The sequence below is a fragment of the Dendrobates tinctorius genome, unplaced genomic scaffold (genome assembly GCF_039654945.1).
Source record: "Dendrobates tinctorius isolate UK_male_01 unplaced genomic scaffold, ASM3965494v1 ptg000036l, whole genome shotgun sequence".
NCBI lineage: Eukaryota > Metazoa > Chordata > Amphibia > Anura > Dendrobatidae > Dendrobates > Dendrobates tinctorius.
Genome location: NW_027361704.1, coordinates 23,006,469 through 23,150,647, shown reverse-complemented (window position 1 = coordinate 23,150,647; position 144,179 = coordinate 23,006,469). Strand labels below are relative to the sequence as shown.

General features: G+C 44.6%; 2 protein-coding genes across 4 annotated transcripts; one reads left to right on the top strand and one right to left on the bottom strand.

Annotated features, from left to right (window-relative positions):
• Window positions 1-26,274: 26,274 nt before the first annotated feature.
• On the bottom strand, window positions 26,275-30,694 carry PLIN4 (perilipin 4). The gene has a single exon (XM_073573748.1). It carries the CDS (start codon window positions 29,184-29,186, stop codon window positions 26,790-26,792), a length of 2,397 nt encoding a protein of 798 aa, XP_073429849.1. The 5' UTR covers window positions 29,187-30,694; the 3' UTR covers window positions 26,275-26,789.
• Window positions 30,687-138,802, top strand: FBXW11 (F-box and WD repeat domain containing 11). Of its 3 annotated transcripts, XM_073573749.1 has the most exons (14): window positions 30,710-30,829; window positions 76,615-76,716; window positions 83,426-83,488; window positions 93,701-93,926; window positions 94,322-94,508; window positions 94,604-94,694; window positions 96,075-96,212; window positions 107,921-108,039; window positions 109,541-109,790; window positions 112,075-112,193; window positions 120,580-120,690; window positions 129,347-129,425; window positions 133,996-134,181; window positions 138,001-138,802. In XM_073573749.1, exons 1-13 carry the CDS (start codon window positions 30,785-30,787, stop codon window positions 134,155-134,157), a joined length of 1,692 nt encoding a protein of 563 aa, XP_073429850.1. In that variant the 5' UTR covers window positions 30,710-30,784; the 3' UTR covers window positions 134,158-134,181; window positions 138,001-138,802. The 3 variants fall into 3 exon arrangements, with proteins under 3 accessions (XP_073429851.1, XP_073429852.1, XP_073429850.1); XM_073573750.1 differs by lacking the exon at window positions 76,615-76,716 and having other exon boundaries at window positions 30,687-30,829; XM_073573751.1 differs by lacking the exons at window positions 129,347-129,425; window positions 133,996-134,181; window positions 138,001-138,802 and adding an exon at window positions 120,948-121,008 and having other exon boundaries at window positions 30,709-30,829.
• The last annotated feature ends 5,377 nt before the right edge of the window (window positions 138,803-144,179 follow it).

Genomic DNA, 144,179 nt, shown 5'->3' with positions numbered 1-144,179 from the left:
TTTAAGAGTCATAATGTGTTCCATAAGTGCTTGTTGAAGAGGTTTGTTGAACCAGTAGTTCCTGGGGTGGCACCTCCTGACCCTGTATTGGTTGAAGGTAACATGGAGTATGAGGTAGAGAAGATACTGGATTCCCGTCTGGCTAGACGGAGACTCCAGTATTTGGTTAAGTGGAAGGGTTATAGTCAGGAGGATAATTCCTGGGTCTCTGCCTCTGATATTCATGCCAAAAGATTGGTGCGTGCCTTTCATCGGGCTCACCCTGATCGCCCTGGTGGTATGGATGAGGGTTCGGTGACCCCTCCTCAAGGGGGAGGTACTGTTGTGAGTTCATTTTTCCCTTCACCAGTGAGGTCTGATGAACTCCCTCTTCTGGCGAAGGAAGCTAGTGAGGCTGATTACCAAACAGCTGAGCAGGTAGATGATGACTGGGTCACAGGAACTGATGACTGGATATAAGGCAGCCGATGCCCTGCTGCCTTGCCGGTGATTTTCCTGCTGGATTCTTGGAGACCAGTCTGATTTCTGCTTCTCAAAGCTAAGTTTTGCTCTGCCTTTTGTACACTTTAGTTCTGGTTTTGTTTGCCTTGTTTTTTGGAGTTCAGCCATCCCCGGCCGGGGGTGAGCTGAATTCCATTTTTGTCTCTGATCTGTTGATCTCTGGCTCTGTCTTCAGAATATACCTGAGTGCTGATATAGTCTTTTTGAAGCCTAGCGACTTCAGGGCCTGTTTTTCCTATCAGTCTGTTGGTTCATTTTTGGATAGGGTTTTTGCGGATTGCAGACAGCAGCTTTTCTATCCTGTCCTATTTAGTTAGCTTGGGCCCCATCATTTGCTCAACCTATCTTTCTATCTGTGTTAGTGTTTTTTCATCTTGCTTCACAGTCATTATATGTTGGGGGCTGCCTATTGCTTTGGGGTCTGCTCTGGGGCAGTTTAGATTTCCCTTTCTGTCTTTAGGCTAATTTAGTTCTCCGGCTGTGATCGAGGGGTCTAGGGCACCGTAGGAACCCCCCACGGCTACTGCTAGTTGTTGTGGATAGGTTCAGGGGTCTGCAATCTGATAGCTTCCAACTTCTCTGGTTTTCTGGACTTAGCTTTTTGTTTTTTCCTCCTTCGGTGACTCATCCATATCAACAGGGGTTAATCTGCTCAGTTGAGAGCTCCAGGAAGCTTTCCTGCATTAAGGCTCTCAGCTGTTCACTGTTAGCCACTCCTATCTCCTATATAATCTGGACCCTGGTAAGAACTCATTGTCAGAGATAGCTTTTGCAGTATGGTTGGAGGTAGTTGTTGGAGAAGCCATTTGGTGGATTTATCTGTGAATGTTGCTATGTTTTGGAAGTATGCTAATTTCCCCTCCTCCTACTTTAGTTTGACACCATCGTCCACTTCCCAGTGCATACCTCTGTTGTTTGTGTGAATATATTTGTATGATTGGTATTTTCCTTTTTCTGTGTTTGTTTTGCCTTGTTAGACTGGTTGGTATGTTGCGGTACACTACTACTCCCCTCTTCCCTGGGTAGGGTGAGGGGTACAGACTAAGGGCAGATTCAGGAGCTAAGGCAAGGTACGTGGCCCCGGCATCTTTACCATGAAAAGTAATACGGGGACCAGGGGAAGCCACGGTGACCCTAGCGTTCAGGACAGGGAAGAAGCCACTGGTCCTGGGACACCAGAGCCGTGACAGCAGCATTTAGAAGGCAGGGAGAGGGTGGAGGCTCTCTCTGCCCTCTGATTGGCACGCCCGTGACATCATCGCTATGGGCCGATCATTGCCTTGGTGACCCGATGTCGCCATGACAACAGCAGAGCTAGCAAATTATTTAGATGACGATCAGTGCAGAACTGAGAGTCATGCTCCTGCATTGCTATGCTTTATAACTGGGATGAGAGCTGTTAGAGTCAAAATTTCACAGTGAAACTAATTAAAAAAAAATTAAAAAATATTTTTAAAAACATCACAAAATAAAAAATATATATATATTGTACTCATAACTATTTTTATGAAAAAAACAACAAACAAAAAAACTACACATATTTGGTATCGCCGTGTCTGTAATAATCAATCTGTCCCACTAGGTATCCCCTTCAGTGAATACCACAAAAAAATTAATTAAAAAGAGGCAAAAAACAATGCTTTTTCATCATATCGCCGAACAAAAATTGGAGTAAAATGCGATCAAAAAGACAAATTTAAATAAAAATTATATACCATATTTTTTGGACTATAAGGCTAGTTACATACTAGCATTAGGAGGCGCAGCGCATGGCCGCCGTGCAGCTCCGCCCCCTGCCACACCCCCTCCAGTCAGCTCCTCCTATGGGCGCATGACGCTGCATGCGACCTGCGTCCCCTATATTTATCGTTGGGTACCCAGACCGTGTGCTGTTATGCTTTTGCCGGCGCATGCGCCCTTTTGGCGGCCATGAGAAAGTAGTCTAAGACGCACCCCAAATTTTCAGAAGGAAAATAGGGAAAAAAAAATAATGTGTCAAATGGGGGTCCATCTTACAGTCCGAATTCAGCTTACCCGAGAGGGGACCAGCAGCGCTCTTGGAGCGGGGTCACAGGAGATGTTCGGTGGTCCGGCGATATGACTGCATCTCGTTCCGGACGCCGGCACCAGCAGCTCTTGCAGCCTAGCGATCACGTGGCACCGTTCATTAAGGTAATGAATATGCACGCACCTCCACTACCATAGGAAGAGCTACTGGGGTCGGCAGCCGGAACAGATGCAGTGCCACCGAGGGCGTGCAGGCAAGTAAATATTTGTTAAATATTAATATGTTTGCTTTGCTTTTTTTTTTTTTAAACAGAAATCATCCATACAGGATAGGGGATAAGGAGCCATGCATAGCAGGACAGGGAATGGGGAGCCATGCATAGCAGGACAGGGACTAGGGAGCCATGCATACAAGGACAGGGATGGGGGAGCCATACATACCAGGACAGGGACTAGAGAGCCATGCATACCATGACAGGGACTGGGGAGCCATGCATACAATGACAGGGACAGGGGAGCCATGCATACAATGACAGGGACAGGGGAGCCATGCATACCAGGATAGGGGTTGGGGAGCCATACATACCAGGAAAGGGACTAGGGAGCCATGCATACCATGACAGGGACTGGGGAGCCATGCATACAATGACAGGGACAGGGGAACCATGCATACAATGACAGGGACAGGAAGCCATGCATACAATAACAGGGACGGAGGAGCCATGCATACAATAACAGGGACGGAGGAGCCATACATACAATGACAGGGACAGGGGAACCATGCATACAATGACAGGGACAGGAAGCCATGCATACAATAACAGGAACGGAGGAGCCATGCATATACAGTGACTGGGACGGAGGAGCCATGCATACAATGATAGGGATGAGGGGACAATGCATACCCGGCTTATACTCGAGTCAATACGCTAACCCAGTTTTCCGTGGCAAAAGTAGGTGCCTCGGCTTATACTCAAGTATCAACAAAAAACAAAAAAACAAAAGCAAGGAATAGCCAAATATAGGTAAGGGTATCTATAATAAAAGTAATATAAAATATACAGTACCTTCTTAATTATACAAGACCCATAACCAAGAAGTAACCACAACTTGGACAATCGGTGAAATATACTGAACCACCACCAAGAAAGAGAAAAACCGATCATATAGTCCAAAATAATTTATTATTCAAGTACAGGGTTTCAAAAAGCGGACAATAAGTAAACATAATATTACAAAAGGATGCACAATACAGGAAATAATTTGTAATAATTTGTAGAGTAGAATATATTAGAACCATGATATTAGTCACATGCCTGATATGCACACACTCAAATCACTGATTCAAAGATATTGCCATAAAATTAAGCAAGTAAAGTGCATAGTGCAAGAAAAAATCAAAGATTATACCACCTCAGTGAATAAATATGAGTGAAAATTAAGTACAATCCTATAAAGGTGAAAATGCAATTGTAAAAAGTAAACCATAATATAGAGTAGTGTTATGCTATGTAACAAAACGTGCAGTATATACGGTATATAGAGTCATTACACACAGAGTAATCTATTTCAAGTGTTTATTTCTGTTAATGTTGATGATTCTGACTTACAGCCAATGAAAACCCAAAAGTCATTATCTCAGTAAATTAGAATACCTTTTCACACCAGGTTGAAAAATGATCTTAAAATCTGAAATGTTGGCCTACTGAAATGTATGTTCAGTAAGTGCACTCTATACTTGGTCGGGGCTCCTTTTGCATCAATTACTGCATGAATGCGGCGTGGCATGGAGGCGATCAGCCTGTGGCACTACTGAGGTGTTATGGAAGCTCGGGTTGCTTTGATAGCAGCCTTCAGCTCGCCTGCATTGTTGGGTCTGGTGTCTCTCATCTTTCTCTTGACAAAACCCAATAGATTCTCTATGGGATTAAGGTCAGGCGAGTTTGCTGGTGTGGACAGGTGCCAAGTCCTGCTGGAGAATGAAATTTCCATCTCCAAAAAGCTTGTCGGCAGAGGGAAGCATGAAGTGCTCTAAAATTTCCTGGTAGACGGCTGCGCAGACTTTGGTTTTGATAAAACACAGTGGACCTACACCAGCAGATGACATGGCTCCCCAAAACCATCACTGATTGTGGAAACTTCACACTAGATCTCAAACAGCTTGGGTTGTGTCTTCCTCCAGACTCTGGGACCTTGATTTCCCAATGAAATGCAAAATTTACTTTCATCTGAAAACAACACCTTAATAGTTCAGTTCTTTTTCTCCTTGGCCCAGGTAAGACTCTTCTGGTATTGTCTATTGGTCATGAGTGGCTTGACACAAGGAATGCGACACTTGTAGCCCATGTCCTGGATACGTCTGTGTGTGGTGGCTCTTGAAGCAATGACTCCAGCAGCAGTCCACTCCTTGTGAATCTCCCTCAAATTTTTGAATAGTCTTTTCTTAACAATCCTTTCAAGGCTGCAATTATCCCGGTTGCTTGTGCATCTTTTTCTGACACACTTTTTCCTTCTTCTCAACCTTCCATTAATATGCTTGGATGCAGCCCTCTGTGAACAGCCAGCTTCTTTAGCAATGACCTTTTGTGGCTTACTCTCCTTGTGGAGTGTGTCAATGACTGCCTTCTGGACATCTGTCAAGTCAACAGTCTTCCTCATGATTGTGGAGCCTACTGAAACAGACTAAGGGAACTTTTTAAACACTTAGGAAGCCTTTGCAGGTGTTTTTTGTTAATTATTCTAATTTACTGAGATAATGACTTTAGGGTTTTCATTGTCAGTAATCCCTAATCAACATTAACAGAAATAAACACTTGAAATAGATCACTCTGTTTGTAATGACACTATAAAATATATGAGTTTCACTTTTTGTATTGAAGAACTGAAATAAATTAACTTTTTGATGATATTCTACTTTTGTGTGAAGCACCTGTAGATACATTCATTAAGCTGTCTAGTTTCCAAAATGGCGACACTTGTGGCAGATTTTCACTGTTTAGGCACATCAGGGGCTCTCTAAACGTGAGTTGACGTATGCTCTCGATTCCAGCCAATTTTGCGTTCAAAAAGTCAAATGGTGCTGCTTCCCTTCAGAGCCCTGCAGTGCGCACAAACAGTAGTTTTCCCTCACATATGGGGTGATGGCGTAGTCAGGAGAAATTGCACAACAAATTTTGGGGTCCATTTCTTCCTGTTACTCTTGTGAAAATAAAAAAATGAGTCTAAAATAAAATTTTTGTGAAATAAAGTTAAATGTTCATTTTTCCTTTCCACATTGCATTAATTCATGTGAAGAACCTGAAGGGTTAATAAACGTATTGAATGTAGTTTTGAGGGGTGCAGCTCTTAGAATGGTGTCAGTTTTAGGTATTTTCTCTCAAATGGACTCCTCAAAGTGACTTCAAATGTGAGGTGGTTCCTAAAAGAAATGGTTTTGTAAATTTTGTTGGAAGAAGGAGAAATTTCTGGTGAACTTTTAACCCTTATATCCTAAAAAAAAAAATATATATTTCCAAAATTGTGTTGATGTAAAGTAGACATGTGGGAAAAGTTATTAACTATTTTGTGTGACATAACTGTCTGATTTATGAAGATAGAAAGTTTGAAAATTTCTGATTTTTTCACGAATAAATGCAAGTGATATCAAAGACATTTTACCACTATCATGAAGTACAATATGTCACGAAATAAAAAACACAGTCTCACAATCACCGGGACCGGATAAAGTGTTACAGAGTTATTAGAAGGTGACAGTGATCAGAATGGTCAAATCTGTCCCGGTCATGAAGGTAAAAACAGGCTTGGGGAGTGAAGGGGTAAGAGACGTTTGGTGTGGGGAAGTTGCGATCACATGTTCACCAGTGAGTCTAATACTGGGACAAATTCTGACGGTTCAGAGGTCATTATACAGAAGATGAAATGTGACCTTATTATACGTGTCACCACAGACGGTGCCAGACCCCACACAGTACCAAGCCACAGCTTGGACTTCTGTTTTCTATTTGTCTAATACATTTTATTGCTGACTTTCTCTACTTCTTAAGTTAGGTTTGATAAAGAACCGAGACTGGGTCGAAACGTTACCTCGTTTCCCTCACTACTTTGATAGTTTTCCTTTGGTGAAATTATATTGTACACAAAGTATCTGCAATTATAGCAACATTTTTTTGAGTGCGGCTATTCACAGCATCCCTACTGCCCTCCACAGCACCATTCACAGCATCCCTACTGTCCTCCACAGCGCCATTCACACCATCCCTATTGTCCTCCACAGCGCCATTCACAGCATCCCTACTGTCCTCCACAGCGCCATTCACACTAACACTACTGCTGTCATGAATGAGTCACCGTAGGAGGCAAAAACAGAAATACTAGCTAAGTCCAGAAAACTCAGAGAAGTTGGCAGCTATCGGATTGCAGACCCATGAACCTATCAACAACAACTAGCAGTAGCCGTGGGGGGTTCCTACGGTGCCCAAGACCCCTCGATCACAGCCGGAGAACTAAATAGCCTAAAGACAGAAAGGGAAATCTAAACTGCCCCAGAGCAGACCCCAAAGCAATAGTCAGCCCCCAACATATAATGACGGTGAAGCAAGATGAAAAAACACTCACACAGATAGAAAGATAGGCTGAGCAAATAATGGGGCCCAAGCTAACTAAATAGGACAGGATAGAAAAGCTGCTGTCTGCAATCCGCCTAAAACCCTATCAAAACAAGAGCCAACAGACTGAGAGGGAAAACAGCCCTGAAGACGCTAGGCTTCAAAAAGACTATATCAGTACTCAGGTATTTTCTGAAGACAGAGCAAAAAGGAATTCGGCTCACCCCAGCAGGGAATGGCAGAAATCCAGAAAAACAAGGCAAAACAAAACCAAAACACAAATGCAAAAAGCAGGGCAGAAAACTTAGCTTTTGAGGAGCAGGAATCAGACTGGTCTCCTAGAATCCCTCAGAGAAATCACCCGCAAGGCAGAAGGGCGTCGGCTGCCTTATATCCAGTCAGCAACTCCAGTCACCCAGTCATCATCATTCTGCTCAGGTGCTTGGTAATCAGCCTCACTATCTTCCTTCACCAGAAGAGGGAGTTCATCAGACCTCAATGGTGAAGGGGAAAATGAACTCACAACAGTACCTCCCCCTTGAGGAGGGGTCACCGAACCCTCATCCACGCCACCAGGGCGATCAGGGTGAGCCCGATGAAAGGCACGCACCAATCTTTTGGCATGAATATCAGAGGCAGAGACCCAGGAATTTTCCTCCTGACTATAACCTTTCCACTTAACCAAATACTGGAGTCTCCGTCTAGCCAGATGGGAATCCAGTATCTTCTCTACCTCATATTCCATCTTACCTTCAACCAATACAGGGTCCGGAGGTGCCACCCCAGGAACAACTGGTTCAACAAACCTCTTCAACAAGGACTTATGAAACACATTATGGATTTTAAATGTGACAGGAAGAGCCAAATGAAAAGAGACCGGATTAATAATCTCCAAAATCTTGTAAGGTCCAATAAATCTAGGCTTAAACTTAGGAGAAGCCACCTTCATAGCGATATTTTTTTATGATAACCAAACCATATCACCAACCTTAAACTGGGGACCAATGGTCCTATGTCGGTTGGAAAACCGCTGGGCCTTTTCCTGGAAGAGAGATAACTTATCCACCACTTGGTCCGAGATCTGATGCATTCTCTCCACTACAGTGTCAACACCTGGGCAGGCAGAAGGCTCCACCTGCCCTGAAGAAAATCGAGGATGAAACCCAAAGTTACAAAAAAAAGGTGACATCAAAGTGGCAGAACTAGCTCTATTATTTAAAGCAAATTCGGCCAAGGGCAAAAATGAAACCCAATCATCCTGATCAGCGGAAATAAAACATCTCAAATACGACTCCAAGGTCTGGTTTGTTCTCTCCGTCTGCCCATTGGTCTGAGGGTGAAAAGCAGAGGAGAAGGACAACTGAATTCCCAGCTTGGAACAGAAAGTCCTCCAAAATCTAGACACAAACTGAACTCCTCTGTCAGATACAATGTTCTCAGGAATCCCGTGCAAGCAAACCACCTGTTGCAAAAACAGGGGCACCAACTCAGAGGAAGATGGCAACTTAGGGAGTGGTACAATGGGTCCATGGCCTCCTGGGGACCGGCAAAGGCATCAACAACCCACTAGAGCGAGAACAAGGTTTAGACCGGGAACAAGTCCCACAGGACTGCACAAAATTCCTGACATCACATGACAAGGCGGGCCACCAAAAATACCGACTCACCAGATCTCTAGTACCAAAAATACCTGGATGACCAGCCAATGCAGAGCAATGAACTTCAGACATCACTCTCTTCTTCCACTGGTCAGGAACATACAACTTTCCACTGGGACAACGCTCAGGTTTGTCCTCCTGGAACTCTTCCAGAGCACGTCTCAAATCGGGCGAGATGGCAGAAAGAACTACCCCTTCGCCTAAGATGGTAGCAGGCTTGGTCACCACAGGAGAATCAGCAAAGAAGCTCCTAGAGAGGGCGTCTGCCTTGACATTCTTAGTGCCAGGAAGAAAAGAGACCACAAAATCAAAACGTGTAAAAAACAAGGCCCACCTAGCCTGTCTAGGGTTCAAGTGTTTGGCCGACTCCAGGTAAATCAAATTCTTGTGGTCAGTGAGGACCACGACTTGATGTTTAGCTCCCTCCAACCAATGTCTCCACTCCTCAAATGCCCATTTCATGGCTAACAGTTCCCGATTCCCCACATCATAGTTACGTTCAGATGGAGAGAACTTTCGGGAAAAGAAAGCACAGGGATTCATTTTAGATGTTACAGGATCCTTTTGGGACAAAACAGCTCCTGCACCAATCTCAGAAGCGTCCACCTCTACCTGGAACGGGAGTGAGACATCAGGTTGCCGCAAAACCGGGGCAGAAGTGAATCTTCGCTTCAGCTCCTGAAAGGAAGAAACAGCCTCCGGAGACCAATTCAACACATCAGCACCCTTCTTAGTCAGATCAATCAATGGCTTGGCAATACTAGAAAATTTTGCTATAAATTTCCGATAAAAATTAGCAAAACCCAAAAACTTCTGGAGGGCCTTCAAAGAAGTGGGCTGAACCCAATCATAAATGGCCTGTACCTTGGCCGGGTCCATTTCAATAGTTGACGGAGACAAAATAAATCCCAAAAATGAAATCCTCTGTACCCCAAAAAGGCATATCGATCCTTTGACATACAGGGAATTCTCCCTCAAGATCCGGAACACAGTCCGAACATGTTCCACATGAGAATCCCAATCCTTGGAGAAGATCAAAATATCATCCAGATAGATAATCAAAAATTTATCCACAAAGTCTCGGAAAATGTCGTTCATGAAGCACTGGAAGACAGAAGGGGCATTAGTGAGCCCAAAAGGCATCACCAGGTACTCAAAATGTCCCTCCGGAGTATTAAACGCCATCTTCCATTCATCCCCATGCTTAATGCGGATAAGATTATACGCCCCCCTGAGGTCAAGCTTGGTAAACCAGCAAGCACCTTTAACTCTGGAGAATAGATCCGAAATCAGGGGTAAGGATACTGATATTTAATAGTAATTTTGTTGAGGGCATGATAATCAATACAAGGCCATAATGAACCATCCTTTTTGGCCATGAAAAAAAACGGCACCTAAGGGTGAAGAGGATGGTCTAATATGACCCTTCTCCAACGCCTCCTTAATATAGGATCGCATAGCCTCGTGCTCGGGTACAGATAAATTGAAGAGCCGACCCTTGGAAAATTTACACCCCAGGCTCAGTTCAATTGCACAGTCATAACTCCTATGAGAAGGCAAAGACGCAGACTCATTCTCACTAAATACATCATAAAAGTCCGCCAAATAGTCAGGAACATCATGCGACTGAGGAGAGGTGGAAAAAACCGGAGCCTCACTAAGGGCACACCGACAACCCCAACTCACCACAGACACAGATTTCCAATCCAAAACTGGATTATGAATTTGCAAACAGGGAAACCCCAGAACAATGGTATCATGCAAATTTTGCAACACCAAAAATCTGCAATTTTCTTGATGGTCTGGGGCATCGCATTACCACCTGGGTCCAAAACTGAGGTTTATTTTTCGCCAAAGGAGTAGCATCAATCCCCCTCAAAGGGATAGGCGTCCGCAGAGGTGTCATAGGAAATCCACAACGTTTAGCAAAATCCAAGTCCATTAGGTTCAGGGCTGCTCCCGAATCCACAAAAGCCTTGGCGGAAAATGTGGACAGGGAGCAGATTAGAGTAATTGCCAGAAGAAACTTAGGTTGAACACCACCCACAGAAAACGTGTGTGCAAAACGTTTCTCTCGTTTAGGACAGACAGAAATAATATGCGAGGCATCTCCACAAAAAAAACACAGCTTATTACGCCTTCTGAACTCCTGACGTTGCTCCCTGGACAAAACTCTATCACATTGCATAGGTTCAGACACTTGTTCAACAGGTGGCAACACCTCTCGTGCAGTCCTGCGTTCACGTAAACGCCGATCAACCTGAATGGCTAATGACATAGAATCGTCAAGACCAGAGGGAACAGGAAATCCCACCATAGTATCTTTTACGGCTTCTGACAAACCCTTCCGAAAGAGAGCTGCCAAGGCATTATCATTCCAGGTAGTTAGGACCGCCCACTTTCGGAATTTTTGACAGTACAATTCTGCAGAATCTCGACCCTGGCTCAATGCCAACAGGGTCTTTTCAGCCTGATCAATAGCATTAGGTTCGTCATACAACAACCCCAAGGCTTGAAAAAATGCGTTCACATTAGTCAGAATAGGATCATCTGGTTTCAAAGAAAACGCCCAATCCTGGGGATCGCCACGCAGCAAAGAGATGACAATTTTAACCTGCTGCGCGGAGCTCCCTGACGAGTTAGGCTTCAAGGAAAAAATAATTAACAATTATTTTTGAAATTCAAAAATTTAGACCGATCCCCAAAAAACACATCAGGAGTAGGGATCTTTGGTTCAGCAGCATGTGAATGAGCAAGGTAGGCGGAAATTCCCCGCACTTCCGCAGCGAGCTGCTCCACACGATGAGACAATTGCTTTATCTCCATTGAGAGAAAAAAAAAATTCCCCCTACGGCCTCAGAGATATAGAGGAAAAAATATTCACACCTTTTTTTTTTTACAATTCTTTCCTGCTATTGAGTACCCTAGGATCTGCGGTTTGGCGGGTGATTCTGTTATGAATGAGTCACCGTAGGAGGCAAAAACAGAAATACTAGCTAAGTCCAGAAAACCAGAGAAGTTGGCAGCTATCGGATTGCAGACCCCTGAACCTATCCACAACAACTAGCAGTAGCCGTGGGGGGTTCCTACGGTGCCCTAGACCCCTCGATCACAGCCGGAGAACTAAATAGCCTAAAGACAGAAAGGGAAATCTAAACTGCCCCAGAGCAGACCCCAAAGCAATAGGCAGCCCCCAACATATAATGACGGTGAAGCAAGATGAAAAAACACTCACACAGATAGAAAGATAGGCTGAGCAAATGATGGGGCCCAAGCTAACTAAATAGGACAGGATAGAAAAGCTGCTGTCTGCAATCCGCCAAAAACCCTATCAAAACAAGAGCCAACAGACTGAGAGGGAAAAAAGCCCTGAAGACGCTAGGCTTCAAAAAGACTTTATCAGTACTCAGGTATTTTCTGAAGACAGAGCAAAAAGGAATTGAGCTCACCCCAGTAGGGAATGGCAGAAATCCAGAAAAACAAGGCAAAACAAAACCAAAACACAAATGCAAAAAGCAGAGCAGAAAACTTAGCTTTTGAGGAGCAGGAATCAGACTGTTCTCCTAGAATCCCTCAGAGAAATCACCTGCAGGGCAGAAGGATGTCGGCTGCCTTATATCCAGTCAGCAATTCCAGTCACCCAGTCATCATCATTCTGCTCAGGTGCTTGATAATCAGCCTCACTACCTTCCTTCACCAGAAGAGGGAGTTCATCAGACCTCAATGATGAAGGGGAAAATGAACTCACAACATACTGCCCTCCACAGTGCCATTCACACCATCCCTACTGTCCTCCACAGCGCCATTCACACCAACCCTACTGTCCTCCACGGTGCCATTCACAGCATCTCTACTGCCCTCCACAGCGCCATTCACACCATCCCTACTGTCCTCCACAGCGCCATTCACACCAACCCTACTGTCCTCCACAGCGCCATTCACAGCATCCCTACTGCCCTCCACAGTGCCATTCACACTAATCCTACTGCCCTCCACAGTGCCATTCACAGCATCCCTACTGTCCTCCACAGTGCCATTCACACCATCCCTACTGTCCTCCACAGCGCCATTCACATCATCCCTATTGTCCTCCACAGCGCCATTCACAGCATCCCTACTGTCCTCCACAGTGCCATTCACACTAACCCTACTGCCCTCCACAGTGCCATTCACAGCATCCCTACTGTCCTCCACAGTGCCATTCACACCATCCCTACTGTCCTCCACAGCGCCATTCACAGCATCCGTACTGTCCTCCACAGTGCCATTCACAGCATCTCTACTGCCCTCCACAGCGCCATTCACACCATCCCTACTGTCCTCCACAGCGCCATTCACACCAACCCTACTGTCCTCCACAGCGCCATTTACAGCATCCCTACTGCCCTCCACAGCACCATTCACACCATCCCTACTGTCCTCCACAGCGCCATTCACACCATCCCTACTGTCCTCCACAGCGCCATTCACACCATCCCTACTGCCCTCCACCAGGGCTGTGAAGTCGGAGTCAGAGTCGTGGAGTCGGTGCTCATTTTGGTGGAGTCGGTATAAAATGGACCGACTCTGACTCCTAAAATATATAATAAATTGGGTACAGTAGTTCAATGCAGAATGTGCTGAATATTTTTTCATAGGAATTTGGGAAAGTTATGAAATGTCCTATAAATGACTGTTCTATTCCTGATCTAAGGCTACATTCACACACAGCGTTTTTGCTGCGTTTTTTGAGATACGTTTTTCAGTTGCAAAAGCAGATCAGCTTTTTAAAAAACCGCATCACCTGAAAGGTTTTTGAGCTCATAGATAATGTTTTCAATAGCAAAAGCAGATTAGAAATCTGCTCTATCTATATATCCATTTATCCATATCTGTCTATCCATATCGTATCTGTACCAAAAAGAATGAAAGCCGGATAGCACACAGACTAACACTCCTTTTTTTTTAGCACCAGTCAGGTACACCTCATAGCTGCCCAAAAGGACGCCCAGGACAGGCATTGCTCGTCTTCAGTAACACATCAACATCAATTGATAGTTGGAATAAATAGACTGCATTCACCACCACATCTTAAGGTGCAGGCTTTATTTTCAAGTGTAGGGGTGTGAAGTATGAGGTTCTGCAGCAGCTGAGGTGTGCAGTATGAAATTCTGTGGAACAGTATAAGGTTCTGCCCCCCCCCCAGGTTTGATCCTGGCTACGCCCATAGTGTGAATGTAGCCTGAGGATCTAGGCTTTATCTTAGCCGAGTTAAGTCATAGTGTGTGTGTATATATATACTGTATATATATATATATATATATAATATACACTCACTGGCCACTTTATTAGGTACACCATGCTAGTAAGGGGTTGGACCCCCTTTTGCCTTCAGAACTGCCTCAATTCTTCGTGGCAGAGATTCAACAAGGTGCTGGAAGCATTCCTCAGAGATTTTGGACCATATTGACATGATGGCATCACACAGTTGGCGCAGATTTGTCGGCTGCACATCCCTGATGCGAGTCTCCCGTTCCACCACATCCCAAAGATGCTCTATTGGATTGAGATCTGGTGACTGAGGAGGCCATTTGAGTACAGTAAACTCATTGTCATGTTCAAGAAACCAATCTGAGATGATTCGAGCTTTATGACATGGCGCATTTTCCTGCTGAAAGTAGACATCAGATGTTGGGTACATTGTGGTCATAAAGGGATGGACATGGTCAGCAACAATACTCAGGTAGGCTGTGGCGTTGCAACGATGCTCAATTGGTACCAAGGGGCCCAAAGAGTGCCCAGAAAAAATTCCCCACACCATGACACCACCACCACCAGCCTGAACCGTTGATACAAGGCAGGATGGATCCATGCTTTCATGTTGTTTACGCCAAATTCTGACCCTACCATCCGAATGTCGCAGCAGAAATCGAGACTCATCAGACCAGGCAACGTTTTTCCAATCTTCTACTGTCCAATTTCGATGAGCTTGTGCAAATTGTAGCCTCAGTTTCCTGTTCTTAGCTGAGAGGAGTGGTACCCAGTGTGGTCTTCTGCTGCTGTAGCCCATCTGCCTCAAAGTTCGACGCACTGTGCGTTCAGAGATGCTCTTCTGCCTACCTTGGTTGTAACGGGTGGCAATTTGAGTCACTGTTGCCTTTCTATCAGCTCGAACCAGTCTGCCCATTCTCCTCTGACCTCTGGCATCAACATGGCATTTCCGGCCACAGAACTGCCGCTCACTGGATTTTTTTTCTTTTTCGGACCATTCTCTGTAAACCCTAGAGATGGTTGTGCGTGAAAATCCCAGTAGATCAGCAGTTTCTGAAATTCTCAGACCAGCCCTTCTGGCACCAACAATCATGCCACGTTCAAAGGCACTCAAATCACCTTTCTTCCCCATACTGATGCTCGGTTTGAACTGCAGGAGATTGTCTTGACCATGTCTACATGCCTAAATGCACTGAGTTGCCGCCATGTGATTGGCTGATTAGAAATTAAGTCTTAACACACAGTTGGACAGGTGTACCTAATAAAGTGGCCAGTGAGTGTATATATACACATACACACACACATACAATATATATATATATATATATATATATATATACACACACACACAGTACAGACCAAAAGTTTGGACGCACCTTCTCAATCAAAGCGTTTTCTTTATTTTCATGACTGTGAAAATTGTAGATTCACTCTGAAGGCATCAAAACTATGAATTAACACATGCGGAATTATATAATTAACAAAAAAGTGTGAAACAACTGAAAATATGTCTTATATTCTAGGTTCTTCAAAGTAGCCACGTTTTGCTTCGATTTCTGCTTTGCACACTCTTGGCATTCTCTTGATGAGCTTCAAGAGGTAGTCACCGGAAATGGCTTTCACTTCACAGGTGTGCCCTGTCAGGTTTAATAAGTGGGATTTCTTGCCTTATAAATGAGGTTGGGACCATCAGTTGTGTTATGCAGAAGTCTGGTGGATACACAGGTGAAAGTCCTACTGAATAGACTGTTAGAATTTGTATTATGGCAAGAAAAAAGCAGCTGAGCAAAGAAAAACGAGTGGCCATCATTACTTTAAGAAATGAAGGTCAGTCAGTCAGAAAAATTGGGAAAACTTTTAAAGTGTCCCCAATTGCATTGGCAAAAATCATCAAGCACTACAAAGAAACTGGCTTACATGAGGACCGCCCCAGGAAAGGAAGACCAAGAGTCATCTCTGCTGCGGAGGATAAGTTCATCCGAGTCACCAGCCTCAGAAATCGCAGGTTAACAGCAGCTCAGATTAGAGACCAGGTTCATGCCTGTGGTGCTAATAAAAATATGGATATCTTATAGCCTGTATATTGTAATATATTATTTATATGCTTTGATATAGTGTGGTCATTAGATCGAGATATGCATGAGCAAAACACCCATATGCAAAGAAAGTTGTCGGAAATGGAACAAAAAGTGGTTGTAAGTGAGTCTATTGAGACTCCAGGGTGGGAGGAAACTCCATATCATATTTTGTCGCACAGTGTTGGTTCAAGTGAACGTTGGGGCAAATATTGGCAAGATGCAGAGCCTGTTGATGTAGCAAAACGCTTGCAGAAAGTAAAAGTAGAAAAAGGGAAAGAATTATGTGCTCTTGGTAGGTGTGGCTGCATCCTGCTATCTGCATATAGAAAACAGCATGAGGAAAAGCAAAGAATGTTAACTAAAGTGCAGGAATTGGAAATACAGCTATGTGAGGCCCAGAATGCGTTGGTGGTAGCACAGGGTCAGAATAATTTAGTAATGGACAAATGTGTTGGAACTCAGCATGATGCAGGACAGGCTGCTGTATGTGTAAAACAGTATAAGTGCAGAAAGAAGAGGGAGAAGGTGAACAGGAATGAAGCTTTGGCCATGGCCAGAGCAGAGATGAGGAACCCAGATTAGTGGGATAGTGATGCACAGGAGTCAACTGACTCCAAAACTGTCACCATCCCAGAACAGGGGGATGATCATATTAATGGGGAGATGGAAAAGGATCCTCTTCTTAACCCATTAAAAGCTCCTGGGTTATTTTTTTTTTTTTAAGGCAATCCAGTGAGGTTGTTTGTTTGTTTTTTTTATCCAGATAGGATAAGGACAAAGTGCAGCATTTTACTTGTACATATTTATAACCTTTTAACCTTTTCTTATGTTTTTTTTTTTTCAGACTGGACAAACCAGTTTTTCAGAGGAATCGGATTCAATGTACCGTATTTTCCGCTTTGTAAGACGCACTTTTTTCCCCCAAAAATTTTGGGGGAAAACAGGGGTGCGTCTTACAAAGCGGACATGCCTTACCTAGGCTGTGATCGGGGGCGTCCGGCGGTTGCTGGCCGCTGCTGCGGGTGTGTCCGGTGCCGCGTTGTGTGCCCGTCGATGCCCGGGGCTCTGCCAACATTGAGCGACAGGCCAGAGCCCCGGCATTTCCTCAGTTCCCTGTGTGCCGGTAAAAAGATGGCCGCCGGCGCGTGCGCAGATGGGATCTCGGGACCCAGTTCTCGAGAGATGAGATTTGAAATCTCATCTCTCGAGAGGTGGGTCCCGAGATCCCATCTGCGCACGCGCCGGCGGCCATTTTCCCTGGGTTCCCTGTGTGCGCGCGGTGGTGCCTGCAAAAAAATGGCCGCCGCACGTGCGCAGATGGGATCTCGGGATCCAGCTCTCGAGAGATGAGATTTCAGATCTCATCTCTCGAGAACTGGTCCCGAGATCCCATCTGCGCACGCGCCGGCGGCCATTTTTTTTTTACCGGCACTTCAGCGCACATATACAGGGAACCGAGGAAATGTTGGGGCTCTGGTCTGTCGAACAATGTCGGCAGAGCCCCGGGCATCGATGGGCACACAACGCCGCACCGGAGCACCCGCAGCACCGGCTTCCAACCGCCGGACAAGTGGAGAAACCTGACACCAGCACAAGACTCTGCAGCAGCAACAGCACACATCGGAGCCCCCCCTCATCCCTGAATGCGGCCTGCAGCATCACTCCACGCCTGCCTCCTCCAGCAGCGAGCCTGGGATCCCTCTACACCGCAGCCACCAACCCCGGTAAGCAATAAGATGCAAGGATTATAAGAGGCACCACCATTTTATTAAAAAATATTTTTTTCTTATTTTTCTCCTCAAAAATTGTGGTGCGTCTTATAATCCGGAGCGTCTTATAAAGCGAAAAATACGGTATTTAGCTATATATAAGACATGGGGGTAGACTAATGAGCTCAGGTTAAAATAATTGTTTGCAAACAATTAAATAAGTAATCATCCCATTGTGATGAATCGGACTGTATTTAGCGAAAAGTTGTGGTTTATTTTTATGTATGTCTTTAATCTTTATTTTAACATAATAGGTTTGTAAAATCCATTTGTAAGATGTGTCTTGAACAGTTATGTTTGATATTTCAATGAATAGAGGTAATGTGATAGATTTGATTTATCCAGGAAAAATGTATGAATATTGACTAAAGTGACATGTCAATAATACAGAGAGAAGCTAGAATAGCTCAGCCAGTGTATTTCTAAAATTTGGTGGAATCAATTAGGTGTCCTGAATCTGCTCTGGTCATTTCTCAAGTAGCAGTTAATGTGATCTCAGATAATAATGTTTTTTGTTTTCCCTTTAGGTCAAAATCTGATCTGTAAGTGTTGTATTATTGCTTTCATCTTGTGCGACTGCTTTCAAGAGCCAAGCAATCTTCAGACAGATGCCAACTATGGAAAATGTGGATTTCTGAAAACTAAACAGAATCTATGGATTTACTTGGCTCAGTGGATGAACAGATGAACACTAGCCATTTTTGAAGGGCAAAGACCAAGAAGATGTGGTCCAAAGTGTGAACTGTACTGAAGAAAATGTCTAATGGGAGAAATGATTAACAGAAGGATTCTAAGAATTATGCCAGCTGATCCATGCTGTCAGTGGACTTGTGATAAAACTTTAAATATGATGAATCAGACTGGGGATGAGGAGAGGGATATTATATGTGGCTCCAGTTCAGATAAAAAGTGCAAAAGTATGAGGGCAGGCAATAGTGATCTCTCCATCATTTACAGAACATGTAAGATTGCCTAGAAGGTGGGATGTTTTCCTTTGGAAATATCACTTTTCGGTATATTCCAACTAATGTAACTAGTGGGTCAGGTGTTAGCTCTAGATTAACTTTAATGAGTAATTTGTATTATGCATGTATTGGTTTGTTGTTGGATAAATGTGTGGCTATTAGATATCCAAGGGTGGATTGTGGTGCTAATAAAAATATGAATATCTTATAGCCTACATATTGTAATATATTGTTTATATGCTTTGATATAGTGTGGTCATTAGACCAAGGGTGGAAAGTATTGCAAATATGAAATATGGCTGTTTGAATCCAAACACTATATTGCAATATACTATGGTGTAATATCATTAATGCTGAACTTTGATACTGAGACACAAAGCGTTTGCTCTGTGTCAATACCGTAAGACAAGGAATTGTTCTGTGGTCTTTGAAGCTCTGTGTTTCAAAGATTCATTATCCTGATTTGCACGCAAGTGACCCCTGTTGACAAACAGTGATAGATACTGAATACTTTCACTTGGGGGGTGGTTGATGGGAAGGAGCTTTCCAACTAATTCTGTGTGGTGTATTCTTACATATGTGCTAGGACAATAGGAATAACAACTGTACAGATAATGAATATTTATGCTGCTTGAACAAGGAAGTCTTGTGCTCGGTGATAGTATGATTCTCGATTGACAAGAGCGACCAAAATGTTATGGTCTCATGTAGCAATGGTCATGCATGACATCAATAATCAAGGACCGATTGTGATACACATCTGACATGTATGCGTGTGTGCCTGGGTTACGATAGGTATCCAGTTTTCAGAATAGGTGATTATGGAAGTCATGCTGCCCATATGTTACCATCTTAGAGTGTTATGCTATGAGCATGAAGAGTTAACTTTGTAATAAGCAACATATGTTGAACTTTGAACAGTGATAGACAACTTTGACAAGTTGACCAGAGGCAAACAGAGCCTGGGTTATAATCAGTAGCAAAACAACCCTGATGCATTGTGCTATTGTTAAGAGACATACTAATGGCAAACAAATCTCTGGTTGGTGCAAACAGACTAAGATTGTTGTAGTCTATAACAAACAGACCTTGAAGTCTTTTGCAGATTCAAGATTCTGATGCAGACTAAACATACTGCACAGTTGTAATGTGGGAGTATTGTGTATAAAAAGATGGACCCGGTTCAGCGAGGGAGGGACATTTCCAGAAGGTATCGTGGGTGCACGGTTTCTGTGATGACAAGACCAGAGTATTTCCTTCTCGCTGACACTGTGGTCCCTCCAGTGGAGAAGTGATGTTACAATGCTTGGTAATGAATAGTATGGATGCTTATTTCTCTATGTACTATAATTCATAATAATTGTATGATTCACATGAAATTAATTCCATTCCATTAATTTGGTGTTTTATCATTGAAATTAATCATTGTATAATAAATTTGTGCTATATCCAAGTAGTAGCCTTCTTTAAAGCTGTATCCGAACCTTTATTGCTGAACAGTTGGCAAAACAATGCCACACAGAGTTCTAGCAGCAGACATCTCTACAACAACTGTTAAGAGGAGACTTTGTGCAGCAGGCCTTCATGGTAAAAATAGCTGCTAGGAAACCACTGCTAAGGACAGGCAACAAGCAGAAGAGACTTGTTTGGGCTAAAGAACACAAGGAATGGACGTTAGACCAGTGCAAATCTGTGCTTTGGTCTGATGAGTTCAAATTTGAGATCTTTGGTTCCAACCACCATGTCTTTGTGCGACGCAGAAAAGGTGAACGGATGGACTCTACATGCCTGGTTCCCACCGTGAAGCAAGGAGGAGGATGTGTGATGGTGTGGGGGTGCTTTGCTGGTGACACTGTTGGGGATTTATTCAAAATTGAAGGCATACTGAACCAGCATGGCTACCACAGCATCTTGCAGCGGCATGCTATTCCATTCGGTTTGTGTTTAGTTGGACCATCATTTATTTTTCAACAGGACAATGACCTCAAACTCACCTCCAGGCTGAGTAAGGGCTATTTGACCAAGAAGGAGGAGAGTGATGGGGTGCTACGCCAGATGACCTGGCCTCCACAGTCACCAGACCTGAACCCAATCGAGATGGTTTGGGGTGAGCTGGACCGCAGAGTGGCAAAAGGGCCAACAAGTGCTAAGCATCTCTGGGAACTCCTTCAAGACTGTTGGAAGACCATTTCCACTGACTACCTCTTGAAGCTCATCAAGAGAATGCCAAGAGTGTGCAAAGCAGTAATCAAAGCAAAAGGTGGCTACTTTGAAGAACCTAGAATATAAGACATATTTTCAGTTGTTTCATACTTTTCTGTTAATTATATAATTCCACATATGTTAATTCATTGTTTTGATGCCTTCAGAGTGAATCTACAATTTTCATAGTCATGAAAATAAAGAAAACTCTTTGAATGAGGTGTGTCCAAACTTTGGTCTGTACTGCATGTAATCGATATTATACAGTGTATTACATATTTACAATTTATTACAGTTTTTTGTGTTCTAAAGTTATATTCCAATAAATAGATATTATGTTCTATCTAAATATCTGGATTATTGTATCATAGAAATGATTAAATGTCTGATGTTCACATTGTACTACAATACATTTTTCACTTAAATATAAGCAATATATGTGGGAGTCGGAGTCGTGGAGTCGGAGTTGGTGTAAGGGAAATTGAGGAGTCGGAGTCGCAGGTTTGGCTTACCGACTCCACAGCCCTGCCCTCCACAGTGCCATTCACACCAACCCTACTGCCCTCCACAGTGCCATTCACACCATTCCTACTGCCCTTCACAGCGCCATTCACAGCATCCCTACTGTTCTCTACAGCGCCATTCACAGCATCCCTACTGTCCTCCACGGCGCCATTCACAGCATCTCTACTGCCCTCCACGGCGCCATTCACAGCATCCCTACTGCCATCCACGACGCCATTCACAGCATCCCTACGGTCCTCCACGGCGCCATTCACAGCATCTCTACTGTCCTCCACGGCGCCATGCACAGCATCAGTACTGTCCTCCACGGCGCCATTCACAGCATCTCTACTGTCCTCCACAGCGCCATTCACAGCATCTCTACTGTCCTCCACATTGCCTTTCACACCATGCCTACTGGCCTCCACAGTGCCATTCACACCATCCCTACTGTCCTCCACAGCGCCATTCACACCATCCCTACTGTCCTCCACAGCGCCATTCACACCAACCCTACTGCCCTCCACAGAGCCATTCACAGCATCCGTACTGTTCTCCACAGCGCCATTCACAGCATCCCTACTGTCCTCCACAGCACCATTCAAAGCATCTCTACTGCCCTCCACAGCATCTCTACTGTCCTCCATGGCGCCATCCACAGCATCTCTACTGCCCTCCACAGCGTCATTCACACCATCCCTACTGTCCTCCACAGCGCCATTCACAGCAACTCTACTGCTCTCCACAGTGCAATTCACACCATCCCTACTGCCCTCCACAGCGCCATTCACACCAACCCTACTGCCCTCCACAGCTCCATTCACAGCATCCCTACTGCCCTCCACAGCGCCATTCACAGCATATCTACTGTCCTCCACAGCGCCATTCACAGCATCCCTACTGCCCTCCACAGCGCCATTCACAGCATATCTACTGTCCTCCACAGCGCCTTTCACACCAACCCTACTGCCCTCCACAGCACCATTCACAGCATCTCTACTGTCCTCCACAGCGCCATTCACACCATCCCTATTGTCCTCCACAGCACCATTCACAGCATCTCTACTGCCCTCCACAGCGCCATTCACACCATCCCTACTGTCCTCCACAGCATCTCTACTGTCCTCCACAGCGCCATTCACACCATCCCTACTGTCCTCCACAGCGCCATTCACAGCATGCCTACTGTCCTCCACAGCACCATTCACACCAACCCTACTGCCCTCCACAGTGCCATTCACACCAACCCTACTGCCCTCCACAGCACCATTCACACCATCTCTACTGTCCTCCAAAGCATCTCTACTGTCCTCCATAGCACCATTCACACCATCCCTACTGTCCTCCACGGCGCCATTCACAGCATCTCTACTGTCCTCCACAGCGCCATTCACAGCATCTCTACTGTCCTCCACGGCGCCATTCACACCATCCCTACTGTCCTCCACGGCGCCATTCACACCATCCCTAATGTCCTCCACGGCGCCATTCACACCATCCCTACTGTCCTCCACGGCGTCATTCACAACATCTCTACTGTCCTCCACAGCACCATTCACACCATCCCTACTGTCCTCCACAGCGCCATTCACACCAACCCTACTGCCCTCCACAGTGTCTTTCACACCATCCCTACTGTCCTCAACAGCGCCATTCACAGCATCTCTACTGCCCTCCACAGCGCCATTCACACCATCCCTACTGCCCTCCACAGCGCCATTCACAGCATCCCTACTGCCCTCCACAGCGCCATTCACAGCATCCCTACTGCCCTCCACAGCGCCATTCACAGCATCCCTACTGCCCTCCACAGCGCCATTCACAGCATCCCTACTGCCCTCCACAGCGTCATTCACACCATCCCTACTGTCCTCCACAGCGCCATTCACACCATCCCTACTGTCCTCCACAGCGCCATTCACAGCATCCCTACTGTCCTCCACAGTGCCATTCACACCAACCCTACTGCCCTCCACAGCATTTCTACTGCCCTCCACAGCGCCATTCACACCAACCTTACTGCCCTCCACAGTGCCATTCACACCATCTCTACTGCCCTCCACAGCACCATTCATACCATCTCTACTGTCCTCCACACCATCCCTATTGTCCTCCACAGCACCATTCACAGCATCTCTACTGCCCTCCACAGCGCCATTCACACCATCCCTACTGTCCTCCACAGCATCTCTACTGTCCTCCACAGCGCCATTCACACCATCCCTACTGTCCTCCACAGCGCCATTCACAGCATGCCTACTGTCCTCCACAGCACCATTCACAGCATGCCTACTGTCCTCCACAGCACCATTCACACCAACCCTACTGCCCTCCACAGTGCCATTCACACCAACCCTACTGCCCTCCACAGCACCATTCACACCATCTCTACTGTCCTCCAAAGCATCTCTACTGTCCTCCACAGCACCATTCACACCATCCCTACTGTCCTCCACGGCGCCATTCACAGCATCTCTACTGTCCTCCACAGCGCCATTCACAGCATCTCTACTGTCCTCCACAGCGCCATTCACACCATCCCTACTGTCCTCCACGGCGCCATTCACACCATCCCTACTGTCCTCCACGGCGCCATTCACACCATCCCTACTGTCCTCCACGGCGCCATTCACAGCATCTCTACTGTCCTCCACAGCGCCATTCACACCATCCCTACTGTCCTCCACAGCGCCATTCACACCAACCCTACTGCCCTCCACAGTGTCTTTCACACCATCCCTACTGTCCTCAACAGCACCATTCACACCATCCCTACTGCCCTCCACAGCGCCATTCACAGCATCCCTACTGCCCTCCACAGCGCCATTCACAGCATCCCTACTGCCCTCCACAGCGTCATTCACACCATCCTTACTGTCCTCCACAGCGCCATTCACACCATCCCTACTGTCCTCCACAGCGCCATTCACAGCATCCCTACTGTCCTCCACAGTGCCATTCACACCAACCCTACTGCTCTCCACAGCATTCCTACTGCCCTCCACAGCGCCATTCACACCAACCCTACTGCCCTCCACAGTGCCATTCACACCATCTCTACTGCCCTCCACAGCACCATTCATACCATCTCTACTGTCCTCCACAGCATCTCTACTGTCCTCCACAGCGCCATTCACACCATGCCTACTGTCCTCCACGGCTTCCCTACTGCCCTCCACAGCACCATTCACACCAACCCTACTGCCCTCCACAGCATCTCTACTGCCCTCCACAGCGCCATTCACACCATCCCTACTGTCCTCCACAGCGCCATTCACAGCATCTCTACTGCCCTCCACAGCACCATTCACACCATCCCTACTGTCCTCCACAGCGCCATTGACAGCATCTCTACTGCCCTCCACAGCGCCATTCACACCATCCCCACTGTCCTCCACAGCGCCATTCACAGCATCTCTACTGCCCTCCACAGCGCCATTCACACCATCCCTACTGTCCTCCACGGTGCCATTCACAGCTTCCCTACTGCCCTCCACAGCGCCATTCACACCAACCCTACTGCCCTCCACAGCGCCATTCACAGCATCTCTACTCCCCTCCACAGCGCCATTCACACCATTCCTACTGTCCTCCACAGCGCCATTCACAGCATCTCTACTGCCCTCCACAGCGCCATTCACACCATCCCTACTGTCCTCCACAGCGCCATTCACAGCATCTCTACTGCCCTCCACAGCATCTCTACTGTCTTCTACAGCGCCATGCACACCATCCCTACTGTTCTCCACAGCGCCATTCACACCATCCCTACTGTCCTCCACAGCATCTTTACTGCCCTGCACAGCGCCATTCACACCAACCCTACTGCCCTCCACAGTGCCTTTCACATCATCCCTGTTGTCCTCCACAGTGACATTCACACCATCCCTACTGTCCTCCACAGCACCATTCACAGCATCTCTACTGCCCTCCACAGCGCGATTCACACCATCCCTACTGTCCTCCACAGCGCCATTCACAGCATCTCTACTGCCCTCCACAGCGCCATTCACAGCATCCCTACTGTCCTCCACAGCGTCATTCACAGCATCTCTACTGCCCTCCACAGCGCCATTCACAGCATCCGTACTGTCCTCCACAGCATCCCTACTGTCCTCCACAGCGCCATTCACACCAACCCTACTGCCCTCCACAGCATCTCTACTGCCCTCCACAGCGCCATTCACACCATCCCTACTGTCCTCCACAGCGCCATTCACAGCATCTCTACTGCCCTCCACAGCACCATTCACAGCATCCCTACTGCCCTCCACAGTGCCATTCACAACATCCCTACTGTCCTCCACAGCGCCATTCACAGCATCCCTACTGTCCTCCACAGCGCCATTCACAGCATCTCTACTTCCCTCCACAGCGCCATTCACAGCATCCCTACTGTCCTCCACAGCGCCATTCACACCAACCCTATTGCCCTCCACAGCGCCATTCACACCAACCCTATTGCTCTCCACAGCGCCATTCACACCAACCCTACTGCCCTCCACAGCGCCATTCACAGCATCTCTACTGCCCTCCACAGCGCCATTCACAGCATCTCTACTGCCCTCCACAGCGCCATTCACAGCATCCCTACTGTCCTCCACAGCGCCATTCACAGCATCTCTACTGCCCTCCACAGCGCCATTCACAGCATCTCTACTGCCCTCTACATGTCAAATTAGTACCATAGGTTCTATGGAACTCGGTGGCACGGGTCAGAGAAGACAAACACAGTATATGTTCAAAGGTTCAGTATTGTATTGTAGCAACAGGTCTCAGTACTATGCAGATGTAGTTCAGGGTATTACAGTAAACAGGCTTCAGTATTGCACGGTACGTAGATATAAGTTCTGGCAACAGGTAAAGTCTGTACGAACCAAGTGGCGAGAGCCTGAGGTCCAGGCGCACACAGTCCTAAGGTCCTGAGACTGGACCGGGCTCCAAGCGGAGAGCAGGCCGCAGAGATGACAGAAGCAGAGCAGATCCGGACAGGAGAGGCGGTCAGGCAGGACGGCAGGTAAGTAATAAATGGGGAATCCCAAGGTTTAGATGAAGCAGGCACAATGCAAGTTCTCCAAGCTTGGCAGCAGGTGAAGATCCAGATACACAAGCACAGGTATAATGTGCAGAGTCCCTTTAGTACACAGCAGGCAGGAAGAGTCAAACAGGAACAAGATGGCCCCTTGTGAAGCTGCTCACTCCATGTTTGATAAGGGCAAAGTCAAGCAGAACAGAAACATGGCTCAGAATCTCACACCGCAGCACCATTCACACCATCTCTACTGTCCTCCACAGCATCTCTACTGTCCTCCACAGCGCCATTCACACCATCCCTACTGTCCTCCACAGCGCCACTCACAGCATCTCTACTGTCCTCCACAGCGCCATTCACACCAACCCTACTGTCCTCCACAGCGCCATTCACAGCATCTCTACTGCCCTCCACAGCGCCATTCACAGCATCCCTACTGTCCTCCACAGCGTCATTCACAGCATCTCTACTGCCCTCCACAGCGCCATTCACAGCATCCATACTGTCCTCCACAGCATCCCTACTGTCCTCCACAGCGCCATTCACACCAACCCTACTGCCCTCCACAGCGCTATTCACAGCATCCCTACTGTCCTCCACAGCGCTATTCACAGCATCCCTACTGTCCTCCACAGCGCCAGTCACAGCATCTCTACTGCCCTCCACAGCGCCATTCACAGCATCCCTACTGTCCTCCACAGCGCCATTCACAGCATCTCTACTTCCCTCCACAGCGCCATTCACAGCATCCCTACTGTCCTCCACAGCGCCATTCACACCAACCCTATTGCCCTCCACAGCGCCATTCACACCAACCCTATTGCTCTCCACAGCGCCATTCACACCAACCCTACTGCCCTCCACAGCGCCATTCACAGCATCTCTACTGCCCTCCACAGCATCTCTACTGCCCTCCACAGCGCCATTCACAGCATCCCTACTGTCCTCCACAGCGCCATTCACAGCATCCATACTGTCCTCCACAGCGCCATTCACACCATCCCTACTGTCCTCCACAGCATCCCTGTCCTCCACAGCGCCATTCACAGAATCTCTACTGTCCTCCACAGAGCCATTCACAGCAACCCTACTGTCCTCCACAGCGCCATTCACAGCATCCCTATTGTCCTCCACAGCACCATTCACAGCATCTCTACTGCCCTCCACAGCGCCATTCACAGCATCCCTACTGTCCTTCACAGCGCCATTCACACCAACCCTACTGCCCTCCACAGCGCCATTCACAGCATCCCTACTGTCCTCCACAGTGTCATTTACACCAACCCTACTGCCCTCTACAGCGCCATTCACAGCATCCCTATTGTCCTCCACAGCGCCATTCACAGCATCTCTACTGCCCTCCACAGCGCCATTCACAGCATCCCTACTGTCCTCCACAGCGCCATTCACACCAACCCTACTGCCCTCCACAGCGCCATTCATAGCATCCCTACTGTCTTCCACAGCGCTATTCATACCAACCCTACTGCCCTCCACAGCGCCACTCACAGCATCCCTGTCCTCCACAGCGCCATTCACACCAACCCTACTGCCCTCCACAGCACCATTCACAGCATCACTACTGTCCTCCACAGCGCCATTCACAGCATCTCTACTGCCCTTCACAGCGCCATTCACAGCATCCCTACTGTCCTCCACAGCGCCATTCACACCAACCGTACTGCCCTCCACAGCGCCATTCACAGCATCCCTATTGTCCTCCACAGCACCATTCACAGCATCCCTATTGTCCTCCACAGCACCATTCACAGCATCTCTACTGCCCTCCACAGCGCCATTCACACCAACCCTACTGCCCTCCACAGCGCCATTCATAGCATCCCTACTGTCCTCCACAGAGCTATTCATACCAACCCTACTGCCCTCCACAGCACCATTCACAGCATCTCTACTGTCCTCCACAGCGCCATTCACACCAACCCTACTGCCCTCCACAGCGCCATTCACAGCATCTCTACTGCCCTCCCCAGCGCCATTCACACCAACCCTACTGCCCTCCACAGCGCCATTCATAGCATCCCTACTGTCCTCCACAGCGCTATTCATACCAACCCTACTGCCCTCCACAGCACCATTCACAGCATCTCTACTGTCCTCCACAGCGCCATTCACACCAACCCTACTGCCCTCCACAGCGCCATTCACACCAACCCTACTGCCCTCCACAGCGCCATTCACAGCATCTCTACTGCCCTCCACAGCGCCATTCACAGCATCCGTACTGTTCTCCACAGTGCCATTTACACCAACCCTACTGTCCTCCACAGCGCCATTCACAGCATCCGTACTGTTCTCCACAGTGCCATTTACACCAACCCTACTGTCCTCCACAGCGCCATTTACAGCATCTCTACTGCCCTCCACAGCGCCATTCACAGCATCTCTACTGTCCTCCACAGCGCCATTCACACCATCCCTACTGTCCTCCACAGCGCCATTCACAGCATCTCTACTGTCCTCCACAGCGCCATTCACACCATCCCTACTGCCCTCCACAGCACCATTCACAGCATCTCTACTGCCCTCCACAGCGCCATTCACACCAACCCTACTGCCCTCCACAGCACCATTCACAGCATCTCTACTGTCCTCCATAGCGCCATTCACAGCATCTCTACTGCCCTCCACAGCGCCATTCACACCAACCCTACTGCCCTCCACAGCGCCATTCACAGCATCCGTACTGTTCTCCACAGTGCCATTTACACCAACCCTACTGTCCTCCACAGCGCCATTTACAGCATCTCTACTGCCCTCCACAGCGCCATTCACAGCATCTCTACTGTCCTCCACAGCGCCATTCACACCATCCCTACTGTCCTCCACAGCGCCATTCACAGCATCTCTACTGTCCTCCACAGCACCATTCACAGCATCTCTACTGCCTCCACAGCTCTATTCACACCAACCCTACTGCCCTCCACAGCGCCATTCACAGCATCTCTACTGCCCTCCACAGCGCCATTCACAGCATCCGTACTGTTCTCCACAGTGCCATTTACACCAACCCTACTGTCCTCCACAGCGCCATTCACAGCATCTCTACTGTCCTCCACAGCGCCATTCACACCAACCCTACTGTCCTCCACAGCGCCATTCACAGCATCTCTACTGTCCACCACAGCGCCATTCACACCAACCCTACTGCCCTCCACAGCGACATTCACGGCATCTCTACTGCCCTCCACAGCGCCATTCACAGCATCTCTACTGTCCTCCACAGCGCCATTCACAGCATCTCTACTGTCTTCCACAGCACCATTCACACCAACCCTACTGCCCTCCACAGCGCCATTCACACCAACCCTACTGCCCTCCACAGCGCCATTCACAGCATCTCTACTGTCCTCCACAGCGCCATTCACAGCATCTCTACTGTCCTCCACAGCACCATTCACAGCATCTCTACTGCCTCCACAGCTCTATTCACACCAACCCTACTGCCCTCCACAGCGCCATTCACAGCATCTCTACTGCCCTCCACAGCGCCATTCACAGCATCCGTACTGTTCTCCACAGTGCCATTTACACCAACCCTACTGTCCTCCACAGCGCCATTCACAGCATCTCTACTGTCCTCCACAGCGCCATTCACACCAACCCTACTGTCCTCCACAGCGCCATTCACAGCATCTCTACTGTCCACCACAGCGCCATTCACACCAACCCTACTGCCCTCCACAGCGACATTCACGGCATCTCTACTGCCCTCCACAGCGCCATTCACAGCATCTCTACTGTCCTCCACAGCGCCATTCACAGCATCTCTACTGTCTTCCACAGCACCATTCACACCAACCCTACTGCCCTCCACAGCACCATTCACACCATCCCTACTGCCCTCCACAGCGCCATTCATAGCATCCCTATTGTCCTCCACAGCGCCATTCACAGCATCTCTACTGCCCTCCACAGCGCCATTCACAGCATCCGTACTGTCCTCCACAGTGCCATTCACACCAACCCTACTGTCCTCCACAGCGCCATTCTACGCGCTGGCTCACACAATGAAGCGACCTATGGCAGTTCCATTCTATCACAAAGCCTTAGCAACGAGCTCCACACCATCCACCGTGCTAGTTACAGTCACGTGATGCTACGTCATTACGTCCGTGCGTCGAGCTTCCGCCTGCTTTTGCTGCGTTTCTCGGGGTGGGGGGAAGGGGAGACTCACAGCTTCGGTGTTGGAGACCATGGAGCCAGACTCGGTTATAGAGGATAAAACCCTTGAGCTGATGGTGAGTACCGGACTCCGCCTTATGTACCGGGCCGCGGTGCCGTGCGCCCAGGCCCTTCTCCGAGGAAGCAGACTGTTTCCGCCTTCCTCCATCTCCAAGCAGCCGTCATGTCTGCCGAGTGTGTGACTGCCTGTAGACTGAGGGGACGGGAGGAGGCTGCACGCCGTCTCCATCCTCCGGGCCCGGGCTGAGCAGCCATCCTCCCCCAGGAGGGGCCGGCCTCCCCTGCCAGACTGCCGCATAGCGTCCACAATGGCTGGTGACGACACGGGCTGCTCGGCCGCTGCATTGCTCTGGGCTTGTCTGCTCGCTGCAGTCCGCCATTGTGCGGCTCCGGCTGCCTGTAGCCGCACCGTGTGTACAGTGTGTCATTGCCCCCTGCGGTGCTGTGTGTGGGGAGATATGATGACGGCAGGCAGCTCTCCAGGCCTGGCCCAGCCGCAGGGTCTGGACGTTGTAGGGTAATAATATACAATTAGCTTTTGGCCCCATTCACATTACAGAGCTGTCGCCATGGGCCGTCTCCAGTTTTATTCCTGCTGCTCCCTGATCACGCTGCATTTCTTGTTTTTTATAATCCGCCATATAGGGGTTTTATTTAGTGCTGATTATGTTCTTTACCAAAGGGGCTTGGCTCACGGTAATAGAGAGCGGCCTATAGACACAAATGAGCGCCGAGTAGAAAGCCCCCATGTCTGCAGAGGGAAGAACTCGGAGGGGAGCAGTGGGAAGAAGCAGAAACTGAGCACCTATGACCTGGTGACAGGCCGTCTGTGTCCACAACCATCTCTTTGGCCTCCCACATCAATCAGAGCTGCTGCCAGACGCCCGTCCTCGTCCCCCTCAGACGCCCGTCCTCGTCCCCTCTCTTGGAAAACATAAGGATTGGCCTTTTAAAATCTAATGTGCTGGATCGCCCTTTCCTTTGCCCTTGATCTGTTGGGAGAATTTCAGGAGACCCTCCATGCACATTAAAGGGTTTGTCCGTCAGTAGTCACGATCTGACTGCAGACTAATCAATCCTCACATCAGGCCCACGGTGCGCTGTGAGGATGATCTGTCTCGGGTGAGTGCGTGGCCGTGGTCACGATCTGACTGCAGACAAATGAATGCTCACATCAGGCCCACGGTGCGCTGTGAGGATGATCTGTCTCGGGTGAGTGCGTGGCCGTGGTCACGATCTGACTGCAGACAAATGAATGCTCACATCAGGCACACGGTGCGCTGTGAGGATGATCTGTCTCGGGTGAGTGCGTGGCCGTGGTCACGATCTGACTGCAGACTAATGAATCCTCACATCAGGCACACGGTGCGCTGTGAGGATGATCTGTCTCGGGTGAGTGCGTGGCCGTGGTCACGATCTGACTGCAGACAAATGAAGGCTCACATCAGGCACACTGTGCGCTGTGAGGATGATCTGTCTCGGGTGAGTGCGTGGCCATGGTCATGATCTGACGGTAGACAAGTGAATCCTAACATCAGGCACACGGTGCCCTGTGAGGATGATCTGTCTCTGGTGAGTGCGTGGCCATGGTCACGATCTGACTGCAGACCAATGAATCCTCACATCAGGCACACGGTGCGCTGTGAGGATGATCTGTCTTGTGTGAGTGCGTGGCCATGGTCACGATCTAACTGCAGACTAATGAATCCTCACATCAGGCACACGGTGCGCTGTGAGGATGATCTGTCTCGGGTGAGTGCGTGGCCGTGGTCACGATCTGACTGCAGACTAATGAATCCTCACATCAGGCACACGGTGCGCCGTGAGGATGATCTGTCTCGGGTGAGTGTGTGGCCGTGGTCACGATCTGACTGCAGACTAATGAATCCTCACATCAGGCACACGGTGCGCTGTGAGGATGATCTGTCTTGTGTGAGTGCGTGGCCATGGTCACGATCTGACTGCAGACAAGTGAATCCTCACATCAGGCACACGGTGCCCTGTGAGGATGATCTGTCTCGGGTGAGTGCGTGGCCATGGTCACGATCTGACTGCAGACCAATGAATCCTCACATCAGGCACACGGTGCGCTGTGAGGATGATCTGTCTTGTGTGAGTGCGTGGCCATGGTCACAATCTAACTGCAGACTAATGAATCCTCATATCAGGCACACGGTGCCCTGTGAATATGATCTTTCTCGGGTGAGTTCGTGGCCATGGTCACGATCTGACTGCAGACTAAGGAATCCTCACATCAGGCACACGTTGCGCTGTGAGGATGATCTGTCTTGGGTGAGTACGTGGCCGTGGTCACGATCTGACTGCAAACAAATGAATCCTCGCACACGGTGCGCTGTGAGGATGAACTGTCTTGGGTGAGTGCGTGGCCGTGGTCACGATCTAACTGCAGACTAATGAATCCTCACATCAGGCACACGGTGCCCTGTGAGGATGATCTGTCTCGGGTGAGTGCGTGGCCATGGTCACGATCTGACTGCAGACAAGTGAATCCTCACATCAGGCACACGGTGCGCTGTGAGGATGATCTGTCTCGGGTGAGTGCGTGGCCATGGTCACGATCTAACTGCAGACTAAGGAATCCTCACATCAGGCACACGGTGCGCTGTGAAGATGATCTGTCTTGGGTGAGTGCGTGGCTGTGGTCACGATCTGACTGCAAACAAATGAATCCTTGCACACGGTGCGCTGTGAGGATGAACTGTCTTGGGTGAGTGCGTGGCCATGGTCACGATCTAACTGCAGACTAATGAATCCTCATATCATGCACACAGTGCCCTGTGAGGATGATCTCTGTCGGGTGAGTTCGTGGCCATGGTCACGATCTAACTGAAGAGGAAAGGTATCATCCCTGTCCATGGTTACTGGTCCACGCATCGGTGGTCAGATGGACTTTGCTACTGACGGCGTTTAGTAGCGCATGTTTAATTTTTCCCTCCACATGCTTTTGCAGGGCAGGGACGGCTTGAGTGCTGAAATAAAAGCGGCTGGGCACGGTGTATTGTGGGACTGCCAATGCCATGAAGTTATGGAAGGTGTCAGTCTCCACCAGCCTGAATGAGAGCATTTCAAAGGCCAGTAGTTTGGCAATGCCAGCATTCAGAGCCTGTGCTCGGGGATGGTTTGCCGAGTATGGCCGCCTTTTCTCCCATTGCTGTGCTACCGATGGCTGTAGAGTGGCCTGGGAGTGTGAGGATGACAGGGAACGTGGTGCTGTGGGTGGAATGTCACTGGGTCTCTGGACAACAGTGCCAGAGGTTCTTCCATGGCGATCCTGTGAGGAAGCCGAACCAGCTGTGTGTGAGCAGGAGGAGAGGCTACAACACGAGCTGAAGAGGTGGTAGTTGGTGCTGTAGGTTGGCCTACGTCTTCAGTGTGTCTTTGTAACTCCACCACGTGCTTGTTCTGCACGTTTCCATATATTTGTGGTATTCAGGTTGCTGACACTTTTCCCTCTTTTGACTTTCTGATTACACAGCTTGCATTTGACAAAGCAAATGTCATCTGCAACTGTGTCAAAAAAGGACCACGCACTGCAAGTCCTGGGAGCGCCCGTTTTTGGTTTTTGGAAGAGGAATCCTCCTAACGGGTGCCGAAGTGGAGGCTACAGGCAACCAAGTCTGCCCCCTCCCTCTCCCTCCTGTTTTGGCCATTCGGGGAATCTCTTCCTCAGAGCTGCTCCCACCACCTTCCTGTTCCTCACGCCACGATGGGTCAAGGACCTCATCATCTACACTCCCCTCTTCAAACACCTGCTTCTCCTGGGTAGTCTCGCCAGCACAGTACGCACCAGAAAGTGGCACCTGAGTCTCATCTGATGCGTACTGAGGTGTGCTGACCATAGGCACTGGCCCACCCGCCTCTTCAGATTCAGAAGGACAAAGCAGTTGCGCATCACTGCATACTCCCTCTTCTTCACATTCTAGAATGCTGCTTGGCTGGCCCCCTGTTTCCAAGCCAAGAGATTCAGAGAACAGAAGTAGAGATGGCTCCTGTCCAGGGCTCTCTGACTGCCTGGGCAATTTGGCAGGTGGTGAAGAGACAGATGGTTGCTCTTCAGTGCTCTGGCCTTGAGCGGATGTGGAAGTCATTGAAGTCGATGCGATAGCTGCCATCCATCCGACAACGACTTCAATTTGTTCGTCCTGCAGCAGTGGGGTACGGCGAGGTCCTACAAAGCTGCGCTTAAAGGACTGCTGCCTGGTAAAACTGGGGGATGCTGAGTCACTGGTGCCCGCAGCGGGCACAGAATCCCCACGTCCTCTCCCTGCTGCATCTCCACGCTCACGACCACGTGCCTTACTCCCTGCCTTCTTCATCTTGGTAGACTGATAAAGATAGGCAGAAAAGTACAAAGGGGGGGCTTAGTGTGCTTATTCCTGAACAGCTGCTAACAGGTATAAGAAACACTAATTTTATAAAGTGTGTGGACTACACTTTAATATGAGCTAATGTGGCCTACACAACTGTCAAGTGGAGTGTTTGGTGAACTTTATTTACGTGTTTTTTTTCAAAAAAACAAAAAGGATGTGACCAAAGATGTGAAAGCGATAGTATCACAAACTTTTTGGAGCTATTACAATGCAGGAAGGTAACCTACAATGCAATAGATGAGGCTCCAAAAAATAGGCTAATACTAATCTGGCTGCGGCTGCAGGGCACAAGCCAGCAAAAAGGCTCCTCTATCTACTCCTATATAGTGTTTGCAACCAACCAATGTAGATGGATATGGATGGAAGCACACTAATAGGAGAAAAAAATCTGGAAAAATGAGCTGCAATAAAACAAAAAAAGGACTATGTATGAGGCAGTGACGCACGCTGAGCGGACTACAACCAGAGGTGGCTGCAGGACACACTACAACGTGAGCTGTACTCACACACAGAGACCTCACAGACAGCCGTGAACAGTGCAGAGAACTGTGCACTAGCACTGAAAGGCTGCAGAAAGGCTCCGCTGTCTACTCCTATAGTGTTTGCAACCAATGTATATGGATACGGATGGATGCACACTAATAGGAGAATTAATGAAAAATGAGCAGCAATAAAACAAAAATATGTATGAGGCAGTGACGCACTCTGAGCGGCCTACAACCAGAGGTGGCTGCAGGACAGACTACAGCGTGAGCTGCACTCACACAGACCTTGCAGACAGCTGTGAACAGCGCTGCAAGGCAAAAGAAAGCTACAGTGATTGATAATGTAGCCTGGGTAAAGCACAATATTATATAGCAAATTGCTATCTCTAACTGTCCCTCAGAGTCTTGAACAGCAGCCTGTCCCTAACTGAATTCACAGCAGAGTGAACCCGAAATGGCGGCGGCTTTTATAGTGCATCATGACATCATTTCAGCAGCCAATCATAGCCATGCAATTAGTTAACATGCCTACATGCCTAACAGGATGTGCCCACACTTCTGAGGATTCCTCATTGGCTGAATCAAATCAAACTGTCTCATAGCATTATGGGAACTTCTGATTCCGGTATTCGATATGCAAAAAGTATTGGCACACAGTATCGGAATTCCGATACCGCGAATATCGGCCGATACCCGATATTTGCTGTATCGGAATGCTCAACACTAGTCATTAAATAAGAAATCTCTAAAGTGCTGGGTAAATTAACAGGTAGAGCTTCCTACACTGACTTTCTCCTAAGTTGAGCACAATATATTGTAAAAGCAGAATGTTGGGCCAGTGATTTGCAGTATCCAGCACCTTCACTATAGTTTGCTTGGCTGCTCTCTTGATGAAGTTAAAATTCCCTCCCTACATGTTTCACTGACACAGCAGCTTCATCAGGGGTGAAAATGGGGCACCACTCATTGCCCTTTTTTTGCTTATTCAGTAACGATAATTTTTATTGGTGGGTTATTTTAGCTCTTGTGGGCAATAGTAAATAAAATATGGGTGAAAAGAGACACCACTGGAAGTGGGGGAGTGAAATGATGTTCAAAGTTTCATCTTTCAGACTCTGCCTCAGTGAAGGCTATGGATCTGTTAGCAGCTTCCATCTGAATGCTCAAGAAATAGAATTCCTAAGGAAGAATTCCACCACAGTCACCAATGGAGACAAAGATGGTGTAAATCTTTATGGGTACAACCCCTAGGCTGATACAGGTCTTAGGCTCCAAACTAACAGCGTCATGTCTGCCTATGATATTCTTAGTTTAGGTGACTAAATCAGAGTTGGGCTTAGGATTCTACTCTTAATTTGGCCGAGAATATACAGCTGCAATACAGCCTTGGAAACGACATGTTGCAGATTACGGGTTTGTTCCTCCTCAGTTTACAAACCCATTCCCATGCCCTGGAAAAAATCCACATAAAAGTGAGCGGATGCTGTGGATTTTAAAATATGCAGTATGCTCCTTGATGTGCTACATTTGGCCTATACAATGCTTTCTGATGCAGTGGGGGGAAATCCACACCTAAAGCCGCAGAGTAAATTTTCCATACTATGTAAACATGCTCTTCAAATATGTACTATGGGCCGACCAATTAGGGTGTGTGCACACGCTGCGGATTCTGCTGCGGATTGATCCGCTCGGGTTTAGCAAAATCCGCAGGTAAATCCGCAAGTCAAAAGACCTGCGGATTAGCCTGCGGTTTTGCCCTGCGGTTTACCACCTCTAGAATGGAGGAGATGGTAAACCGCAGTGGAATCCGCAGAAAGAATTGACATGTCAATTCTTTCTGCGGATTAGAAACCGCAGCAAATCCGCGCAGAAAAATCCGCACCGTCTGCACTCATGTCAATTCTTTCTGCGGATTAGAAACCGCAGCAAATCCGCGCAGAAAAATCTGCACCGTCTGCACTGCGGTTTCCATTTCCCATAGGATATTATAGTACTGTACACCGCAGCAGAAACTGCTGCGGATCCGCAGGACCAAAACCGCTGCGGATCCGCAGCAGAATCCGCAGCGTGTGCACACACCCTTAGGCTGTGTGCCCACGATGCGATTTTTTTTTTTAAGCGTTTTTACCCCGATTTTCGGCGTGAAAACGCTGCGAAAATGTTTAAAAATCGTGTACAGAACGCCCCCCATGCATTCCTATGGCATTCCGCACATGCTGTGCTAATGCTGCGCTTTTTTCCGCGGCGGAAACGCATCGCGGAAAAAAACGCAGCATGCTCATTCTTTTGTGCGGAATCGCAAAGAATTGCCGCGATTCCGCACCCATAGGAATGCATGAGAATCGCTTACTTCCCGCATGTGGCTATGCCCACCATGCGGGAAGTTAAGCGTCTCATGTGCGGTTGGTACCCACGGTGTGGAGGAGACTGTCCTCCAGGCCCTGGGTACCATACCCCTGTAAAAAAAAAGAATAAAAAATAAAAAATCGGCGTATATTTACCTTCCGGCGTCCCGCGCTGCATTCCCGGCCTAAGCGTTCCCAGTAATGCCTTTAGGCAAGGTTCTGTGATGACGTCTCGCGTGACTCTAGCGGTCTCGCGAGATCGCTATAGTAACGCGAGACCAACGTCATCACAGGTCTCGCAAGGCATTACTGGGAACGCTGATGCCCGGGATGGCAGCGCGGGATGCCGGAAGGTAAATATACCCCGATTTTTTTTTTTTTTTTTTTTTTATCATTTTTCACATTCTATCTTTTACTATTGAGGCCGCATAGGCGGCCTCAATAGTAAAATGCTGCTCACACTTGTCAAACACTGTTTGACGAGTGTGACCAACCTGTCAATCACTTTCCAAGCGATGCGATTTCTGGGAGTCCAGTTTTCAGTGTGCGTTTTAAAACGCAACGTGGGCACATAGCCTTAGGGTGTGTGCAGACGCTGCGGAATCCGCAGCGTGTGCACATACCCTTAAGGTGTTTTTCCAGACTTCTGGAGCAACACTCCTTAGAGGAACCTGTTACCACGTTTGACCAATATGAGATAACACCACCACCTTTCAGACCTGATATACAGCGTTCTATAATGCTGTATATCTGCCCCCCAACCTGCAAGACAAGAAAAAGAACTCTTATTATACTCACCTGCGGGGCAGTCCGGTCCAAGCGGTGTCGCTGGTCTTTGTCCGGCGCCTCCCATTTTCTTGCAATGCCGTCATCCTTCTTGTTTCGTGTGAATGATGCGTCCTACGTCATCCACACAGGCTCTCCCCAGCATCGTACTTCTGTGCAGACGTACTTCTCTGCCCTGACTAGGGCAGAGTAAAATACTGCAGTGAGCATGTGCCGGGGCTCTTTGACCTTTCTCTGCGCATGCGCACTGCAGTACTTTACTCTGCCCTCGACAGGGCAGAGAAGTACGTCTGCACAGGAGCGCGATGCCAGGGAGACTATGTGGATGGCGCACGGACGCGTCACCCACACGAAGCAAGAAGGATGATGGCATTGCAAGAAAATGGGAGGTGCCGGACTAAGACCAGTGTGTCTGTTTTTATCAGCAGTGTGTCATCAGCTTTTTTCACAGATGGAAAAAGTACCGTATTTTACGGATTATAAAACGCACTTTTTCACCCAAATTTGGGAGGGAAATGGGGGTGCGTCTTATAATGCGTATATACCTTACCGGTAACGTTGCTGCAGGAAGGGATGAGGGGGTCTCTGGCGGTGCTGCTGGGGTCCCCGGGAAAATGGCCGCTATGGGCGGCGCATACGCAGATGGAGATCTCGGGAGATTTTCAGTGCTGAAATCTCATCCCCCGAGATCTTGATGCCGAGATCTCCATCTGCGCATCTGCCGTCCCCGTCCACCCCCGCCAGCCATTTTCCCAGAGTCCATCGCACAGGATACCACGGAACTGGCCTTTCACAAATTGTCGTCAGAGACCCCTGCAGCAAGGGACACCTGCAGCGACGCACTGCACATTGGACACCCCCTCATCCCGGCCTGCAGCGTCACCCCACTCCTGCCTCCTCCACCAGTGACCCTGGGACCCCACTTCACCGCAGCCACCACCCCCGGTAAGCAATAGCAATAAGATGCATGGATTAAAAGAAGCACCATCCTTTTAATAAAAAAAAACTGTTTTCCTAATTTTCTCCTCAAAATTTGGGGTGCGTCTTATAATCCAGAGCGTTTTATAATCCAAAAAATATGGAAATTTACAAAGCTTCTCCTATACTTTGCAATGTTGAATACAGACATGACACAGATTGTGTGCTGTATGTGTTTTTCACAGACCCATAGACTTGTATTGGCCCTTTTCATTCGTGATATCGGGAAAAAAACGGACTTGTGTCTGTGAGTTTTGCACAAACAAACTGTCCATATAAAAACTTGGATTTGTGACTAACTCCATAGGTTATAAAATGTATGTGTTTTATCTGTGAAAATAAAAGATACGACATGTACTTGCAACACGGATATCAGAATCAGGCCTAAATGAATTGGGCACAACTTACATCACATTGTTCCTTCGTTAAAGCACCACTTCAGCTGATAGAGATGAGCGAATTTGATCAGGTCAGGGCTTATTCGGCAAGCCATAGCACTTGCCAAATAAGCTGCAGAGGGAATCCGGCTTCCTGGATCGCGCCGGCTGATCAGCTGTTCGGCTCCGCGGCTGTGTGACAGTCATGACACATGCATGGAGAGCCTGTGTGTTTGGCTGTGATGTACTGCGGAGTATCCACCTGCAAATCCAGTTGGAATATCCATTGTACATCTGCTAATTTGCCCACATAATAAAAAAAAAAAGAGTATCAGTTTAGGTCATCTGATGGCATTGTCTGCAGTAGGCATGTTTTTTGCACACACTATTCAGATACATGGGACAGGCACAACATTTTTTGCCTTTTGTCAATTCATCCTAAAAAGTTAGTCTGTTTTGGGCAGTGTTTAGAATCCACTCCATTTGCAGGAAGTCCAAAGGGGGCGATTCAACATTTCCATTATTATTTTCTAATAGTTGCAAACATTAGAAAACCCAGACTAATCTCCTGCAGTCCTCCATGTCCTTCTGTATACATAACCTGCATGTGACTGCTGCAGCCAGTCAGTGACCTCTGCTGTCATGTCGTACTTTACACTAGTATTACAACTTCTACTGACTTCTGCTGTTTTTTTATTTTTTCTATTAGTCATTACATTGAATGTGTCATCAGAAAATGACCTAGTACTTAAAGGGGGTATCTGGGACTAAACAAAAATGTACATAAGCACTAACAGGCAAGTAATTGCAGCTTACCTGCCTGTTGTGAATAGCGACGCTCTTCCCTGGCGTGAACGGTCTTGCTGGGGATTCAGGAGCCTCCCTGACATCACGACTACAGAGTGGAGGCTTCTTTTCCATTCCGCTGTGTGGGACTTCCGAGGTCATTCTGAGTGACAGCCGGATCCTCACTGCCTAATGGGGATCTGGCGATCAGTCAGAATGATATCGGAAGTCGCGCCCCGTTGCGTCAGCAGAGGTAGTTGAATCCCCAGCAGGAGTAGTCTGTGACCGCTGTGTGCTGGGGAAGAAACTGCAATGGGCCCCACTGGTAGGTAAGTTGCAATTACCAGCCTGTTAGTGCTTAGGTAAATGTATTTTTTAAGTCCTGCATATACTCTTTAAATTAGGTTTTGGTGTGTGTGTGTGTGTGTGTGTGTGTGTGTGTGTGTGTGTGTGTGTGTGTGTGTGTGGGTTCATTGTAATGTTTTTATTGTTTGGTCATGATCTTTATTAAGAAAACAAAATTAGGATTTTTTTTCAATTTTCATCTGGCCTCTGGTGATATTATAGTCTCATTTCCTGTCCTTTCAGGAACAGTTTTCAGCAGACTCATTTTTAAAAGCAGGATTACAATTACTGCTAATACCTCTGTACATGGCTAATAATTAACAAAGGATCCACTAATCACAATAGATGACTTTTCCATTCTCCCTGCTACTCGTCCCTTTACTATGACCTTGGCATATGCTCATTAGATGCTTCAATACTAAATATGGGGTCCGAGTCTGCTCATTATGGCTTTGTATGTTTGGATTTCCTGAAACAAGAAATGGGTCTAAAAGAGCCTAATGGCCAGTGTAAAAACTGCAAGGTTTTTATTTTTGATACATACTGTGGGATAGGGGGAAAAAAAGTGCCAAAAATGTGTTTATTTTTAACAAAAAAAAAAATGAATTTAAACAATTGATTTGTGAGGACATACTCCCTTTAATCTTTCATTAATCTCTATGGGTCAGTGTGCTGTTCGTTTTAAACATGCAAGTCACAGAGGAAAAAACTGGTAAGTGTAAATGTAATCTAAAGGGCCTGTCACACTAAGCGATATCGCTAGCAATATATAACGTCACTGTTTTTTGTGACGTAGCAGCGATATTGCTATGTTTGATACTTGCCTCCGACCGGCTCCCCCGCTGGTTGCGCGAGAACGTCCTGGGCCGTTTCTCGTCGTCAGCTTCCTGTGGCAGCGACGCGTGGACACGGGTGGGAGGACGTCAGGATCACCTCGTCTGACAGGTAAGTAGCGACCCCTGACCGCTGGTGAGATCTGCCTGTGTGGCAGCTCACTAGCGACCACTTAGCGATGCACCAGTGATCCTGACCGCGTCATATCGCTGGTCGGGATCGCTGGTGCATCGCTAAGTGTGACAGTACCTTAAGAGCGTTTTCACACCTCAGATATCCATTGTCCAAGTGTGGTCCTGCAGTGTCCAGACTGACTGCTGGTCTGACAACCCGACAGTCATAGCCATACATGAGACTGTTGAATTTGGGTGAAGAAACCATCTGTCGGTCTAGACATTGCGATCCATACTTGGACCATGAATTATAGATGTTTGAATCTGGCCTATTTGTTTTTCGGTGAGATAAACCGCATTGGGCCTTTAATTAGGGCAGGTGACAGGTGTGCAATGTCCGCTACCCTTTTTTGAGCAGTAGTCTGATACACAAAATCCCGCACCGTGAAACTAAGATCTCAATAAGACGTCTTCATGTCTGAGCTCTGTATTTATATTTGATAGATCTCGTACCTACACTGTGTTCCAAATTATTATTCAAAAAGAGTTTAGGAGTGATAAGGTTAGAATTTTTTTGTCATTTAAACTCATTGATGGTGATGTGTGTCAGGGCTCTTTATATCACTGAAAGCAATTGCAGATACCTGTGCAAATTAGTTTGGCAGGTGTGTCCAAATAAAGGCAAGACTACGTAAGAAGGCTGTTCCACATTATTAAGCAGCCTACATTTTTTGCCAAAATGGGAAAGAAAAAGGATGTGTCGGCTGCTGAGAAGCAACAAATTGTGGAGTATTTAGGTCAAGGCATGACTACAATCAACATTGCCAAGACACTTCATCGTGATCATCGCACAATCAAGAAGTATGTAGCTGATTCCCAGCACACACGTGTGCGTGCTGATAAGGAAAAATTGAGGACTCTTTCCAACAGGCAATTGCGTCAGGTTAAAAGAGCAGCTGCAAAAATGCCTTGTCATAGCAGCAGACACGTTTTTGAAGCTGCTGGTGCCTCCAGCGTCCCCCGAACAACAAGATGCATGGTCCTTCAGAGGTTTGCAGCTGTGCCTAAGCCATCCTGTCGACCACCTCTATCCACTGCACACAAGCAGAATCGGCTCCAGTGGGCCAAACGATACATGTAGACTGACTTCCAAACTGTTTTGTTCACCGATGAGTGCCGTGCAACGCTCGATGGTCCAGATGGATGGAGTGGAGGATGGCTGGTTGATGGAGACCCCATGAAAACACGGCTAAAGCGCCAACAAGAAGGAGGTGGAGTAATGTTTTGGGCTGGAATCATGGGGAGAGAGATTGTCGGCCCCTTTAGGATCCCTGAAGGGGTAAAGATGAACTCCATAATCTATGTGGAGTTTCTAAAACAGCACTTCCTGCCATGGTTCAAGAGGAAGAACCGTGCTTTCCGCAGCAAGATCATTTTCATGCATGCGAATGCACCGTCTCATGCTGCAAATAACACATCTGCATCTCTGGCTGCTATGGGCATAAGAGGACAAACTTATGGTGTGGCCACCATCTTCCCCTGACCTCAACCCCATTGAGAACCTCTGGAGCATCATCAAAAGGAGTGTCTATGATGGCGGGAGGCAGTTCACATCTAAGCAACAGCTGTGGGAGGGTATTCTGTCCACATGCAAAACAACTGAAGCACAAACCATCCAAAAACTGACAAATTCAATGGACGAGAGTTCAGAAGCTTCTTTCGAACAAGGGGTCCTATGTGCAAATGTAACATCACCTAGAATAAAGGTTTGACTTGAAAACTGTTTGATTTCATTTTGTAATAAGCTGATAATGCTTATAATTTCACAATTGACCATTTTTTTGTTCAAAATAAAAAGGTTGAAACTTCGCTGTGCAGAATAATTTGGAACATGCATTTTGAGTGTTTCTTTTTAAAAATATACTGTTTTCATAGGCAGTTTGTTCAAAAACATGGCAATTATACTAGAATTTTAGATGACTGGAAAATAACACTGACTGCAATTCATATAGGTAATTTAGAGAAAATATGAGGAAATATTTTTTGCATAATTTGGAACACAGTGTATTGTGGTCCATGGTGCTTTTCACATGCCCGTGTGTTTTGTAGAATAAGGCTATGTGCACATGCTGCGGATTTGGCTGCTGTGGATCTGCAGCAGTTCTGCAGACAGTGTACAGTACAATGTAAGTGTGTGATTTACAATCTGCTGTGCACATGCTGCGGATTTTCAACTACGGAAAAGCTGCGGTTTTGAATCCGCAGAAAGAATTGACATGTCAATTCTTTCTGCGGATTCCGCTGCAGTTTGCCATCTATTCCATTGTCCAGGTGGCAAACCGCAGGGGAATACCGCAGGCCAATCCGCAGGTAAAACCGCAGGTCAATTTTACCTGCGGTTTTACCTGTGGATCCGCATATACAAATCTGCGGGTGAATCCGCAACGTGTGCACATAGCCTTAGTGGTCTGCAGCAGAGCCTGGGGACGTGTGATTTTGATCAGTCACGGATCAAATTCTTTAATGCAAGTCTATGGGCCTGTGTAAATAATCAGATGGCACACAGATGATGTGTTCTGTCCAATTTTCATGTTTAGTGAGGTAAAGTCCCCGCACACTCTTGTTTTGAATGCAGTTCCTTTTTATTTCAAAATACGAGTGCAGGTAGACATAGGCTCAGATTAAAGGGGTTGTTCTCTCCTAGGACTATTTCGTGAAATAAATGTTTTGCCCCGTGCTGGCGCTTTTCTCGCGGTGACAGCACTCTCTCCCTGGGGTTGCAGCTCAACCCAGACTTCATCTTCAGTTTGTCCGAAGGCAGAGACAGTGACTCTAACGCTGATTGGGCGTTGGTGTCACAACACCTCATCACAGCCCCAGGGAGACGAGTGCCGACACCGCGGGAACATTGGCGGCACGAGAGTTGAGTATAGGCTTTATTATTTTATCAGGGCCAAACATTTAAAGGGGTTGTCCTAGTAGTGGCCAACCCATTGAGGCATAAAAAACAAATTAATGCAACCAAGTCCACAATGTCGCTCTTGGTGGGATGAGTTTGTCCAGAGACGCTGTTAGTCCCTTGAGGGGCGTAAAGTAGAGCTTTCACCTTGGTTATGGTGTTCTGGTGTGCGAGCCTTGAGGTGCAGGTGCTCACACCAGGACTCCTAACCAAGGAGAAACCTCTACTTTAGCCCTCCAGGGACTAACGGCACCTTTGAACAAAACCCCCGGGATCAGGTTGAAATGTTTAGCCGGTTTTATAATTTGCTTTTTATGCTTAATCTGAGCATGTCTACCTGCACTTGAATTTTGAAATAAAATGAAATTGTATTCGACCCAAGAGTGTGCAGTGAATTTACTCACTATCCCCATCCACCTCTCCTCTACCACTGTGTGCACGCCAATCCTCCTCTACTGCCAATTTTCATGTTTGTTTGATAGAAGCTTGAGAACCTCGTGTGCAAAAAAAAAAAATGGTAATAAAAACTTGTGGCAAAAACTGACACTCTGGAGATCTTATCCAAAACACTGAAAATTGGTAAGTTTTTTGCATATGGAAAATTAAATCACTTGTCTGAAAAATAATTACTTACGGTCCTTTTACACGACCAACCACCAGCCGTAAATGACCACTGGTTGTTTCACACAGGCTGACCAAGGTAAACAGTGTGCCCTGACATAGATCTCACAGTGCACATAGGCTGCCATTGTTCTCGGCAGTGCAAGTGCTTACACCAGATGATGCATGGCTGGGGGGAGGATTATCTTCTGTGCTGCATGAAAGATCATTTCACCCAATGAATAAGCGTTTTGCTCCTCGATCTTTCTATTTCTCTTACGAACATAAGTTATGTTTCAGTTCTACCAGATGCTTTATACTGGTATCCGCTTTATTATCAACTCTGGATTTATTGAGGAGTAGCTCGATATACATGTAAACAACATGCACATTGATTCACATCGCCTGGTACTGCAGTTCAACTCTTATTCAAGTGAATTGGAGATATGGCACAATTCTTAACGGCGGCTACTAAGCAATGTATGGGACTGCTCCTGTATACTGTTTATATCTAGCAGATAACTGGTGTGATTGATGTGTTTTAACCCTGTCTGATCGTATATAGTTGGCCTGTCCTAAAGGATAATCACTAAGTCCTAGACAACTCCTTTAAATCCTCATTTAGTGAAAATATGTTGTAAAACTGCTGTGTCCTAATGATATTTCCTGGTCTCATTTTTGTCAGGCAGTGTTGTCCTAAGGACTTTATTGATTTAAATCAGCAGATTAAAATTCTGGCTGATAAGTTATACTAATATTTCAGCATAGATGTTCACACAGGAATAGTTGTCAGTATGTAATAACTTTGCATGAAAAGTGTTGTTATAGACCTAAAAAACAGGTCAGTAAGTGGAAAACGAACTGCAACTTGGACTATCTTCACATTTAAACCCACTAAAAACAGTGCATATAACTGCTCAAATCTCAATACGCAAGACCCATATTACAATGCATTAGCACAAGGATACTTTTGATTAGACGTGTCCGACCTCGATCAATTCATTTTCATTGCGTAAGGACACACATGTCTAGTGATTACATGTATGCAAATCACAACTTGAGGTTTTGTGAAAGCTGTGCCCTTACACTGTCCACACATGCTACCCCTCCACACACTACTCGGTCTCTATTCTGTGCCCACTCACACCTTTCTTCCCCCATACTGTCTCCTCACAGTATTCTCTTCAATAGTCTCCTCACACATTACCCCCTCCATCCTCATAGTCTCCTCTCACATCCCCCTGCTAACCATACTGTATCCTCAAATATTACCCCCTCACTCCATACTTCCTCCTCCCACATCCCCCCCCGATTCCCTATATTGTGTCCGCACCCATCCCATCGCCCTCGGTCACCCATGTTTTGTTCGCATACATTCCTCTCATACTGTGTATGCACCCATCCCACTCCCTCCTCGTACTGTCCTCAAACTCCCCCCCCCTCCCCCAGTTCCCCATACATGTCTGCAGCTATCCAGCCCCCTCGCTCCTCACACTGCCCTCAGATTTCTCCCCCCTCTCACCATACATGTGTATGTACCTATCCCTCACTCATACTGTTTGTTCCCGTTTCCCCCTTGCTTCTCATATTGAGTACTCAAATTTCTCCCACTTTGGCTCCCCATCTTGCGTCCTCACCCATCCCTTTCTAACCGCAAAAACTTGTCCTCATATCGCCATTATCTTCGGTGTCCTCAGCTTCATGGGTGGCTGGAGCATTTACCACCAATGCTGTGCCCTGTCCTCTTCGACTCTGCAGAGGCAGCGAATGATGTCAGCAGTGTGATCACATGACCTTATCAATCATTCCGCTGACGTAGCCATGGCCTGAAGGTGTCAGGGACTCAATTGTAAAATTTTCATAAAAATGTCACATGTGAACATACCCTTAGAGTCTATTACAGTGATCAAAAGCCCAATAATTAGTAAATCCCCCCCCCCCCCCCCCCCCGTGTCATCCCTTTTGGATAAAAAAAAGTATATATAATTTTCTCAATTTTTTTTGCTGTTCTGCTTGGACTTAGGGTTGGGTTTAGGGTTGTTTTTGAATTTTTTTTTTTTTTTTTTTTTTTTCTTGACAATATCACAACATAGGACCTAATGTTATCAAATTCTGTGTAGTACCTTTGGATTAAAAAGCTTGACTATACCCTTGGATAAAATCCTTGAGGGGTGTAGTTTTGAAAATGTGGCCACTTGTGTGGAGGGGAGGGGAGTGGTCTGCTGTTTAAAAGGAACCTGTCACCATTTTTGTGTCATACCAGTTACCAGCTAAAAATATAATCTTGGTCAGCGTCTGCTATGCATTCCATAAATACTTATGTAACCCCCTGAATCCTCATATATAACCCTGAAAAACCGTTTTTTATTTCTCCCGCACGGTATTCTAATCGTCTGTCCGGTGCAATGGGCATGGCTTCTGGCCACTCCATCCCTCTTCCTGGCTGCTGGTTGGCGTCCTGGACGTGGATGGTACCTCCTGCGTCCTCCTCATCGCTGTGAGAAACTTCACACCTACTCAGAAAATTGTGTCTCGCGCTTGCACAGTATGGTTTGCCCAACTGCGTTCAAAGCTGAGAAGCACAAGTGTGCATGCCCTGGCAAATACATTTCTGGCTTATGTACTGGAACTACTTCCATGTACCGGAAATACGTTTGTTGGTGCATGCACTCTTCTGCTTTCCGGCTTTGCCCGCAGTTGGGAAAAGCATACTGCGCAAGCGAGAGAGACTATTTGTTTGTGCAGGCGCTAAAATTGGCTATTAGATTGATACAGGAGGGGTCATCCACATTCAGGATGCCAAGCAGCAGCCAAGGGGAGGGGTTGAGTGGCCCGAAGCCACGCCCATCGGATTGGACCGACCTGATTAGAATATAGCGCAGGAGAAATAAAAGGTTTTTCAGGGCTATACAGGGGGGAGTCAGGGGTTACATAAGTATTTATGGAATGCATAGCAGACACTGACCACAATGATATTTTTAGCTGGTATGACACAAAAATGATGACAGGTTCCCTTTACGCACCTTACAGTCCCTGGGATTGTGACGTGTCGCCAACAATCTATTTCGGCCAATTTGTGTTCCAAAATTCGAATATTGCTGCTTCTGTTCCAACCCCCCCTTTTTTTTTTTTTTTTTTTTTTTTTCCCCTCCATGTGGGATATTGCTGCGCTCAAAATAAAGTGGGTAATAAACTGTATCGTCCACTTTTTCGTTTTACCTCTTGGAAAAGTGAAAAAATTGGGGTTAATGGTACATTTTAGAAGTAAAATTTATTTGTTTTTTTCATTCCACTTTGCATTAATTCCTGTGTAGCACATGAAGGGTTAAAAAATTTCCTGACAGTTTTGAAGTATTTGAGGGATGCGCAGTTTTTAATATGGCGTTACTTTTGGGCAGTTTCCAATATATAGGTCCCTCAAAGTTCTCAAAGAAAACTTTAGTGAAAAAAAAAATATTTTTTTTACTGATCAATTTGTGAAGCACCTGGGGGTTTAAAGTACTCACTGTGCATCTAGATAAGTTCCTTGGAGGGTCTAGTTTCCAAAACGGGGTCACTAGTGGGGGAGCTCCAATATTTAGGCACACAAGGGCTCTCCAAACGCGACGAGGCAACCGCTAAATATTCCAGCATATTTTCCATTCAAAAAGGCAAATGGCGCTCCTTCCCTTCTGAGCCCTGCTGTGCACCCAAACAGTGATTCATGACCACATATGAGGTATCCGGCGTACTCAGGAGAAATTGCCCAACAAATTTTACAATCCATTTTACTGTTGCCCATGTGAAAATGAAAAAATAGATGCTAAAAGAACATTTTTGTTGGAAAAATTAAAATGTCCATTTTTTTCTTTCCATGTTGCTTTAGTTCCTGTGAAGCACCTGAAGGGTTAATAATCTTCCTGAATGTGGTTTTGAGTAGCTTGAGGGGTGCAGTTTTTAGAATGGTTTCTCTTTTGGGTATTTTCTGCCATATAGACACTTCAAATATGAGGTGGTCCCTAAAAAAAAAAAATGGTTTTGTAAATTTTGTTGTAAAAATTTGAAATCGCTGGTCAACTTTTAACCCTTATAGCTTCCTAACAAAAAAAAAATGGTTTCCAAAATTGTGCTGATGCAAAGTAGACATGTGGGAAATGTTGTTTATTAACTATTTTGTCACATAACTCTCTGGTTTAACAGAATAAAAATTCAAAATGTGAAAATTGCAAAATTTTCGCCAAATTTCCATTTTTTTCACAAATATAATAAAAAATTATCGACCTAAATTTACCACTAATATGAATGAAGCCCAATATGCCACGAAAAAACAATCTCAATCGCTAGGATGCGTTGAAGCGTTCCTGAGTTATTACCTCATAAAGGGACACTGGTCAGAATTTTAAAAAATGGCCAGGTCATTAAGGTCAAAATAGGCTGGATCATGAAGGGGTTAAAGGGATGGTCTGAAGCACATTAATTTTAATCCCAATTTCCTGTTTACATTACGACGACAATTTTTTTTTTTTTGTTGCAATGCACTTTAATTAAAAATTTCCTATCCTTCCGTCACTACACAAATGGCTTTGTTTTTATTAATACGTTTTTTTGACTCTTTGAGAATCCCACTGCATGCTGAGCTACGGTTACTGCCACATCCTCTGCCCTCTCCCTGCAAAGAAGCATCATCAGTGGCCTCCCTTTCAGGGGCTGGGCTAGTTAATGGGATTTTTTGTGATATACCAAAAAAAGTAGCAAGCATTTGTGAAATGTTAAGAAAAATGATCCATGGTTTTCTAATCCTTTATAAATATAAATCTGAACATTGTGACAGGCATTTGTATTCAGCCCCCCTGTAGTCTGCCACACTTTAAGGGCCTGTCACACTAAGCGATATCGCTAGCAATATCGTTATAACGTCACTGGTTTTGTGACGCAGCAGCGATATTGCTAGCGATATCGCTATGTCTGATACTTACCTCCGACTGGCTCCCCCGCTGGTTATCGCTGATCGCGCGAGAACGTCCTGGGCCGTTTCTCGTCGTCAGCTTCCTGTGGCGCCGACGAGCGACTCGTGGACGCGGGCAGGAGGACGTCAGGATCACCTCGTCTGACAGGTAAGTAGCGACCCCTGACCGCTGCTATGTCGCTGGTGAGATCTGCTTGTGTGGCAGCTCACTAGCGACCACTTAGCGATGCACCAGCGATCCTGACCGCGTCATATCGCTGGTCGGGATCGCTGGTGCATCGCTAAGTGTGACAGTACCTTTAATAAAATCCTGAGTTACCAATTTCCCCCAGAAGTCACATAATTAGTGCATTGAGTTCACCTGTCTGTAATTTATTCTCAATAGGACTACAGATGTTCTGTGAAGGCCTCATAAGTTTGTTTGAGAACATTAGGTATGAAACTGCATCATAAAAAAATAAGGAACACACCAGACAGGTCAGTTGTGGAGAAGAGTAAAGCAGAGTTAGGACAAAATAGCCCAAAGTCTGAACATCTCACAGAGTAATATTCAATCCATTATCCACAAATAGAAGAAGTATGCCACAATTGCAAACCTACTGAGAAAGGATTGTCCACCTAAACTGACATCCCAAGAAAGGCGAGCGCTAATTGGAGAAGCAAACCTATAGTCACTGTGGAGAAACCACAGAGTTCACAGCTCGGGTAGGAGATTTGGCCATTATGGAAGAGTAACAAGAACAAAGCCATTTTTGAAAAGTGAACCCTAAGTCCCATTTGCAATTTGTAGGGGACACAACTAGCATGTGGAAGAAGGTGCTTTGGTCAGATTAGACCATAGTAAAACTTTTTGGGCTAAATACAACATGTTATGTGTGGTGGAAAACTAACACTACACATCACCCTGAAAACACGATCCCCCACAGTCAAACATGGTGGCAACATCATGCTGTGTGGATGCGTTTCTTCAGCAGACAGTGAATCTGGTCAGATGGATGGGAGCTACTGTAAATACACAGCAACCCTGAACGATAACCTGTTAGAGGCTGCTGAAGACTTGAGACATAACTGCCCGAGCTACAATTGAAAGGTTTAGATCACCGCATATTCATGTGTTTCAGTGGCCCAAAGTCCAGATCTGTATCCCATTGAGAATCAGGTTAAAATCGCTCTCCTTCTAATATCACTGAGAGAGCCAGTTTGCAAAGAATAGGAAACAAAATGTCAGCCAAGTGCAAAACTGGTACAGACATACTCAAGACTTGCAGCGAAAGGTGGTCCTACAAAGTATTCACTCGTGGAGGCTGAATACAAATGCATGTCACAAATTTCAGATTTGTATTTTTAAAATAATTAGAAAACCAGGCATATTTTCTTTATACTTAACAAATACATGCTACTTTGCGTTTGGTATAACATAAAATCCCAATAAAATATATTTCAGTTTGTGGATGTAAACATGAAAAAAAAGTGCAAAAGTTCCTGGAGTATTAATACTTTTTCAAGGCACTGTAAATGGAAGAGTGGGCAAAAAAAACAGATAAAGGTATGAAGGACCTCGGCTTATATTTTATTATAATGTGGGCTGACATTAATCTGTAGAACATTATGGCGCCCTTGACAAACTGGATTAGAAAACCTAGTGAATGGAGGCCAGCAAGCAGAGTCAATGTGCAAGTTTTTTATCCATCCTGTAAATTAAGAAACATTAGGTTAGACAGCTGAAGTCTACTTAACTGGAAGAGTATAACAGACTCGTGGTCCAGACACTTCTGTTCCAGCTACTGTTGTAGCAGGGTTCTGCCAGTGGTCATCCGGGTGTAGAAAGGTGATTGAGATAGGACTATTTTCATGGTGATCCCTACAGGTTCAAGGGCCAGTTTGCCATAATCTAAATTTTTTTATCAAATGGAAGCAATTATCATTCTGGAACTTTGCAGCAAAAGGTAAATTTTAACTGTGTTGTATATTGGCCATTAGGAGAGATATCATGATGCAGTTGAAAATTGTATGTTTTCATAAGGGACAGTGGGGCAAAGCATTCATAGAAGCCAATAGATGATTTTTTATTTCAAAGTAGTGCAGGTTGAGGTGTACATTTTCAAGGTAAATCCTGGTTTGCTGATCTGGTAATGGCAATGTGCATATGATCCATTCTTAGGGATGTTTTGTTCCGTTTGTGTTAGTAAAGCAGAAAATGTGTTTTAAAGTGAACCTGTCAGCAGGACTGTGGTGAGTATACTATTTAAAACGATACCGTGATTGATGAAATCCGTCTTGTCGTTGTTTAATCTTCGCATTTTTCAGTTAATGAGATTCTTGTGCTTCTGGGCGGCCTATTTCTTTGTGGTGCTCTGCTTAGATATTCATCCCTTGGGCGTACACTGATCCCTCAGTGACCTGCCCCCTATTTTATATGCTGAATATAATTTGGTTGGGAAAAAAAGCTCACATCCATCAGGCAGGTGATGGAGCGGTGGATAATATGCATATTTTAATTTTGTTTAGACCTATAGTTTTGTATAAGAGTTTTTTTTCTTCAGACAAAATGGCGCTGGTGGCTGCGACTGCACAGTATCATCAATTGGAACGTGATTTTGGCAAGAGGAAAAAAATTTACCAGTAGACTCCATCAAGATGGACTTTACACTGTCTGTAGTTTACTCAGCACAATCCTGCTGACAGGTTCACTTTAACCCCTTAGGCTGTGTTCACACAGCGTTGTTTTAGCGGTATTTTTAGCGGTTTTTCCTATAAAACCGCTAAAAATAAGCTTCCCATTCATTTCTATGCATTTTGCACTTTTTGTGCATATTGATGCGTTTTTACCGCGAACAAGTGCATTGCGGTAAAAAACGCAGCATGCGCATTAATTTTGCGAATTTTTCCGTGTTTCTGGCTAGTTCTATGTGTTTTGAAAACACGCGGAAAAAACGCATAAAAACCGCGCGGAAAACGCGCAGAAAAAAATTTGCGGTTTCTGGGAAGGGAGTCAGGTTTTTCAGCAGAAATTTTCTGCTACGTGTGCACTTAGCCTTAGGGACAGAGCCTTAATGATACTAGTACTTAATGACCGGGCCAATTTATTCAATTCTGACCACTGTCTCTTTGAGGTTATAGCTCTGGAACGCTTCAATGATTCCCACTGATTCTGAGATTGTTTTATCGTGACATATTGTACTTCATGTTAGTGGTAAAATTTATTTGCTATGACTTGCGTTAATTTATGAAAAAAGCTAAAATTTTGCAATTTTCAAACTTTTAATTTTTGTGCCCTTAAATCAGACATTGGTGTCACACAAAATAGTTAATAAATAACATGTCCCACATGTCCACTTTACATCATGACAATTTTGGAAACATATTTTTGTTAGGAACTTATAAGGGTTAAAAGTTGACCAGCGATTTCTCATTTTTCCAACAGAATTTGCAAAACCATTTTTTTAGGGACCACCTCACATTTAAAGTGAGTTTGGGGAGTCAATATAACAGGAAATACCCAAAAGTGACCATTCTAAAAATGTGAGGAAAGAGGGAGACACAAGCACAATATAGGGTCTTATCCCACAAATAAAGTAAGCGGTTTGACAAAAAACTGCTCACCTGGTAGTAGCTATTCAAAGCATGTATAGATAAGGGCTGCTGCAGATCCACAAGTCGGTCACCGACTGTATGAAACAGAACTCTGCAAAGGAATACGTGGATTTCGTCCGCGCTGCCCAAATGATGAAATTCCAGAAGGTTAATAAAGTGTGACAGTGGTTTATTCTACGCGTTTCAAGGTTTTTTGCAACCAATATATTGCATCTGACATGGCACACAGTAAATGCAATATATCACGTACTGTGTGTCACAACTCAAGAAAGAGGTAAAGGCTACAGAATATCTTGTGAAAAAGGATTAGCATAAAAAAAAAAAATAAAGATGCTAATCCTTTTTCACAAGATAATTTTTGGTTTGGTAGATACGTGGACGACCTGATCTTCATCTGACAAGATTCTCCTTCAAGATTGCAGGATTTTCATGATTTTTTTAGCATTTTAATTATTTAAATTTGTCTTTTACCACTAGCGGTTTTGGTACTCAAATTTCTTTTCTTGATATTCTGTTGATTGGTGATGTTATAAGTTCAGTTTACAGAAAAGATGTTGCTGGTAATTCTCTATTATTGTCATCTTCTCATGCCAAACACACTATTAAATCGATCCCATATGGGGAATTTAAAAGAATCCATAAATTATGTTCTGATCGTGATTTTTTTATGAAGGAGAGTAAAATTGTATACCAACATCTTTTGGATAGAGGTTGCAATCTACATGACATTAATATTGCTCTCAATAAGCTTTTGAAAGAGCCACAATTTGCATCTTCTGGAAATAAATCTTCCTTGTCCAATGGGTAGTCTCCTTTCGTGTTTTCAATGCCTTAGGGTGTGTGCACACGCTGCGGCATTGGCTGCTGCGGATCAGCTGCGGCTTTGGCTGCTGCGGATCCGCTGCGGCGGCTTTGGCTGCTGCGGATCCGCTGCGGCGGCATTGGCTGCTGCGGATCCGCTGCTGCGGATCCGCTGCGGCGGCTTTGGCTGCTGCGGATCCGCTGCGGCGGCTTTGGCTGCTGCGGATCCGCTGCGGCGGCTTTGGCTGCTGCGGATCCGCTGCGGCGGCTTTGGCTGCTGCGGATCCGCTGCGGCGGCTTTGGCTGCTGCGGATCCGCTGCGGATTTGGCTGCTGCGGATCCGGCTGCGTTGTACAGTACCTTTTATACCCTATGGAAAAAAAAAACTGCTGTGCAGACGCTGCGGAATTGCTGTGGTTTCAAAACCGCAGAAAGAATTGACATGTCAATTCTTTCTACGGATTCCGCAGCGGTTTGCCATCTCCTCCATTGTGGAGATGAAAAACCGCAGGGCAAAACAGCAGGCTAATCCGCAGGTAAAACCGCAGGTCTTTTGACCTGCAGATTTACCTGCAGATTTTACAAAATCCCCGCTGCCAAATCCGCAGAGCATTCCGCAGCGTGTGCACACACCCTGACAGCCCCCAGTTTAACTATTAAAAATATAGTTAAAAATATCTTCCTATTGTTAATCAGGATGAGAAGTTGCGCAAAATTGTTGCTGATGGCTGTAATTTTGTGGCTAGAAGAGGATATAGTTTGGGCAGTGCACTATGTCCGAGTCTTTTGAAACATCAGTCTTTTTCTCTGAACGTGGTTGTCTGCAAAAGGTTTTTTTAAATGCCTCTTTCTTGAATTGTGACACACAGTACGTGATATATTGCATTTGCTGTGTGCCATGTCAGATGCAATATATTGGTTGTAGTAAAAGATCAAAAAACGCACTGCTGAACATATTACTAATACACATAATGAAAACGCGTCTTATTGTGGCGCGTCAAAGGATTTTGTTAAGGTTCACCATGGAGATGTTACTAATTTTACTTTACGCTTTTGAAAAAATTTGCAGTCCCATACGTGGTGGAAACAAACAGAAAATGCTAACTACAAGAGAGGCATATTGGATTTTGAAACTGGACACAAGATTCCTAAAAGGAATGAACTCAAGAAAAGATTTGTTCTATATCTATTGAAGGCATTTCTCAAATTGTTGTGCTTTTCACATGTTCATGCATATTCTGGTGATTGCTAATTAATTTTGATTGTTTTTTTGTTACTATTTATTGTAACCATTGTTTTACTAGTGTATCCTATGAGTAAGGGTGCGTTTTTTGCACCTGAAACGCGTCAGGTTTCTTAATGTTTTTTAATCATGGCTTGATTGCCGAATAGTTTGTTTTTTAATTTTATTTTGTGGTGTGCTGCACTTCCTTATATTTAGTTGAAATGCTGTGCTTTCCAGCCTTTATGTGCACCCTCCTGCTCCTATGATTTGGCTCAAACTGGATCCTGTGGAAGCTCGCACACGCCTCTCTCCTGTGATTCTCATAATCACCCCAGTTTCACTTCAAATTCCTGCCTGCGCTCCAAATCTGGATTTGGTGAAATCCAACAGCACCAGGTTAATCCTGGCACGAGGCAATCGTATGATCATTAGGCAGGCAGGAGGAAGCGCAGCTAGTGGTTCCTTTCCTGTATACACAGCGCTCCTTCAGTAATATACGGTATATCTAGCATTCTGGAAGACAGAGGGTAATATGGGAAGTCCAATATCTGGATTGTGTGTACATAGATCACATGAACATACTCACATATACATACACGGATGCATATTTATATTTATGCATTTATGTATAAATACATCTATATGTATATATAACACACACTCATTCTCGCTATATATATATATATATATATATATATATATTTATGTATATGTGTGTGTGTTTTTTATGTAAATATATATATATATAAATGTGTGTGTATATATGTGTATATATATAATATTTGTGTATGTGTGTGTGTGTATATATATATATATATATATATATATATATATATATATATATATAATATATATATGTATGATATATATATATAATTATGAAAGGATTGCAGTGATCACAATATTGAAAGTACATTATAACCAGTTGGTAAGAGAACTTATAAATACATTGTATTTAATTTCCTATGATCTTTTTTATGTGTATGTATGTGTAAATAATCTTCTCATACCTTTCTAAACACACATTTTATCCTCTTCTACTCACATTACCTCTTCACCCGGCCCTCTCTGTCGCTGTCCCTTTTTTCCTGGGACCCCTACTATTTTTTTCAATCTAAGAGATCCCAACGGACAACCTCCAATCCTCCGAATACCACCTCCTCTCTTAAACACTCATACTTTCCTCACCCAGTCACCTCCAAGACCTGTCTCGATTATCCACCACACTTGGAGCTTTCAGATGGAACTTGAAAACCCATCTCTTCAAGAAAACTTGCAGCCAACAATGCCCCGTTGCCACTTCATCACCAAAGCTGCCATAACCCCCTGAATTACGGTCTCCTTCCCAGATATCCTGTAGAATGTAAGCCTGCAAGTACAGGGCCCTCCTTTCTGTGCCAGTCACTTCTAGTTTGTGCTCTTTAATTTCTATTTGTATTTTGTATGTAACCCCTTCTCATATACAGGAGCATGGAATCAATGGCGCTCTAAAAATAAATGAACGTGTATGTTTACGTAATATATGTACACACATACTCGCACACTATCCAGAAAGTTAACTCTTCAAATTAAACCAGCCACAATTTTCTACTTGCGATATTGTGAGCACTGCATGTGTTTCACGTCGCAGTATGGAAAATGATCATCTTGCGTGTAAGGAAAGACTAGAAGCAATGGGATGAAACTGAATGGGAGGAGACACAGATTAGAAATTAGAAAAAACGTTTTGACAGTGAGGGTGATCAATGAGTGGAACAGGCTGCCACGAGAGGTGGTGGGTTCTCCTTCAATGGAAGCCTTCAAACAGAGTCTGGACAGACATCTGTCTGGGATGATTTAGTGAAGCCTGCTTTGAGCAGGGGGTTGGACCAGATGACCCAGGAGGTCCCTTCCAACTCTACCATTCTATGTGTACTTTCAAATGGAAACAGGCAAGCTGCAAGTGACATTAGGATAAAAGTGCATTCTGTCTTACGGTCACATCTGCCTTGTTGTACATTCTCAATTGACTCCTGGGGAATTGGGGGATAGGGAATACATGAAAGTAGGATCATCTTCTCAAGCTGTCTATATATGGACATGTAGGTCAGAGGAAGCAGAATATAATGATTGACTTCTGCGATCTGATATCTTATTCCTGGGAAAGCCATGTTTTTCCTTTTATGTAAATGAGCTGGTAAGATCTTATTTTAGGGCTAAGCCTACTGACAGAGACCCTTTAATGTATGTTATCAATACTCTAAGGGTATGTGCAGGCTATCAGGAATTGGCTGCACTTTGGACACAGCACGTCCGCTGTTTCCAAAATGCTGCCGTCTATTGAATAAAGCGTTTTTTAATCAGCCATATGGTTCCGTAGATATTGGTCACATTTTGAGCACCCAATATGCTACTTTTCTCTAGTCACCTTCAGTGACAGACATCGGAGAATGTCTCCCCGCCCTAATGGGGGACAGGAAATGCACAAGAGGTTAAATAACCCTCCCCTTCCTGCTATCTCCAGTGTTTTTCCTGTCCCCTATGGGGCATGAAGAGGTCCTGATAGTGCTGCCGTGGCCGGCGACCAGAGGCACTACAACATCAGATGCCTGTAACGCCGGGCAGTCAACGGCTCTGCGCTCCTCCGTAGGACGGCTGCTCCCGTCTCCACTGTGGTGGTACTCGGGACCCTTGCCCGCCCCTCCTGTGCCCCCTCAGCGGGGTAAAGCGGGGCGGTGCTGTGCGTCCGGGGTCCTCCTGGAGCTCCCTGGCGTCCTCCTTCCCATGCGGCATGCGATCCGGGCGCCGCACGTGCACACCGGAGGTGGCGTTGGGACTGGCGCCGAACTTCCGGTTTGCGTTCCACCTGCGTGCCAGGCGGGAACGCATGCGCGGCCTGCAGTTACCGGACTGCGAGTGCGGTCCGGGGCCCCAGCCACCAGCCCTTCTAGGCTGAGCGTGGCTGCTCTCGTCAGGCAGCCGCTAAGCAGCTTGAGGCGGGCCGGGACCAGAATGGAGCACCGCCGAGTGTGCATGGGCAGCCGCTGAGCATCTGGGGAATTCAGCTGTGGGGAGGGGTGATTGAAATGACCCCCACCCGTGGACCAAGGGGAGGAGGAGCACGAGCACACAACACGCTGGATGGACCTCGGTTATACTAATCCTGGTCTGGGTGCGTCCAGGTAAGGCCATTATCTGTACAGTGACTGTGGCAGACTGACCATGGACGGCGACAAACCCTTACTGCCTGCTACTGCGGAGCACAGCGTCACCCTCCTACTGTAAGTAGCGGGGTGGGTCCCCCCTTTTCTGTCCAGAGTAGTCTCGGAGGTGGCTTAGTATGCCTTCTCTTGTAGGGAGACAAGCCCTCTGACCCTAAAAAGAATAAACCAGGTGTGGTTCCAGACCCTCGTCTTCATATAGGAGTAGCTTTGTCAGCCCTGCACGGACGATGTATTACGTACAGAGCAGCCCTCCCTACTGGACAGTATAAAAACTCAAATCGGACAAGAAGTCCAATCTTCTATGACGACATTTTCCCAGCCACAGCCCTCTCCTGCTAGGAGGAAATAGGCACCTGTGGAATCTGACTCGGGTGAATTTGATACCTCTAACTGAGAGGATGCTTGGGAAAATGAGGGTTCCACTTCCACCCTCAGATCTGGGAATACTATTTCTCTTCCGAAGGTGCCTTCAGCCATTCTAGGCTGAGCATGACTACATTCGTCATGGCCGCTAAGCAGCTTGAAGCTGGGACGGGAATGAGAGACTGGATTAGTTAGGAGGAAGTGGAATTCTCTATATAAGATGAGATGATTGGAGGAGCTGAAGCCTTCACGGCTGGTAATGGGCCACTCCCGAGAGAGACTTGGTGTCACCTCAGATTTGAGGAATCGGTTTTTCCCTTGGACGGAGATGTCTCCTTATGGGAAGTCCCTAAAGTGGATGTGCAGGAGAGCGGCTCTTCCATTTAAGGGCAACTCTCAATGGCAAGATTGCTCAGGAAATCCTGGGACGCCTCCGCAACCCTGCTTAAAGCCAATATAGCCTCTACGTGTGTAGCCGGGTCCCTGTTTGCTGGTGGCGTACGCCGGAGGATCACCTCACTCGGGACCTCCAGGGAAGAAACCCTTGACTCTCTTTCCCTATTACAAAAGCGACAGGGTTCCTAGCGGATGCTTCCGCTAAGTCCGTCCGGGTAGCAGCAAAATCTGCGGTGCCAACCGGCCCTTCTAGGTTCGTCAGGTGGCGGCTGCTAAGCACCTTGAGCCTGGGCTGGGAACCGAATGGGAGGCCAGCCTGCAATTGCAGGTCACGGTTCATGCATTTACCTCTCCAACTCAGCCAGGGGAACTCTGTGACTGAAAGCTTGGGGAGGAGACTTTATGTCAAACGTCTATACGTTTCTCTTTCAGGGAAATTATGTGGCCCAGCTCTGGATGATATCCTAGAGAATGCTACTGATAAAAAGAAGTCTCTTCCGGAACCTAGGAAACGATTTTTTTCGTCTCCCTCCCCGTGACCAGTCCTCCCAGAATTCACGGTTCTCCAGTCGGGGGCTGGCCCTTGAATTTCATAGATTGTTGCAATCCATAACCTCAAACCAATGGGTTATTCACACCTTTCACGATGGACTGAGATTGAGGTTCAAGAGTCCTCCCCCTCAATGCCTAAGAGTGACGTCCTTGCAGGCGTACCTCCAAAAATCCTTGCTGTCAGACATAGACACGTCTGCAAGGCGATCTCCCCAGTTCCACGCTGTGCGTGACTGCTCCCGTTGGGTGTCACTAGGCGGCTTGGAGCAGGTCCGGGACCAGAATGGGAGACCAGCGGGCAAATCGACACGAGGTAGGCAGAGGCCACTACTCTCGCCTCTTCGTACTTGTAAAACCCTCAGGAAAGCAGGGTTATAATAACCTTAAAACCCTTGAGCCAAGTGGTAAAGTACAGATAATTCAGGATGGAATCGGTTAAGTCGGCAATCCCCCTCATAGGACAATTTGGGTGTTTGCCACAATAGACCTGAGGGACACTTACTATCATGTCCTGATTCATCCAGACCACAGGGAATTCCTCAGGTTTGCGGTTTTCCAGGGTCCCCCACTACCAGTTCAATGTCCTGCTGTTTGGGGTGTCATCAGCCCCTCGAGTGTTTACCAAGATAATGGCAGAGGCAGTGACCTTCATTTGCCAGCAGCGGATTTGCATTGTCCCATACCTAGACGACCTTCTAATAAGGGCTCCATCCATGTGTCGCCTGAACCAGGACGTAGGAAAGTCCCTGGAGATTTTACAGTCCTTGGGTTGGATCCCCAACCTGGAGAGCTCAGACCTTCTTCCTTCGTCAGGGAAGAAGTTCTTAGGGATACTCCTGGACTCAGGAAGGCGAACATCTTTCTTACCCAGGGAACGACAACTCGACCTGGTTCAGAGGTCCTTCTGGTTCGGAGACCAGAGAGCACCAACCCTGAGACGCAATGTCCATTCTAGATTCGCTTACAGCATGCGTCCAAACTGTTTCCTGGGCTCAAGCCCATACTCGGTTCCTTCGGTCCTATGTACTCCGGTGTTCGAAGAAGTATCAGAATACTCTGACCAAGGGAACCCCTCTTCCTGGTCATGTGAAGGCGTATCTCCTATGGTGGCTGGACTACCAGAACCTCCCGCGGGGCATCAGCTGGGATCAGCTCTCCCTGAAAATTGTCACCCCAGATGCCAGTCAGAGTCTGGGATGCTATAGTGGAGAAATTACACTTCCAGGGGGTATGGCAGCCAGACGTCAGAGCCAGCTCCTCAAATGTGAGAGAACTGAAAACTGTGGAGGAAGCGTTGAAAGCAGCATCAACCCTTGTCCAAATCATCATGTACGTGTCTGCCCAGACAATGCGACTACAGGGTCCTACATCCGACACCAAGGGTGCACGAAATTCTTCAATCAAAAAATTGGTAGCTTCAAGAAATTTTTCTTGGGCAGAGAAATGTCTGTTGTCCATATCGGCAGGCGAACTTCCTCAGCAGGAAGGACGTTCATTTCGGGGAATGGAGCCTAGACCAAACAGTATTTTTGCCTCTGGTGTCAAGGTGGGGAAATCGCGATGTGGACCCTTTTTGCCAGCGACAAAACCGAAGGTGGAAACTTTTTTCCCTCAGTCCCACCGATGGAGCGTGGGGAGTAGATGCCTTCTCCCATCCGTGGCAGTTCAATCTGGCATACATCTTCCCTCCGATTCCCACGGTAGCGAGAACACTGCAGAAGATACGGGCAGAACAAGTCGCTACAATCCTAGTGGCTCCCTTGTGGCCAGGGAAAAGCTGGTACGGAGCCCTACGGAACATGGCTCATGAAGGCCCAATACTTTTGCCCCTAGAGGGCCAGTCTCCTTTACTAAGACCCTCTACTGCACCCAGACCCGCACAGAATGAACCTTGCGGCCTGGCTACTGAAGCCGGAATTCTAATGGCTTAAGGCCTTTCCGAGGAAGTGATCCAAACTCTACAGGGCCACCGGCCATTCTAGGCTGAGCATGACTAACGCCATTAACGGGAAGGTTTGGAAGATGTTCTCATCTTGGTGTTCCCTAAGTGCCCTGGACCCCTTCCATCCTAATATCACACAGATCTCAGAATTTCTTCAGGACGGCTTTGTTCTAGGGCTCACTCCTAGTACACTAAAGGTACAGGTGTCAGTTCTTAGTTCATTTTACAATCAAGATCTGGCAAGCCATCGATGGATCAAGCGATTCATAACCTCAGCAACTAGAATCCGTCCCAGACTCCGTAGTCAGTTTCTCCGTGGGACTTTAACCTAGTTCTCAAAGGCTGGACCAGGGAACCGTTTGAGCCACTGTCTTCCACGGCTCTGGAAAACGTAACACTAAAAACTGTGTTTTTGGTAGCAATTACTACCACAAGGCGCATAGGAGATTTACAGGCCCTTTCAATACAGGAGCCATACTTGACCATCACGGAAGATAGCATCTTCCTAAGATTAAATCCCTCCTTTATGCCTAAGGTAGTCTCAAACTTTCATAGGTTCCAGGACATTGTATTACCTTCCTTCTGTACAAACTCCTCCAACACGAAAGAAGCCTTTCACACCCTGGACGTCTGTAGAGTAGTTCTCTTCTACCTCCAGCAGACGGAGAGTTGGAGGATTGACCAGATATTATTTATTCAAATTTCCGGTCGGAATAAACGCAAAAAGGCCGCAAAAATTACAATCACGAATTGGATCAGGCAAGCTATCCGCCTCACCTACTAGTCACAGAACGTTCCTGCTCCTACATCTCTGAAAGCCCACTCTACTTGTCAGTATCAACATCATGGGCAGGAAGAGGGGACGCATCTTCTGAGCAGATATGCAGAGCCGCCACCTGGTTGTCTGTACATACATTCACCAGACACTATACAGTAAATTTCAACAGGGATTTAACGTTTGGCAGATATGTCCTGCAGGCTGTTGTCCCTCCCTAAAAGATTAGTTGTTGGTATTTCTCCGATATGACTGTCGTGGAAGGTGACTAGAGAAAATAGAATTAGTCTTACCGGTAATTCGGTTTCTAGGAACCTTCCATTACGGCACTAATTTCCCTCCCTATCTGATACTCTTATTGGATGCTTCCTACACCTTGATGGTAACTATAGATGCTAGTGTGTCCAGAAAAAACACTAGAGATAGCAGGAAGGGGAGGGTTATTTAACATCTTGTGCAGTTCCTGTCCCCCATTAGGGGCGGGGAGACATCCTCCGATATGGCTGTCGTGGAAGGTTCCTAGAAACCGAATTACCGGTAAGACTAATTCTATTTTTATGGTCTTTATTTACTAAGAGGGCGTTACTAACAGGATTCTGTTTCGAGGGGTGTCTTTAGGATACTCTGCATAATTACCCTATGAGCAACACCTCTTGATCATTTTTCTGGTGTTTAGCACATTGGTTAAAAAAAAAAAAAAAATGATGTGGGGTCCCCTTTATCTACTATATAATAGTCTAATTCTGTCTGTCTGTAACGGAAATCCCGTGTCGCTGATTGGGCCGCAGCGATGATGTCACCAGCCTGGGAGAAGAAGCTGGGGAGCAGGAGACAACAACGGTCTGCAGCAAGATCTTCTAGGGCAGTGTGCCCGGTGAAAAAAAGTCCAAAATAGATCACAGACCCCTCAGGCCATGAGGGGCATCCCCAAGGAAGGTGACGGGAAAATCCAAGATAATGAAGGTAGCGGAAGATGGCGCCCACAGTAATCCTCCACAGGAACTTCACCAGCGATGTGCCTTGCCTTAACTTGATCAGAGGAGGGCGAAAACCCCCCGGTCGGCAAGGGGCAAGCCTAAGGCGGGACGCAGATGCTGTTTAGAAGGAAATCTTCACACCGCCCGAACACCGGGTAGCGGTGACGTCACCACAGAGGAGGAAGATGGCGCGTGCAGCAGGTAGTGACGGAACCTTCACCAGCGGTGTGCCCAGGGAAAACAAGGTCAGATGAGGGTCCAGCCCCCCGGACTGCAAGGGGCAATCCCAAAGTCGATCCCAGAAGCCTTCCAAAAGCAATTTTCTACACCGCCCGAACACTGGGTAGCGGTGACGTCACCAATAGGAAAAAAGATGACGCCCACAGCGCTAAATGACAGGACCTTTAGCATAGATGTGCCAAGTGATAGCATAGACAAAAAACGGCAACCCCCCCCCCCCTCCGGTTAGCACGGGGCAACCCTAAGGAAGGTGTATGTAGGCGTCCCGAAGCAAAATTACATAGATGAAAAAACGCTATTGGTAGGTAGGAGCTGCATTACCATGACGACCAATGTCCCATGCAGTTATATCCTCGGATTAGAGGAGAGTTTCTCACAAATGACATAAACTGAGAAGTGTAAATAAAGAGGTTTTAATACCTCAGAAAATAGTTTCTCACAGGGACAGGCAATAGATCATTACAGCTGACCAGCGTAACCATAGCATCCCCTCAGGTGCCATTGGAAACAGATAAGCCAGAAAATGTCGTTAAAAACAAGAATTGTAGAAAAAATCTAAAAAGTCTGCATAAATATCTACTATATAAGGCCGATGTCACACTAAAGCGAAATACGGACGAGCGAGAGGCGTTAAAAAACGCATTGCACGCGGACCAATGATTCTCTATGGGGTAGCTCCCATCAGCCGTATTTTTCTCGCATATTTTTTACGGGCCGAGACAATCGCAGCATGTCTACCGTAGTACGCCAATGCAAGTCTATGGGTGTGCAAAAAAAACGCATTACACACGGACCAGATGTGTGACTTGCGAGAAATACGCACCCGGTGTCCTTTAGAAAAGCCGGCAATTCAGTGCGCGATACAATAAAATCACACTGACAGGTTTAATAAAGAAAGGAAAGAATAGATATAGACACATAGAATATGAAAAAAAAAAATATCGATAAGGGGGTACCATGCATACCAGGATTGGTGGGTTAGGGTACCATACATACCAGGATAGGAGACCATATACCAATAAAAATGCCCGCCACCCGGGCGTAGAACGGGTTCATAGCGAAAATATATATATATATTTATTTATTTATTGGGGGAAAAAAAGTATTTAGTCAGTCAGCAATAGTGCAAGTTCCACCACTTAAAAAGATGAGAGGCGTCTGTAATTTACATCATAGGTAGACCTCAACTATGGGAGACAAACTGAGAAAAAAAAATCCAGAAAATCACATTGTCTGTTTTTTTTTCATTTTATTTGCATATTATGGTGGAAAATAAGTATTTGGTCAGAAACAAAATTTCATCTCAATACTTTGTGATATGTCCTTTGTTGGCAATGACAGAGGTCAAACGTTTTCTGTAAGTCTTCACAAGGTTGCCACACACTGCTGTTGGTATGTTGGCCCATTCCTCCATGCAGATCTCCTCTAGAGCAGTGATGTTTTTGGCTTTTTGCTTGGCAACACGGACTTTCAACTCCCTCCAAAGGTTTTCTATAGGGTTGAGATCTGGAGACTGGCTAGGCCACTCCAGGACCTTGAAATGCTTCTTACGAAGCCACTCCTTCGTTGCCCTGGCGGTGTGCTTTGGATCATTGTCATGTTGAAAGACCCAGCCACGTTTCATCTTCAATGCCCTTGCTGATGGAAGGAGGTTTGCACTCAAAATCTCACGATACATGGCCCCATTCATTCTTTCATGTACCCGGATCAGTTGTCCTGGCCCCTTTGTAGAGAAACAGCCCCAAAGCATGATGTTTCCACCACCATGCTTTACAGTAGGTATGGTGTTTGATGGATGCAACTCGGTATTCTTTTTCCTCCAAACACGACAAGTTGTGTTTCTACCAAACAGTTCCAGTTTGGTTTCATCAGACCATAGGACATTCTCCCAAAACTCCTCTGGATCATCCAAATGCTCTCTAGCAAACTTCAGACGGGCCCGGACATGTACAGGCTTAAGCAGTGGGACACGTCTGGCACTGCAGGATCTGAGTCCATGGTGGCGTAGTGTGTTACTTATGGTAGGCCTTGTTACATTGGTCCCAGCTCTCTGCAGTTCATTCACTAGGTCCCCCCGCTTGGTTCTGGGATTTTTGCTCACCGTTCTTGTGATCATTCTGACCCCACGGGGTGGGATTTTGCGTGGCGCACCAGATCGAGGGAGATTATCAGTGGTCTTGTATGTCTTCCATTTTCTAATTATTGCTCCCACAGTTGATTTCTTCACTCCAAGCTGGTTGGCTATTGCAGATTCAGTCTTCCCAGCCTGGTGCAGGGCTACAATTTTGTTTCTGGTGTCCTTTGACAGCTCTTTGGTCTTCACCATAGTGGAGTTTGGAGTCAGACTGAAGGTGTGCACAGGTGTCTTTTTATACTGATAACAAGTTTAAACAGGTGCCATTACTACAGGTAATGAGTGGAGGAAAGAGGAGACTCTTAAAGAAGAAGTTACAGGTCTGTGAGAGCCAGAAATCTTGATTGCTTGTTTCTGACCAAATACTTATTTTCCACCATAATATGCAAATAAAATGAAAAAAAAACAGACAATGTGATTTTCTGGATTTTTTTTTCTCAGTTTGTCTCCCATAGTTGAGGTCTACCTATGATGTAAATTAGACGCCTCTTATCTTTTTAAGTGGTGGAACTTGCACTATTGCTGACTGACTAAATACTTTTTTCCCCACTGTGTGTGTGTATAATTAATAAATATATATATATATATATATATATATATATATATAATTTTCGCTATGAACCCGTTCTACGCCCGGGTGGCGGGCATTTTTATTGGTATATGGTCTCCTATCCTGGTATGTATGGTACCCTCACCCACCAATCCTGGTATGCATGGTACCCCCTTATCCATATACTGGTATTCATGGTTTCCTCACCCCCCAATCCTGGTATGCATGGCACCCCCTCATCCCTTTCGTGATATGCATGGTCCCCTCACCCCCCTATCCTGGTATGTATGGTCCCCTCACCCCCTATCCTGGTATGCATGGTCCTCTCACCCCCCTATCCTGGTATGCATGGTCCTCTCACCCCCCTATCCTGGTATGCATGGTCCTCTCACCCCTCTATCCTGGTATGCATGGTCCTCTCACCCCCCAATCCTAGTATGCATGATCCCCTCACCCCCCTATCCTGGTATGCATAGTCCCCTCACCCCCCCTTTCCTGGTATGCATGGTCCCCATCACCCCCCAATCCTGATATGAATGGTCCCCCTCACCCTTATTAAACTGCACACATTATAAAAAAAAAAGAAAAAAAAAAAAAAAAATTATGCTCACCTTTCTTCCCTGTGTCCAGCACTGTCCTCTTCTGGGCGTGTTGTGGTGCCTGACTTGGCACCTGCGCAGTCCTCACTTTCCGCCGCCATGTTCTTGAAGACACACTGCAGTGTGTTCAACAAAATGGCGGCGGTAAGCACGGACTGCGCAAGCGCCAATTTCGGTGCTACAACACGCCCACTCCAGACACCTGAAGACGCAAGACCCCGCCGGCAACAGCCTCACCGAGTTTGGTAAGGTTTGTGGAGATCGCGGTATGCATTCAGTGCTTACGCATTACCGCGATCTCCTGGGGGTCTGCGTCACTCTGAGTCGAGACTGCGCAGGCGCGTCGCGCTTGTGCAGTCTATAGAGGCTTCAGACAGAGTGACGCTTAGCCCATTATATTATAGATATAAACTGTGTTCCAAATTATTATGCAAAAAGAGTTTAGGAGTGATAAGGTTAGAATTTTTTTGTTTGTCATTTAAACTCATTGATGGTGATGTGTGTCAGGGCTCTTATCACTGAAAGCATTTGCAGATAACTGTGCAAATTAGTTTGGCAGGTGTGTCCAAATAAAGGCAAGACTACTTAAGAAGGCTGTTCCACATTACTAAGCAGCCTACATTTTTTGCCAAGATGGGAAAGAAAAAGGATGTGTCGGCTGCTGAGAAGCAACAAATTGTGGCGTATTTAGGTCAAGGCATGACTACAATCAACATTGCCAAGACACTTCATCGTGATCATCGCACAATCAAGAAGTATGTAGCTGATTCCCAGCACACACGTGTGCGTGCTGATAAGGAAAAATTGAGGACTCTTTCCAACAGGCAATTGCGTCAGGTTAAAAGAGCAGCTGCAAAAATGCCATGTCATAGCAGCAGACAAGTTTTTGAAGCTGCTCGTGCCTCCACCGTCCCCCGAACAACAAGATGCAGGGTCCTTCAGAGGTTTGCAGCTGTGCGTAAGCCATCCTGTCGACCACCTCTATCCGCTGCACACAAGCAGGAACGGCTCCAGTGGGCCAAACGATACATGTAGACTGACTTCCAAACTTTTGTCCACCGATGAGTGCCGTGCAACGCTCGATGGTCCAGATGGATGGAGTGGAGGATGGCTGGTTGATGGAGACCCCATGAAAACATGGCTAAGGCGCCAACAAGGAGGAGGTGGAGTAATGTTTTGGGCTGGAATCATGGGGAGAGAGATTGTCGGCCCCTTTAGGATCCCTGAAGGGGTAAAGATGAACTCCATAATCTATGTGGCGTTTCTAAAACAGCACTTCCTGCCATGGTTCAAGAGGAAGAACCGTGCTTTCCGCAGCAAGATCATTTTCATGCATGATAATGCACCGTCTCATGCTGCAAATAACACATCTGCATCTCTGGCTGCTATGGGCATAAGAGGACAAACTTATGGTGTGGCCACCATCTTCCCCTGACCTCAACCCCATTGAGAACCTCTGGAGCATCATCAAAAGGAGTGTCTATGATGGCGGGAGGCAGTTCACATCTAAGCAACAGCTCTGGGAGGGTATTCTGTCCACATGCAAAACAATTGAATAACAAACCATCCAAAAACTGACAAATTCAATGGACGAGAGAGTTCAGAAGCTTCTTTCGAACAAGGGGTCCTATGTGCAAATGTAACATCACCTAGAATAAAGGTTTGACTTGAAAACTGTTTGATTTCATTTTGTAATAAGCTGATAATGCTTATAATTTCACAATTGACCATTTTTTTGTTCAAAATAAAAAGGTTGAAAACTCTGCTGTGCATAATAATTTGGAACATGCATTTTGAGTGTTTCTTATTTTTAAAAATATACTTTTTCATTGGCAGTTAGTTCAAAAACATTGCAATTATACTAGAATATTAGATGACTGGAAAATAACACTGACTGCAATTCATATAGGTAATTTAGAGAAAATATGAGGAAATATTTTTTGCATAATAATTTGGAACACTATGTGTGTGTGTATGTATATGTATGTGTGTATATATGTATGTGTGTATATATATATATATATGTATGTATATATATATATATATATATATATATATGCATTCTATGTGTATATATCCTTTTGTTTGTGTTTGAATACCTGTCATAGGGCTCCATTATATGTCCATTTTGCAAGCCTGCAAGAAATTCTCGGCATACGGATGCTTACATGGGAAAAATACGCGGCCACACCCTGACAACGGATGACATACGGAGCACTATTTAGGGACCATTTATGTGTATTACGGACGTACAATACGGTCTGTATTTTTCTACGTTGTGTGTGATGCCGGCCTAATCGTCTAATTCTGTCTGTCTCTCTGTTTGTAACGGAAATCCCGCGTCTTAAATCTTCATAAATAACTACATACATATTCTAGAATACCCGATGCGTTAGAATCCGGCCACCATCTAGTTTTTAATAACCAGTAAAGGCTATGCAGACTGCTGCGGGCTGATATTAATAGGCTTAAATACCATGTGGTATTTCCTGAAGAAGAGGTTGTAAAAAAACCTTGAAACGTGTAGAATAAACCACTGTCAAACTTTATTAACGTTCTGTAATTTCATTATTTGGGCAGCGCGGACGAAATCCACGTATTCCTTTGCAGGGTTCAATCTACAAGGGATGGGTGAGGATACAGTAGGGAGATGTTTTAGTTGTGGTCTTTAGCAGGCCTTATTCTGAAATATCCTGTTTTTCACAGCTCCACAGAATAAGCCCAATGTTTGTGTCATGTGCGGCTCTAAAGTAGATGCCCTGCCTTTTTTTGGTGAAGACAGGAGGGTCCTTCATACTTGTAGACAGCACAGTGTGCTATAGTAAGCGTTCAGTTACCTGTTTGTGATGCTGTGTGGAAATACCCAAATGTATGGTGACCGGTATTCTAATAGGCATGATCAGACATCAATCACCTGATGGGTGCCTAAGGCCTGTTTCAGACTTCCGTTTTCAGGTGTCAGTCAAAATCCGTCAAAGACGGATCCGTTGCAGTTTGCAAACAACTGATGCACCGGATCCGCTTTTTGACGGATCCGTTGAAGCAGTAGTTGGTGGAATTTTAAAGGGACAGATTCTGAGAGAGAGAATGAATATTTGTCCCAGAATGGGTTTTGGGGTTAAATTTCATCAAAGGAAAATCTTCTGGGCGTGCTCAGTTTAAAGAAACAGAATCCGTCAACTGACTGTCATTTGATGGACGGGGACGGATACGTCGCCCATAGGCGTCCATTCTGCCAGGCGACGGATCCGTCACGGTACGCCTTTTCGACGCAGACAAAAAACGTTCCTATGGACGTTTTTTCCAGACGGAACCCAATTTTATGACGAATCCGCTGTGCGACGGACACAACGGAAGGCCATCCGTCACAATCCGCCGCCAATACAAGTCTATGGGGGAAAAAACGGATCCGCCAGGCAAATCCGTCAGATCCGTTTTTCTCCCAAACGGCGGATTGTGACTGACGCCTGAAAACGGAAGTGTGAAACAGGCCTAAGAGCCATGCCCCGATTACCATGTAATGTGGTGATCAGTGGCTCCATGAGCAGACCTATAACAGCAAGGATCCCAGAATGTCATGTTCATCTCTATTTTTAGCCCTAGAATGCCATTTAATGAAGAGACTGCCATATTGATGTTACTATGGAATCTTTGTGTTGTAATTATATCTAGGAGGACCTTTCACTAGGTAAAATGTAGCCAGTGCTCTCATTTTATTCCTGCTGCTCCCCTGAGCATACTTTTTTTTTTTTTTTAAATCAGCCATATGGTTCCATAGATATTGGCACTTTTTATTTTGAGCACCCAGTATGCTACTTTTATTGTCTCTACTAAGGGGGGTGTTCCTGACAGGATTCTGTTTTTGGAGGGGTGTCTTTAGGCTACTCTGCATAATTACCCTTGGAGCAACACCTCTCAATAATTTTTATGGTGTTTTGCATATTGGTTGTACTAAATAAAGTCTGTGCAAATCTGTCCAATCTCGGACTGCAGTTCATGGGCTGGCCATGACCCTAGTGTTACAACCTCCTATAAATACATGATAATCCGTTCTGGAGACCCGCGATCAGACTGTGCCATGCGGTGCAGCGTCTGACCGATTTACTCAGATATCTGCATGAGCCCCAAGATACTAAACCCCCAGTCCGGCAGTGATCATCTGCTGATTTTATTGAAGCAACAGCACAGCCTAGTAAGTCACACATTGCTGGAATCAAGCTCTCAACTCCTATATCATGCTGCTATCAGTTTATACGGCAAAAACCTTTAACACCCTTAATATCTTTTGTTTTAGGTGTTATGGCATCTGAATTAATGTTAACATGGAAAACAAAAATGAAGAAAGCATAACTTTATATGGAGACCATAACCAACAAGATATACTCTACGATAACTCATATAGGACAAGTTGTGTAAAATATATTCCATTAATAAAACAACTAAAAATACTTTTTTGCAAAATGTTATTGCTGTGAACAGGATTATGAAACCTGATGGCATGGACGTGATGACATTTTAATATCCAATGTTCCCATTTTTAACAAGTGGCATTGATACAGAACCACAATGACTAAAACTGCCACCATACAGGTTCTATATAAAATATATTTGATCTAAAGCGGTGACATTGCTGGGATGTTGGCACAAATTATTTGGGCAGCTAGAGTTGAACGAAACAGGTCGGTCAGATTCAAAAGTCGACGACTTTCGCCAAAGTCTGGTTTCATGAAACGAAACCCGACCACAGTGTGAAGTTGGCCATGCGGTCGGCAACCCAAGCGCCAAAGTCAGGTTTCGCCGAATGCTTGCGCGTGACTTTTTTCAGCCAATGAGAGAAGCGTAGCCGGAGTGGGAGAGAGAAGAGAGAGATTTCGCCGCCTCTAGGGTTAAAATTCATGCCAGGTGTGTTTACAGTCCTCCACTCACTGCCGACTTTTCTCCCCATTGACTTGTATTGGGTTTCGTGTTTCACGACTTTTCCCTATAGTCGGCCGATTTCGTTCGACTCGACTTTTGAGAAAGTCGGGTTTCATGAAACCCGACTCGACCCTAAAAAATTCAAAGTCGCTCTTCTCTATGGGCAACACATGGGAGAGACATTGTCAAATAATTGTGAAGTATTTGTAGTTCTTACACTTACGTACCTGTACGTAGCACAGCTTGTTTGTTCTCCTTTAGGACTTGCTGCTGCTGTCTATGAAGCGGACTGTACTGACTCTGGTAATACCTGACTGTTATACTCTTCTAGCTCATCATAACTAATATAGAGAGGAGCTAATGTGTCTGATAGTTCCTGAAAAGTCTGCATTAGTTCATAGATTGTCAGAGGAGCAAACATTATGGCCCTGATTCATTAAGACCTGCAGGTTTTCACACTGGTGTGCTGGAGTCAAACTCATTAACCTATTCACAACCTTTGACGTATAGATACGTCATGGTAATTGTGCGCGGCACAGAAACGGTGCCCACTCTATCTCTGCCAGGAGCACTAAAAATTATATAAATGAGATTTCGCTGTAATCACTTATCACATGGGAAATGCCATAAACACCCCCTCCCCCTCAAGCAGAACCCCACCCACAAAGCCAAGCAAAAAGAAGGTTCTTGAATTGCTAGTTTTTTTCATTCTGTCTCCCAAAAATCATAATAGAAAACGATGAAAAAATGTCATGTGACCGAAAATGTTACCAATAAAAATGCTAACTAGTCCCACAAAAAACAAGCCCTCACATGATTCTCTTGGCATAAAAGTCGAAAAAATGATAGCTCTCAATGTGGTGATGCAAAAACTTTATTTTGCAATCAAAAGCTTCTTTTAGAGTGTGACAGCAGCCAAACATAACAAAGATATAAATCTAGTATCGTTGTAATTGCACCAACTTGAGGAATAAAGTTGCCTAATTACGTATACTGCATGAGGAACGGCGTAAAAAAAATAAATAAATAAAATTCTTCATATGCTGTTGATTTTTCCATTCTGCCTCCCAAAGATTGTAGTAAGGCTTGGCTCTGAAATATGTGGTTCAGATGGAACCTCTGGTAAAAGATTCCCTATAATGAGGCAGATGAAGGCACTGTGGACTCTCTCTGGCCTTTGATCCGTCAGTGTCCGTCTTTTTTTCCTTTTAATCATATAATTTTTATTGATTTTTGGTTTTGTTTTATAAAGTACTATGTAACATTAACCGTCGCAAACAGAACATCACTGACGCAAAGATGGGCATAACATATGGTATTTGTATATAGATTATTCCCCAAGGGAACTACTAGACCTCCTCTCTAGATAGTCCAGAAAGAAACATGAGAGTAGCATGATCAGCCTATATGTAATTAATAACTAGCAACATTTATTAATACATTTACGTCAAAGATAAAAAATAAAATTGATGCCTCATGTCAGACTACAGGAACAGAGAAAATTGACTTGCATCCTTTTTATAGGTAGAATATAAAGTTTAAGCTAAAGTGGTTACAATCACCTGCATATTTGGCCACATGAATAGATATATATTGCACAATATTTTTCAATCCTAGGCTAAAGTGCCTGTTGTACCATGCAAGCAAAAGTGCATGCGACTATACAAAAAAGAAGAAACTGCCAATCACATTAGAATGAAGGTATGGTAATATTCATATAGACAGAGAGGATTAATCAAGTAGTCACAAAGTGCCACAGTGCATAGTCTACTATTGCTATATGTCTGGAATACAACAAATACAACCAAAAATATATTCATAGACTAGTGCTGACTAAATGGTCCTAAAGTGCCACAGTGCATGGAAAAAAGACTGTTGTTGCTGTCTAAAGAGCAATGAATACAGTGATATAGTAACTCGTAGCATCGCATGTAAAGTATGACAGTGCAGGTAAGAACCACATTGAATAAAGTGCATACTAAATGATACCTCGGTTTGAGCCAAGTTTTGCTGTCTCCCACCCCAACGCGCGTTTCTCCGATTCTTCTATTTTTCTTCTTTTCAAATTTTTCCCCCTGACTACGTGGTCTGGAAAAAAACTGGACATGTGCATGGCCTCATTGAATAACATGGGGACTGGTGGTGTCTGTCAAAATGACGTATTGCATGTCTGATTTTCACAATTGTGTACACGAGGCCTTAAGCACATGGATGTACCCCCTCTGATTATTGGGAACAAGTGAACCTATGATTGCTTGCTTTCCATTAATCAGCCTGAATAAGCAGGCAGCCAGTCCAGGCGACCGAGTAAAACACTCCTTAGTTGGGTGAAATGAATTTTAATCTTGCTTACGTATCATTGTCCTCAGCAGTCAATGTCCAATTGGTCAGGTGCTGCCGAGAACAATGGTTCTCGTTTTTACTATCGTTTTATGCGCATGAGCACATACATGCCTTTCCAAATAGGTCAGGTAATGGCCATAGGGCGGCAAGTGGAAACCCACCCTAAGATTCTGTCACATATTGGTCTTTTTGAATAGTGTTAAAAACCATGTAAACTAAAAAACCTCTGGAGGTTAAAAATGCTTGTTATGGCTTCACAAGTGTTTTAGTGGCAGCATTGTCCCACATTTTACGCAGGTATCCTCACTGGTATTTTTGAGTTTTTGTTGAAAAGCCTTTGATAAGTGTGTGTGTATAGATAGATATCTATAGCTATCTCTATATCTCTCCTCATTAGTACACGATGCCCCATATTTCTCTATAGATATTTGGCTATAAAACCACCACCATGATGAAATGAGCCTAAAGGCTCCCTCACGCGTCGTCCTTTTCTCATGAGTTCTGTCCGTGTTTGGCTATAATAGTCTATGGGTGCTTCACATGTCCAACTATTCTTTTCTTCCTTCCTCGGCCAAATGATCCACGGAAAAGCACGTATGCTTGTCTGATGGGGATCGGAGTATCAGATAATGGTCACTAATGCATGATTATGGATCTGTGAAAACGGATAGGAGAAGCTGGAGAAAACCTCCATCAGTTTTTTTTTTCTTTTTTTTACAAATTCGAGAATAACTTGGTTTTTACCAAGTGTTTCACCAACACACTTCCCAAACTCTGCCCGAAAACACAGATGAAATTTGGCCTGTCTGCGTGCAAGGACAATCCCTGACGTGTGACACGAGTCAGTGTTATAAATCTGTATTTATAAGACAAAACCAGGGAGAGGCCAAACCCCTTAAAGTACAATGAAACTTATCCAAACAAATCTCTTTAAGAAGGTTTTATTTCACCTCGATCTCCTGTGACAAATACTCATTTTCATCATTTAATATATACACTGGCCATTTTTTCTTTTATTAAGACCACTAACCTAGTGGACAACTTCTCAGTGCAGTTTAGATTTGTAGACTTCAGTTTCCCTGAATTTATAAATCTTTTTCTGTGAATTTAGATCTGGTGATGGCAGAGTATTAATAGATGTATGTTACAGCTCGTTTCTGTTAGTGTGAATGCATGCATTGCTCGTCCATTCTTACATACATTTAATATTCTCATAAGTTGCCTGCCTGAAAATTTTTTGTGGCATCTAACGGCTTCTTTTCTCCTTCCTTTTTGTCACCCTGCAGTGTTCTGTGCCAAGGTCTTTGTGGCTAGGCTGCTCCAACCTGGTAGAGAGCATGTGCGCACTGAGATGCCTGCAGAGCATGCCCAGTGTCAGATGTCTCCAGGTGCCTTTCTTCTTTCTTGTACTGTTATGTGTATGCTCTGTCTATGCACGACCCATCACTTTTTTTATGTTTTGACATGAAGTTCTGAACAGTAAATTCATTTTGCATGACTTTTGTTTGGTATGTAATTTGGTGTGTTCGTGTAAATGTGAAACCCATAGAGCATGGTATTTATTTTCCTTTTTAACAAAAAGAATGGCATGCCTTTTAAGTTCTCTGCATGAGAAGAACGAGAACTCATTTCTTTTAGAATGAACTATGGTCTATTGTTTTGGCTCCAATATCATGTTATACTGACTTTGTACCACCTTCTTAGCTTCCCGATGGCACGTATCTTAGTAGTGATTATCAGCGCCAATTCCGGCTACATGTGGTGGACAGATATTAAAGGCTATTCTTTCACCCATGAGGTTGCCTATCAGATTGCCCTTTGTTCTTCCTCGGTGCTGTTCTCTTGGGTAGTTGAAGCGGTTATCCTCTAGCCTTTGTTCGTAAAGCATCCCCTGTGAAACACGTTTTTTACATCTTTCGTCTGTTAAAAAAAAAAAAAGTGCAGTCAGTAACTGTATTGCCCGACACCAGCAGCTGCAATGTGTCTATGTACTAGCATAACTGGGATTGCTTCATTATCCATAGAAGCAGTAACCGTAGTGTGAATTGAGCCTACAGCTATCTATCGCTTTCTTTACGTGCAATAACCGGATTCTGTAGCATTTTACCAAGATGGTGACCACCGGCTGTGTCCTTTGGCTTCTATATAATGTCCATGAGTGAGACCACCACAGTCAGTTGGCTGTATTTAAAGACAGGCCAGTCGTGTTCACCTGTTGGATAGATGCGGAAACTGTCTTTCTGTTGTGTTATTCTAGAATGGTACTTTGTAAGATTATTTTTTTCCATGCTGACCATTGGCTATACTGGGTTTGTGTGTGGCCTTGGATTTTACACTTCTCTGTAGAGGTGACTTGTACTCCCTTTAAATTCCTTGTTTGCATTCTCCTGGCATTCAGGTCCAACGTGTCCACACACTTCCATTCATCCATGGGAGGCTACAGACAGTGCATGCCTTGCAATGTCATCCGTTATGTGCTCCTCACCCATGCAGCATCGGCTCTCATCCTTTCACACAGCAATGGCATTTTCTCATTAATACTGTAGTGTAGAGATGATCGCTTTATACCTTGTGTGATCAGTTTGTTGTGTTCAGCAGCTATTCCTAAATAATATCTTTCTACATTTCACCTTTGGCTTTAAGGCCAAGTTGATGTTTTCTTTGCGGATTCCGCACTTCCAATTCCCAGCAATTTAGAGTACAATACAAGTAAATGGGTTTTGTAAAAATCCCAGTCACATGTTGCGGTAAAACATTCACACGCATGGTGTGGGTTTCATATCTGTAGCAAACTTATGCAGAATTTCATTGTGATTTTTCACCCTATTCAATGCTTACAACGTGGAACAGGCAGAAAGCTGCAACAAATTCCACGTGTTAGGCCTGTTTCACATTTCCGTCTTTCAAGGTCATTGAAAATCCGCCAGGCGGTTAAAAAACTGATCAGTCTCTGTCATGGGCCAAACTGATGCCACTGGATCCGTTATGTATACGGATCCGCTGCAGCCGGCAAGAGGGTGAAATTTAAAGCAACCGCGGCCTGAGAGAGAGACAGATTTTTTGTTTTATCTGCTTGTCCGGAACGCTATTCAGGGTTAAACTTCCTGCCAGAGCAAATCTGCCGGGCATGCGCAATCCAAAATAGCGGACCGTTGCTCTGAAAAAATGTTTGAGTCCGTCTCCTGTGCCCGGGAGCCGCTAAAATTCTGACAGATCCGTCAAACGGGTGAGACGGACGACCGTCAGTCAAAATCCTCCGCTAATGTAAGTCTATGGGGGAAAAAACGGATCCGCCAAAAAAGGGGCGGATCCGTTTTTTCTAAAAGTGACGTATTTTGACTGACGTCAAAAAACGGAAATGTGAAACGGGCCTTACCTGCGCATTTTGTTGTAAATTTGTAACCAAACCCATGGTTGATATTTTCTACCATGTGTGAAGCCTGAAGGGTAACTGTACAACCTTTCAGAATTATCTATTGTGTGTATATACTGTGCATATAGAATTACTGTATTTTCACCAGTTTTCCTCTCTTTAGACTCTTTCATAATTTACAATTGATTCTTAGCTGGTGGGAGGAGACGGGAGTGTTGGCGTTATGGTTCCTGCCCTGTTTGTTTCTGCTATGGCTAGGATATAAAAAAAAATCTTAACATTTTTTGTGGACTTTTATGCAAGAAGTTTTTTTTTTTTTTTTTTTTAAATTTGGATTAAAAGGCCATCTAATATGGCCCAACTGTACAGTACATAATTGACTGCCGTTAAGCTATCATCTATGATGCTTGAAACCTCTATAATGTGTGCTTTGGACAGCTTGCTGTCCATATTTATTGCACTAACCTAAGAAGTGGCAAATGAGAATCTTCCTTCCTCACTTGGAGCGTCTAAGGGTATGTACACACGTTGCAGATTTGCCTGCGGAATTTTCCGCACAGAATCTGCATCTCTTGGCAGAAAATGCAGGTAAAAATGATTGCGGATTTCATGTGGAATTGATGCGGATTTCTATTTGTTGTGGATTGTCATGCATTTTTTGATGTGCGGATTTGTCTTTCTCAATGTAAGTCAATGGATGCAGAAACGCTGCTGATTCGCACAAACAATTGACTGCAAAAAAAAAAAAAAAGCAACGCTGCAAATCCGCACGGATTTTTCCGCAGCATGTGCACAGCGATTCTCAAATTCCCATTTACTATCAATGGTACTGTACTAGACTGCGGATTTGATGCAATTCTGCGCATCCAAAAACGCTGCGGAAACCCACCAAATCCGCAACGCGTGCACATAGCCTTACAGTTATGTGCCATGATTTTTTTTTTTTTTCTTTTTTGCAAAATCACTGCAGCAATTCCATGATGTGTGAATAAGCACCAATGGGCACCAGTTGCGTTTTCATGACTGCGAACATTGAGGATTAGTAGATGTTTATATTTGCTGTGACCACGGTTCCTGATTTTCATTGTATTTAACATGGAAGCACATGAGGCGGTACTGTGCGTGCTGCTCATCTGCATTGATATTTGCTGTGACCACGGTTCCTGATTTTCATTGTATTTAACATGGAAGCACATGAGGCGGTACTGTGCGTGCTGCTCACCTGCATTGCTGGATGCCATCCCAAGTGGCTATACCACTCACTCATGATATTTCAAGGCTGCCGATATATTGGTACGTTTAGACAGGTGCGCTTGGTTTTTATACATTGAGAAAAGCACCAGTCCAGCACAGAAATGCTTTTGAATAAATATTTTGGAATCTCAAGGCTCTTTATTCCTGTAGTGCAGTCTCCCTAAATGTGCCAGCATCCATTTTCAACATTACACCTCTGGAAGAACCCTTTCGTCCAGACACAGGGCAGCAGCTGCTTTCCATGCCTTCATAGGTGTTGTGCCTGCACACAACACCTTCACTCAATGCAAAAATACCCAGACTCATATTAAGTACCAAAGCAAAATTCACTTATCCACTTAAATACCACTCCATGATAATTGCACTCAAAAAAGGGGAAATAAAGGAGTTTTTTTATGTATAAAAATATCAACATTTTTATTGACTCAATTCAAGTTAAAATAGACAAAAATAAAAATTAAAAAATGTGCAAGGAAGAACTCCAAACAGTGAGATCACACTCAGTATTATGTGCAGTTACAAAACCGCTGTCAGTACACAGAACATTAATGGGAAAGATGAAACCCCCCACGGATTAATCAGTATGAGCATGCCCACAGCTGTCAGGACATAAACTGAGGTTCCATACAATCCTCAGTATAATTCATGTGTACAAGGTCAACATAAAAAAATCCATCCCATAGAATTATTACATATATGATCCTTTCATAGGCTAGTTCAGTTTAAGGCAATCTTACCCAATACTGAAGTACCCCACTGGACGCACCCCGACGCGCGTTTTGGTGCATATTTGCCGTGCTTTCCCAATGGAAGGTGTGTGAAAAAGTCTCTTGCAGGACCTTATGTATCCGTGGTAACCGATCGCGTGTATATCATGTGATCGGCCGCTGTTGGGTTGTGTGTACCCAATGCCTGCGGCCGCCCGCACCGAAGCCACGTGACCCGGTCAGACATCACCGCGCGCAAGCAGGAGCCAGGAGGTTGTCATGACTCCCAGTCGCGCGCCAGCGACGCCAAGATGCTGGATGACGTGGGGCAGAAATAAACGGCAAGCAGACCACCCCAGCAGCAAAAGAGAAATACACATTGCATATAAAAGAGGAAAACCTCCATCATATACAGCAGCAACATAGAAATTAGTCAGCAAACAAAAGTCCCCAATTTTAACATCCCTACAATTTTGCAGTTATCTTCTAGTATTCATTAGGATCCTATGTTTAAATGAATTCTTCGGGAGGTCTTTACCAAACATTTTGTCATAGAGGCCAAAGATATGGACATATGGTTGTATCCAGGTACAGCAGGAGAGTGAAGCCAAAGGATACAAACTATACAAAAGAAAAATCAAAATATAAATTGAAAACAAGAAAAACACACAACCAGTTAAAAAGATACAAATAGAGGGAATAGTCAGTTATTACTCAGAATTCAGTTTTTCAGAGAAAATGTGCAAAATTCAAGGAGTCATTTAAACCATCCGGTTTCATTGTTCCTGATGTTATTACCTCACTTTTTGGTGTCCTTCCTTGCACATTTTTGAATTTTCATATTTGTCTTTTTTAACTTGATTGTGTTAATAAAGTTTTTTTATATTTTTATTCAATAAAAAAACTCCTTAATTTCTCCTTTTTTGAACACAACACCTTCAGTTGGGCGCTGCCATCGCTTATACTTCTCCTTTTCCAGACGGTAGTGCGCTATTTTGTGTGTGCTTCTGTCTCTCTCCAGAGATTCTCAAGGATGCCAGTATGTGATCCATTTACAACTGAAGTCTTGTATCTAAAGCCGGCCGTTCGATGTATGGGCTGCACCATCACATTATTCTGCGGCATAACTACACTATTGTACTATAAAATAATGGTCCTTGAATTCCCAAAAAAGGGAACATTAATTTTAACTCAGTTTTCCAGATCTTGGGGTTGCTGCTATATCAGTAGGATCTGCCATGTTTTCTGGTACCACAATGATAGAATGGCATCAGATGGGCAGTGGAATCGCAGAATATTGCATTCATTTCTATGGAGACAGCAAGTGACTGAAGTGCCAGAGGGGACACATCTGGAGTCCTGATGGCTGCATGTAATGGCCCTATACCTTAATGTTGTAACAACAGAATACCCTTTTAAGGCCACGTTCACACGCTGCGGATTCCGCTGCGGATTAATCCGCACGGATTTTGCAAAAACCGCAGATAATACGCAGGTCCAAAGACCTGCGGATTATCTGCGGTTTTGCCTGCGGTTTGGTCCTGCGGATTCACTATCTCCACAATGGTGGAGATAGGAACCCGCAGCGGTTTCCGCAGAAAGAATTGACATGCAATTCTTTCTGCGGATTCAAAACCGCAGCAAATCCGCGCGGTTTTTTCCGCAGCGTCGGCACAGCGTTTTTTGTTTTCCCATTCAAATGAATGGTACTGTACACCGCAGCTAAAACTGCTGCGTGTCCGCAGCGGTCAAAACCGCTGCGGAAACGCAGCGGAATCCGCAGCGTGTGCACACAGCCTTATACTTCTCATTCCAGCGATAAATTTTTATTTTTTTTTTTGAAAACTAGCAATGTGAATGATTTTGAGATGTTTCACTGTTTAATTTAGTTGGAAGTGGATCTCCATTATTCTATTTTTTCATTCATTTGCTTGTGAACATGCTCTTGCCACCACTAAAGCTGGATGTAGGCTGCCGAAAGTCGGTCGTTAGACCACCCTGCTCATTAAATGGTGAAATTTGATCTACTGTGTTGCTTGTTGTTGTTATGGCGTCAAACACAGCGATGCATGCAGGCCAGCGGGACACCAGTGATCAAAAAATGGCCCAGGACATTCGAGCACGGTCAGCGATATTGCAGCGGGGGCCTGGTCGCCGCTACGCGTCACACGTAGCGAGGTCGCTGTTGTGTCACAAAATCGGTGACGCTTCAGTGATTTCGCTAACGATCTCGCTATGTGAGACGGAGCCTTAAGGCCGGGATCACACATGCGAGGAACACCGCTGAGTCTCGCATGTTAATACCTGGCACTCAGGAGCGGAGCATGCGGCTCCATGTATTGCTATGCGGCCGCACGCACCGCTCCCAAGTGCCGGAGGCAGTGCCGGGTATTAACATGCCAGACTCGGCCGTATTCCTCGCATGTGTGATCCTGGCCTAAGAGATGAACTGTATATGTCTTCCATTGGCTTGAAGAGGAGCTGAATATAAAATTATCTCCTTCTAATAGCAGCAAGCCAGCAGGTTGCACATATCTATGGTACTGTGTACTAAGGAAACGTAAGAAAAATGGAAGTAAATCACTAGTATTTTTCATACTATGAAACATGATTGTCTTCTGCTTTCCTAATTTTGATTCCAACAGATCTTTGTTCTCAAGTGAAAACTGTGCAGTTATATATTTTTTATTTTGCATGTTAGTTGTGTGGTGTTTTTTTTTATGTTATACAAGTTTTTACAATATTTATCTTCTCTTTTCTTAGACAACTTCTGTTATGGATGATCAAAATGAAGACGAATCTCCAAAGAAAAACACTTTATGGCAGGTAGGAACAAGGAATTGTTTTTATAAGTATGTTCTGTTTGGTATTGAATTTACATTTAATTTCCTGTGTTAGGTCCTCATGATTGGACCACCTCTGAGGACGGATCATCAGTATCTGACCCTGAGGGATTTGACACCCAGCACCACCTCCGGTCAGCTGTTATTTGCTCCAGCAGTGGCCAGATGTAAACCCATGGAGCGGAGGTGCTCTGTGAAACTCCAATGTGTAGCAGTCGCTGCAGGGTACGACAAAACGACTCCTATTCAAGAGTAGGAGATGTTCTGCAGTACCCAGCTGCACATTAAATTATGTTCTTGACTTGGAGTCAGAGGCAGCTACTTCATTAAGAGGTGAATGGAGTAAGATTTGTGGCATAAGGTACGAAGAAACTCGTTATGAATTGGAATACCAAATCAAAGTCAAATAACAGCGTAAGCTCAAAAATCAATTGTAAGTTTGGGAGGAGCCTTGCTTATACAAATATACAGATTTGATACAACCTTTAATCAATAAAGCTAAAAACAAGACATCCACACAGAAAAACCAACAACTAACCGTGTCACCTATAATGGCCCTACACTCGGGCCCTGATAATTTCTACCTACCAGCGGAGGTTGGCACCCTAAACCTAATCGATATTGGCGCCCCCGCTCCACGGTGGCTGACCCTGATACTCCTAAACAACCCTGGACTGGTGCAGCAAGCAGTCACTCATTTGACCAGGAAAGGAGAGTACAGGTGTCGCTGGTGTAGGTGGATTCATAGGCAACAATAGAAAAAGTGCAAACAAGTGCTAGGAACACAAGACAAAGTGACATGTGCAAACATATGAGTACCTGACTGTACCGTCTCTGTGACTGAAACCTTCCTGTCAGCGGAGGTTGGCACTCTACTGGTCAGTGGAATGGCGCCCCCGCTCCACGATGTCCATCCCTTCAGTCCCTGATGTGGCTAATCTTATACCAGATAGGGGTAGCATAATGTTAAATTAACAGAAGGTGCATTTTAACCCAATGGTCCATTTGTGGCTCATATGGAAAAACTTAATCATATTGATAACAGTAAAGGTACTCAAGGTTAGTAGTTGATGAAAACCTCAATGCGTTTCTCCTAATCGGATCATCAGGAGGTAGTCAGATGCTGTGTGAAGAATGACCAAAATCCCCCATATATATAGTGTTGCTGACATGCGCGGTTCATCTTGGACAGTGGAGCAGGAAGTGTTTCTAGCGCCATTGCATCATAGCAGTGTCAGACAACAGCTGCGAGTTAATTTTGCGCTCCATGTGGAACGCACGCTGGCCGTAAGCTTGATCGACAATTACATCTACCTATCACGGACAGGCTGATCCATCTCATATCACCTTATTCCTGATTATAGAGCTGGAGCATACAGCCATTTATAAGCTTTAGCCTATATTTTAGCCCCATTTGGCTACATCTCGTCAATAGTACCTACTGAACATGGAGGAGGGGTTACTTTTCAGTGGCTAACCTCGGGATTGTTGAATATATATATATATATATATATATATATATATATATATATATATATATATATATATAATTTGGGTCATTCTTCACACAGCATCTGACTACCTCCTGATGATCGGATTAGGAGAAACGTGTTGAGGTTTTCTTAATCAACTACTAACCTTGAGTACCTTCACTGTTATCAATATGATTTATTAATTTTTTCCATATGAGCCACAAATGGACCATTGGGTTAAAATGCACCTTCTGTTAATTTAACATTATGCTACCCCTATCTGGTATAAGATTAGCCACATCAGGGACTGAAGGGATAGCCGTCGTGGAGCGGGGGCGCCATTCCGCTGACCAGTAGGGTGCCAACCTCCGCTGACAGGAAGGTTTCAGTCACAGGGACGGTACAGTCAGGTACTCATATGTTTGCACATGTCACTTTGTCTTGTGTTCCTAGCACTTGTTTGCACTTTTTCTATTGTTGCCTATGAATCCACCTACACCGGCGACACCTGTACTCTCCTTTCCTGGTCAAATGAGTGACTGCTTGCTGCACCAGTCCAGGGTTGTTTAGGAGTATCAGGGTCAGCCACCGTGGAGCTGGGGCGCCAATCTCGATTGGGTTTTGGGTGCCAACCTCCGCTGGTAGGTAGAAATTTTCAGGGCCCGAGTGTAGGGCCATTATAAGTGACACGGTTAGTTGTTGGTTTTTTGTGTGTGGTTATCTTGTTTTTAGCTTTCTTGCATAAAGGTTGTATCAAATAATCTGTATATTTGTATAAGTAAGGCTCCTCCCAAACTTACTTTGAATTAGAATACCACCACGAATCGAACTAACCAGATACAAAAGTATTAATAAAAATAATTTAATCTTTATTATGCAAATTGTTAAAGCATTAAAATAAAAGACAGGAAAAGGGGAAAACCCCAGCAAAGACAAAAAGTGGTAAACAATCCATTTATAAATAAATTTAATAGATATACGTAGTTTTTTGACAATTTGTATAAAACATTACGTCAACATTCTGTGTGTAGACATGATTAAGTTTATTACGGTTCCATCTAGTGGTTGTAGTCAAAAAATGCAAAAGGGAGGTAGGTTTAATAGAAAACTGCTGCCCTGCAAGAGGATATATTCAAATAAAGTGGAAATTGATTTATAATGGATACAAATCTATATAAAAGTACATGTATACGTTATAACTTCAGGGATAAGACAGAAAATGAATCAACTAGTGTGGCAAATTAGTCACAATAATTTCTTATAGATTATGAGGAAACAGAGCAAGTGCATAAGTAATCAAAAACCTCCTGTTCATGAGTGATCAGGCAAAATCTAGTATATGCTAGTGCTATGCCATATACCGTATATACTCGTGTATAAGACGAGTTTTTCAGCCCCTTTTTTGGGCTGAAAGTCCTCTCGACTTAAACAAGAGTCATACGCCAGAAAGGCGGCGGGGAGCAGGAGACATGATACTCACCCTCCTGGTGTCTGCATATCAGGCCCTGCTACATCTCAGTCCTGACGTCTGCATCTCCCTTCCTGTCTTCTTCCTGTGTTGGTCACATGGTACCGCTCATTAAAGTCATGAATATGCTCTCCACCCCTATGCGAGTGGAGACACGTCCATATTCATGACTTTCATGAGCGGTACCATGTGACCAGCACAGGAAGAAGACTGGAAGGGAGATGCAGACGCCGGGACTGAGATGTAGCAGAGCCTGATATGCAGACGCCAGGAGGGTGAATAGGACTGGGGGAGGGTGAGCCAGCCATGCCATATTCACCTGTCCAGTTCCACCACTGCGTTGTGTCTCTTGGGTCCTCTGGCTGTGACATTCAGGTCAGAGGGCACGATGACGTGTTTAGTGCGAGCCCTCTGCCTGAACAGTCACTGCAGAGGGCCGGCAACGCTTTTTTTTAATCGCAGCATCAGCATTATATGGGGCATATATTAATATTGAGCATCTTATGGGGCCACCATTAACCTTTGTGCAGCACTATGTGTAACATTGTAACATAGTTATTAAGGTTGAAGAAAGACTTTAAGTCCATCTAGTTCAACCCATATCCTATCCTAACTTGCCCTAACGTGTTGATACAGAGGAAAGCAAAATAAAAAACCCATGTGGCAAACAGAAGGCTTCACTTTGGGGAAAAAAATTCCTTCCCGACTCCACCTACGGCAATCAGGCTAGCTCCCTGGATCAATGCAATATTAGGGAAACTAGTGTATATACCCTGTAATATTATACTTTTCAAGAAAGGCATCGTGTCCCTTCTTAAATTTTAGTAGGGAATCACTCATTACAACATCATATGGCAGAGAGTTCCATAGTCTCACTGCTCTTACAGTAAAGAATCCGCGTCTGTGAGTATGCTTAAACCTTCTTTCCTCCAGACGTAGAATATGCCCCCTTGTCCCCGTCACAGGTCTAAGAGTAAAAAGATTATTAGAAAGGTCTTTGTATCGTCCCGCATATATTTATACATTGTAATAAGATCACCCCTAAGCCTTCGATTTTCCAAACTAAATAACCCCAAGTGTAATAACCTATCTTGGTATTGCAGACCCCCTAGTTCCCTAATAACCTCGTTCGTTCTTCTCTGCACCCGCTCCAGTTCAGCTATGTCTTTCTTATACACTGGAGACCAGAACTGTACACAGTATTCTAAGTGTGGTCGTCACAAGTGACTTATATAGAGGTAAAATTATGTTCTCCTCATGTTGATACAGGAAAGATGTATATCTTTGTACCGTGTTAGCCAGTAGATAGAAAAATATTCAGAATTGAGAGTCCTCAGTGGTTGATACCTTTTAATGGCTAACTGAAAAGATGGTAGCACATTGCAAGCTTTCGAGACTACTCAGATTCTTCAGATGTTGTATTAGTCAATGCCTGATGAAGATACCCGAGTAGTCTCGAAAGCTTGCAATGTGTTACCATCTTTTCAGTTAGCCATTAAAAGGTATCAACCACTGAGGACTCTCAATTCTGAATATTGTTCTCCTCATGAGCATCTATGCCTCTCTTAATGCATCCCATTATTTTATTTGCCTTTGCAGCAGCTGCCTGACACTGGCCACTAAATGTGAGTTTGTCGTCCACCCATACACCCAGGTCTTTTTCAGTGACAGTTTTGCCCAGTGTTTTACAATTAAGCAGATAATTATACATCTTGTTCGTTCTACCCAAGTGCATGACCTTACATTTATCCCCATTAAAGCTCATTTGCCATTTATCAGCCCAAGCTTCTATATGGGGTTTATTTTAATATGGAGTATCTTATGGGGCCACCAATTAACCTTTGTGCAGCATTATATGGGGCATATATTAACCCCTTCTTACCGATGACTTAATAGTACGTCATCGGTAAGGATCCCCTGCTTTGAGGCGGGCTCCGGCTGTGAGCCCACCTCAAAGCTGCGACATGTCAGCTGTTTTAAACAGCTGATATGTGCCTGCATTAGGCACGAGCAGAGTCGCGATTTCACTCGCGCCTATTAACTAGTTAAATCCAGCTGTCAAAGCTGACAGCGGGCATTTAACTAACGCTTCCGGCCGCCGGGCCGGAAGTGAGCGCATCGCCGACCCCGTCACGTGATCGGGGGTCGGTGACGCGTTGGCTGGACAACCAGAGGTCTCATAGAGACCACTATGGTTGTTGCAGGCACATTGCTGTGAGCGCCGCCCATCGGGCGGCGCTCATAGCAATGCAGTAAATCTGATACATATGGGCGATCTGCTCATTGCCCATATGTAGCAGAGCTGATCAAGTGTTGCATCCTTCTAGCCTCCTATGGAGGCTATTGAAGCATACCAAAAGTAAAAAAAAAAAAAAAAAAAGTTTAAAAATTAAAAAAAACGGAAAAGTTCAAATCACCCCCCCTTTCGCTCCAATCAAAATAAAACCATAAAAAAAAAAAAAATCACACATACACATTTGGTATCGCCTCATTCAGAATCCCCTGATCTATCAACAAAAAAGAAAAGGATTAACCTGATCGCTAAACAGCGTAGCGAGAAAAAATTCAAAACACCAGAATTATGTTTTTTTGGTCGCCATGACATTGCATTAAAATGCAATAATGGGAGATCAAAAGAACATATTTGCACAAAAAAAAAAAGCCCTCACCCAACCCCAGATCACGAAAAATGGAGATGCTATGGGTCTCAGAAAATTGCGCACTTTTTTTTTTTTTTTTAAGCAAACTTTGGAATTTTTTTTTCACCACTTAGATAAAAGTGAACATAGACATGTTTGGTGTCTATGAACTCGTAATGACCTGAAGAATCATAATGGCAGGTTAGTTTTAGCATTTAGTGAACCTAGCATAAAAGCCAAGTAAAAAACAAGTGTGGGATCGTTCAGTAGTATAACTCGTCCTGCAAAAAATAAGCCCTCACATGGCCATATTGAAGGAAAAATAAAAAAGTTATGGCTCTGGAGAGAAGGGGAGTGAAAAACGAAAAATCGAAAAAAGCTCCGGGAGTTAAGAGGTTAATATGGAGCATCTTATGGGGCCACCATTACCCTTTGTGCAGCATTATATAGGGCATATATTAACCCCTTCTTACCGATGACTTAATAGTACGTCATCGGTAAGGATCCCCTGCTTTGAGGCGGGCTCCGGCTGTGAGCCCACCTCAAAGCTGCGACATGTCAGCTGTTTTAAACAGCTGATATGTGCCTGCATTAGGCACGAGCAGAGTCGCGATTTCACTCGCGCCTATTAACTAGTTAAATCCAGCTGTCAAAGCTGACAGCGGGCATTTAACTAACGCTTCCGGCCGCCGGGCCGGAAGTGAGCGCATCGCCGACCCCGTCACGTGATCGGGGGTCGGTGACGCGTTGGCTGGACAACCAGAGGTCTCATAGAGACCACTATGGTTGTTGCAGGCACATTGCTGTGAGCGCCGCCCATCGGGCGGCGCTCATAGCAATGCAGTAAATCTGATACATATGGGCGATCTGCTCATTGCCCATATGTAGCAGAGCTGATCAAGTGTTGCATCCTTCTAGCCTCCTATGGAGGCTATTGAAGCATACCAAAAGTAAAAAAAAAAAAAAAAAAAGTTTAAAAATTAAAAAAAACGGAAAAGTTCAAATCACCCCCCCTTTCGCTCCAATCAAAATAAAACCATAAAAAAAAAAAAAATCACACATACACATTTGGTATCGCCTCATTCAGAATCCCCTGATCTATCAACAAAAAAGAAAAGGATTAACCTGATCGCTAAACAGCGTAGCGAGAAAAAATTCAAAACACCAGAATTATGTTTTTTTGGTCGCCATGACATTGCATTAAAATGCAATAATGGGAGATCAAAAGAACATATTTGCACAAAAAAAAAAAGCCCTCACCCAACCCCAGATCACGAAAAATGGAGATGCTATGGGTCTCAGAAAATTGCGCACTTTTTTTTTTTTTTTTAAGCAAACTTTGGAATTTTTTTTTCACCACTTAGATAAAAGTGAACATAGACATGTTTGGTGTCTATGAACTCGTAATGACCTGAAGAATCATAATGGCAGGTTAGTTTTAGCATTTAGTGAACCTAGCATAAAAGCCAAGTAAAAAACAAGTGTGGGATCGTTCAGTAGTATAACTCGTCCTGCAAAAAATAAGCCCTCACATGGCCATATTGAAGGAAAAATAAAAAAGTTATGGCTCTGGAGAGAAGGGGAGTGAAAAACGAAAAATCGAAAAAAGCTCCGGGAGTTAAGAGGTTAATATGGAGCATCTTATGGGGCCACCATTACCCTTTGTGCAGCATTATATAGGGCATATATTATTTGGAGCATTTTATAGGGCCATCATTTTACTTTTATTAGTATCTATTTTTATTTTTGAAATTTACCAGTAGCTGCTGCATTTCCCACCCTAGGCTTATACGTGAGTCAATAAGTTTTCCCCATTTTTTTTTTTGTGGCAAAATTAGGGGGGCCCTCGGCTTATACTCGGGTCGGCTTTTAATCGAGTTTATACGGTATATCATGAGCATGGTAAAAAACAAAAGGTAAGGCTAGTTTCACACTAGCGTTTATTGCACGGCGCCGCTAAGCCCCGCCCCATGCCAGCTCCCTGACCGCCCCATCCGGTCATCGCCGCCTACTATCGCACATGGACGCTTGCAATCTGCGCACCCTATCTTTAGCATAGGGTGCGCTGGCCGTGCGCTAGTAGGATTTTGGCGTGCGCTGTGCACTTTTGGAGGTGCGCCGAGCACGCCGAAATGCAACATGCAGCGTTCAGCGCACCTTCAAAAGTGCGCAGCACACGCCAAAATCCTACTAGTGCACGGCCAGCGTACTTTGCTAAAGATAGGGTGCGCAGATCGCAAGCGTACATGTGCGATAGTAGGCGGCGATGACCGGATGGGGCGGGCGGGGCTTAGCGGCGCCGTGCGCTGCGTGGAATAAACGCTAGTGTGAAACTAGCCTAAGTATAAGAATTGCCGGAAGCGCATGTTACATGCCGCTATCAGAGTTTGACAATGGTATTTAACGGGTTAATAGCCGTGGGTGGATCGCGATTCCACCCGTGGCTTTTAGAACATCAGCGTAAATGTATGCCTGATATAGGAAAGGGTCAATTTTCAATGACTTGCATTGAAGTGTTAGTACCTTCCCTTTAACATGAAAGTCCTATCACAATTTTTTTTGCAACAATTGAAAAAATATAAAGTATTTAATGAAAAATTTTTTTTTACTGCATTAAAAAAAATGAAAAATTTTACTTTTGATATTTTCCACTTTATACTCTGGAATAGCTGCTGAATTTTGCCACGAAAACCTAGTGTACAATTACATTGTGTGCTACAGTAAATGTGGGCTGGATCTGCTCACATCAGTGACCTCGCTCCTCTCCCTTTCTGGGCGTTTGCTAAAGGATAAGGGAGGGTGAAGTTTAGTATCACATTATGGAGTCATTTTGTGGGTGACTGTACAGTGATATTGAGATGTGAACAATGTCACCAAAGACGGCTGGCAGCGCTAATTCTGTTGGTTGGTGCTGCTTGCTGTATCATACTCTGCGGTAGGATATGCAGAGCGCATTATGTGCTGCAATTTAGATAAGTGAAGTATAACAGAAGCTGGAATTGGACCTGAGCCCTGGCTGTGTAATGTATCACATGATGGGATTAGATATAGGGCTAAGCGGACTATGTCACACAGGATTGGATTAGATGCACCGTATGTAATATGTGATACCGCGCCATCCACTTCTGTGGGAGCAATGATGTAATATGGGCATTAGATGCACTGCTCTGGGCCGTATCATGCATGATGGGCATTAGATGCACTGCTCTGGGCCGTATCACGCATGATGGGCATTACATGCACTGCTCTGGGCCGTATCACACATGATGGGTATTAGATGCACTGCTCTGGGCCGTATCACGCATGATGGGTATTAGATGCACTGCTCTGGGCCGTATCACGCATGATGGGCATTAGATGCACTGCTCTGGGCCGTATCACGCATGATGGGTATTAGATGCACTGCTCTGGGCCGTATCACGCATGATGGGCATTAGATGCACTGCTCTGGGCCGTATCACGCATGATGGGCATTAGATGCACTGCTCTGGGCCGTATCACGCATGATGGGCATTAGATGCACTGCTCTGGGCCGTATTGTGCATGATGGGCATTAGATGCACTGCTCTGGGCCGTATCGCGCATGATGGGCATTAGATGCACTGCTCTGGGCCGTATCGCGCATGATGGGCATTAGATGCACTGCTCTGGGCCGTATCGCGCATGATGGGCATTAGATGCACTGCACTGGGCCGTATCACACATGATGGGCATTAGATGCACTGCTCTGGGCCGTATCACGCATGATGGGCATTAGATGCATGGTTCCTGGGGGGTCTCTCACGTGATGGGATTAGATACACTGCTCTGAGGCGTATTGCACATGACGGGTATTAGATACTCTGCTCTGGGTCCGGGGATCATGCCCAAGTCACAGCTGGAGGCACCTACAATGCAGGATAAGCGGTCGGAGACTGACCGCAGTCTCTTATATGCAGGGGATGGTGAATTTGAGGTGTGTATGGGTCTTGTTCAGACACGCACCAGCAAATGCAAATTGCCACCCCCAGTGGTTGAAGAAAAAATTAGTAAATAAAAAAAAGTTAAAGTAGTGCAGTAGTGTGTCTGTGACATAAGCTGCTATCTGTTTGGGGGTGCAGGTGGACCCCTGTGCAGCTGCACAGTTTGTACCAGATCTCTGAGTGCTTAGCCCTGTATAACCCTGCCACACCACTGATCGGCAGCTTTTGTGTACACTATGCATGGGCAGAAAGCTGCCAGTTGGTGGTGGTGTGTTGGACTACCTGGCAACAGGCTTACTAGTTAGTCCTCTAATAGTAATCTCCTGGTGATAAAACAGTGACTTTTATAAGAACTCCAGCAAATAGCCCAGTAATGGACACGTTGCCTGAATCAAGGTCTCTGTCTCTACATTATGCTGCTCTCCGAGTAGGTAGCTGTAGCCTGGTGACAGATTCTCTTTACCTTGGGTTAGTTCAGCCAGGTATAGAGCATATCGAGCTTACTGGTTTCTGGATCCTTTTCTCATTCTGCTTTCACTTGACACACAAGTTTGGAATTTATTATGTATCAAAATATCAGTCAGTGATACCCGTGTCTAATGGTATACATGGCCTTATTACAGATGGATTATTCCCCACCCCTTCCTTTTACAGATAACTAATGGAACATCGTCAGTGATTGTATCCAGAAAGCGCACATCTGATGGAAATTATGAGAAAGAGAAGGACTTGTGTATAAAATTTTTTGATCAGTGGTCTGAATCAGATCAGGTTGAATTTGTTGAACATCTTATTTCCCGAATGTGTCACTACCAACATGGTCATATTAATTCTTACTTGAAGCCCATGTTGCAACGAGACTTCATTACGGCACTACCAGGTAAATCTTGTGAAATGCTCCACAAGTCGCTAGAGAAATAGTGTTAATGTTCACAAATGTCTGTTGTTTCTATAGGTAATAAAGCTATGTTTCAAGTAATCACACTGTTTTCAATCTTTTTTTCCCCCCCTTTGTTTGTTTTGGTTCTGCATGTTTTCTGTATGCAATTTGTTGGTGGCACTAAGCCGCGAGGAGATGGCAAACATGAGCTTAAAGATTGGAATATGAGGTAGAGAAAAGGTGCTTGTGGCCTCCTGGAACGTTATAAGAACACTATGTCAGTGGTTCATTCTATACAAAGGTTTAATAGATTGGACACGTTTCTTTTATATCATAAATGGTCTTTAAAACGTTTACCCGATTTAACGTTTCTTGATGGTTGTCCTCACTTACAGAACAGGGCTTGGAGCATATTGCAGAAAATATACTGTCCTACTTGGATGCTCGATCACTGTGCGCAGCAGAACTTGTATGCAAAGAATGGCAAAGGGTGATTTCAGAAGGCATGCTGTGGAAGAAGCTCATCGAGAGAATGGTCCGTACTGATCCATTGTGGAAGGGTTTATCAGAAAGAAGGCAATGGTATGTGTTCCTCATACTTCATTCAGCCCAGTCATTGTCCCAGTGCTTTACTGCGAAAATGTAATTGATTTTTTTTATTCCTCCTCCCCTTCTAGGGATCAATATCTTTTTAAAAACAGACCTACTGATGGCCCACCAAATTCATTTTACAGATCACTTTACCCCAAAATTATTGAAGATATTGAGGTAAGTAATGTTTGCACTGGTGTTGGATTTTTAGTTTGAAAATAAAAATGCTGTACAAAAAATTGGGCATAAAGAGATGGTCATAGTGCCCAATATTTTTCTTTTATGTAGTGCGGCATTATGCGTGATCTTCCTGATGTAAATTGGTTGTTTTGCTTTTAGGCCAGGGTTAGCGAGCGTATATTTTTTCATGCGAAATATTCTGCTCAGTTATGTTAATGACACTCTGCTCCAAGTTTGAGCCGAGTGTCAGTTTACCTAATTAGGCCTTTAGGGGAAGAAAAAAAAAGCGCAAATGTGCACTGCCCCATAGTATAACATTGGTCCAACTGCTATCCAACAAAAGCATCAGATAGCATTCGACTTTAAGGGCTTGCTCACACGAATGTATAATAATCAGCCCTTAGTGTGAACACTGCTGCTCTGTTTCACAGCATCCTGCTTTCTGGGGAACGGTGCTCTCTTGCTTGCAGATTTGTTCAAATGGATGCCTGGATTGGGGTGGTCCTCTCCCTTTTTCATCCCACCCACCACCTTTTTTTTTTCTTTTTTTTTTTTTTCTGTTTAACTCTTCTCACTTTTATTTCTCCCCATCTACTCTTCTTTGTCTTTCTTCATGCCTGAAGTTCTGCTCTTTTCTCTTCACTCTCCGTCCTATGTTAATATGAAAAGTGGACGAAAAGAAGGTCACATGTGGATTCTTGTTCACATTACAGATGTTTTGGAAAATATGTCTAATCTAATGGCTTTATATATTTCCTGTGTTATTGTTTTTCCTAAACAAAAAAAATAGATGCAGAAATTATGCAACTTTAAAATTTCTCCAAAATATGATCTTTGGAACGTAGTCTAAGGCTGTGCACACGTTGCAGATTCTGCTGCGGATCCGCAGTGTTTTTGGCCCTGCGGATCTGCAGCAGATTTTGCTGCGTTGTACAGTAGCTTTATATTCAATGAAAATTAAACGCTGTGCACATGCTGCGGATTTTTCCACGTGGATTAGCTGCGGTTTTAAATCCGCAGCAGGTCAATTCTTTGTGCGAAATCCGCAGTAGTTTGACGCCTGCTCCATTACCAGGTGTCATACCGCAGGCTAATCCGCAGGTAAAATGCAGGTCTTTTGACCTGCGGATTTAGCACAATCTGCAACGTGTACACTTACTCTAAGGGAGTAGGGGCCCTAAGCAATTGCCCAGTTTGCTGCCCACCCGTAACATCAGCCCTGGGGATACCCCATGCTGGTTGCAAACCATGCATCACATTTAGCTCCCATTCTGGTGGCTTTTGGCTTCATCCGAAGATGCAGAGGTGGCATTTTTCATTTCTGTTGGATGCTTATTCCTTTATTTGTACTTGGTTTTGTTTTTGTTCCCAATTTAGACAATAGAAGCAAACTGGAGATGCGGAAGGCATAATCTTCAGAGAATCCAGTGCCGTTCTGAGAACAGCAAAGGTGTTTACTGTCTTCAGTATGACGATGAGAAGATAATCAGCGGACTGCGGGATAACTCGATTAAGGTAAGATGTGATCACCAGTGATGAAACAGGAATTCTGCTGATCTGTGGCAGAGCGTGTGGAGCTGTTCACCTCATTCTGATATTAAAGGGAATCTGTCAGCAAGTTCTTGCTATTTAATCTGAGAACAGCATAACAAAAGGCTAGAAAGCCTGATTCCAGAGATTCATCACTTACTGGGCTTCTTGGTGTAGTTTTCATGGAATATCTGTTTTGTCTGGTGGAGATGTAGCAGAGCTAAGGGTACCATTACACTTAGCGACGCACCAGCGATCCTGACAACGATACGACCTGGTAAGGATCGCTGGGGCGTCGCTAAATGTTGCTAGTAAGCTGTCAAACAGGCAGATTTGCCCAACGACGCAGCACCGATCCGTATAACGACCTTGGCGGTCGTTGGTACCTTGTCACACAGCAGCGATTCTGACGACTCACGCATGTGTTCATGATTTCTGAGTCGCTAACCAGGTCGCTCGTCGGTGTCAAACACAGCGATGTGCACTGGCCAGCAGGACACCAGCGATCAATAAATGGCCCAGGACACTCCAGCAAGATCAGCGACATCGCAGCGGGGGCCTGGTTGCCGCTACGTGTCACACGTAGCGAGATCGCTGGCGAGGTCGCTGTTGCATCACAAAATCTGTGACGTTTCAGCGATCTCTCTAACGATCTCGCTATGTGAGACGGGGCCTTAACAGTTAAACTGTATATAACCCAACCCACACACCTGCCTGGCAACTTCTTGTGCACACTGCATTGTGAGCGAGCTGCTACTCAATGGTGACAGCTCTGCAGGTTAAGCTGTGAAACTGTGGTCCCTATAGTGTTAATTTCCTGCTGATTGCATTGAAACTACAACACACAACCTAGTGACAACCCCTGGAAGGGGCTCGCGGTGGCTACATTATGGTGCTCTCAGATTAAATGCCAAAAATGATCCAGCCTTAAAGAACTACATGTCATATTATAAGAGGTACATGGTTTGGCGTGAAACTAATATACATTTAGCCAGAGCTGTGGAGTTGGTAAGCCAAACCTCCGACTCCAACTCCGACTTCACAATTTCCATGACTCTGAATCCCTCATATGTGGCTCATGTTTAAGTGATAAAGGTACTGTAGTAAAATGGTAACATCAGGCTTTTAATCATTGTTATGATACAATGATCAAGCCATTTAGAATATAAAATATATTTATTGGAATACAACTTTAGAGCAAAAAAACTTTTGCATGATTAGTTTTATACACTATGCAGTAAGTGGAAAAAAGTTTTCATCAAAAACGTGCTGAATAACACTTAAACATCACAGTGTAACTCCAAGTCGATCACACTTCTGTGAAATCACACTTCTGTGAAATCAACAGTTATGAAGCAACACTGATTGTGAATCAATTTATCCTGCTGTTCTGCCAATGGTACATACAACAGATAGAAATGATAGGCAATTAGCAAGACAACCTCTATAAAGGAATGGCTCTGCAGGGGGTGACCAGACCATTTATCTGTTCTCATCATTTTTGGCTGTTTGGGTCACTTTAGCATTTTGTCATTGCACTCACTCCTAGAGGTACTGTACAGTAGCATAGAGCGGTGTCTATAACCAAGAGAAGTTGCTCAGGTAGTGCAGCTCATCCAGGATGACACATGAATGCGAGCTGTGGCAAGAAGGGTAGCTGATTCTTGTCAGCACAGAGTCCAGCGCATGGTGCAGATACCAGGAGACAGGCCAGTATACCAGGAGACGTGGAGGGGGCCGTAGGAGGGCAACATCCCAGCAACATGACCGCTACCTCCTCCTTTGTGCAAGGAGCAACAGGAAGAGCACTGCCAGAGTCCTGCCTGCAAAATTACCTCCAGCAGGCCAATAACATCCATGTGTCTGTTTCGACATTGGCGCCCTGTGCTCTTCACGGATGAGAGCATGTTCACACTGAGCACATGTGACGGAAGTAAGAGTCTGGAGACGCTGTAGAGAATGTTCTGCGGCCTGCAACATCTTCCAGCATGACTGGTTTAGCAGGGCATCAGTAACTCTGTTGGCAGGCATTTCTTTGAAGGGCCACACAGCCCACCATGTCCTAGCCAAAGGTACACTAAATGCCATTAGGCACAGTAATGAGATCCTGAGACCCATTATGAGACCATGTGCTGGTGCACTAGGCCCTGGGTTCCTTTTGATGCTTGACAATGTTAGGCCTGATATGGCTGAAGTGTGTCAGCAGTTCCTGCATGATGAAGGCATTGATGCTATGGACTGGCCTGCCCGTTCCCCAGACCTGAATCCAATCTGGAACATCATGACTCGTTCCATCCACCAACGCAACGTTACACCACAGACTGTCCAGGTGTTGACTGATGCTTTACTCCAGATCTGGGAGGAGATCCCTCAAGAGCATGCCCAGGCATGGTAGGGAGTTATTATAAGCATGTGGAGGCCACACACACTACTGAGCATCATTTCCTTGTCTTGAGGCATTTATTCTGAAGTTTGATCAGGCTGTAATTTGTTTTTCCACTTTCATTTTCAGTATCATTCTAAATTCAGACCTCTGTGAGATAATAATTTTGATTTACATTGATCATTCTTATGTTTATTGTTCTCAACACATTCCACTATGTAATGAATAAAAATTGCAACTAGAATATTTCATTGAGTGATATATAGGATGTGGCATTTTAGTGTTATAGCACTTACAATTGCTCGTTCTGCCTTTCTACCCAGGTAAGGCTACTTTCACACATCCGGTGTGTGGGGTGCGGCGAAAAGCCGGGCCGCCGGATCCGGCCTGCAGCCGTGACACCGGATGTGGTATGCGGCGAGACGATACGGCTCGGACATTATTAAAGGAGCCGCAGGACGAGGTGGACAGAGGCAGCCGATGAGAGACCGCTGCTGAAAGGGAGGGGAGGAGAGGAGAGGATAGGAGAGGGGAGGGGAGAGGGGGGTGGAGAGAGAGAGACATGGGGGGTTAACACTTAGTGTCCAGGCGAGAGAATCTCTCTCTCTCTTGCCGGGCACTTGTGGGATTAACCCCACAGAGAGATCTCTCTCTCTCACCCAGACACTGTGAGTGTTAACCCCACAAGTGCCCGGCGAGAGAGATCTCTCACAAGTGTCCGGGTGACAGAGAGAGATCTCTCTCTCTCTCGCCGGGCACTTGTGGGGTTAACATTCACAGAGTCCGGGCATGCGCTGTGGAAAAAGCCGGTCCGGCGCTGACAAAAAACGTTGCAGAGAACGTTTTTTGCAGATGCCGGACGGCTAATTTATGCCGTGTCCGGCAACAACCGGACACGACGCATAACCATCCGTCACGATGCGGCAACCATGAAAGCTTATGGGACAAAACCGGATCCGGTGCTGGATCCGGTTATTAAAAATTTCGCCGCATCGTGCCGAATGACAAAAACCGGATGTGTGAAAGAGGCCTAATTCTTCTTTTTTCTCTGCTCTAAGTAGAAACAGGAAGTCTATTGTTCCTGCAAAAATCAATCAGGTCTTCAATGCCTGACCCAGCTGCTCTCTTTTCCTCCTGACAGAGACTTTTGTAGTGACAAGTCATGCAGGGAAATTTGACCTCCTGTTTCTACATAAAGCTATTCCGTTTACTCTGTCGCCTTATTGGGGGACACAGAACCGTGGGTGTTATGCTGCTGTCCACTAGGAGGCGACACTATGCATAATCTGAAAAAGATTAACTTTGGCTCCTCCTCTGCAGTATACACCCCTGGACGGCGTCAGCCTTCTCCAGTTTTTGCTTAGTGTCGCAAGGAGAGAGTACTTGGCAGGATGGCAGCAGCAATGGAGGCGGTACCATTTGCCCAGTTTCACCTCAGACCCCTTCAACTGGCCATCCTCAAGTCCTGGGACAGGAATCCGTTCTCCCTCGACAGGGAGTTCCGGTTATCAGCAAACACCAGGAGGTCCCTGCACTGGTGGCTCAAGCCAACCTCGCTTGCAAGGGGAAAATCCTTTCCGGTCAATGGAAGGTTTTGACCACCGACGCAAGCCTTATGGGTTGGGGCGCGGTGCACCTACATCACAGAGCGCAAGGCAGGTGGTCACCAAGGGAATCGACCATGCCCATCAACATCCTGGAAATTCGGGCCATCTTCCTGGCGTTGCAAGCCTTCCATCACTTGCTGGCAGACTTTCATATCAGAGTACAGTCGGACAATGCCACGGCAGTGGCATACGTGAACCATCAAGGCGGCACCCGCAGCATCCAGGCGATGACCGAAGTAACGCGTATCCTACAGTGGGCGGAGGATGCAAGGTCGGTACTCTCCGCGGTCCACATTCCGGGCGTGGACAACTGGGAAGCCGACTATCTCAGCCGACAAGGAATGGACTCTGGGGAATGGTCTCTCCATCCCGAAGTCTTCGGTCAGATCTGTCATCGTTGGGGGACCCCGGACGTGGATCTGATGGCATCCCATCTCAATGCCAAGGTTCCCAATTTCATGGCCAGGACGCGCGATTCGCGATCGCTCGGAGCAGATGCCCTGGTTCAGGACTGGACCCAGTTCCAGCTTCTGTACATTTTTGCACCCCTCCCCCTGATCTCCAGAGTCCTGAGGAAGATCAAACAAGAGGGTGTTCCCACCATTCTGATCGCTCCAGACTGGCCCAGGCGTACATGGTACGCCGACGTCGTGCAACTCACAGCAGACGCTCCCTGGCGTCTCCCCACACGTCCCGACCTCCTGTCACAAGGCCCGTTCTTCCACCAGAACTCAAGGGCTCTCAATTTGACGGAGTGGCCATTGAGACCTGGGTTTTGACCCAAGCAGGTTTTTCACCGGACGTTGTTAAAACCATGATCAGGGCTCGAAAGCCAACTTCAGCCAGGATTTACTATCGTACCTGGAAGGTTTTTCTTCACATGGTGCGACTCTCGTGGGCAGATTCCACTTCCCTATTCTCTTCCAAAGGCCCTCGGGTTCCTTCAGTCAGGCCTGGACGCCGGGCTATCCCTGGGCTCGCTGAAGAGCCAGGTCTCAGCGCTTTCAGTGCTCTTTCAGAGGCGTATTGCTAACAAGCCGCAAGTGTAGACTTTTCTCCAAGGGGTTTCCCGATTGGTTCCCCCCTACAAACGTCCGTTGGAGACGTGGGACCTCAACCTGGTCTTGACAGCACTACAGTCACCTCCTTTTGAACCCCTTAGGGTGGTCTCACTCCGCTTTCTATCGCAGAAAGTGGTTTTCCTGGTGGCAATCACCTCGCTACGCAGGGTGTCTGAACTTTCAGCTCTTTCCTGCAGACGACCCTTCCTGGTTTTTCATCAGGACAAGGTGGTTCTCCGTACAGTACCATCCTTCCTTCCGAAGGTCGGGTCCAGCTTCCACCTCAATGAGGAAATATCACTACCGTCTCTTTGCCCGGCTCCCGTTCATAGGGTAGAGAAGGCTCTGCATACGCTTGACCTTGTCAGGGCATTGCGTGTTTACGTGTCTAGGACTGCTCCTTTCCTGAAGTCTGATTCACTTTTCCTTCTTCCAGAAGGCATTCGCAAGGGCCTACCGGCTTCCAAAGCCACCCTTGCTAGGTGGATCAAGTCCACCATTCAAGAGGCTTACCGCCTCAACAATTCTCCTCTTCCGGCCGGTATCACGGCACACTCTACGCGGGCGGTAGGGGCCTCTTGGGCCATTCGGCATCAAGCCTCAGCACATCAAGTGTGTAAGGCAGCCACTTGGACTAACCTGCACACATTTACAAAACACTACAGAGTGCATACCCAGTCCTCAGCGGATGCGAGCCTGGGTAGACGGGTCCTGCAGGCGGCAGTACTCCAAGTCTAGGGGACTGTCGGCACAATATTCGTCCACTGCTTCCCACCCAGGGACTGCTTTAGGACGTCCCACGGTTCTGTGTCCCCCAATAAGGCGACAGAGTAAAGGAGATTTTTGTGTACTCACCGTAAAATCTCTTTCTCTTAGCCTTTAATTGGGGGACACAGCTCCCACCCTGTAGCCCTTGCGGGCCGTTGTTACGGTTGGGTTCTCATATTGTTGTTTGAGCCTGTTTATAGTAGCCTTTTTTTTTACAGGCATGGTTATGTTTCTGGTATATTCCTCCTAATGCTTTTGCACAAAACTGGAGAAGGCTGACGCCGTCCAGGGGTGTATACTGCAGAGGAGGAGCCAAAGTTAATCTTTTTCAGATTATGCATAGTGTCGCCTCCTAGTGGACAGCAGCATAACACCCACGGTTCTGTGTCCCCCAATTAAAGGCTAAGAGAAAGAGATTTTACGGTGAGTACACAAAAATCTCCTTTTTAATCACTTGCTGTCATATACCTAATGGAAAAGAGAAGATTTAGTTGGGTAGAAGGGCAAAATCACCAATTTTAATTACACATTGCAATATAATGATTGCATTTTGATGGAAGGAGTGCTCCTTTACACTCTGCTCACCCATTGATGTATTATTACATCATGGGCGATTGGGATTTAATACTAGCTGCGGTACAGTTACTGCAGTGATGTTGTGCTGGCTCAGGAGCTGTGCACTCTCTTGAAGGAGCAGGTATCGGCTATTATATGCAACTGCTATGTTCAGTGGTAACGTCTCTCGCGACAGTTTTAACACTTTAGAAGCTTCATGGTTGTCACTGAAAGGGGGATCACTGTACCTCCTTTAGGGGCCTGCCCTTCCAACCACACAAGGTCTGCAGTTACCATGGCAACGTGAAGCTTTTTAACAGCAGCCTCTGGTTCTGCCAGCTATAGGAAGTCTGTTAATACCTGTGACAGCTATAATGTGGAGGTACAGATAGGGCTCCCTCTGTACCTCCATCTATGATCTCCCCTTTCCCACCACACAATGCTTGCAGTTACCTTGGCAACATGAGGCTTAACCCCTTCACTACCAAGGGTGGTTTGCACGTTAACTCCCGGGCCAATTTTTACAATTCTGACCACTGTCCCTTTATGAGGTAATAACTCTGAAACTCTTCCATGGATCCTGGTGATTCTGACACTGTTTTCTTGTGACATATTGTACTTCATGTTGGTGATAAAATTTCATTCAAATAACTTGCGTTTATTTGTGAAAAAAATGGAAATTTGGCGAAAATTTTTAAAAATTCGTAATTTTCCAACTTTGAATTTTTATGCCCTTAAATCAGAGATACAGCACACAAACTTAATAAGTAACATTTCCCACATGTTTACTTTACATCAGCACAATTTTGGAACCAAAATTTTTTTTTGTTAGGAAGTTAAGGGTTAAAAATTGACAAGCGATTTCTCACTTTTGCAACACCATTTTATTTTTACGGACCACATCACATTTGAAGCCACTTTGCGGGGTCTATATGATAGAAAATACCCAAAAGTGACACCATTCTAAAAACTGCACCCCTTAAGTTGCTCAAAACCACATTCAAGAAGTTTATTAACCCTTTAGGTGCGTCACAGGAATTTTGAATATTTAAAAAAAAAAATGAACATTACTTTTTTTCACAAAAAAAATACTTCAGGTTCAATTTTTTTTATTTTACCAAGAGTAACAGGAGAAATTGGACTGCAAAAGTTATTGTGCAAGTTTTTCTGAGTACGCTGATACCTGATATGTGGGGGGGAACCACTGTTTCGGCGCATGGCAGAGCTCAGAAGAGGAGCGCCGTTTGACTTTTTCAATGCAAAATTGGCTGGAATTCAGATCGGACGCCATGTCGCGTTTGGAGAGCCTTTGATGTACCTAAACAGTGGAAACCCCCCACAAGTGACCCCATTTTGGAAACTAGACCCCCCAAGGAACTTATCTAGATATGTGGTGAGAACTTTGAACCCACAAGGGCTTCACAGAAGTCTATAACGTACAGCGATACAATTAATAAATCCTATTTTTTCCACAAAAATGATCTTTTCACCCCCAATTTTTATTTTCCCAAGGGTAACAGGACCCTAAAAGTTATTGTGCAATTTGTCCTGAGTACGCGGATACCCCACATGTGGGCGTAAACCACTATTTGGGCGCATGGCAGAGCTCGGTAGGGAAGCAGCGCCATTTGACGTTTTTGGCTGGAATTGAGATCGGACACCATGTCGCGATTGGAAAACCCCTGATGTACCAAAACAGTGGAAACCCCCCACAAATGGAAACTAGACCCCCCAAGGAACTTATCTAGAAGTGTGGTGAGCACTTTGAACCCCCAAGGGCTTCACTTCGTCAGGGGGCTTTTCCGAAACGCGCGTCGGGGTGCGTTCTTTTTGGCACACCGCCTTCACCACTCTCTGGTCATTCACTCTCTACGTAACCAATCGTGCTATATTGCGTTATATTTTCAGGACAGTCTTTGCTGCATGGGCGTCCCATTGCGGTGTGCCCTTGTAGCTCATTATTCTGATTATTGCCTCAGCATTTGTCCTCCAAGCAGTGCATTGTGCTTTATAGTGCTGCATAGTTTGGGCACACATCTTCTGTGCAAGCGCTTCATTAGCCATTGCCAGGTATATTAGGTCTTACTTAATGTGGCCCATTTTATTTATGCGGCATTGTTTAGCGCATGTGCTGTCTGGCTTATGGTTTTGGCCCATTTCTGCCATATAGCGCTTTTCATGGTTTTTTTTGTGGCCTTTTTACCATTGTTTAGCGCATGTGCTGTCTGGCTTCTGTCCCTGGTTTATTTCTGCCATATAGCGCTTTTCATGATAAGCTTTTATATAGCTACCTTTTGGCGCACATTATTTATTTCTTTTCCTTTTTACCATCATCTGTTTATGCACATATATATAATTTTTTTGGTGCACATTAATCACTTGTATATAGGTATATATATTAGTTTCTCACTAATCCTGGGTGTGTGTGTGTGTGTATATGTATGTATGTGTGTGTATATATATATATATATATATATATATATATATATATATATATATATATATATATATATATATATATCATTTTTCACTATTGACCTTTATATTTTATTTTTGGTTTTATTGTGCCTACCATGTTTCTTGGTTGCTATATATAGGGATCATTATATATGACTCATTTAACACTTTCTATTCTATAGTGGTGATATTATTATAAGTACAGACACTTAACCATTTATGTATTATGCGTTTTTTTTGCCATTTTTTTATACGTTTTTTCATATATTGCCGTTGTTGTTGTCTGGCCATAATTTTAATAAGGGCTTATTTTATATATATATTTTGCCTCTATTTTAGTGTTTATATATACATTCCCATTATTCTGGTTCTCTTTGTTACATCAGCAGTTGTTTTTTTCATACATACCGGATGGTCTGCCATCCATTCTTTGGAAGAAACACATTGGTCAATTATTAATTTATTAATTTTTAATTTTTATTTGGCTGTATAATTATCTATATTATATATTTTTGTTGTTTCTTTTTTGTTTTTTTCTTATTCTTCTGTATGGGCACACGTCGGGGCTCGGAAGGGAAGTAGTGACGTTTTGGAATGCAGACTTTGATGGAATGGTCTGCGGGTGTCATGTGCGTTTGGAGAGCCCCTGATGTACCTAAACTATTGAAACTCCACACAAGTGACCCCATTTTGGAAACTAGACCCCCCACGGAACTTATCTAGATGTGTGGTGAGCACTTTGAACCCCCAAGTGATTCACAGAAGTTTATAACACCTGGGCGTGAAAATAAAAAAATCATTTTTTTCCACAAAAATGATATTTTTGCCCCCAGTTTTTTATTTTCCTAAGGGTAACAGGAGAAATTGGACCCCAAAAGTTGTTTTGCAATTTGTCCTGAGTAGGCTGATACCCTATATGTGGGGGTAAAACACTGTTTGGGCGCATGGCAGAGCTTGGAAGGGAAGGAGCACCATTTGACTTTTTCAGCGCACAATTGGCCGGAATTGAGATCTGACGCCATGTTGCATTTGCGCTGCTGTGGGGGGCTCAGGGAAGCACGAAGGGAGCCCCCTCCCTGCTGATGCTTCCCTTTAACCCCCGGTACACCGCGATCGTGTTTGATCGCGGTGTGCAAGGGGTTAACGTGTCGGGGGCGGTCCGTGACCGCCCCTGACACATTGTGCCGGGTGTCAGCTGTGATAATCAGCCGACACCCGGCCGCGATCAGCGGCGCTCACCACGTGAGCGCCGCTGATCTCACTAGACGTACTATTCCGTCCTTGGGACTTAGGTCCCAGGTCACATGGACGGAATAGTACGTCCAATGTAGGTAAGGGGAGACTATCACCAGAAAAACCACTATTAACCTGCAGATGTGGGGTTAATAGTGCTACTAACCTGCCCGCACATAGCCGAACTCTGTGGGGAGAAGATGAACTTTTTTCCCCCCAGCAGCGGTCGGGTTTGTCACGGGGGGCATAGCCGGCCCTGGTTCTGTCACTGCTCGGAGTATGCAGAGCACATCTGTAACTGAACTCCGGCACTGACAGCCACACCAATGCATAACCAGTGTCAGGACGTGGGATGTGGTTATAGCTGCTTCTCTCTATACTCAGAACAGTAACTGAACCATTGCTGGCCACCCCTGTGTCTGAAACCGGAACGCTGCTAGGGGAAATTAAGTTAATTTTCTCTCTGCAGCGGTTGGCTATGTGCGGGCGCCAGGCAGGTTAATAACGCTATTATCCTGCAGATTAACCCCTTATCTGCAAATTAATATTGTGGTTTTTTTTGGTCACAGGTTCCCTTTAACAGCAGCATCTGGGACTGCCATAAGTAAAGCTGTAGGAAGTCTGTTAGGATCTGTGACAGATATAATGGGGAGGTACAAGGGGTACTCCCTCTATACATCCATCAGTGGTCTCCTCCCTTCCCCTTAGACCCCTCTTCTCACACCTGTTTCTTGTGTCCATATGTGGTCCGTTTAAGGAACGCAAATACGGATACAAGCACACCCATTGTATGTATTCAACGGTGGTGCGCACATGTCAGGTTTGTCACACGGACCATGTGTCCATAGGAAAAACCCACAGACATGTCAGGTTCTTTACGCACATCGCGGGAAAAATGCATGCCGCACAGGTACACAATGATGACATCCTTGTCATCAGCATGTAAGCCATAATCATCAAGATTACAGAAATAAACACTTGAAATAGATCACTCTGTGTGTAATGACTATATAATATGAGTATCATATTTTGTATTGAGGAACTGAAATAAATTTGATGATATTCTAATTTTGTGAGATGCACGTGTGTGTGTGTGTGTTTCCTCCTCTATCAAAGTATAACATTTTGTAAACATTGTAAAGGAAACCTGTCATGTGTAAAAATTAATAAATGGCTTATCATACATTAGCGCTCACTTTCTGCTGAGTGATGACTGAAGCCAAGCCAGCCCACCCCTATGATTGAAAGTTCAAGGCTGCTGAAGTTCATGGTGTCGCATTCCCACCAATCGGATATTGATGGCCTAACTTTAGAATAGGCCATCAATAAAAAATAACAAAAAGGCTAGCAGCTAAACTCTGAAATTATTAAAGCATAATGTTGATGTGTTCGGTATTTATTATTTTCAAAGAGAAGTACGTTGTAAATAAAGAGGTCTGTTCGGTTGTCTTTGGCTTCTATTGTTTCAAATAGAAATAAACATTTAATTTTTGTTTTGACGGGACAGAAAAATGGCCTGTCACTGAGCATATTCTGTTATAGATTAGTTCCTTACAAATTACTTACTGTGCAAAAAAGAGAGTAAAAAAATTGTAGATCCATTTTTTTTTTTTTAAATGTTTTTCATAGATATGGGACAAAACCTCCTTGGAGTGTCTAAAAATCCTAACAGGACATACTGGGTCAGTCCTGTGTTTACAGTACGACGAAAGAGTCATAGTTACTGGTTCTTCAGACTCCACTGTCAGGTATGTTCTGGTGTTCAATAATCACAAAATCTGCTCAAATCTTGTTTACTGATCTGTCCTCATTATGGGATCAAATTGCACCTTATACCAATAATAATTTATGGATATGAGTGGGAGAAGCTACACAATGAAGAACTGTCAAGGCTTTTGTTTTTTTGCATTGTATGACAAGACAATTACTGATATGGCTGAATGGAAGCTCAGTGGTTGGCTTTGTTGCTTAGAAGCTTTGGGGTCCAGGGTTTAAATCCCACCAGGGACAATGTCTTCAGGGACTTTAACTCCTTTAACGTCTAAGGCTGTGTTCACATGTGGCGTTTTTGCTCTGCTTTTTTAATATAAATTTTAAGCTGCGGTTTACAGGACTAGCAAAAGCTATGAGATTTCAGAAACCTCATGCACACAATTTTTTTTCTCCTGATCTCACTAATTTCCGCGTTTTTGCACCCATAGAAAGCAATGAGTAAGTGTAAAAATGCACATGTCAAGTTTTGCTGCATTTGTGGTGCAGAAAACTCAAGAAGTTGCATCATGTTTTTTTTTTTTTGGGGGGGGGTGTCCCTAAATTGTCAGCATGCCCAAGAGGCAAATGTCCCTGATTAAAAAATGCAGCAAAAAAAGTAGTAAAATCTACTTTTTGTGCAGGTTTTGCCTGCAGAAATAAATGCAGCAAGAACGCAACTTGTGAACATAACCGTCCAAGACATCCTGTTGCACATCACTTTAGGCTAGGTTCACATTTGCGTTCCTCAGAGCTGTGGAGGGCTGCGTAGTTCCTCCGTGAAGCTCCGCCCACTGCCGCACCTCCTCTGGTCAGCTCTGCCTACATCTGCATGCGGCCTGCGTACCTATCTATAAGATTGGGTACGCAGGCCGTGCGGATGTATGCAGATGCGTCTGCACGTGTCGTTTTGACGATGCGGCGAACGCATCATGTTGCAATTTTTGTTCGCTGCATCGTCAAAATGACACATCCGCACGACCTGCGTACTCAATGTAAAAGATAGGTACGCAGGCTGCATGCAGATGTAGGCAGAGCTGACCGGAGGAGGTGCGGCAGTGGGCGGAACTTCACGGAGGAACTCTGCAGCTCTGAGGAACGCAAATGTGAACCTAGCCTTAGAGAGCACGAGGATGGGGTTTGTTCTCAATGGGTCGCCCTGCTCTGGTCCCTGGGTCGCCCTGCTCTGGTCCCTGGGTCGCCCTGCTCTGGTCCCTGGGTCGCCCTGCTCTGGTCCCTGGGTCGCCCTGCTCTTGAATATCTATACTAAAATATATTTCCTACTCTGGAAATCTTCTTTAATGCTCACAAGAATTATGTTTATGGTTATTAATATTTTGAACATTTTTATTTTTCGTCTTTTTAATACCATGAGGTCTTGGTGTGCTGCTTTAAGAAGTGGTTGGAAAATATTTAGCAGCGATTAAAAGCTGATGACTTACTATTTAGTAGGCTGTTATAGTTCCTTTTTTATTTGATTTAAGTTTTTCTTTGTTGTAGAGTTTGGGATGTGAAAAGTGGGGAGGTGCTAAACACACTCATTCATCACAATGAAGCAGTACTTCATCTTCGATTCTGCAATGGTTTGATGGTGACCTGTTCTAAGGACCGATCTATCGCTGTCTGGGATATGGCATCTCCTACAGATATCACACTGAGGCGTGTTCTGGTTGGCCATCGCGCTGCAGTTAATGTGGTTGATTTTGATGATAAATATATTGTATCAGCGTCTGGAGATAGGACAATTAAGGTGAGTGGAATAATTTGCTTGAGAACCCTGCAAAAGGCTGAGATCTGTGATGTGTCTACCTAGAACTGAACTCAAATGTCATATTACCATATGTAAGACCTGTAAAAATGGCAACTTGTTTCACCTGTTTCTCAGATTTGCCATATCACCACAATTGGGAAGGAATATTTTCCTGTCCCAATTACCTAGCCAAAAGTGACTCTTAAACCTGGCAATTATTTGCCTAAAGCACTTTACAGCCATGGAGGTGTCTGCTGCCAGACATGATCTTATGTAGATAAAACTCACAAACAAGAAGATTAAATCTTCATCTATACAGAGAACAGACAGCGCTGCCATATTCTATGGCTAAAGCTCATATGACCAAAGCACCTTCATTGTTTTAAGAACAAAAAATTTAGGAATGCATATATTTTGCAATGCAGAAAGATTGAGATTTTACTTGGTGTATTAGATATGGTTTTTGTGAATCTGATTTGGAATAATCCCATTTAAATTTTCATCACCAAAAGACATAGATGGGGGGTCATGAAAGGGATCACGACATGCCAGTATATGATCAACTGAGAAAACTTAAAAAGGAAAACTAAAATTTAAACATAAATTGGGTCCTCTTTTTTTCCTGAGCACATAAACATTGTGGAGGGAAGGGTAAACTGGATCCTCCCCAGCCCGAATCTCATGTACAGTAATAGGTCAGGGCTTTTTTTTTTTTTTTTTTTTTCAGCTGAGATTCTCAGAGCACAGAATCATCACTGTAGTTGTGACCCCGCCCAATATACTGAAGGTTTTTGGGTCTGTTCAAACAAACGTAGAAAAAAAATCATTCAGGGTATGAGCCAGAAAAGTGGGATGATTATTCTCGTGTGTCATTTTTGCGCAGTCTGGATACAATTTTTTTTTTTTTTTTTTTACAGCAGCATCTATTAATCCTTTACAAGACCATTTACAGCTTCCTTTGTTATAGAACTGCAATGTATTCATAAAAATCTGATTATACACAGTGTCTGTATGGCATCCGTTTTGTTTTGGGTTTTTTTTCTCGCACCCATCTTAAATGGGTGAGGTGAGTGTCATCTGATTTATGAAAGAAACTACTACAAATTGCAATTTCCCCATTCACATGTAGATTTGGTTAGTGGAAAAAGAAATCACTCATCTACGCTGTCCGATTAAATGACATTAGTCCGAGCGCTGTCAGTTTTTTTCCAAGGACAGCCCTCGGGACTGAAATTGTGGTCCCGTGAATGATCTCTAAGGCTGAGATTCTCGTGGAGAGTACAGAATAGCCACCTTAGTCGTGACCCTGCTAAACATGTTGGATTAAAATGAGAGCTGCAGTTATGTGGCAGCTCACACGTCCAACTCTTTGGCCTCTACCTGATGGTTTATATGCTAATTTTTCTGGATCTTTTGTAAGTACAATAAAACACCTTGCTGAAGAAAGCCCAGTATTGCTGTGCTTCACTGTTGGGCTTTTTGGTCTATGCTGTCTGAATCCTAATCTCTTTAGTGAAAGTCTGTGCAGCGTAGTATAATATTTTTTTCAGTACAGTGTGTCACGTAAAAATAAGCCCTCTCACAGCTTTGTAAAGAAAAATTACAGCTTTTACAATATGGCGACATTCATAAATATTTTATTTTTTTTTTTAGAAATTTTATTTTATTGCAAACAAAGTGCTAAGCTATGTATACATTATACATATTTGGCATCGGTGTCTGTATTGTCCCAAGCTGTAACATGAGCATGCTTTTTATCCCAGGCAGGGATCACCATTAACAAAACTGTGCCAGAATTGCTATTCTATATTTTGTGAGGCAAGGAAATATAGAACAAAAAGCCACTTATAACCCAAAATGGCATCAATAAAAGCTACAGAAGATATATACAATGTTGGCCTAGGTGGTATATATGGACTCTGCACATAATAAACTTATTTTATGGAGGTGTGCAGTTTCATTTTCCGCTTGGGTCACACTTTTTGCCATTAAATCATTTTTGTTCCTTTTTTTTTTTTTTTTTTTTTTTTTACCAAAAAATTCACTATGTGCTTTTAGTGCTCATTGATATGTTGGCAATGCTAGATGTCTACTTCTAGAAAATATATAAGTGCCTACCAGATATGCAAAATGTCAGGAAATGCCTGGCAGTGAAGGGGTTAGTCGTGATATCCCAAATATCCTCTTACTTTGAGCCTTTTTCTCATACTAGTAGTCTTCTATGTAAAGTATGATGGTGAGGTTTTTGTGTTCTACTTCTCTTCTTTCCTCTCCTTTATTCCAGGTTTGGAGCACTAGTACTTGTGAGTTTGTTCGGACACTAAATGGGCACAAACGTGGGATTGCTTGTCTACAGTATCGGGATCGTTTAGTTGTAAGTGGCTCTTCGGATAATACCATAAGGTAAGCTGTTGGATATATTTTTATAAGTAAACACACATTTAAAAGTAAATTACGTAAACGAACATCATGGCTCCTATGCCCACAGGATCGCCGTGTCCGCTCGATCGCTGCAGGGAGCTCGGCTTAAGTGAAAGCTGGTCCTCTGCTGTCGCTGCCAGGAGTGGTGCCCACAATGCCTCAAGCCTTTGATTTAGAAGGCAGAGTGCAAGAGGGGGCTCCCTCTTCCTTCGGATATGGGTCATTGTGAGGGGCCCGATTGTTGCCACAGCAACCCACAGGTCCTCATTACCTCATGTTGTCTTGTCAGCGATCGGCAAGCCTGTCAGTGCAGCACTAACCAGTATAATATATTGCAATGCAGTATACCAGCGATCAAACTAAAAAAAGTTAGTCTCATTGAGGGACTAAGTAAAAAAGTTTTTAAAAGAAATTACTGATCAACTTTCAACCCTTCTAACTCCCTAACAAAAAAAAAGTATAAAAAAAATTATGCTGATGTAAAGTAGACATGTGGTAGCTGTTATTTATGTATTTTTTGTGAAATAACTCAGGTTTAAGGGCATAAGAATTCAAAGTTTAAAAATTTTCACAAATGCAAAAAATGTCAACCTAAATTTCCAACCAATGAGCTACAATGTGTCTGAAAAAAATCGTCTCAGAATCAATGGGATTCGTTGTAGTGTTCCAAAGTTATTACTACATAAAGTGACACTGGTCAGAATAGTAAAATTTGGCCTGGTCAGGAAGGTGAAAATAGGCTGGATGGTGAAGGGGTTACAGGGAACCTGTCGAGTAAAATAAAATAACACTATTAACCTGCAGATATTGTGTTAAAGTGAACCTGTCGGCTGTTCTGGCCGCTATAAGATGCGGCCGCTGTCTTTCAGGGCTTATATACAGCATTCTATAATGCTGTAGATAAGCCCCCTGTCCGATCTGAAAGATAATAAAAAGTTTTATTATACTCACCCGGGCAGGGGAGGGGGGGTCCAGTCTGGTGCTACACTACAGGGGCAGTTTGCAGTTTACACTCGGCAACATTCATTGCTGCTTGTTTCTGGAAAATACCCATGGAGTCAAAATCGTCATTACACCTGTAGATAAATTCCCCAAGGGGTATAGTTTCCCAAATGGTGTCACTTGAGGGCGGTTTCTGCTCTTCTAGCAATTAGGGGCTCTGTATATGGAGTCCGCAAAGTCTTCTAGGAAAATCTGCGCTCCAGGAGGCAAATAGCGCTCTGTTCCTCCCGAGTCTCTCCGTATGGCTAAGGTAGTGCTGTACAGCCACATATGGGGTATTGCCACGTTAAGGAGAAATTGTGGGACAAATTTTGAGGTCATTTTTACCCACTTGTGTGAAAATGTAAAATCTGGAGCTAAAACAAAATTTTGGTGGTAAAAATGTTTTTATCCTGCCCAATGTTATAAAATTCTGTGACACACCCGTGGTGTCAGTATGATCACTGCACCCCTAGTTGAATTCATTGAGAGGTGTAGTTTGTAAAATATGGTCATTTATGGAGAGTTCTGCTGTTCTGGCACTTCATGGGCTCTCCCAGTTGGTACTGCAAACTATAACAGTAAAATGTGGCGCTCCTTGCCTTCTGAGCTTTGCACTGTGCCTGGAAAATATTTCCCGATTTACATGTAGGGTATTGGCACACCCAGGAAAAAATGGACCTCAGTTTGTTGTAAAACAAAAAAAAAAAAATTCCTATTAGCCTTTGAAAAATTAAAAACTTAGAGCTAAAACAACATTTTAGTGGTGAAAATGTAATTTATTCTTCACTGCTCAGTGGTATAAAATTCTGTGAGGCATATGTGGTGTCAATATGATCACTGCACCCCTAGATGAATTCATTGGGGAGTGTAGTTTGTAAAATGAGTTTACATATTGGGGTTTCTGTTGTTCTGGCACCTCAGGAGCTCTGCCAATGTGACATGGCACCCTCAAATCATTCCAGCAAAATCTCAACTCCAATATGGCGCCTCTTCCCTTCTGCGCTTTGCACTGTGCCTCAAAAGTAGTATTCCCTGACATTTGGGGTATCTGCGTACTCAGGAGAAATTGCACAACAAATTGTATGGTGCAATTTCTCCTGTTACCCTTATGAAAATGCAATATTTTGTGCTGAAAACTGAGGGGTCTAGTTTCCAAAATGGGGTCACTTGTGGGGGATTTTCACTGTTTAGGCACATCAGGGGCTTTCCAAATGCAACATGGCGTCCACCAATTGTTCCAGTAAATTTTGCCTTCAAAAAGTCAAATGGCGCTTCCGAGCTCTCCCATGCGCCCAAACAGTGGTTTACCCCCACATATGGGGTATCGGCATGCTCAGGAGAAATTACACAACGAATTTTGGGGTCCATTTTTTTCCTGTTATCCTTGTAAAAATAAAAAATTTAATCTGAAGTCAATTTTTTGTAAAAGAAAGTTAAATATTTTTTCTCCTTCGCCTCATTGGGGGACACATACTGTGGGTGTATGTTTCTGCAGCTTGGAGGCTGACACTAAGTGAAGAAAAGGTTGGCTCCTCCTCCGCCATATACACCCTCGCCCCCATTGCGGGCAGAAATCGTTTTTTTGCTTAGTGTCCTTTGGAGGCACACACGTCTGTTTTTCTCCAGACTTCTTTTTATTTTCCTTTTTTCCACGAAGATGAGACAAGGGGCAACGGATCCTATTGAAAGGGTCCGATTTCCCCAAACCAACAACGGCCGAGCACGTGTGAGTATCGCCTCCACGTATCCTTTCCCGCACCGTGGGACATATCTGGGCCTTTTTCCCCAGACTTTTTTTTTTTTTTTTTCTATGAAGATAAGATAGGGGCAACGGATCCTATTGAAAGGGTCCGATTTCCCCAAACCATCAATGGGCGAGCACGTGCGAGTGTCCCTCCACGTATCCTCGAGCGACGTGGGACATGATGCCGGACTTAGCCCTGACCACCCCTAGGTATTGAAACCATGGGCTGTACAGAGGCACAAGACAGTCCGAGCGGCCCCCACTGCTCCACCAACGCAAAACAGCGGTGCTGCAAGGTGGCGGACGGTCCCTCTCCTCACCCCCTGAAGGGGTTAGATGGAGCTAGGGTGCCTGCACCGTCCTATGGTTTGAGGCTCCCCTCACATACCTGAGCAAGAAGCTGAAGAGGATAGTTAGAAGAAGATGGCTTGGGCTTCTGGGCTCTGCGTGCCTGCTCCCATCAGGTGTGCAATTGCTAGCAGCTTAAAGCTCCGGGACCGGAATGGAGACCAGCGGGCAAATCAACAGGTGGAGCCCTTAGCCGGCGGGCACGCTGTGGGTAGTGCACACCAGTTTTCGGTGCCATGGAAGGTCCACGCCCCCCCCCCGTTGTGGGCAGTGGGTGAATTGAGGCCGCGGCCGGAAGTCCCGCTGCTAGGCCGCGAAGCTGGAAGTACCTCCCTGGAGCGGTCCATATACTGGCAGGCCCGCCCCACAGCTGGGGCGTGCAATTTTGAGGTGAAGAGGCGTCCAGGACGCGTGGGGGCACAGGATTGGGGTAAGTGCTGCGGAAGGCCACGCTATAGGAAAGACTAGGTGCTACACCCGGATACTCCAGGGTCACGTGAAACAGTGGACAGCCTCTTAGAAGCCGTCAATCAGACCTTGGGGATTGGGGATGATCCCTCAACGGCTACGGGGCATAAGGTGGCGTTGAAGCGAGTGAAGCGGAAACTTAGAATTTTTTGCCACTCATCCTGAGTTTGAGGACATAGTGTAGCGACACAGGAAACGACCGGACAGGCGTTTCTCGGGTCAAAAGGGTACTCGAAGCAAGGTATCCATTTGCCCTGGACCTTCATAGAAAATGGACGCAATCTCCGATGGTGGATCCACCGGTTTCGTGCCTAGCCACTATAACCCTGTTACCTGTACCTAGTGGTTCCTCTATTAAGGATCCCACGGATCACCTCATGGAGAGCTTGGCTCGCTCAGTATAGGAGGCGTCAGGATCAGCGCTCTCTCCCTCGTTCGCAGCAACTTGGGAACAGGGTCGTGCAGGGGCAAGATCTACCTGCAGAGATATCGGAGATCGCGATGGCCGGAGACTACATAATCATTGCATCTGTGGATGCAGCCAATTGCACGGCACTTGCTGCCGCCAACGCAATTTTCTATCAGAAGAGCTCTATGGTTAAGGACATGGCGGGCTGATTCTACACCCAAAAAGTCCTTGACTTCCCTGCCTTATCAGTACGGCCGTCTATTTGGATAAAAGTTAGATCAACTTATCTCCAACTCCACAGGAGGAAAGAGCGGTTTTCTCCCTCAACAAAAGGTTAAACTGCCTTTTTGCCACCCGTTTCTGGCACGTTTCTGGGCCGTTTGCAACCCCAGGTGGACCACAGCGGCCAATTTGCCGCTTCAAGCCGCCCCAACCAGGATAGGGAGTGGCAGGTCTCTTATAGAACCAACGTATTGGGGAGAATGCGTGCTCAGCAGCTCAGATCAAGGGGATCCAGATCCCAAAGATAGTCAGCCAAATGACTCAAGGCGTTTGCCAGACAACACCAGCAAGGAGGGGCCTCTGGTTTCGCCATGTCTCGTTCAGGGTCGCACGCGACACATTGGTAAAGGAGTTGGTGGCCTCTGGTTACAAAATTAAGATTTGTCAGATACCCTCCAAGACGTTTTTTTTTTCTTATCTTCCCAGGGTGGATACCCAGACAATATCTCTGTTAGGAGCCATCGAATCGCTCCAGCACAACGGGGTCATTGTTCCCGTGCCAGAGCACAAAAGGGCTCGGGGTGTTTACTCCAACCTGTTTAAGGTTCCCGAAAAGGATGGGCCTGGCGGACTGGTTTTTGGACCTGAGGTTTCTGAACAGATCCATCAGGATCAGACTTTTTCCGGATGGAGTCTCTCCATTCAGACATATCGGCCATGAAGCAGGGAGAATACTTGGTCTCGATCGAAATCCAGGATGCTTATCTGCATTCCCATTGGTCCTCCTCATCAAAGGTTTCTAAGTTTCGCCATCAACGGTCGTCATTTTCAGTTGGGCAGCAGACTTTCTCAGCCAGCAGGGTCTTGCGTCCGGAGAGGGGTCATTGTATTCCGAGGTCTTCCAGCAGAGTTGTCAACTGTGAAGAACTCCAGATGTGGACCTGATGGCTTCCAGAGGAACGCCAAGGTGCCCACATATGTTGCGTGGGCAGGGACCCGCAGGCAATCACTGTGGGTGCATTGGTTCTCCTATGGAACCAATTCTGCCTCCCTTATTTATTTCCCCCGCTGCCACTACTTCCGAGAGTCATCAAAGGGATAAGGACGAAAGGGGTTCCGGCTATTCTGCTGGCCCCAGACTGGCCCCGTCGAGCGGGGTACGCAGATTTAATGCAGCTACTCACCGACGTCTCTTGGCGTCTACCAGAGCGCCCAGATCTACTTTCTCAAGAGCCGATTTGCCACCCGAACTCGGGGGCCTTGTGTTTGACGGCATGGCTGTTGAATCTTGGATTCTAACCCAGGTGGGGTTTGGGCGCGAGGTGGTCGCTACAATGGTTAGCGCCCGGAAGCCTGCCTCGGCACGTATTTAGGATCACACCTGGAAGGTGTTCTTTGCTTAGTGTCGGGGCCGTGGTAGTTTTCCACTGCAATTCTCTATCCCCAACATCTTGGTCTTTCTCTGGACTGGCATAGACTCAGGGTTAGCCCCAAGCTCCCTCAGGAGACAATTATCGGCTCTGTCCGTCCTGTTCCAGCACAAAATTGCTACCAATTTGCAGGCGAAGACTTTCATCCAGGGAGTCTCCCACTTGGTACTTCCCTATAAGGCGCCTATGGACTCCTGGTACCTTAACCTGGTCCTAAGTGTTCTGCAGGAACCTCCTTTTGAACCACTACAAGATGTCTCTTTGCGGTACCTTTCCTGGAAAGGGGGTTCCTAGTGGCCATAACTTCCATCAGGCGGGTCTCTGAGCTGGTGGCCCTGTCCGGCCGAGCCCCGTTTCTCATTTTCCATAAGGATAAGGTGGTGCTCAGACCAGCCCCTCCGTTTCTGCCGAAGGTCGTTTCCTCAATTCACATTAATGAGGATGTTGTCTTGCCCTCTTTTTGTCCAGCAACGGTATACCCGTATGGAAAAGGCTCTTCACACGTTAGATGTGGTAAGAGCCCTCCGGAGGTACGTGTCGAGGACGGCACCTTTTCGTCAGGCGGATACGCTGTTCGTGCTCCCCGAAGGGCGCAGGAAGGGACTCGCTGCATCGAAATCGACCATAGCCAGATGGATTCATTTGACTATTCAGGAGTCCTACCACATTGGAGGCGTGCCAATTCCAGCAGGGATCAGAGCGCATTCTACTCGGGCAGTGGGCGCCTCTTGGGTGCTTCAGCACTTGGCTTCGACGAAACAGGTTTGCAAGGCAGCAACCTGGTCCAGTCTGCACACATTTGCCAAACATTATAATATCCATACTCAGGCCTCAGCGGATGCGAGCCTGGGTAGAAGGATTCTCCAAGCAGCAGTGGCGGAGGTGTGTGTAGCTTGGATTGGTGAGTCAATCTCCCACCCAGGGACTGCTTTAGGACGTCCCACAGTATCTGTGTCCCCCAATGAGGCGAAAGAGAAACATGGATTTTTGTGATAAACTCTCCGTAAAATCCTTTTCTCCGAGACGCTCATTGGGGGACACAGCACCCACCCTGATGGCCAAGTTGGCTTCTGTTTTGTTTAATTAATGCACATTTATTTATGTGATATGAGGGTGGTCTTTTTCTGGACATGTGGTACCTGTATTAAGGCTGATTTTGTTGTCCTCCTACTGCTTTGGCACCAAACTGATTTCTGCCCGCAATGGGGGCGAGGGTGTATACGGCGGAGGAGGAGCTAACCTCTTTTTTTCACTTAGTGTCAGCCTCCAAGCGGCAGAAGCATACACCCACAGTATCTGTGACCCCCCAATGAGCGTCTCGGAGAAAAGGATTTTACCGTGAGTTTATCACAAAAATCCATGTTTTTTTTTCTTCAAAACATTCCTGTGGAGCACCTGAAGGGTTAATAAACCTCTTGAATGTGGTTTTGAGCACCTTGAGTGGTGCAGTTTTTAGAATGGTGTCATTTTTGGGTATCTTCTTTCATATAGACCCTTCAAAGGTTCTGCAAATGTTATGTGCAGCAAAGTACTGCAGTGTGCAGGCGCCGGGAAAGGTCAGAGAGGCCCAGAGCCTGCGCACTGCAGTACTTTGCTCTTCCGTCAACAGGACAAAGAAGTACGCCTGCGCAGGAGTGTGATGTTGGGAGTGAGGAAGCAAGCAGGAGGGCGGCATCGCAAGAAGTTGGGAGGCGCCGGACCTGGACCGGCGACACCAATTGGACCGGACTGCACCGATTTTGTGACGCAGCAGCGATATTGCTAGCGATATCGCTACATGTGATACTTGCCTCCAACTGGCTCCCCCGCTGGTTATCGCTGATCGCGCGAGATTGGCCTGGTCCATTTCGTCGTCTGCTTCCTGCTGGCGCCGACGAGCGAGCCATGGACGGAGGCGGAAGATGGACACCTTCGCCGCGTCTGAAAGGTGAGTACGACCGCTGAGGCATCGCTAGTGAGATCTGCCTGTTTGGCAGCTCACTAGCAACCATTTAGCGATGCATCAGCGATCCTGACCGGGTCATGTCGTGGTCGAGATTGCTGGTGCATCGCTAAATGTAAAGGGGCCTTAAGTCATTACATTTCTTAGACTGATAACCTCTCCTCCTTTCATTTAAAACAAGCCCTGGAGGTAGATTCTCAAGGAGATCTATGGCCCGAAGATCTTAACAACTTATTTGCATATTAATAAGTGTGGCTTTCTATGGAATCAAGCAAGGTATCATTTTGTCCTACATGCCCATATAAATGACTTAATAGGGTTGTCTTAAGGCCCTGTCACACTAAGTGAGATCGCTAGCGATATCGCATAAGCGTCACCGATTTTGTGACGCAGCAGCGATATTGCTAGCGATATCGCTATGTGTGATACTTACCTCCGACCGGCTCCCCTGCTGTCTATCGCTGATCGTGCGAGAAAGTCCTGGGCCGTTTCTCGTCGGCCGCTTCCTGCTGGCGCCGACGAGCGACGCGTGGACGTGGGCAGGAGGACGTCTTCATTGCCGTATCTGACAGGTAAGTAACGACCGCCGACCGCTGCTGCATCGCTGAGAGATCTGCCTGTTTGGCAGCTCACTGGCGACCATTAAGTGATGCACCAGCGATCCTGACCGGGTCGTATCGTGGTCGGGATCGCTGGTGCATCGCTAAATGTGACGGTACCCTTAGTGACAAATTCCCCGTAATTATCTTTTTCTCTTTATGCAATCTATACTGCAAATGTTATTCTTTGTAAAATTGTGTATTTTTGTTTCACAATAACAGATTATGGGATATAGAATGTGGAGCATGCTTACGAGTTCTAGAAGGCCATGAAGAACTTGTCCGCTGTATAAGATTTGACAACAAGAGGATAGTCAGTGGAGCATATGATGGGTAAGTATGACAGTACATAGTGTGAGCATTACACCGTAAAAGGATTTTTTTTTTCAAATTGCTGTTAATTGATGAGCACCATAGTGGTTAAAATAAAAGCCTTCAAATCTGTAGATGTTAGAAAATTGTCGTTAGTCATATTATTAGACTCCCTTTTAGCAATGGAAATAATTCAATATCACACAATCTCACACTGTAAAAGATGAACAGATTTATCAAAGATTATTACATGTTGTGTTTTTTTTTTTTTTTTTAAGACTGACTTCTTTGGACTCTCTTTGGCATGCAATGACCTCATCCTAGGGTAGTTATTCTGGACAAAATGTCATGTCTCATTTGTTAACTTAAATGTGTTGTCCTTTGAACGTAGTACATTTTAATGAATAGATCTTGGAATAATAATTTCCACAACTGGATGTGTTTAATAAAATGTTCCTGTTCTGAGATGGTTATAAAAGGTTATAAACACTTTTAATAGTGAAACCTGCATTGGGAAGTGATCTTCTCAAAGGAGATATGTATGTAAAATGTCCTGGAATGTCATATGTCAGTTTCTCATGTGTCCACAATGGGCCTGGAAAATACAGGAGCTGACATGTCCTCTAGTTCAGGGTTCCCCAACTCCATTCCTCAAGGCCCACCAACAGATCATGTTTTCAGGATTTCCTTAGTGTTGCTCAGGTGATAATTGCTTCACCTGTGCAATTCAAAGGAAAACCTGATCTGTTGGTGGGCCTTGAGGACTGGAGTTGTTTTAGTTGTCTGAAATACAAAAATTTTCATCTCCCTAGTCCAAGCAAACAGATGAGGCGAGAAAGCGGCACCTTTGTTTAAAGCGAACCTGTCAGCATGATGGTTCACAGTAACCTACAGACAGTGTCAGGTCGGTGCTGATTATAATGACACCTGCGTTGATAAAATCCGTCTTGTGGTTGTTTACTATATGCAGTTTTCAGTTAATGAGATTCTTGTGCTTTCGGGTTGTCCGCACGGGGGGGTGGTATCTTTGTGGTGCTCTGCTTAGATATTCATACTGATGCCTTATGACAGATCCTTCACTGACCTTCACCCTATTTACATACTGTATACCTTAGTTTTTGGGGAAAAAAATTACATTCATCATGCTGGAGCATAAGATCTAGAATATACATTTTTTTCCTTTTTATTTGGTTATTTAAATTTAAGGAAAAAAAATTACCTTAATCAAAACGGCGCCGTGGTCATGCCTCCGCAGTAGAATCAATCACGTACTGCTGGGAAAAAAAAAAAATTAGACTCCATCAAGATGGCACCTGCGCAGTAGCATCTATTGAAACGCAATAGATTCTACTGCGCAGGAGCCAACACCATGTTGGTAGACAAAAAAAATTAGGCTCCATCAAGACGGCACCTGCGCAGTAGCAGCTATTGAAACGATGCTATTGTGAAGGCGCAGCCATCTTGATGGAGCCTAATTTTTTTTTTTTCTATAGCACAGGCACAGCTGCCAGCGCCGTTTTGGTATAATATTTCTTTTTTTTTTTTTTTTTTTTTTAAATCAAAGTAAATAAAATGAAAATGTGCATATTATTCACCGTATAATGCTACAGTGCAGGTGCCTGCCTGATTTTTTTTTTTTTTTTTTTTTTTTTTTTTTAAACCATATTAAATGCAATATGTGAAATAGGGGGCAGGTCACTGAGGGATCAGTGACCTGTCATAAGCTGTACAAATGAAAATGTAAGCAGAGGATCACATGAAGACACCCCCCCCCCCCCCCACAGGCCGCCCAAAAGCACGAGAATCTCATTAACTGAAAACTGGAAATAAAGATTAAACAACAACTACAAGATGGGTTTCATCAACCCAGGTATCATTGTAATCAGTATAAAAGCACCGACCTGACACTGCCTGTAGTTTACTGCTGACAGGTTCACTTTAACGTGTCTAACAAGGTTGCATAGAGCAGAAAATGCGGTATTAAAGTGCAGAGGGGGTAGATAAGTTCATAGTTAAGCACAATATCATAGTTTAACATAAGGGCATACTCTGGTATTTTCCATTGTTTTTCTTTTTTCTGTACTGTTTATCCCCACTGAACATGTGCTCCATGGACAATGCTACCACGTGTGCATCTTGTGGGATCTATGTACACTGTGTTCCAAATTATTATGCAAAAAATATTTCCTCATATTTTCTCTAAATTACCTATATGAATTGCAGTCAGTGTTATTTTCCAGTCATCTAATATTCTAGTATAATTGCAATGTTTTTGAACAAACTGCCTATGAAAACAGTATATTTTTAAAAATAAGAAACACTCAAAATGCATGTTCCAAATTATTATGCACAGCAGAGTTAACCTTTTTATTTTTATTTTGACCAAAAAAATGGTCAATTGTGAAATTATAAGCATTATCAGCTTATTACAAAATGAAATCAAACAGTTTTCAAGTCAAACCTTTATTCTAGGTGATGTTACATTTGCACATAGGACCCCTTGTTCGAAAGAAGCTTCTGAACACTCTCGTCCATTGAATTTGTCAGTTTTTGGATGGTTTGTGCTTCAATTGTTTTTCATGTGGACAGAATACCCTCCCAGAGCTGTTGCTTAGATGTGAACTGCCTCCCGCCATCATAGACACTCCTTTTGATGAGCTCCAGAGGTTCTCAATGGGGTTGAGGTCAGGGGAAGATGGTGGCCACACCATAAGTTTGTCCTCTTTTATGCCCGTAGCAGCCAGAGATGCAGATGTGTTATTTGCAGCATGAGACGGTGCATTATCATGCATGAAAATGATCTTGCTGCGGAAAGCACGGTTCTTCCTCTTGAACCATGGCAGGAAGTGCTGTTTTATAAACTCCACATAGATTATGGAGTTCATCTTTACCCCTTCAGGGATCCTAAAGGGGCCGACAATCTCTCTCCCCATGATTCCAGCCCAAAACATTACTCCACCTCCTCCTTGTTGGCGCCTTAGCCGTGTTTTCATGGGGTGTCCATCAACCAGCCATCCTCCACTCCATCCGTCTGGACCATCGAGCGTTGCACGGCACTCATCGGTGAACAAAACAGTTTGGAAGTCAGTCTTCATGTATCGTTTGGCCCACTGGAGCCGTTTCTGCTTGTGCAGTGGATAGAGGTGGTCGACAGGATGGCTTACGCACAGCTGCAAACCTCTGAAGGACCCTGCATCTTGTTGTTCGGGGGACGTTGGAGGCACCAGCAGCTTCAAAAACTTGTCTGCTGCTATGACAAGGCATTTTTGCAGCTGCTCTTTTAACCTGACGCAATTGCCTGTTGGAAAGAGTCCTCAATTTTTCCTTTTCAGCATGCACACGTGTGTGCTGGGAATCGGCTACATACTTCTTGATTGTGCGATGATCACGATGAAGTGTCTTGGCAATGTTGATTGTAGTCATGCCTTAACCTAAATACTCCACAATTTGTTGCTTCTCTGCAGCCGACACATCCTTTTTCTTTCCCATTTTGGCAAAAAATGTAGGCTGCTTAGTAATGTGGAACAGCCTTCTTAAGTAGTATTGCCTTTATTTGGACACACCTGCCAAACTAATTTGCAGATATCTGCAATTGCTTTCAGTGATATAAAGAGCCCTGACACACATCACCATCAATGAGTGTAAATGACAAACAAAAAAATTCTAACCTTATCACTCCTAAACTCTTTTTGCATAATAATTTGGAACATAGTTTATACCTTGAATAGCTGTTTGAGGGTGAATGTATCTGCTCTTGATATCCGTATGTTACATGATTGGAAGCCCAGATAATGTCTCTAAATGTGCAGCTTGCAACACATGGGATCATTGCAAACATGGAGAGAAGTGTAGAGCTCACTGAGCATGCACTGGCTGGGGCCAGTGATGTGGAGGTGGGGAAGATCAGGAGCCAGAAGTACATAGCTGGATAACGTTACAAGAAGGGGTAGGGGGGAAAAGTGCCCGGCAGCTCAGTAGTGATCTGGCACAACCTAGTAAATATGCCTATTTGGCTAATATTAGGAATGCAGGCCCAGGACTCGGATCATTACAGCAGGATGTTGCTCCTAGCAACTAGGAAAACGACTGCTGTAGCAAGAAGGGAAATAAAAGTGCAGCAAAGACCAGACATGTTGGTTTTAGGGGACTCTATAATTAGGCGGACAGACAGGATCATCTGTCACCGAGACCTTGAATGCCGAATAGTGTGTTGTTTGCCGGGTGCTCGGATTCCACATATTGCGGATCGGATTGACGGTTGCTGGGTGGGACTGGGACAATCCCAGCGGTCTTTGTATACATCGGTACCAATGACAAAGTTAGAGGGAGGTGGAAGGTCCTTAAAAATGATTACAGGGAGCTGGGAGAGAAGCTGAAGGTGGTTGTTTCAGAAATACTGCCGGTGCCACAAGCATCACTAGAAAGACAGCGGGAGCTTGGGAAATAAATAACTGGCTTCAAAATTGGTGCAGGAAAGAATTGTTTGGGTTCATAGAGAACTGGGCTGATTTCTCTGTCGACTACAGGCTCTACGGTAGGGACGGGCTACACCTCAATGGGGAGGGTGCAGCTGTGTTTAGGGAAAAAATGGTCAGACGGGTGGAGGAGCTGTTAAACTAGGATCTGGGGTGAGGAAGGGTAGATGTGCTGAAAAGGGGATAGAGTAAAAAGTGAGACAATAGGGTTCAGTGAAGATCTAGGGGGGCTGGGATATGCAAGAAAAATATAGAGCTGAGTAGGCATAACAAATGTGCTAATGGTATTATATGTCTGATGGCAAATGCAAGAAACCTCGCAAACAAAATGAATGAACTGGAGACTCATGTCAGTCACAGAATATGATGTGGTGGGCATTATAGAAACCTGGCCGGATGAAACCTATGGCTGGATAACAAATTTAAAGTATTTAACTACATTTAGAAAGGACAGGAAAGATACAAATGGAGGGGTGTGTATTTTTGTAAAATTCAACTTAAAACCTAATGGAAAGCTGCTAATTGTAGTTTGCTACAGGCCTCCTAATATAACTGAACTAGTAGAGGAAGAAATGCTGCAACAAATTAAAAGGCAGCATATAATAATAAGGTCCTTATTTATGGGGGATTTTATCTATCCAGACATTCAATGGGACATAGAATCTTCTGGGTGTGCTAAAAGCTACAATTTCTTATCCGCAGTACCGGACAATTACCTCTGATGAACCGACCAGGAGAGGTAATCTGCTGGATCTGGTCCGGTCAAATAGACAGAATTTCAGATCTACAGGTCACAGCATTTGGGAAACAGTGATCATAATATGGTTAGTTTCAATGTAATTTCCAATCAAACACTCAAAAAGGAAAATGCAAAAACCTGGAACGTTAGGAAAGCTGATTTCAACAAATTAAGGAAAGAGCTTAAAAAGAACCTGTCAGCAGGATTGTGCTGAGTAACCTACATAAAATCCGTCTTGGGGTTGTTTAGTCTTTATTTGAGGTTTTCAGTTAATGAGATTCTCGTGCTTCAGGGCAGGCTTGTGGGGCGGTCTTTTGTGGGGGTCTTCATGTGATGCTCTGCTTAGCTATTCATACTGATGGCTTATGACAGGTCACTGATCTGTCACTGACCTGCCCCCTATTTTACATACTGAATGTAATATGTATTGAAAAAAATCACATTCAGCCAGCAGACGCCGGCACAGCAGCATTTAATTTTATTTGCTGATATAAATTTATTCCGAAGGAAAAAAATCTCTAAAAATGGCGCCGGCCGCGCCTGTACAATTTTTCCAGGTTAACCCATTTAACCATTCATATATATAAATATATGCGAGGTCAATACAAAGGACTGGCACATGACTTGTTCCTTCCAGAGACCATACTAAAGACCAGCGGGCATTCATTACGGGTGGATGAAAGACGATTCCAGCAGCTAAATAGGAAAGGGTTCTTTACAGTTAGAGCAGTCAGACTGTGGAATTCCAACCACAAGAGAGGTAGTAATGGCAGACACTATAACAGCTCTTCAAAAAGGGCTGGATGACTTCCTCAGTACACAACATTGTGGGTTATAGATAATTTAGTGATGAAATGTACAATTGATGGAGGACGGTTGAACTTGATGGACCTAGGTCTTTTTTTTCAACCTATATAACTATGTAAAAAGGAAGAAGCGGACGCTTATCTAATATACTTATAGGGTTGTAAAACCCCCTAAAGATAGGGTATACAGGCAATATATACACATCAGAAAGTAGTGTCATTCTGACTGGTTTTGCGTATCTAATGTTCTCAAAGGTTACTGATGAGGGATGCTTGTGAGATATGTATTGATGTTTTCTAATTCCCTAACTTCCCACTTATGAAGATTAAGGGTTTCCTCACTAATCCAGGCCTGGGCAAACTGCAGCCCAAGGGCCACATCCAACCCCATGAGTGTTCCTGTGTGGCCCACTGACACTCACAGCCAGAGGACTGGAGTCCTCACCTTTTGTATGTGAGAGTTAACCCATACCTCCCTCTTTTTTCCCAGCTTGTGCTGTTGTATGTCCTGTGCAGGAGAGGTAAGGGTTAAGTCCCCCATAGTGCTCCCCCTGTGATCTGTGGCTTATCACATCCACTCCATAGACTGCAGTTAGGATTCCCACCCCCTCCTGTCAGCTGCTGCCCCATATGTGATGTGGATCTCTGCATATGGAGTAGAGGTGGGAGAAAACTTTTTTCCTATGTTCCTAATTTATTGCTTGATCAACAGCTATTACGTGCTACAATAAGCTTTATTGCAGCAAGTATTGTCAGGTTATGTTCACACAACTGTAATATTTGTCCGTGAAAAAAAAAAAAAATAAACCCGACCTCACACAGAGCACTAGAAGCAATGTTATGGAATTGAGCTACTGTATAAACTCTTGTATAAGCCGACCCGAGTGTAAGCCGACCCCCCCTAATTTTGCCACAAAAAACTGGGAAAACTTATTGACTCGCGTATAAGCCTAGGGTGGAAAATGCAGCAGCTACTGGTAAATTTCAAAAATAAAAATAGGTACCAATAAAAGTAAAATTAATTGAGACGACAGTAGGTTAAATATCCATATTGAATCAGGAGCCCCATATAATGCTCCATACAGTTCATGATGGCCCCATAAGATGCTCCATACAAAATGCACCCCATATAATGCTGCACAAAGGTTAATAATGGCCCCATAATATGCTCCATAGAATAATACACCCCATAAGATGCTCCATAGAATAATACGCCCCATATGCTGCTCCATAAAGGTTATGGCCCCATAAGATTCTCCATAGATTATGCCCCATATGCTGCCCCATAAAATGCTCCATAGAATATGCCCCATATGCTGCTCCATAAAGGTTATAGCTCCATAGAATATGCTGTCCCATAAGATGCTTCATAGAATAGGCCCCCATAAGATGCTTCATAGAATAGGCCCCCATAAGATGCTCCATAGAATAGGCCTCCATAAGATGCTCCATAGAATAGGCCCCCATAAGATGCTTCATAGAATAGGCCCCCATAAGATGCTCCATAGAATAGGCCTCCATAAGATGCTCCATAGAATAGGCTCCCATAAGATGCTCCATAGAATAATCCCCACATGCTGCTGCTGCAAATTAAGAAAAAAAAAGAAAAAACAGACATACTCCTCTTTAATGAGCGGTACCACGTGACCGCTGATGGCAGGAGGTGGAGACCGTGAGACAAGCAGGGGGCTGCAGAGATGCACCGGGGGGGGGGGGGGGGGGGCAATATGATCTGACTCCCCCCACCGACCCCAGTGCTTATGACTTGCGTCTAAGCCGAAGGGGGGGGGGCTTTCAGCCCCCAAAAATGGGCTGAGAATCTCGTCTTGTACGCCAGTATATACGGTATTTAGATTACAGCTTGAAAATGTCTGTGTGGGAAATGTCACAGCACCCGCTGGTCTCTTCTGTTTTTGCCATTTTCTGAGACCCGTAATGTTTCCACTTTTCGTGATGTCTGGTTGGGTGAAGGCTTATTTTTTGTGCACCGATCTGACTTTTTTTATACCATTTTGGTGAAGATACGATCTTTTGATTGCCCGTTATTGCATTTTATTGTAATGTTGCAGTGACCAAATAAAGTAATTCTAGCATTTCAATTTTTTTCTTGCAACGCCGTTTACCAATTGGGTTAATTATTTTTATATATTGATAGATCTGGCGATTCTGAATGTGGCAATATCAAATGTGTTTGATTTTTTTTTTTGAATGGGGCAAAAGGGGGGTGATTTGAACTTTTATATTTTGTCAATATTTTTAAAAGCATTTATTTTTACTTTTTACTTGCTTCAATAGTCTCCATGGCAGACTTGAAGCTGCAGTTGTCTGATTGCCTCTGCTACATAGAGCAGGGCTGCACTTATAAAAGAAAGGCTGACACGCACGTCCATCTTGGAAGCTACTCCCTGCCTCTGATCCAAAAACTGTGTATGAATAAGGGATAACTTGCATTTGTTAAAGCCCCAGCGTAATCAATTCAAAGAGGGGACCACAACATTCCTTAACAGAATGTAATAATAGCTGCCTTAGGTTTTCATTTACCAAATATAGCCATATTTTAAGTAATTATATATGTTACAGCAAATGTTTGTGCAACTTTTTTTTCATAAGCAATTATTCTTTCGGGTGAAATCAAATCTCCTTTTACCTTTTTCTAGAAAAATAAAGGTTTGGGACCTGCAAGCTGCCTTGGATCCACGAGCACCTGCCAGCACATTATGTTTGCGTACTTTGGTGGTATGTATAAATGACAAAAGAAATTTCCAGATTAACCCATTTAACCATTAATATACAAAAATGTGTGGTCCGTGCATAGGGCTGGCACATGACTTGTTTCTTCCAAAGACCATATTCAGGAAAAGGGGGCACTCATTATGGGTGGAAGAAAGGCAATTCCGGCAGCTAAATAGGAAAGGGTTCTTTACAGTTAGAGCAGTCAGGATGGAATGCCGACCACAAGAGGTAGTAATGGCAGACACTATAACAGCTTTAAAAAAGGGCTGGATGACTTCATCATTACATATAACATTGTGGGTTATAGTCAATTCAGTGTCAAAATATGTACAATTGGTGGAGAGGGGTTGAACTTGATGTACCAAGGTCTTTTTTTCAACCTATGTAACCCCTCAACAACTGTGCCCAAACGAAGAAATAGGAGAACATCGACAAAGTATAAAATAGATTATTTTTTGAATGGTTACTTTATCATAAAGTATACAATAATAACTATAAATAATATAAGGGAGACCAAACTAAAGACACCAACATCAGAGAAATAACAGTCCAATAGTCCACAAAGGAGACCAAAAGTCAGGATGCAGAAAGTATTAACCCCTTCACGACCTGTGACACAGCGTATGCATCATGAAAGTCGGTGCCAATCCGACCCATGACGCATACCCTGTGTCATGACTTCAAAGCCCCCCTGCGGGTCGGGTGTCCGGAGTCAATGAAAGGTCACCCGACCCGCAGATACAGGGGGCTTTGTTCTTCACCACAGGGGGCATGGCTTCGCCCCCACGTGGCTACGATCGCCCTGATTGGCGTTTCACTTTTAACAGCCAATCAGAGCGATAGTAATATTTCATCAATGAAAATTGATGAAATATTACAATCCAGCCATGGCCGATGCTGAAATAGCATCGGACATGGCTGGAGACACTAAGTTAACCCCCCCCCCCTGCCACCGACTGTCACAATCTGCCCCCTTCCCTCCGCTCCCCCCCCACCTTCCGATCCCCCCCCCCATGATACTCACTAACCCCCTCTGGCCGTCCCGGTTTCCGGCCATCCGGCCGTCCCGGTCCATGGGTGCCGCCATCTTGGAAAATGGCGGGCGCATGCGCAGTGCGCCCGGCGGCAGATTCATTTTTTTTTTATTTTGATCACTGTGATAAACTCTCACAGTGATCAAAATAAAAAAAAAGGAAATCACCGCACCCGTTATCACTCCCCATAGGGACAAATAATAAAATATTTTTATTTTTCGATTAGGGTTAGAGTTAGAAATAGGTCTGGGGTTAGGGTTGGGGTTAGGGTTTTTTGGGATTAGGGTTAGGTTTGTGATTAGGGTTAGGGGTGTGTTGGGGTTAGGGTTGGAGATAGAATTGAGGGGTTTCCACTGTTTAGGCACATCAGGGGGTCTCCAAACACGACATGGCGCCACCATTTATTCCAGCCAATCTTGCGTTCAAAAAGTCGAACAGTGCTGCCTCCATTCCGAGCCCCGACGTGTGCCCAAACAGTGGTTTACCCCCACATATGGGGTATCAGTGTACTCAGGAAAAATTGCACAAGAACTTTGTGGGTCTAATTTCTCCTGTTACCCTTGGGAAAATTAAAAATTGGGGGCTAAAAAAATAATTTTTGTGGAGAAAAAATTATTTATTTTCACGGCTCTGCGTTATAAACTTCTGTGAAGCATTTGGGGGTTCAACGTGCTCACCACACAGCTAGCGTACCACACAACAGCGTACTCAGGACAAACTGAACAACAACTTTTGGGGTCCAATTTATCCTGTTACCCTTGTGAAAATAAAAAATAGTGGGCTAAAAATCATTTTTTGAGGGGGAAAAAATATTTTTTATTTTCACGGTTCTGCGTTATACACTTCTGTGAAGCACTTGGGTGGTCTAGTTTCCAAAATGGGGTCATTTGTGGGGGGTTTCCACTGTTTAGGTACATCAGGGGCTCTGCAAGCGTAACATGACGCCCGCAAACCATTCCATCAAGTCGACATTTCAAAATGTCACTACTTCCCTTCAGAGCCCCAACGTGTGCCTAAACAGTGGTTCCCCCCCCCCCAACTTATGGGGTACCAGCGTACTCAGGACAAACTGGACAACAACTTTTGGGGTCCAATTTATCTTATTACCCTTGTGAAAATAAAAAATAGAGGGCTAAAAATCATTTTTTGAGGGGAAGAAAAATATTTTTTATTTTCACGGTTCTGCGTTATAAACTTCTGTGAAGCACTTGGGGGTTCAGATTGCTCACTACACATCTAGATAAGCTCCTTAGGGGGTCTAGTTTCCAAAATGGGGTCATTTGTGGGGGGAGCTCCAAAGTTTAGGCGCACAGGGGCTCTCCAAACGCGACATGGCAACCGCTAAATATTCCAGCATATTTTCCATTCAAAAAGTCAAATGGCGCTCCTTCCCTTCTGAGCCCTGCCGTGCGCCCAAACAGTTGTTTATGACCACATATGAGGTATCCGTGTACTCAGGAGAAATTTCCCAACAAATTTTATTTTCGATTTTATCCTGTTACCCACGTGAAAATGAAAAAATTGATGCTAAAAAGAAAATTTTTGTTGGAAAAATTAAAATGTCCATTTTTTCCTTCCACATTGCTTTAGTTCCTGTGGAGCACCTGAAGGGTTAATAATCTTCTTAAATGTAGTTTTGAGTAGCTTGAGGGGTGCAGTTTTTAGAATGGTGTCACTTTTGGGTATTTTCTGCCATATAGACCCCTCAAAGTGACTTCAAATGTGAGGTGGTCCCTAAAAAAAATGGTTTTGTAAGTTTTGTTGTAAAAATGAGAAATCGCTGGTCAACTTTTAACCCTTATAACTCCCTAACAGAAAAAAAATTTTGTTTCCAAAATTGTGCTGATGTAAAGTAGACATGTGGGAAATGTTATTTAGTAACTATTTTGTGTCACATGCCTCTCTGGTTTAACAGAATAAAAATTCAAAATTTGAAAATTGCGAAATTTTCACCAAATTTCCATTTTTTTCACAAATAAACGCAAAAATTATCGACCTAAATTTACCACTAACATGAAGCCCAATATGTCACAAAAAAACATTCTCAGAATCACTAGGATGCGTTGAATCGTTCCTGAGTTATTACCTCAGAATTGCAAAAAATTGCCAGGTCATTAAGGTCAAAATAGGCTGGGTCATGAAGGGGTTAATTTGTAATCTACCATATTTTTCAAACTATAAGACGCACCCCGATTTTTGGGGTGGGGAAAAAAGCAGAAAAAAAGATTTTTTATTAGATGGGGGTCCGTCCTATTGTCCAAATTTAAGGTATCTTACGTGAGGGGCTGGCGGTGGTACAGCAGGTTCACAGAAGGCATGGTCCCTTCCTCAGGATAAGAGAAGTGGGGCAATGCTGCAGTCCCCGGGTCCAGTGTAGGCGATGCTGATGATCGGTGTGGGCTGTGGGGAGTGCACCTTAGCAGGGTCCCTCCTTTGGATGCCAGAAATGTGGCGACGCCACGGCCTGGTGTCCATGGGGGGTTGCGGCCGAGGTGCCGTGATGCTGAGGCGTGGTGGACGGTATGGCGTGTACCTGGGCAGGGTCCCTTCCTCAGATGAGGTGACGCTGCGGCCCGGTGTCCAAGGCGAGCAGAGCTGGGTTAATCACGGGTTTCTCGGTGGCGGCAGTCATCTTCCTGAGGCCAAGCGTACACAGATCAAGTTCTCCACTTCCCAGGGCTTCAGGAAAATGGCCGCGGGAGGCCGCGTGTGCGCAGATGGAGATTGCGGCGGCCATTTTCCTGAAGCCGAGCACTCAATCTGCGCACTCGGCTTCAGGAAATTGGCCTCCGCGATCTCAATCTGCGCACGCGCAGCCTCAGTAAGATGGCCGCTGCCACCGAGAAACCTGTGATTCACCCGGCTCTGCTCTCCGTGGACACCGTGCCGTGGCGTCACCCTACCTGAGGAAGGGACCCTGTAACGTGAAATTAAGAAAAAAGTAAATGCAATTCTGCCATGTTTTTTGGGGGTTTGTTTTTACAGTGTTCATTCTGTGGTAAAATGACTTTGAATCATGATTCTATTGGTCAGTATGATTATAACTGTCAAACATTCACAAGTTTTTTAAAAAAAAGTCACCATTTTCTGAGACCTCGAACTTCTTTATTGTTTTTTATTTTTCCATCAGTGTGTCAATTTGAGCTGTGAGAGAGCTTGTTTTCTGTATGGTGAGCCAACGGTTTTTAATATCAGTAAAACACAATTCAGCTGTTTTGGGGGATAGTTTCCATTTTTGTTTAGTGATCATGTTAAAATATATATTGTGGAATTGGAATTTTTATTATCCATCAATGCACTTTTGTTTATTTTTTCTAGAGTACAGATCTTTACTTTTATCAACCAGATGCTACTTATTCCAATCCCTTTATCAGCCCGGTATCTACGCCATACTCGCAGTCTAGGGATACTGCACTCTACACCATAAATCTGTATGCACTTGTGTTGCACTTTTGTGTTAGATTCACGTGTAATTCTTGACCACAGCTTTTCATTGTAAACTTTTTATTGTATTTGAGCTTTATTTTAATTCTTTTCAGGAACATTCAGGACGTGTATTTCGGCTCCAGTTTGATGAATTCCAAATCATTAGCAGCTCCCACGATGATACAATTTTGATCTGGGATTTTTTAAATGTTCCTACAAATGCTCCAAATGAAACCCGCTCTCCATCTAGGACATATACCTACATCTCCAGATAGCATCATGCACTTTTTCCTTACCAGGTGATTTTCTATGTTATTATTAATGTTGGATAAAGAGTTGCGTTCCCTGCAGAGTTTGAAGTGTGGCGTCATACGAGCGAGTACATAGTGTAGTGTCTTATAGTAGCAGTACAGTGAGTTTTCAGGGCCTCTCATTCACACTCTGCAGACCGCATTCTCAGCATCCATTAACCAGCGATGCAGATTGTAAATGTTTAGCATGTTAATGTAAGAAGTGGGCTGTTTAACCACGCTATAGATATGTATCCATGTAAAAAAAAAACATGGTAGAAAGTTCAGTAACTAAAAATATTTAATTTTCTAATTTGTGTCAGTTTCAAGTTCCATCATATCATGTTTATTCCATTCACATACTTAGCTGCTTCCAATACTATGGCTGGGTCTATACTTAGGCTGCAGTTATCTGAGCCCCCACAACACATTGCTCTCTCCAGCCGAACTCTGTTTTTACTGTTGTCTGAACTGTCAAATGTCCATGTAATTAAATTGTGAAGCAACGTACTTAAAGTAGATGACTAGGGCTATGTTCAAACATTGTGTTTTTGCAGCCTTATTTTTTTCAGCATTTTTTAAAATGCAAAGTAAAAGCATGCACATGCTTCAGATTTTTATGCCTGACTGAATTGGAAAACTGCAGCATTTTTTCAATTTAACCCTTAAAACCCTGGAGCTGTTTTCAATTTTGCGTTTGTTTTTTGCTCCCCTTCTTCCCATAGCCATAACTTTTATACTTTTCCGTCAATATGGCCATGTGAGGGCTTGTTTTTTGCAGGGCGAGTTGTACTTTTGAACGACTCCATTGGTTTTACGATATCATGTACTAGAAAACAGGAAAAAAAATTCCAAGTGTGGTGAAACTGTAAAAAAAAGAAAAGTGCAATCCCACACTTGTTTTTTTGTTTTTGTTTTTTATTACTAGGTTCACTAAATGTTAAAACTGACCTGCCATTATGATTCTCCAGGTCATTACGAGTTCATAGACACCAAACATGTCTAGGATCTTTTTTATCTAAGTGGTGAAAAAAAATTACAAACTTTGTAAAAAAAAAAAAAAGCATGCTTTTCCAATACCCGTAGCGTCTCCATTATTCGTGATCTTGGGTTGCCTGAGGCTTATTTTTTGCGCCCCGAGTCTACGTTTTTAATGATACCATTTTGGTGCAGATACGTTCTTTTGATCACCCGTTATTGCATTTTTGCATTTTAATGCAATGTCGCGGCAACCAAAAAAACATAATTCTGGCGTTTTGATGTTTATTCTCGCTACGCCGTTTAGCGATCAGGTTAATCTGTTTTTTATTGCTAGATTGGGCGATTCTTAACGCGTTGATACCAAATATGTGTAGGTTTGATTTTCTTTTTGTTTTATTGTAAAAAGGGGGTGAATTGAACTTTTATATTTTTTTTTTTATATTTTTAAAAACATTTTCTTTTTACTTTTGGCATGCTTCAATAGTCTCCATGGGAGACTAGAAGCTGCCACAACTCGATCGGCTCAGCTACATAAAGGTGATGATCAGTTCGCCTCTATGTGGCTGAATTACTGACTTGCTATGAGCGCTGACCACTGGGTGGCGCTCACAGCAAGCCGGTACTAACAACCATGAGGTTTCCATCTCCAGGAGTCTTCGTGTTGTCACGCCGACACACTGGTGACCCGCGATCACGTGACGGGGGTCACCGGTTTGCATATTTCCGGCACGACTGCTGGAAGCGCTTGCTAAATGCTGCTGTCAGTTTGACAGCGGCATTTAACTAGTTAATAGCTGCGGGTGGATTGCAATTCCATCTGCGGCTATTGCGGGCATATGTCACCCGTTCAAAACAACTGACGTGTTGGGAAAGATGTGGGCTCAGCGCCGAAGCTCACATCAAAGGGAGGGAGTCCAACATCGACGTACTATTACGCCTGATGTCGGAAAGGGGTCAGAACGTCAAGTTTTGCAGCATTTTATCACCCATATGAGGCAATGAGTGAGTGCAAAAACACAATCGTGCGTTTTTGGAGAATGAAACGATCTTTATTACACAACTGTAGAAAAATGACACTTTGAATCTGTACCAAAACACCGCAAAATCTGCTTTTTATAAGCCGCTTCCTTACTGCCAAGAGAACAGGGTTTTGCCTGATGAAAAAACGCAGCATGTCAACAAAGCCCAACGCTGCCCATCTTTCTAACTGTTGTGTTTTGACATCTGTTTAATTTTAATTTGTCAAAGATCTTAAATATAATTAAAAAAACAGCTGATATACTATTCTACCAATAGGTAGCAGAAGGAATCTGCAATGTATTAGCTTGTTCTAATGCTGTATTTGTATAATGTGGTTATCATGTTTCCTCTAACCATCTAAAACACGATGTATTAAAGGGGTATTCACAAGTTTGGAAGTTATTGCCTATCAACAGCATAGGGGTTAACTTCACGATCACTGGAACTCCCACTGATCCCAACAATCGGGGGGGGAGGGTGTCAATCATGCGCACCTCTGCTCCATTCATTTTTATTGTAATGCCTTAGGGGTACTTCACACATAGCGAGATCGCTGAAACGTCACAGGTTTTGTGACGCAACAGCAACGTCGCCAGCCATCTCACCACGTGTGACACATAGCGGTGAAGGTCCCCCCCCGCTGCGATATCGCTGATCGTGCTCGAATGTCCTAGCCATTTTTTGTTCGTCGATGTCCCGCTGGCCAGCATGCATCGCTGTGTTTGACGCCATAACGATGAGAGACCTCGTTGGCGGCTCAGAACTCAGGGACGCAGGCGTGATTTTGCTTTGTCTTTTCAATGCCCCCTCAGCTCCGATTGGTGGTCTTAAATTAGGATCTTTGTAGCGTTTCCTTTTATAGGTCAGCTATCAATTATATGCAATCATAACATTTAACATGTACAGTTATAATAATCGCGTGTCCCCGTGTCAGTGACTGGATCCACGAATAAATAGCGCACTAGCAACTCAGACGGGGACGCTGAAGCAAACCGCGTAGTGATAGCGCAGTAGTGGCCACCAATCGGAGCAGAAGGGCGTGGAAAAGGCAACGCTGAAGCACGCATAGCGAGGTCTGAGTCGTCAGAATAGCTGCTGTGTGACAAAGTCCCAACGACCGCCGAGGTCGTTATGCGAATCGACGTATCGTTGCTGCGTCGTTCAGTAGATCTGCCTGTTTGACAGCTTACTAGCAACCATGTAGCGACGTACCAGCAATCCTCACCAGGTCGTATCGTTGTCGGGATCGCTGGAGCGTCGCTATGTGTAACGGTACCCTAAGACCCATTGAGCGCAGCACTTGGCTATCTACAGCAATCCCATTGAGAATGAATAGAGCAGCAGTGCACATGAGTAACCTCCCGCGTCTGTAGGAGTCCCTGCAGTCGGACCCCTGGTAGCTTCCATACTTGACGATACTCCTGTAATGTACAGAGTCCTGTTCCCAGGCAGTATACTGCAGACTCTCTATTACAACTGTGAATGTGCAGGGCTCTACTTCCTGTACAATAAAGAATTAGGCCTCTACGTTCTGCAAAACACATGTACAGAAGATATATACATCCAAAATATATTCTCATAACTTAAAAAGTGTACATTTTGATTAATAGAGAACATTACATGATGTGCTGCTAGCTGTGTGGCTTTGTTTTCATTAATGTTTTGTTTCTCATAGCTGGAGTATTTTCACCCGACTGCATCTATTTTAAGCATTTTTGTGTTTCTGTAAACTTCTCTACATTTGAAGCACAAACCTATTCTCTGTTTGCGAGCAAAGAATACAGTAAATATGTAATTCTAATTTTTATTGCATTTTTTTTGTTTTAGGGATAATCTATTCTGAACTACTGTACTGGATATGTGGATACTGCGAGAAGCTAATGTACTAGTAATTATTGGAAATTGTTACTGGTGCCACTTATAAGGAAAGTTTAAATTATATTGTCTCTCATTCTTATTACTATGAAGTTACAAGCCACTTCAATAGATGCGTATCTGTTCTGTTCAATAATTTGCATCTAGAATCCAAAGCTGAAATGTAAATTTTCTATAAGAACTGAACATTTGCCGAGGGGAATAAGTACAAAAGGATGCAACCTCATTTGTTTTGCACTTAGTGACTCTGAAGGAGAATGTTTCCCAATATATTTTGGGTGCCAAACATATCCAAATGTTCTTTGTGCTTCATTTTTTCAACTTTAAAAGACAAAAAATTCTTTGTTTAGCATGCATGTGGTCGGAAATCTAACTGTATATGCCAATTGTTGCCCTGTTGGAATACTTTCACTCATGTACATCGATCTTGTTTGTTTTGTAGCATCTCATCTTTTTTTTTTTTTTCTTTTTTTGTGAATTGACACAACAAAGTTAAAGGATTAGCCATGCAACACTAGTGGAAAAATAAGCTGCGTACTCTGTTGCTTTAATGTAACCCAGAGAACAAGCTTTAAAAGTTCTGTATTCTAAAAGTTGAACCTGTTATGTAAACTGGAAAAAAAGTCAAAAAATGTTTCTGCATTTCTGGACTATTGCGTTACTTTGTGTCTCTCCTACATTGTGATGTTAGAACTTCAGTTTCCATATTGGACATTTCTGATCCATCACTCAAATAAATACCTACATATCACAAGCGGCTCTAACTACTAGCACCTCTTTCATCTATGGTACAAAAGGAATTTGTCGTTTGAGAGATCTCATTACAATGTTAACGATCTATAAAAAAAAAAAAACACGTTTTCTTTTTCCTGGGCAAAGGGGTTTAATCATTCCAGGTGAGATTTCTAAAGATTTTTAGTCCTCTTTTTTCTCTTGTATAATAAGGTAATATATGATCCATTGATAAATTTGTTTGAAAGGTGCACTTTACAAAAAAAAATATATAAAGGGGTTGTCTAAGATTAGAAAAACATGGCTGCTTTCTTCCAAAATCTGCATTTCTGTTTGCAGTTAACATCTGGTTTTGTAGCTTTGAACCATTCACTTCAATGGAGCTCAGCTCCATTATGACACACAACCCGTAGCCAGGAAGACCCCTGTAAATTAGTCAGTATTCGGGTGGTACAGGTTTTAATATGGAACTCCATCACATTTTGAAAGTTGTGTTTTGATTTGTGCCAAAGTTAACGTGTTAATTTTCCTTTTCCCGGTTTTTCTTTTAAGTTGCAGTTATATTGTGAGATGCACTTGGTCTTCAGGTTGCTCTAATGACATTGGATATGTTCGCTTTTGACTATAACTTGGCTTTTTCTTGGTAATTCTGTTTATATTTGATTAAAATGTAAAAAGTTTGTTCGGATGTGAATAGAATATTAATATGACATTAATGTGTAAATCTCCGACCTATTGAACAGCGTGACTTCAGCAGTCAGCGATGTACTGCAGTTGTCATGGAACAAATGTGTACAGTCTGATTCCTGTGGTCCCCCGATGTAAATAGCCCCAATCTGTGACCGCGTTCTGTGTGTGAAGGTTGTCAGTGCTTAAACTAGCCTAACATTGAAATTTACAATAACGTCTGCCATTTACATTGTTATTTTTGGAATCGGGGCTCTCAACTGTTACGTGAAAAGTAAAGCAAGTTGGATGATCTTTCTTTATATTAAATGCACAAGAAATGTTGAGTGAATTATAGAACTCATTTATAAGGATTTCAGTTGTAGCTACATTGTGTATTCAGTATTCTCATAGTGTAGAAACGAAAAAAAAAAGTGCTTAAAGGGAATCTGTCACCTCATTTTTGGCCTATAAGCTGCGGCCACCGCCATCAGGGGCTCATCTACAGCATTCTGTAATGCTGTAGATAAGCCCCCGATGTAACCTGAAAGATAAGAAAAAAAGTTGGATTATACTCAGCCGGGGATCCGGTCCGATTGGTGTTGCGGTCCGGTGCCTCCCATCTTCTAGCGATGACATCCTCCTCCTTACTTCTGCTGCGGCTCCTGCGCAGGCGTACTATATCTGCCCTGTTGAGGGCAGAGTAAAGTACTGCAGCACGCAGGCGCCGGACCTCTCTGACCTTTTCCAGCGCCTGCGCTCTGCAGTACTCTGCTCTGCCCTCAACAGGACAGATATAGTACACCTGCGCAGGAGCCGCAGCAGAAGTAAGAAAGAGGACGTCATTGCTAGAAGATGGGAGGTACCGGACCGCAACACCCATCAGACCGGACCGGACACCCGGTGAGTATAATCTAACTCATTTTTCTTATCTTTCAGGTTACATCGGGGGCTTATCTACAGCATTACAAAATGCTGTAGATAAGCCCCTGATGGCTGTGGCTGCAGCTTATAGGCCAAAAATGAGGTGACAGATTCCCTTTAAAGTGAAGCTCCTCTTTGGAAGTGATTAGTTTTCACCTGTTAGACCACGTTCATACATTCAGTATTTGGTCGGTATTTTACATCAGTATTTGTAAGCCAAAACCAGGAGAGGGACAGTCGGAGGAAAAGTAATTGAAACACGGCACCACTTCTGGATTTATCACCCACTTTGTTTTGTTTTGTTTTTACAAATACTGATGTAAAATACTGAACGTGTGAATGTGGCCTAACCCGGGTATTGTAATAAACGTCTGTCTATTACCAAAAGGTCTCCAGAAATAATGCTACATTAAGCCAGACGCAGCTCTGCTGTGAGCACCTATCTTTACCACCCTGTTCTCATCAGCATAGTCATCCACTATGGACTTCCAGGTAGAGATCCATATGAAATCAGACGGTTCAGTAGACTAGGAGAGGGCAGTGTGGGATATTGGATTATTTCTAAAGCAAAGAGATGAGCGATTTCACACAGCAACACTTATGGAATAAGTGTGTAACATAGCTGGCCTTGAATAGCTGGAGCCGATGCACTTGAAGGTGAAGAGATTTGGATTTCCTTCTTACTTGCTGAGAGCTACATTTGCTTAATTTTCAAACCTTACAAACACCCAGAAGCAGCAACACATTTGCTCAGAATTTAGCGATGTATAGGTAACTGCTTTTTGTGTGTTTTTCTTGCATTTCCAGTTAATGAAATCTGTAATTGTTACTTTCCATTTGGATCCATCTGGAACAGGTAGCGACATCCTAGCTAACAGTGATGGCAGTGTCGTCCAGTCACCCTATATTTCTGTACAATACTTAGCAGTGAGCACAAGTTGCTTATTCTATGTACCCGAAATTACTGCTCATTTGATGATGTGTATAAAGCTTGTATGAAATATACATGTGTCCCCCTAAAACATGTTGTCTAAAAAAATATATTGGTAACTTTATTTAGTGTAACTTGCAGGTGAAATTTCATTCCCATAGAAATTCTGAAATACACTAACGTACTGGCTGCGCTCTTGATATTATTTTGCTAACAATTACTGGACATATGTACATGAATACTATTTAATTAGAAGCACTGGGAATTTTTTTTTTAGTTCTGTGTTTATCCTTTATTTGAGCATATGTGTATGAATAGCTTATTGAAACTGTAAATATATTGTTTATCAAATGCTTTGTACTGTGGAATGTGCTTAATAAAAAACCAATTCCGATAAGCATTCAATTATACATGTGTAATAAAAACAGAAAAGTATGATGGTTGGAGACTGAATGTGAACAGAAATCTGAACATTATGGTATGTGACTACAAACCCCCATATAGTCTAATCCTGTAGTCACTTACATCTGTCCTAACGTAAAATTGGTAGACTAACAAGGGGTACAGAAATTTGATTGCAAGGTCAAACTATAGTGTTTACATCGATACAAGTGGTGTTGGACTGGGGTGCCTAGAACCCACAGGTAGAATTGCCTGTAGGTTCCCATGCCACAGCTATTTGCAAATACCTGCTTAGCCACATCCCTGTTATAGTGCAACAGTGATGGAAAATACCAGGGACTTCAGAAATTGTACTGCTCCCACACCATATCTGTGATGTACAATTGCATTTTGTTTTGCGTTACGGTGTTCATTGGTGAAAAGGTGAAAACATAGTATTGGTGGTCACTTATTGCTCAGTGGGAGTCTGACTGCAAAGACCCACACCGAACTAAAGAGTAAACTTGAACTTTTATCCCTCACAGGATAGTCTTATCTTGGTTTCAGAATGGCATGTCAATTTGAATGCACGACTGCTGCTACATTCATTGTTTAAGGGGCTTCCATAAAAAGCTCAGCGCAGTGCTCTGTAGTCCCGTAGGAACTGAAGGGAGCAGCAATCAAATATGCACCTCATTTTAATGGGAATGAAAGTTTATCGTTCTACTGATCAGTGCAGGCTCCAGCAATCTAACCTCTCCCAATCTTCAGGGTATCACCCTTCATATTGATAAGTTTCTTTGCTAGAGGACACCCTTTTAGATATACAGCTCTGGTAAAAATTAAGAGACCACTGCAAAATTTTCAGTTTGTCTGACTTTTCTCTTTATAGGTATATTTTTGAGTAAAATGTAAATTGCTTTTATTCTAAAAACTACTGACATGTCTTCAAATTTCCAATCACTAAATTTTGTATTTATTTTCTGAAAATGGGAAATGGTCAAAAGAACAAAAATATGCAGTGCTTGCAGACCTCAAATAATGCTAAGAAAACAAGTTCATAATCATTTAATCATTTAGAAACAACAATACTAATGTTTTAACTCAGGAAGAGTTCAGAAATCAGTATTTTGTGGAATAACAATGATTTTTAATCACCACTTTCATGCATCTTGGCATGCTTTCTACCAGTCTTTCACACTGCTTTTGGGTGACCTTATGTCACTCCTGGTACAAACATTTAAGCAGTTCTTTTGTTTGATGGTTGTGACTATCCATCTTCCTCTTTATTACATTCCAGAGGTTTTCAATGGGGTTCAGGTCTGGAGATAGGGCTGGCCTTAACAGGGATTTGATGTGGTGGTCCTTCATCCACACATTGATTGACTTAGCTGTGTAGCATGGCGCATTGTCCTGCTGGAAAAACCAGTCCTGGGTTGGGGAACATTGAGCAGAAGGAATCAACTGTTTTTCCAGGATAACCTTGTATGTGGCTTGATTCATATGTCCTTCGCAAAGATTAACCTGCCCAATTCCAGCCTTGCTGAGGACTCACCAGATCATCACTGATCCTCCACCAAATTTCACACTGGGTGCAAGACACTGTGGCTTGTAGGCCTCTCCAGGTCTCCATCTAATCATTAGACAACCAGGTGTGGGCAAAGCTGAAAATTATTAGAGAAGATTACAACTGCATGGGCCATGCACACACCGTGAACAAGTCGGTAAGACAGTATTCACACCACCAAGAGACTGGAACACAGAGAAACACAATAAAAAGGGAAAAAAATACTCTGTTGTAAAAAATTTTCAATAATAAACAGCAAGTGCTAGTAAAAAGATGATAGCAAAACAGGGTATTTACGTTTTTTTGCAAAAAATGTATGCTAAGCCGCTCTACCAACGCCAAGGTATACCCATCAGAGCAGTCCTATCCAATGTATTTAAAACCTGACCATGTGAACAGTACCTATATGAGCAGGGTTCACAGAGGTATTGTCTGATGTGGACATGCTTTGTGAGACGGCTTTATATGTGTATGGCCTACATGAGAGGGGTGGAGACCTCCCAAAAACTTGCAGAAGCAAGAAACCAATAGAATACAAATGCAAGGGCCATGCGCACACACAGTGAACAAGTCGGTAAGACAGTGTTCACACCACCAAGAGTCTGGAGCACAGAAACAAAATACAATAAATGTGAAAATATACTCCGCTGTAAAAAAAGTCAACAATAAACAGCAAGTGCTAGTAAAAAGATAGCAAAACAGAGTATTTAGTTGATACTTTTTTTTTGTAAAAAATGCATGCTAAGCCGCTCTACCACTGCCAAGGTATACCCATCAGTGCAGTCCTAGCCAATGTATTTAAAACCTGACTATGTGAACAGTACCTACACTACAGTTCAAAAGTTTAGGGTCACTTAGAAATGTCCTTATTTTTTAAAGAAAAGCAGTTTTTTCCAATGCAGCTAACATTTAATTATTCAGAAATACACT

Bases quoted from the DNA above. Each gene is read 5' to 3' on its own strand.
- PLIN4 (XM_073573748.1), bottom strand. From the start codon at position 29,186: ATGGAGGACAGTAGAGATGCTGTGAATGGTGCTGTGGAGGGCAGTAGG.
- FBXW11 (XM_073573749.1), top strand. From the start codon at position 30,785: ATGGAGCCAGACTCGGTTATAGAGGATAAAACCCTTGAGCTGATG. The intron at 93,927-94,321 runs GTAAATCTTGTG...CCTCACTTACAG, and splicing joins CTTCATTACGGCACTACCAG to AACAGGGCTTGGAGCATATT. The intron at 108,040-109,540 runs GTATGTTCTGGT...TCTTTGTTGTAG, and splicing joins TCTTCAGACTCCACTGTCAG to AGTTTGGGATGTGAAAAGTG.